The following is a 144,179-nucleotide window of genomic DNA, read 5'->3' as shown; positions in this document are numbered from 1 at the left end:
CCAGCACAGAGCCGCCCAGCACAGAGCATTCCTGCACAGAGCCTTCCTGCACAGAGCCGCCCAGCACAGAGCCGCCCTGCACAGAGCCGCCCTGCACAGAGCCGCCCTGCACAGACCCGCCCTGCACAGACCCGCCCTGCACAGAGCCTTCCTGCACAGTCCCACCCTGCACAGAGCCTTCCTGCACAGACCCGCCCAGCACAGTCCCGCCCAGCACAGAGCCGCCCTGCCCAGAGCCTTCCTGCCCAGAGCCGCCCAGCACAGAGCTTTCCTGCCCAGAGCCTTCCTGCCCAGAGTCTTCATGCACAGATCCGCCCAGCACAGAGCCTTCCTGCCCAGAGCCTTCCTGCCCAGAGCCGCCCAGCACAGAGCCGCCCTGCACAGAGCCGCCCAGCACAGAGCCGCCCAGCACAGAGCCTTCCTGCACAGAGCCGCCCAGCACAGAGCCGCCCAGCACAGAGCCGCCCTGCACAGAGCCGCCCTGCACAGAGCCGCCCTGCACAGAGCCGCCCAGCACAGAGCCGCCCAGCACAGAGCATTCCTGCACAGAGCCTTCCTGCACAGAGCCTTCCTGCACAGAGCCGCCCAGCACAGAGCCGCCCAGCACAGAGCCGCCCTGCACAGACCCGCCCTGCACAGAGCCTTCCTGCACAGAGCCGCCCTGCACAGACCCGCCCAGCACAGTCCCGCCCAGCACAGAGCCGCCCTGCACAGAGCCTTCCTGCACAGACCCGCCCTGCACAGACCCGCCCAGCACAGAGCCGCCCAGCACAGAGCATTCCTGCACAGAGCCTTCCTGCACAGAGCCTTCCTGCACAGAGCCGCCCAGCACAGAGCCGCCCAGCACAGAGCCGCCCAGCACAGAGCCGCCCTGCACAGACCCGCCCTGCACAGAGCCTTCCTGCACAGAGCCGCCCTGCACAGACCCGCCCAGCACAGTCCCACCCTGCACAGAGCCTTCCTGCACAGACCCGCCCTGCACAGACCCGCCCAGCACAGTCCCGCCCAGCACAGAGCCGCCCTGCACAGAGCCTTCCTGCACAGACCCGCCCTGCACAGAGCCTTCCTGCACAGTCCCACCCTGCACAGAGCCTTCCTGCACAGACCCCCCTGCACAGACCCCCCCTGCACAGACCCGCCCAGCACAGTCCCGCCCAGCACAGTCCCGCCCAGCACAGAGCCGCCCAGCACAGAGCCGCCCTGCACAGAGCCGCCCAGCACAGAGCCTTCCTGCACAGAGCCGCCCTGCACAGAGCCGCCCAGCACAGAGCCGCCCTGCACAGACCCCCCCTGCACAGAGCCCCCCTGCACAGAGCCTTCCTGCACAGAGCCGCCCAGCACAAAGCCTTCCAGCACAGAGCCTTCCAGCACAGATCCGCCCTGCACAGTCCCGCCCAGCACAGAGCCTCCCTGCACAGAGCCGCCCTGCACAGAGCCGCCCTGCACAGAGCCGCCCAGCACAGACCCGCCCTGCACAGAGCCGCCCAGCACAGACCCGCCCTGCACAGAGCCTTCCTGCACAGAGCCGCCCAGCACAGAGCCTCCCTGCACAGACCCGCCCTGCACAGAGCCGCCCAGCACAGACCCGCCCTGCACAGAGCCTTCCTGCACAGAGCCTTCCTGCACAGAGCCGCCCTGCACAGAGCCGTCCTGCCCAGAGCCGCCCTGCCCAGAGCCGCCCTGCCCAGAGCCGCCCTGCCCAGAGCTTTCCTGCACAGAGCCTTCCTGCCCAGAGCCTTCCTACCCAGAGCCTTCCTGCCCAGAGCCGCCCAGCACAGAGCCTCCCTGCCCAGAGCCTCCCTGCCCAGAGCCTTCCTGCACAGAGCCGCCCAGCGCAGAGCCTCCCTGCCCAGAGCCTTCCTGCCCAGAGCCGCCCAGCACAGAGCTTTCCTGCACAGAGCCGCCCAGCACAGAGCCTTCCTGCCCAGAGCCTTCCTGCACAGAGCCGCCCAGCACAGAGCCTCCCTGCCCAGAGCCTTCCTGCCCAGAGCTTTCCTGCACAGAGCCGCCCAGCACAGAGCCGCCCAGCACAGAGCCGCCCAGCACAGAGCCGCCCAGCACAGAGCCTTCCTGCACAGAGCCGCCCAGCACAGAGCCGCCCTGCACAGAGCCGCCCAGCATAGAGCCGCCCAGCACAGAGCCTTCCTGCACAGAGCCGCCCAGCACAGAGCCGCCCAGCACAGAGCCGCCCTGCACAGAGCCGCCCTGCACAGAGCCGCCCAGCACAGAGCCGCCCAGCACAGAGCCTTCCTGCACAGACCCGCCCAGCACAGTCCCGCCCAGCACAGTCCCGCCCAGCACAGAGCCGCCCTGCACAGAGCCTTCCCGCACAGAGCCTTCCCGCACAGAGCCTTCCCGCACAGAGCCTTCCCGCACAGAGCCTTCCCGCACAGAGCCTTCCCGCACAGAGCCGCCCTGCACAGAGCCGCCCTGCACAGAGCCGCCCTGCACAGAACCTTCCTGCACAGAGCCTTCCTGCACAGACCCGCCCTGCACAGAGCATTCCTGCACAGAACCGCCCAGCACAGAGCCTTCCTGCACAGAGCCTTCCCGCACAGAGCCGCCCAGCACAGAGCCTTCCTGCCCAGAGCCTTCCCGCACAGAGCCGCCCAGCACAGAGCCTTCCCGCACAGAGCCTTCCCGCACAGAGCCGACCAGCACAGAGCCTTCCTGCCCAGAGCCTTCCCGCACAGAGCCGCCCAGCACAGAGCCTTCCCGCACAGAGCCGCCCAGCACAGAGCCTTCCTGCACAGAGCCTTCCTGCACAGAGCCTTCCTGCACAGAGCCTTCCTGCACAGAGCCGCCCAGCACAGAGCCGCCCTGCACAGAGCCGCCCAGCACAGAGCCTTCCTGCCCAAAGCCTTCCTGCCCAGAGCCGCCCTGCCCAGAGCCGCCCTGCCCAGAGCCGCCCTGCCCAGAGCCTTCCTGCCCAGAGCCGCCCAGCACAGACCCTTCCTGCACAGACCCTTCCTGCACAGTCCCGCCCTGCACATTCCCTTCCTGCACAGAGCCTTCCTGCACAGTCCCGCCCTGCACAGTCCCACCCTGCACAATCCCACCTCTGCACAGAGCCTTCCTGCACAGAGCCTTCCTGCACAGAGCCGCCCTGCACAGAGCCGCCCTGCACAGAGCCGCCCAGCACAGAGCCGCCCAGCACAGAGCCGCCCTGCACAGAGCCGCCCAGCACAGAGCTTTCCTGCACAGAGCCGCCCAGCACAGAGCCTTCCTGCACAGACCCGCCCAGCACAGAGCCGCCCAGCACAGAGCCGCCCACCACAGAGCCTTCCTGCACAGAGCCGCCCAGCACAGAGCCGCCCAGCACAGAGCCTTCCTGCACAGAGCCTTCCTGCACAGAGCCGCCCAGCACAGAGCCGCCCAGCACAGAGCCGCCCAGCACAGAGCCGCCCTGCACAGACCCACCCTGCACAGAGCCTTCCTGCACAGTCCCACCCTGCACAGAGCCTTACTGCACAGACCCGCCCTGCACAGACCCGCCCAGCACAGTCCCGCCCTGCACAGAGCCGCCCTGCACAGAGCCGCCCTGCACAGAGCCTTCCCGCACAGAGCCGCCCTGCACAGAGCCTTCCCGCACAGAGCCTTCCCGCACAGAGCCTTCCCGCACAGAGCCTTCCCGCACAGAGCCGCCCTGCACAGAGCCGCCCTGCACAGAGCCTTCCTGCACAGAGCCGCTCTGCACAGAGCCGCACAGCACAGAGCCTTCCTGCCCAGAGCCGCCCAGCACAGAGCCTTCCAGCACAGACCCTTCCAGCACAGACCCTTCCTGCACAGAGCCTTCCTGCACAGACCCGCCCTGCACAGAGCATTCCTGCACAGAACCGCCCAGCACAGAGCCACCCAGCACAGAGCCGCCCTGCACAGAGCCTTCCAGCACAGAACCTTCCTGCACAGAGCCTTCCTGCACAGAGCCTTCCTGCACAGACCCGCCCTGCACAGAGCATTCCTGCACAGAACCGCCCAGCACAGAGCCTTCCTGCACAGAGCCTTCCCGCACAGAGCCTTCCCGCACAGAGCCTTCCCGCACAGAGCCGCCCAGCACAGAGCCTTCCTGCCCAGAGCCTTCCTGCCCAGAGCCTTCCCGCACAGAGCCTTCCCGCACAGAGCCTTCCAGCACAGAGCCTTCCCGCACAGAGCCTTCCTGCACAGAGCCGCCCAGCACAGAGCCTTCCTGCCCAGAGCCTTCCTGCACAGAGCCTTCCTGCACAGAGCATTACTGCACAGAACCGCCCAGCACGGAGCCTTCCTGCACAGAGCCGCCCAGCACAGAGCCGCCCAGCACAGAGCCGCCCAGCACAGAGCCTTCCTGCCCAAAGCCTTCCTGCCCAGAGCCGCCCTGCCCAGAGCCTTCCTGCCCAGAGCCTTCCTGCCCAGAGCCTTCCTGCCCAGAGCCGCCCAGCACAGAGCCGCCCTGCACAGACCCTTCCTGCACAGAGCCTTCCTGCACAGTCCCGCCCTGCACAGACCCGCCCTGCACAGACCCTTCCTGCACAGAGCCTTCCTGCACAGTCCCACCCTGCACAATCCCACCCTGCACAATCCCACCTCTGCACAGAGCCTTCCTGCACAGAGCCTTCCTGCACAGAGCCTTCCTGCACAGAGCCGCCCTGCACAGAGCCGCCCTGCACAGAGCCTTCCTGCACAGAGCCGCCCTGCACAGAGCCTTCCTGCCCAGAGCCGCCCAGCACAGAGCTTTCCTGCACAGAGCCGCCCAGCACAGAGCCTTCCTGCCCAAAGCCTTCCTGCCCAGAGCCGCCCTGCCCAGAGCCTTCCTGCCCAGAGCCTTCCTGCCCAGAGCCGCCCTGCACAGACCCTTCCTGCACAGAGCCTTCCTGCACAGAGCCTTCCTGCACAGACCCGCCCAGCACAGAGCCGCCCAGCACAGAGCCGCCCTTCACAGAGCCTTCCTGCACAGAGCCGCCCAGCACAGAGCCTTCCTGCACAGAGCCGCCCAGCACAGAGCCTTCCTGCACAGTCCCGCCCAGCACAGAGCCTTCCTGCACAGAGCCTTCCTGCACAGTCCCGCCCAGCACAGAGCCTTCCTGCCCAGAGCCGCCCTGCCCAGAGCCGCCCTGCACAGAGCCGCCCAGCACAGAGCCTGCCTGCCCAGAGCCTTCCTGCCCAGAGCTTTCCTGCCCAGAGCCTTCCTGCCCAGAGCCTTCCTGCCCAGAGCCGCCCAGCACAGAGCCTCCCTGCCCAGAGCCTTCCTGCACAGAGCCGCCCAGCACAGAGCCTCCCTGCCCAGAGCCTCCCTGCCCAGAGCCTCCCTGCCCAGAGCCTCCCTGCCCAGAGCCTTCCTGCCCAGAGCCGCCCAGCACAGAGCCGCCCTGCACAGACCCTTCCTGCACAGAGCCTTCCTGCACAGTCCCGCCCTGCACAGACCCGCCCTGCACAGACCCTTCCTGCACAGAGCCTTCCTGCACAGAGCCTTCCTGCACAGAGCCGCCCAGCACAGAGCCGCCCAGCACAGAGCCTTCCTGCACAGACCCGCCCAGCACAGTCCCGCCCAGCACAGAGCCTTCCTGCACAGAGCCGCCCTGCACAGAGCCTTCCCGCACAGAGCCTTCCCGCACAGAGCCTTCCCGCACAGAGCCTTCCCGCACAGAGCCTTCCCGCACAGAGCCGCCCTGCACAGAGCCGCCCTGCACAGAGCCGCCCTGCACAGAACCTTCCTGCACAGAGCCTTCCTGCACAGACCCGCCCTGCACAGAGCATTCCTGCACAGAACCGCCCAGCACAGAGCCTTCCTGCACAGAGCCTTCCCGCACAGAGCCGCCCAGCACAGAGCCTTCCTGCCCAGAGCCTTCCCGCACAGAGCCGCCCAGCACAGAGCCTTCCCGCACAGAGCCTTCCCGCACAGAGCCGACCAGCACAGAGCCTTCCTGCCCAGAGCCTTCCCGCACAGAGCCGCCCAGCACAGAGCCTTCCTGCACAGAGCCTTCCTGCACAGAGCCTTCCTGCACAGAGCCGCCCAGCACAGAGCCACCCTGCATAGAGCCGCCCAGCACAGAGCCTTCCTGCCCAAAGCCTTCCTGCCCAGAGCCGCCCTGCCCAGAGCCGCCCTGCCCAGAGCCGCCCTGCCCAGAGCCTTCCTGCCCAGAGCCTTCCTGCCCAGAGCCGCCCAGCACAGACCCTTCCTGCACAGACCCTTCCTGCACAGTCCCGCCCTGCACAGACCCTTCCTGCACAGAGCCTTCCTGCACAGTCCCGCCCTGCACAGTCCCACCCTGCACAATCCCACCTCTGCACAGAGCCTTCCTGCACAGAGCCTTCCTGCACAGAGCCGCCCTGCACAGAGCCGCCCTGCACAGAGCCGCCCAGCACAGAGCCGCCCAGCACAGAGCCGCCCTGCACAGAGCCGCCCAGCACAGAGCTTTCCTGCACAGAGCCGCCCAGCACAGAGCCTTCCTGCACAGAGCCGCCCAGCACAGAGCCGCCCAGCACAGAGCCGCCCACCACAGAGCCTTCCTGCACAGAGCCGCCCAGCACAGAGCCGCCCAGCACAGAGCCTTCCTGCACAGAGCCTTCCTGCACAGAGCCGCCCAGCACAGAGCCGCCCAGCACAGAGCCGCCCAGCACAGAGCCGCCCTGCACAGACCCACCCTGCACAGAGCCTTCCTGCACAGTCCCACCCTGCACAGAGCCTTCCTGCACAGACCCGCCCTGCACAGACCCGCCCAGCACAGTCCCGCCCTGCACAGAGCCGCCCTGCACAGAGCCGCCCTGCACAGAGCCTTCCCGCACAGAGCCGCCCTGCACAGAGCCTTCCCGCACAGAGCCTTCCCGCACAGAGCCTTCCCGCACAGAGCCCCCCTGCACAGAGCCGCCCTGCACAGAGCCTTTCTGCACAGAGCCGCTCTGCACAGAGCCGCCCAGCACAGAGCCTTCCTGCCCAGAGCCGCCCAGCACAGAGCCTTCCAGCACAGAGCCTTCCTGCACAGAGCCGCCCTGCACAGAGCCTTTCTGCACAGAGCCGCTCTGCACAGAGCCGCCCAGCACAGAGCTTTCCTGCACAGAGCCGCCCAGCACAGAGCCTTCCTGCACAGAGCCGCCCAGCACAGAGCCGCCCAGCACAGAGCCGCCCACCACAGAGCCTTCCTGCACAGAGCCGCCCAGCACAGAGCCGCCCAGCACAGAGCCTTCCTGCACAGAGCCTTCCTGCACAGAGCCGCCCAGCACAGAGCCGCCCAGCACAGAGCCGCCCAGCACAGAGCCGCCCTGCACAGACCCACCCTGCACAGAGCCTTCCTGCACAGTCCCACCCTGCACAGAGCCTTCCTGCACAGACCCGCCCTGCACAGACCCGCCCAGCACAGTCCCGCCCTGCACAGAGCCGCCCTGCACAGAGCCGCCCTGCACAGAGCCTTCCCGCACAGAGCCGCCCTGCACAGAGCCTTCCCGCACAGAGCCTTCCCGCACAGAGCCTTCCCGCACAGAGCCTTCCCGCACAGAGCCCCCCTGCACAGAGCCGCCCTGCACAGAGCCTTTCTGCACAGAGCCGCTCTGCACAGAGCCGCCCAGCACAGAGCCTTCCTGCCCAGAGCCGCCCAGCACAGAGCCTTCCAGCACAGAGCCTTCCTGCACAGAGCCGCCCAGCACAGAGCCGCCCAGCACAGAGCCTTCCTGCACAGAGCCGCCCAGCACAGAGCCTTCCTGCACAGAGCCGCCCAGCACAGAGCCTTCCTGCACAGAGCCGCCCAGCACAGAGCCGCCCTGCACAGAGCCGCCCTGCACAGAGCCGCCCAGCACAGAGCCTTCCTGCACAGTCCCACCCTGCACAGAGCCTTCCTGCACAGAGCCGCCCTGCACAGACCCGCCCAGCACAGTCCCGCCCAGCACAGAGCCTTCCTGCACAGAGCTGCCCTGCACAGAGCCTTCCTGCACAGAGCCGCCCAGCACAGAGCCTTCCTGCACAGAGCCTTCCTGCACAGAGCCTTCCTGCACAGAACCGCCCAGCACAGAGCCTTCCTGCACAGAGCCGCCAAGCCCAGAGCCTTCCCGCACAGAGCCTTCCCGCACAGAGCCGCCCAGCACAGAGCCGCCCAGCACAGAGCCTTCCTGCCCAAAGCCTTCCTGCCCAGAGCCGCCCTGCCCAGAGCCGCCCTGCCCAGAGCCTTCCTGCCCAGAGCCTTCCTGCCCAGAGCCGCCCTGCACAGACCCGCCCTGCACAGACCCGCCCTGCACAGACCCTTCCTGCACAGAGCCTTCCTGCACAGTCCCGCCCTGCACAGTCCCACCCTGCACAATCCCACCTCTGCACAGAGCCTTCCTGCACAGAGCCGCCCTGCACAGAGCCTTCCTGCACAGAGCCGCCCTGCACAGAGCCTTCCTGCCCAGAGCCTTCCTGCACAGAGCCCCCCTGCACAGAGCCGCCCTGCCCAGAGCCGCCCTGCCCAGAGCCGCCCTGCACAGAGCCTTCCCGCCTAGAGCCTTCCTGCACAGAGCCGCCCTGCACAGAGCCATCCTGCTCAGAGCCGCCCAGCACAGAGCCTTCCTGCACAGAGCCGCCCAGCACAGAGCCTTCCTGCACAGAGCCGCCCTGCACAGAGCCTTCCTGCACAGAGCCGCCCAGCACAGAGTCGCCCTGCACAGTCGCCCTGCACAGAGCCGCCCTGCACAGAGCCTTCCTGCACAGAGCCGCCGTGCACAGTGCCACCCTGCACAGAGCCGCCCAGCACAGAGCCTTCCTGCACAGAGCCGCCCTGCACAGAGCCGCCCAGCACAGAGCCGCCCAGCACAGAGCCGCCCAGCACAGAGACGCCCAGCACAGAACCGCCCTGCCCAGAACCGCCCTGCACAGAGCCTTCCCGCCTAGAGCCTTCCTGCACAGAGCCGCCGTGCACAGTGCCACCCTGCACAGAGCCTTCCTGCACAGAGCCGCCCAGCACAGAGCCTTCCTGCACAGAGCCGCCCTGCACAGTGCCACCCTGCACAGAGCCACCCTGCACAGAGCCTTCCTGCACAGACCCATCTGTCACAGGTGTGTCAGAGGTGACAGACAGTCGCCCTGCACTGAGTTGCACGAGATCTCCATGTTTGGCATTACAGACAGCTGCTTAGATAGGAGGCTGTCTTTAGGACCGAGCTACTACCTCCCTTTCGTAATTAGCTCTCTGGCCTGGGTGTATATATACCTGGTGTGTCTGAGAGGTCGTCGCCGGTTATATTAATTTCTACTTGTGAAGCTTAGCAGGAGCAGTACTTCGTCCTCTCTGGAGTTTGAAGCCGTGTGCACATTTGGAGTTCATCGAAAGCTAAGCCATTTTCCCCTGTTTTGTCCACCCTTGTTGTCTATAGAGTTTAGTGGAGGTTGACTAGTGCTCATCTCCTTCCATCCCTAGCCGTAGCCATACACCAGAGAGAGTAGGGCGAGGCACACGATCGGCGATAGCTAAGGAGGCTATATAGGGACGTTAGTTGAGACAGGATGACGCTAGACCAGACTAGGAGGTCTCTACTTCCCCCTTTCCCTAGTGTCTCGGCTCCCTTTCCCTTTCCCCTCTGTGTTGCACTTACACCTGGCGTGACATTATAACTGGCTGAGCACGTTTAGGAAGAAAAAAAAAAACTGACATTTTGGTTTTTTTTTCTTTGTGTGTTTTTGGGCGTGCACTTTTTTTTTTCCTTTCTCCCTTTCGTATGGTATCAGTTGTAGAGCTCGCAGAGCAGTTCTGCTGTCTGTCTCTGGAGGTGAATGACCTCCGCTGTGAGGTTCAGCAGCAGTATCAGCGGTTACAGGTCGCCAATGTGGGGGTCTTTGCAGGTAGGCCTGTCCAGCCTAAACCCAATGTTGCCCTCCCATATAGATTTTCAGGAGGTAGGGACAGGTTTTTTGTATTTAAGGAGTCATGTAAATTGTACTTTAAACTTCGTCCTTACTCCTCCGGTAATGAAGAGCAGCGGGTTGATATTGTGATCTCTCTACTGCAGGGAGATCCTCAGTCGTGGGCGTTTTCGTTACCGCAGGACTCGGTTTGTCTCCAGTCTGTGGAGGGGTTTTTCGGGGCTCTGGTCCTCATCTATGATGACCCTGACCGAGTCTCCTTGGCTGAGTCTAGGCTATGTCGCTTTCAGCAGGGGATTTGGTCAGTGGAGACGTACAGCTCTGAAATCCGTAGATGGCAACGGATTCCAAATGGATGGACTCAGCCATTAAAAGCCACTTTTGTGAGGGTCTTACTGAAAGGTTGAAAGATTCCTTGGCAGTATATGAAACCCCTCAGTCCTTGGAGGCTGCCATGTCTTTGGCCATATGTCTGGATAGGCGCCTTCGGAATAGACGGGTGAGACCACCTTCTCCGGGGCCTTCTTGTCAGGGTTGTGTACCTCTGCCGGGGGAGCGGTCTGGGGGTGAACCAGTACTGGGGGAGGTGGAGGAACCCATGCAGTTAGGGAGTATCTCTGCATCATACATCTCCCCTTAGATTTGCAAGAAAAAAGGAGTATGTTTTTTTTTGTGGGAAAAAGGGACACTTTGTTGGGACCTGTCCTTCAATTCCTAAACCTAAAGGAGACTCGATTAACTCTCGGTAGTCTGGAGTTGGATAAACAAGGGGTGCATTTGTGGCCAAACTGCAGTTCCCGCTTTGTCCTGACAGCAGAAGTGGTGCTAGAGAGCAAAACTGAGAACATTTCTGTGTTTGTTGACAGTGGAGCCGGGGTCAGCATGGTGGATGCTGAGTTTGTGAAGACTTATGGTCTTGCTTGCTGTGCTTTAGCTGAGCCTATTCCCTTCTTTGCCATTGACTCGGCGCCACTTGCACAGAAAGCTCTAACTCAGATTGTACAGAATGTAAAATTGAGGGTGGGGTCAGTTCATTGTGAAATCATTCCTTGCTATGTCCTGGACAATCTTCCTACTCCGATTATTTTGGGTATTCCTTGGCTTGTTAACCATAACCCGTTGGTGGATTGGCAAGCCGGGGAGATAATTGAATGGGGAGATTACTGCCATGAGAACTGTTTAGATATTTCCCTTGCTACTGTCTCTACGGAAATATTACCTGCTTTTCTGTCTGGTTTTGAGGATGTTTTTTCTGAGAGGGGGGGGTCAGGACTTTCCTCCTCATCGTGCTTATGACTGTCCTATTAACCTGACCCCCGGAGCTAAACTACCGAAATCCAGACTGTATAATCTTTCTGGCCCTGAGAGACAAGCCATGAAGGATTTCATTGTGGAAAGTCTGGAGAAGGGACATATCAGACCCTCATCTTCACCCGTGGCGGCAGGGTGTAACGGGTCTGGGAGGCGGAACCTCTGAGCAACTTATACAAGGGGGCGGTCCTTGTAAGGAAGCGGGTGGCGACCAGGGAAGACAGGCAGGTAGTCACAGCAGGTGACCGGGACAGTCTCTGAATGAACGGACAGGAGGTCACGGCAAGTGACCGGGGCAGTCTCTGGGTGAACGGGCAGGAGGTCACGGCAAGTGACCGGGGCAGTCTCTGGGTGAACGGGCAGGAGGTCACGGCAAGTGACCGGGGCAGTCTCTGGGTGAACGGGCAGGAGGTCACGGCAAGTGACCGGGACAGTCTCTGGGTAAACGGGCAGGAGGTCACGGCAAGTGACCGGGACAGTCTCTGGGTAAAGGGTAGGTACGACCTGTGACGGCGGAGCCTCCAGGTAGGCTAGCAGGCAGATGGCAGATGTGTGCTCCCAGGTGAGCAGGCGAGAGTCTCTGAATAAGCAGGTGGTCACAGCATGTGACGGCGGAGCCTCCAGGAAGACCAACAGACAGGTAGCAGATGAGCGCTCCCAGGTGAGCGGGCAAGAGTCTCTGGACTGGCAGGTGGTCACAGCACGTGACGGCGGAGCCTCCAGGTAGGCTAACAGGCAGGTAGCAGATGAGCGCTCCCAGGTGAGCGGGCAAGAGTCTCTGGACTGGCAGGTGGTCACAGCACGTGACGGCGGAGCCTCCAGGTAGGCTAACAGGCAGGTAGCAGATGAGCGCTCCCAGGTGAGCGGGCAAGAGTCTCTGGACTGGCAGGTGGTCACAGCACGTGACGGCGGAGCCTCCAGATAGGCTAGCAGACAGGTAGCAGGTGAGCGCTCCCAGGTGAGCGGGCAAGCTGGTCCATAGACAGACTGACAGATGTCGGAAGGCAGACCGTCGGACCTCAGGCTAGCAAGCAGGTAAGCGGATAACAGGCAGGAATCAGACAGGAAGCTGGCAGGTAACTGGAAACGGGACCTGAGGGCTGAAGCAGAGTAGTGAACAGTGCAACAACATTGCTCGGGCACCTCCATTTTGGAGGAGGTGCCTTATATATGGTGAAGTCCTCCGGCCATTGGCCGGGGACTCCTTAGGATGGCGCGCGCGGCCCCTTTAAGAGGGGGGGAGCGCGCGCCCTAAGCACCTTGGCCGGGAAGGAGCGCGTGCTGCCAGCAGAGCGGGAGGAAGATGCCGGGCTCGGAGCGGAGAGGTGAGGGGAACAGCGTCCCTGCCTAGCAGAGGGCAGGGACGCCGACGCTACAGTACCCCCCCCTTTAGGCCCCCCTTTTTTTAGGCCAGACAGAAATTTAGCAAGGATGAGAGGGGCATGGATGTTCTCTCGGGGCTCCCATGTTCTCTCCTCAAGACCAAACCCCTTCCAATCCACTAGAAAAAAGGTCTTTCCTCTTACCCTTTTGGTGGCCAGAATGTTCTCTACCTCAAACTCGTTTTCAGCGGAAACCGGAGCAGGAGGCGTACCTGTAGACTTGGAAAAAGAATTAAGTACCACGGGTTTGAGGAGAGATACATGGAAGGAGTTAGGGATCCGTAAGTTGGCCGGGAGTTTCAATTTATAGGCCACCGAGTTGATCTGACTGATGACCTCCAGAGGACCGATGAACCGAGGCCCTAACTTATAGGAAGGAATCTTGAGCCGGACATACTTGGACGAGAGCCAGACCTTATCCCCTGGACGGAATTGAGGAGGATCCAGACGTTTTTTGTCAGCGTGTCTTTTCATACGCTCGGACGACTGAAGGAGTGCGGACCGGGTACTCTCCCACATGGAGGAAAATTTGTTAACAAGAGATTCCGCAGCCGGATTATCCACCGAGGTGGAGACGGGAAATGGGATCCGAGGATGCTGACCGAAGACTACAAAAAACGGGGATTTGGAGGAAGATTCACTCTCGTGATTGTTGTAAGAGAATTCGGCCCATGGCAGGAGATCCACCCAGTCAGAATGGTGGGCATTAACCAAGTGCCGGAGGTAACTGGTCAGGATCTGATTGATCCGCTCCACTTGACCATTAGACTGAGGGTGGTAAGCGGAGGAGAAGTCCAGGGTGACGTCTAGCAGTTTACAAGTGGCTCTCCAGAAGCGTGAGGTGAACTGTACCCCACGATCCGACACGATGTGGAGGGGCAGGCCATGAAGGCGGAAGATGTGGTGGATAAAGTCTTTAGCCAACTCGGGTGCAGACGTGAGGCCTGGCAGGGGAACGAAATGAGCCATCTTGGAAAAGCGGTCAGCGACCACCCAAATGACCGTACAACCGGCAGAGACGGGGAGATCGGTTATGAAGTCCATAGCTATATGCTGCCAGGGGGCAGCAGGTACTGGCAGAGGAAGGAGGCGACCGGCTGGCAGGTGTCTCGGAACCTTGTTGCGGGCGCAGGACACACAGGCAGAAACAAAGTCTATTACGTCCTTGTGCAGGGTAGGCCACCAGTAGTGCCGGGTAATAAGCTGGAGGGTCTTTTTCTGACCGGCGTGGCCAGCTAGTTTAGACGAGTGACCCCAGTGTAGGATCTTCTCCCGATCAGGTACCGATACGAACGTCTTACCGGGAGGGAGACGATTTAGACTCACGGGAGCCACCTGCATTACTCTGGCGGGATCGATGATATGTTTAGGTTCTTCCTCGAGATCAGACACCAGAAAGGATCGGGACAAGGCGTCCGCTTTGATGTTTTTGTCAGCCGGGCGAAAATGAAGAACAAAATCAAAGCGAGCAAAAAACAAGGACCACCGGGCTTGGTGCGGGTTAAGTCTCTGGGCATGCTGGAGGTAAGCCAAGTTCTTGTGGTCAGTGTAAATTATTACCGGGTGAAGAGCCCCCTCGAGCAGGTAACGCCACTCCTCCAATGCCAGCTTGATGGCCAATAACTCTCGGTCTCCTATGGAATAGTTGCGCTCGGAAGAGGAGAAGAGTTTGGAGAAGAAGCCACAAGTTACCATTCTCCCGGAAGATGATTTTTGGGTAAGTACCGCTCCAGCTCCAGAGGAGGAGGCGTCAACTTCCAGGAAGAACTGCTTGTTGCCGTCCGGGCGATGCAGCACCGGGGCGGAAGAGAAGGCCTGTTTTAAGGAAAGAAAGGCCTCCTCTGCTTCGGGCGGCCACTCTCTGGGATTAGTGCCCTTACGGGTGAGCGCGGAAATTGGGGCAGTCCGGGAAGAGAAGTGCGGTATGAAGAGACGGTAGTAGTTGGCGAAGCCCAGGAACCGCTGAATAGCCTTCAACCCCTCCGGTCGAGGCCACTTCTCGATGGCAGACAGTTTCTCAGGATCCATTCGTAGGCCGGTCTGAGAAATTATGTAGCCCAAAAACGGAAGCGAGGTCTGCTCAAAGAGGCACTTCTCATATTTAGCGAAGAGGTGGTTCTGCCTGAGCCTGAGCAGGACCTGACGAACATCCCTCCGGTGAGTCTGGAGATCCGGAGAGAAGACCAAGATGTCGTCCAGGTACACCACTACGCAGGAGTAGAGAAGGTCCCGGAAGATGTCATTGACCAACTCTTGAAAGACGGCGGGAGCGTTACAAAGACCAAAGGGCATTACCAGATATTCATAGTGGCCGTCCCGGGTGTTGAATGCAGTCTTCCATTCATCCCCCTGACGGATACGGACCAGGTTGTACGCCCCACGGAGGTCCAGTTTGGTGAAGATTCTAGCCCCCCTCAGACGATCAAATAATTCCGGAATGAGCGGAAGGGGGTACTTATTCTTCACCGTGATCTGGTTAAGGCCTCTATAGTCTATACAGGGACGGAGAGAGCCGTCCTTCTTTTTAACGAAAAAGAAGCCTGCTCCCGCCGGGGAGGTAGATTTCCGGATAAATCCCCGGGCCAGATTCTCCTCAATATATTCGGACATAGACCGGGTCTCAGCAGCGGACAACGGGTAAATACGCCCACGGGGAGGAGTAGTACCGGGTAACAGGTCGATAGGACAGTCGTATGGTCTATGAGGGGGTAATGTCTCTGCCTCCTTTTTATTAAAGACATCAGCATATGACCAATAGGGAATCGGAAGTCCAGGTAGATTAGTTGGGGTAGGAGAAGGACGGACGGGATGAACGGGAACCAAACAAGTCTTATGGCAGTCCTGTCCCCAGCGAAGGACTTCTCCGGTCTGCCAGTCAAGCACGGGTGCATGTTTCTGGAGCCAAGGTAGGCCTAGCAAGAGGGCGTGAGAGAGTCCAGGCAGAACATGAAAGGAGATGCTCTCAGAATGCAGCATTCCCACCTGCAGAGTAATGGATTCGGTGATGAGTTGGATGGGACGTGGTAAGAGGCCCCCATCCACGGCAGCGACAGATAAGGGTACAGCCAGAGGTTTGGTGGGAATGCGGTATTTTTCTACCAGGGACAGTGAAATAAGATTCCCGGCTGCTCCAGAGTCAAGTTGGGCTAGTTCGAAATAACGGTTCTCCCCGCAGATGATTGAGACTGACAGCAGCAGAGATGGAGAGGGTTTATTCTTGTCTAGGACGACCTCTCTGAGCGATCCTAGACACAGGCGTTTCCCGACCTCTCCGGGCAGGTACGGATTCGGTGCTCCTTACTGCCACAGTAGAAGCAGCTCCCCTCGGCACGGCGTAAGTCTTGACGGGTTTTGACCATCTTGGTCTGGTCGACCTGCATAGGCTCAGGAGAGTGTGCCTGGGGAGTAACAGAGGGAGTGACGGGTTTCTGGAAGGTAGGAGCTAGACGTGGAAACCTCCTCTCACGGGTGACCTCTTTGGCGCGCTCCTGGAACCGTAGGTCAATCCGGGTGGCAAGAGTTATTAAGTCGTCGAGAGTGGTAGGAATGTCCCGACCGGCGAGTTCGTCTTTAATACGGCCGGACAGACCCTCCCAGAAGACAGATACCAGAGCGTCGTTATCCCAGGCCAGCTCCGAGGCAAGGGTACGAAACCGTATGGCATATTGGCCCACGGTGAGACTTCCCTGACGGAGGCGTAGCAGAGATGAAGCGGATGAGGTCTTCCGTCCGGGTTCATCGAAGACTTTCCGGAAAGCCGTGAGAAAGGCTGACAAGTCGGCCACCAGGGGGTCTCCTCTCTCCCATAGAGGATTTAGCCAAGCCAGAGCCTCCCCCTTAAGGTGGGACATGATAAAGGCCACTTTGGACCGGTCGGAGATAAACTGGTGGGACAAGAGTTCAAAGTGCAGGGTGCACTGGTTTATGAAGCCCCGAGCTTGGGCGGAGTCACCTCCGAAGCGAGGAGGTGTGGAAAGCCGGGGTCCAGGACAGGATACCATGGTGTTGGTGGGCAGCGGCGCTGCCGGGTTGCAAGTCATGACACTAGCGGTGGTTGCTGGTGGAGCAGTCAGTGTGTCCAGGCGGGAGTTGACATTCCGCAGGTGACTCAGGATGGACTCCTGTTGGGACCTCTGACGGGACAGTTCATGACATAGGTCCGAGAGCGAGGGAGCTTGGGTGCCACCGGGTTCCATGGCCCGAGCAAACTGTAACGGGTCTGGGAGGCGGAACCTCTGAGCAACTTATACAAGGGGGCGGTCCTTGTAAGGAAGCGGGTGGCGACCAGGGAAGACAGGCAGGTAGTCACAGCAGGTGACCGGGACAGTCTCTGGGTAAACGGGCAGGAGGTCACGGTAAGTGACCGGGACAGTCTCTGGGTAAACGGGCAGGAGGTCACAGCAAGTGACCGGGGCAGTCTCTGGGTGAACGGGCAGGAGGTCACGGCAAGTGACCGGGACAGTCTCTGGGTAAAGGGTAGGTACGACCTGTGACGGCTGAGCCTCCAGGTAGGCTAGCAGGCAGATGGCAGATGTGTGCTCCCAGGTGAGCAGGCGAGAGTCTCTGGATAAGCAGGTGGTCACAGCATGTGACGGCGGAGCCTCCAGGTAGGCTAACAGGCAGGTAGCAGATGAGCGCTCCCAGGTGAGCGGGCAAGAGTCTCTGGACTGGCAGGTGGTCACAGCACGTGACGGCGGAGCCTCCAGGTAGGCTAACAGGCAGGTAGCAGATGAGCGCTCCCAGGTGAGCTGGCAAGAGTCTCTGGACTGGCAGGTGGTCACAGCACGTGACGGCGGAGCCTCCAGGTAGGCTAACAGGCAGGTAGCAGATGAGCGCTCCCAGGTGAGCAGGCAAGAGTCTCTGGACTGGCAGGTGGTCACAGCACGTGACGGCGGAGCCTCCAGGTAGGCTAGCAGACAGGTAGCAGGTGAGCGCTCCCAGGTGAGCGGGCAAGAGTCTCTGGACTGGCAGGTGGTCACAGCACGTGACGGCGGAGCCTCCAGGTAGGCTAACAGGCAGGTAGCAGATGAGCGCTCCCAGGTGAGCAGGCAAGAGTCTCTGGACTGGCGGGTGGTCACAGCACGTGACGGCGGAGCCTCCAGGTAGGCTAGCAGACAGGTAGCAGGTGAGCGCTCCCAGGTGAGCGGGCAAGCTGGTCCATAGACAGACTGACAGATGTCGGAAGGCAGACCGTCGGACCTCAGGCTAGCAAGCAGGTAAGCGGATAACAGGCAGGAATCAGACAGGAAACTGGCAGGTAACTGGCAACGGGACCTGAGGGCTGAAGCAGAGTAGTGAACAGTGCAACAACATTGCTCGGGCACCTCCATTTTGGAGGAGGTGCCTTATATATGGTGAAGTCCTCCAGCCATTGGCCGGGGACTCCTTAGGACGGCGCGCGCGGCCCCTTTAAGAGGGGGGGGAGCGCGCGCCCTAAGCACCTTGGCCGGGAAGGAGCGCGTGCTGCCAGCAGAGCGGGAGGAAGACGCCGGGCTCGGAGCGGAGAGGTGAGGGGAACAGCGTCCCTGCCTAGCAGGAGGCAGGGACGCCGACGCTACACAGGGCTCTTCTTTGTGAAGACAAAAGATGGCGGTCTACGTCCCTGTTTAGATTTCCAGGAATTAAATCAAATTACCATCCGTGATCCATACCCTCTTCCTCTGATTCCTGATTTGTTCAGCCAGGTTGTAGGAGCTAAGGTATTCTCCAAGTTGGATTTAAGGGGAGCCTACAATCTGGTTAGAATCAGAAAAGGGGATGAATGGAAAATAGCGTTCAGTACCCCGAAAGGACATTTCGAGAGTCTGGTTATGCCTTTCAGTTTGACCAATGCACCTGCGGTATTCCAGTATTTCATAAATTATATTTTCCATCATTTAGTGGGGAGGTTTGTGGTGGTCTATCTGGACGATATTTTGGTTTATTCACCTGATTTTGAGACCCATCGGGGGCATGTTAAGCAGGTGCTCCAGATATTAAGGGATAACAAACTATATGCCAAACTGGAAAAATGTGTTTTCGCTGTCCATGAGGTGCAGTTTTTGGGGTACTTGTTGTCATCTTCAGGTTTTCGGATGGATCCGGAGAAGATCCGTGCAGTCCTTGACTGGGAATGTCCCGAGAACCTGAAGGCTCTACAATGTTTTCTGGGCTTTACTAATTTTTACAGTAAATTCATCCAAAATTACTCTGTTATTGTGAAACCCCTTACTGACATGACTAAGAAGAGGTCTGATTTTTCCAAATGGTTGGATGCCTCCCTCCAGGCTTTTTCTTCCTTAAAGAATCATGTTACCACTCCACCTATACTCAGTCACCCCGATGTTTCCCAGCCCTTTATTGTGGAGGTTGATGCTTCGGATGTCGGGGTTGGGGCTGTGTTGTCTCAGGGTTCGTCCCCTGGTAAATGGCGTCCATGCGCCTTCTTTTCTAAAAAATTGTCTTCGGCTGAGAGAAATTATGACCTGGGTAATAGGGAACTTTTGGTGATCAAATTGGCGTTGGAGGAATGGCGAGATTGGTTGGAGGGGGCTGTCCATCCTATTACTGTTATTACTGACCATAAGAACCTGTCATATATCCAGTCAGCTAAACATCTCAACCGTAGGCAAGCCAGATGGTCCCTGTTTTTTACTAGGTTCAATTTTGTTGTCACTTTTCGTCCAGGGGTCAAAAATGTCAAGGCTGATGCTTTGTCCCGGAGCTTCCCTGGTGGTGGTGACCATGAGAACCCTGCCCCGATATTACAGAAGGGGGTAGTTATTTCGGCACTGTACCCTGACCTGGAGGGCGAGGTGTTGGAGGCTCAGGGGGACGCCCCTGCCTCCTGCCCTTCAGGAAGGTTATTTGACCATCTAATCTGCACCGTAAAGTAATTAAGGAACATCATAACTCTGTGCTTGCTGGGCATCTAGGTGGTAAGGCAACCGCGGACCTCCTCTCTCGTCGTTTTTGGTGTCCAGGGTTACATCGGGATGTAATTGAACACGTAGCTGCTTGTAGTATTTGTGCGCGTTCTAAGGTTTCGCATACCCGTCTGGTTCTTTTCTTCCGCTACCTATCCCTAGCTGGCCATGGACACACTTGTCCATGGATTTTATTACTGACCTACCGGTTTCTGCAGGAAAAACGGTGGTTTTGGTGGTTGTAGATAGGTTCAGTAAAATGGTTCACTTCGCCGCATTACCTGCACTTCCCAATGCCAAGACTCTTGCTCAGGTGTTCATAAATGAGATTGTGAAGCCTCACGGGGGTCCCTCCGATGTGGTGTCTGATTGCTGGACCCAGTTTGTTTCCAAGTTCTGGAAAGCTTTCTGTTCTCGACTGGGGGTGCAGCTGTCCTTTTCCTCTGCCTTCCACGCACGGTCAGACGGAGCGTGTCAATCAGAATTTGGAGACATACCTCAGGTGTTTCGTCTCCGAAAATCAGGAGGATTGGGCATCCTACTTACCGCTGGTAGAATTTGCCATTAATAATCATCGTCAAGAATCCACTGGCAGGTCACCGTTCTTCGGTTCATACAGTTATCACCCACAGTTTGGTACCTTTAGTGGAGGAGAAGCTTCAGGAGTTCCTGAGGATGAACGGTTTGCTTCGTCCCTCTCCTCGGTATGGCAGGGGGTTCTGTGTAATTTAAAGACCATGGGAGACAGGTATAAACGTATGGCTGACAGAAAACGCTCGCCAGATCTGGACCTGAATATGAATGGCTTGGTCCGGACCTGTGTCATTGTCTACCAGGAAAATAAGATTGAAAGTTCCTTCTTGGAAGCTGGGACCTAGGTTTATTGTTCCCTATAAAATAACCTCCGTCATTAACCCAGCAGCGTTTCGTTTTGAACTTCCTCAGGCCCTTAAGGTCCACAATGTGTCCCACCCTGATAAGTGCTGGTATCGGGGAGTAGGGCGACGGCATAGGGAAGCAGGGTAGCGGTATCGGGGAGCAGGACAGCAGCATCGTGGAGTAGTGCGGCGGTATCGGGGAGCAGCTCAGTGCCATCGGGGAGCAGGGCGGCGGTATCAAGGAGTAGGGCGGTGGTATCAAGGAGTAGGGCGGTGGTATCACGGAGCAGCACAGTGGTATCGGGGAGCAGGGCAGCGGTATCGGGGAGCCGGGTGGCAGCAACGGGGAGCATGATACTGGTATCGGGGAACAGGGTGGCGGCATCGGGGAGCATGATACTGGTATCGGGGAACAGGGCAGCGGCATCGAGGAGCAGGGCGGTGGTATTGGGGAGCAGGGTGGCGGTATCAGGGAGCAGCACAGTGGCATCGGGGAGCAGGGCGGCGGTATAGGGGAGCAGGGCGGCGGTATCGGGGAGCAGGGCGGTGGCATTGGGGAGCAGGATGGTGGTATAGGGGAGCAGGGCAGGGGGATTGGGACGCAGCGCGGCGGTATTGTGGAGCAGCACAGTGGCATCAGGGAGCAGGGCGGCGGTATCGAAGAGCATGGCGGTGGTATCGGGAAGCAGGGAGGTGGTATCGGGGAGCATGGCGGTGGTATCGGGAAGCAGGGAGGTGGTATCGGGGAACAGGGCGGCGGCATTGGGGAGCAGGGTGGCGGTATCGAGCAGCAGGGCGGTAGTATGGTGGAGCAGCATAGTGGCATCCGGGAGCAGGGCAGCGGTATCGGGGAGCAGGGCGGCGGTATCACGGAGCAGGGCAGTGGCTTCGGGGAGCAGGGCGGTGGTATTGAGGAGCAGCACATTGGCATCAGGGAGCAGGGCGGTAGGATTGGGGAGCAGCACAGTGGTATCGGGGGGCAGGGCGGCGGCATCAGGAGCAGGGCGGCGGTATCAAAGCAGGGCGGTGGTATCGGGGAGCAGGGTGGTGGTATCGAGGAGTAGGGCGGTGGTATCGGGGAGCAGGGCGGTGGCATCGGGGAGCAAGGCGGCGGCATTGAGGAGCAGGGTGCCGGTATCGGGGAGCAGGGCAGCGGCATTGGGGAGCAGGGCGGCAGTATATAGGAGCAGGGCGGTGATATCTGGGAGCAGCACAGTGGCATCGGGGAGCAGTGGTATCGAGGAGTAGGGCGGTGGTATCGGGGAGCAGCTCAGTGGCATTGGGGAGCAAGGCGGCGGTATCAAGGAGTAGGGCGGTGGTATCGGGGAGCAGGGCGGTGGTATCGCGGAGCAGCACAGCGGTATTGAGGAGCTGGGCAGCGGTATCGGGGAGCAGGGTGGTGGCAATGGGGAGCAGGGCGGCAGTATCGAGGAGCAGGGCGGCTGTATCGAGGAGCAGGGTGCTGGCATCGGGGAGCAGAGTACCGGCATCAGGGAACAGGGCAGCAGCATCGGATAGCAGGGCAGCGGCATCGAGGAGCAGGGCGGCAGCATGGGGGAGCAGGGCGGAGGTATCGGGGGACACTGCAGCGGCATTGGGGAGCAGGGCGGTGGTATCGAGGAGCAGGGCGGTGATATCGGGGAGCAGCACAGTGGCATTGGGGAGAAGGGCGGCGGTATCGGGGAGCAGGGCAGTGGCATCGGGGAGCAGAGCGGTGGTATCGAGCAGGTCGGTGGTATCGGAGAGCAGGGCAGGGGCATCGGGGAGCAGGGCAGCGGTATCGGGGAGCAGGGCGGAGGTATCGAAGAGCATGGCGGTGGTATCGAGAAGCAGGGCGGTGATATCGGGGAACAGGGCGGCGGCATTGGGGAGCAGAGCGGCGGTATCGAGCAGCAGGGTGGTGGTATTGGGGAGCAGCATAGTGGCATCCGGGAGCAGGGCGGTGGTAACGAGGAGCAGCGCAGTGGTATCGGGGAGCAGGGCAGCAGCATCGGGAGAAGGGTGGCGGTGTCGAGGAGCAGGGTAGTGGCGTCGGCAAGCAGGGCGGTGGTATTGGGGAGCAGGGTGGAGGTATCGATGACCAGGGCGGTGGTATCGAGGAACAGGGCAGCGGTATTGGGGAGCAGCTCAGTGGTATTGGGGAGCAAGGCAGCGGTATCGGGGAGCAGGGTGGCGGCAATGGTGAGCAGGGCGGCGGTATCGAGGAGCAGGGTGCTGGTATCGGGGAGCATGGTGGCGTCATCGGGGAGCAGAGTACCGGTATCAGGGAACAGGGCAGCAGCATCGGATAGCAGGGCAGCGGCATCGAGGAGCAGGGCGGCAGCATGGGGGAGCAGGGCAGAGGTATCGGGGAACACAGCAGCGGCATCGAGGAGCAGGGCGGCAGCATGGGGGAGCAGGGCAGTGGTATCGGGGAGCAGCACAGTGGCATTGGGGAGCAGGGCGGCGGTATCGGGGAGCAGAGCGGTGGTATCGAGCAGGTCTGTGGTATCGGGGAGCAGGGCAGGGGGATCGGGAAGCAGGGCGGCGATATTGTGGAGCAGCACGGTGGCATCGGGGAGCAGGGCGGCGGTATCGGGGAGCAGGGCGGCGGTATCGAAGAGCATGGCGGTGGTATCGGGAAGCAGGGCGGTGATATCGGGGAACAGGGCGGCGGCATTGGGGAGCAGAGCGGCGGTATCGAGCAGCAGGGTGGTGGTATTGGGGAGCAGCATAGTGGCATCCGGGAGCAGGGCGGCGGTAACGGGGAGCAGGGCAGCGGCATCGGGAGCAGGGCGGCGGTGTCGAGGAGCAGGGCAGTGGCGTCGGCGAGCAGGGCGGTGGTATTGGGGAGCAGGGTGGAGGTATCGATGAGCAAGGCGGTGGTAACGGGGAACAGGGCGGTGGTATTGGGGAACAGGGTGGCGGTATCAAGGAGCAGGGCGGCGGTATCGGGGAGCAGGGCAGCGGCATTGGTGAGCAGGGAATCAGTATGGAGGAGCAGGGCGGTGGTATCGGGGAGCAGCACAGTGGCATCGGGGAGCCGGGAAGCGGTATCAAGGAGTAGGGCGGTGGTATCGGGGAGCAGGGCGGTGGTATCGCGGAGCAGCACAGTGGTATCGGGGAGCAGGGCAGCAGTATCGGTGAGCAGGGTGGCGGCAACAGGGAGAAGGGCGGCGGTATCGGGGAGCAGGGTGGCGGTATCAGGGAGCAGGGTGACCGCATCGGGGAGCAGGGTACCGGTATCGGGGAACAGGGCAGCAGCATCGGATAGCAGGTCAGTGGTATCGGGGGGCAGGGCAGCGGTATCGAGAAGCAGGGCAGTGGTATCGGGGAGCAGCACAGTGGCATTGGGGAGCAGGGCGGCAGCATTAGGGAGCAGGGCGGTGGTATCGGGGAGCAGGGCAGGGGGATCGGGCAGCAGGGCGGCGGTATTGTGGAGCAGCACAGTGGCATCAGGGAGCAGGGCGGCGGCATCAAGAGCAGGGCAGTGGTATCGGGGACAGGGCGGCAGCATTGAGCAGGGCGGCGGTATCGAGCAGCAGGGCGGTGGTATTGGGGAGCAGCATAGTGGCATCCGGGAGCAGGGCGGCCGTATCAGGGAGCAGGGCGGCGGCATCGGGAGCAGTGCGGCGGTATCGAGCAACAGGTCGGTGGTATTGGGGAGCAGCACAGTGGCATCTGGGAGCAGGGCGGCGGTATCGAGCAGCAGGGCGGTGGGATTGGGGAGCAGCACAGTGGTATCGGGGAGCAGCGCAACGGCATCAGGAAGCAGGGCGGCAGTATCAAGGAGCAGGGCGGTGGTATCTGGGAGCAGCACAGTGGCATCGGGGAGCAGGGCGGCGTCATCCGGGAGGAGGGCGGTGGTATCGGGGAGCAGGGCAACGGCATCGGGAAGCAGGGCGGTGGTATCGGAGAACAGGGCGGCGGCATTGGGGAGCAGGGTGGCGGTATTGGGGAGCAGCACAGTGGCATCGGGAGCAGGGCAGTGGTATCGGGGAGCAGGGCAGCGGTATCGGGGAGCAGGGCGGTGGTTTCGAGGAGCAGGGCAGTGGTATCGGGGAGCAGGGCGGCGGTTTCGAGGAGCAGGGCGGCGGTTTCGAGGAGCAGGGCAGTGGCATCGGGCAGCAGGGCGGCGGTATCTGGGAGCAGCACAGTGGCATCGGGGAGCAGGGCGGCGTCATCCGGGAGGAGGGCGGTGGTATCGGGGAGCAGGGCAACGGCATCGGGAAGCAGGGCGGTGGTATCGGAGAACAGGGCGGCGGCATTGGGGAGCAGGGTGGCGGTATTGGGGAGCAGCACAGTGGCATCGGGAGCAGGGCAGTGGTATCGGGGAGCAGGGCAGCGGTATCGGGGAGCAGGGCGGTGGTTTCGAGGAGCAGGGCAGTGGTATCGGGGAGCAGGGCGGCGGTTTCGAGGAGCAGGGCGGCGGTTTCGAGGAGCAGGGCAGTGGCATCGGGCAGCAGGGCGGCGGTATCGAGAAGCACGTCGGTGGTATCGGGAAGCAGGGCAGAGGTATTGGGAGCACGGCGGTGGTATCGGGGAACAGGGCGGCAGCATGGGGGAGCAGGGCAGCCGTACCGGGGAGCGGCACAGTGGCATTGGGGAGCAGGGCGGCAATATCGGGGAGCAGGGCGGCAGCATCGGGGAGCAGGGCGGTGGCATCGGGGAGCAGGGCAGTGGTATCGGGGAGCAGGGCTGTTGTATCGGGGAACAGGGCAGTGGTATCGGGGAGCAGCGCAGTGGTATCGGCGAGCAGTGCAGTGGTGTCTGGGAGCAGGGTGGCGGTATCGGGGAGCAGCGCAGTGGTATCCGGGAGCAGCGCAGTGGTATCGGGGAGCAGCGCAGTGGTGTCGGGGAGCAGGGTGGCGGTATCAGGGAGCAGGGCAGTGGTATCAGGGAGCAGCGTGGTGGTGTCGGGTAGCAGGGTGGCGGTATCGGGGAGCAGGGTGGCGGTGTCGGGTAGCAGGGTGGCGGTGTCGGGTAGCAGGGTGGCGGTGTCGGGGAGCAGGGCAGTGGTGTCGGGGAGCAGCGCAGTGGTATCGGGGAGCAGGGCGGCGGTATCGGGGAGCAGGGCAGCGGTATCGGGGAGCAGGGCAGTGGTGTCGGGGAGCAGCTTTATCGGGGAGCAGGGCAGCGGTATCGGGGAGCAGCGCAGCGGTATCGGGGAGCAGCGCAGCGGTGTCGGGGAGTAGGGCAGTGTTGTTGGGGAGCAGAGCAGTGGTATCGGGGAGCAGGGCAGTGGTATCGGGGAGCAGAGCAGTGGTATTGGGGAGCAGCGCAGTGGTATCGGGGAGCAGGGCAGTGTTGTTGGAGAGCAGGGCATTGGTATCAGGGAGCAGGGCAGTGGTATCGGGTAGCAGGGCAGTGGTGTCGGGGAGCAGCGCAGTGGTGTCGGGGAGTAGGGCAGTGTTGTCGGGGAGTAGGGCAGTGTTGTCGGGGAGCAGGCCAGTGTTGTTGGGGAGCAGGGCAGTGGTATCGGGGAGCAGGGCAGTGCTGTCGGGGAGCAGGGCAGTGGTGTCGGGGAGCAGCGCAGTGGTGTCGGGGAGTAGGGCAGTGTTGTTGGGGAGCAGGGCAGTGGTGTCGGGGAGCAGGGCAGTGGTGTCGGGGAGTAGGGCAGTGTTGTTGGGGAGCAGGGCACTGTTGTTGGGGAGCAGGGCAGTGGTGTCGGGGAGCAGGGCAGTGGTGTCGGGGAGTAGGGCAGTGTTGTTGGGGAGCAGGGCACTGTTGTTGGGGAGCAGGGCAGTGGTGTCGGGGAGCAGGGCAGTGGTATCGGGGAGCAGGGCAGTGGTGTTGGGCAGCAGCGCAGTGGTGTTGGGGAGCAGGGCAGTGGTATCGGGGAGCAGGGCAGTGGTATCGGGGAGTAGGACAGTGGTGTCGGGGAGTAGGGCAGTGTTGTTGGGGAGCAGGGCAGTGGTATCGGGGAGCAGCGCAGTGGTGTCGGGGAGTAGGGCAGTGTTGTTGAGGAGCAGGGATGGTGGTATCGGGGAGCAGGGCAGTGGTATCGGGGAGCAGGGCAGTGTTGTCGGGGAGCAGGGCAGTGGTGTCGGGGAGCAGGGCAGTGGTGTCGGGGAGCAGAGCAGTGGTATCGGGGAGCAGGGCAGTGGTATCGGGGAGCAGAGCAGTGGTATTGGGGAGCAGCGCAGTGGTATCGGGGAGCAGGGCAGTGTTGTTGGGGAGCAGGGCATTGGTATCAGGGAGCAGGGCAGTGGTATCGGGGAGCAGGGCAGTGTTGTCGGAGAGCAGGGCAGTGGTATCGGGTAGCAGGGCAGTGGTGTCGGGGAGCAGCGCAGTGGTGTCGGGGAGTAGGGCAGTGTTGTCGGGGAGTAGGGCAGTGTTGTCGGGGAGCAGGCCAGTGTTGTTGGGGAGCAGGGCAGTGTTGTTGGGGAGCAGGGCAGTGGTATCGGGGAGCAGGGCAGTGCTGTTGGGGAGCAGGGCAGTGGTGTCGGGGAGTAGGGCAGTGTTGTTGGGGAGCAGGGCACTGTTGTTGGGGAGCAGGGCAGTGGTGTCGGGGAGCAGGGCAGTGGTATCGGGGAGCAGGGCAGTGGTGTTGGGGAGCAGCGCAGTGGTGTTGGGGAGCAGGGCAGTGGTATCGGGGAGCAGGGCAGTGGTATCGGGGAGTAGGGCAGTGGTATCGGGGAGTAGGGCAGTGGTGTCGGGGAGTAGGGCAGTGTTGGTGGGGAGCAGGGCAGTGGTATCGGGGAGCAGGGCAGTGGTATCGGGTAGCAGGGCAGTGGTATCGGGGAGTAGGGCAGTGGTGTCGGGGAGTAGGGCAGTGTTGTCGGAGAGCAGGGCAGTGGTATCGGGGAGCAGCGCAGTGGTGTCGGGGAGTAGGGCAGTGTTGTTGGGGAGCAGGGCAGTGGTGTCGGGGAGCAGGGCAGTGGTGTCGGGGAGTAGGGCAGTGTTGTTGGGGAGCAGGGCACTGTTGTTGGGGAGCAGGGCAGTGGTGTCGGGGAGCAGGGCAGTGGTGTCGGGGAGTAGGGCAGTGTTGTTGGGGAGCAGGGCACTGTTGTTGGGGAGCAGGGCAGTGGTGTCGGGGAGCAGGGCAGTGGTATCGGGGAGCAGGGCAGTGGTGTTGGGCAGCAGCGCAGTGGTGTTGGGGAGCAGGGCAGTGGTATCGGGGAGCAGGGCAGTGGTATCGGGGAGTAGGACAGTGGTGTCGGGGAGTAGGGCAGTGTTGTTGGGGAGCAGGGCAGTGGTATCGGGGAGCAGCGCAGTGGTGTCGGGGAGTAGGGCAGTGTTGTTGAGGAGCAGGGATGGTGGTATCGGGGAGCAGGGCAGTGGTATCGGGGAGCAGGGCAGTGTTGTCGGGGAGCAGGGCAGTGGTGTCGGGGAGCAGGGCAGTGGTGTCGGGGAGCAGAGCAGTGGTATCGGGGAGCAGGGCAGTGGTATCGGGGAGCAGAGCAGTGGTATTGGGGAGCAGCGCAGTGGTATCGGGGAGCAGGGCAGTGTTGTTGGGGAGCAGGGCATTGGTATCAGGGAGCAGGGCAGTGGTATCGGGGAGCAGGGCAGTGTTGTCGGAGAGCAGGGCAGTGGTATCGGGTAGCAGGGCAGTGGTGTCGGGGAGCAGCGCAGTGGTGTCGGGGAGTAGGGCAGTGTTGTCGGGGAGTAGGGCAGTGTTGTCGGGGAGCAGGCCAGTGTTGTTGGGGAGCAGGGCAGTGTTGTTGGGGAGCAGGGCAGTGGTATCGGGGAGCAGGGCAGTGCTGTTGGGGAGCAGGGCAGTGGTGTCGGGGAGTAGGGCAGTGTTGTTGGGGAGCAGGGCACTGTTGTTGGGGAGCAGGGCAGTGGTGTCGGGGAGCAGGGCAGTGGTATCGGGGAGCAGGGCAGTGGTGTTGGGGAGCAGCGCAGTGGTGTTGGGGAGCAGGGCAGTGGTATCGGGGAGCAGGGCAGTGGTATCGGGGAGTAGGGCAGTGGTATCGGGGAGTAGGGCAGTGGTGTCGGGGAGTAGGGCAGTGTTGGTGGGGAGCAGGGCAGTGGTATCGGGGAGCAGGGCAGTGGTATCGGGGAGCAGGGCAGTGGTATCGGGGAGTAGGGCAGTGGTGTCGGGGAGTAGGGCAGTGTTGTCGGAGAGCAGGGCAGTGGTATCGGGGAGCAGGGCAGTGGTATCGGGGAGTAGGGCAGTGGTGTTGGGGAGCAGCGCAGTGGTGTTGGGGAGCAGGGCAGTGGTATCGGGGAGCAGGGCAGTGGTATCGGGGAGTAGGGCAGTGGTGTCGGGGAGTAGGGCAGTGGTGTCGGGGAGTAGGGCAGTGTTGTCGGAGAGCAGGGCAGTGGTATCGGGGAGTAGGGCAGTGGTGTCGGGGAGTAGGGCAGTGTTGTTGGGGAGCAGGGCAGTGGTATCGGGGAGCAGGGCAGTGGTATCGGGGAGCAGCGCAGTGGTGTCGGGGAGTAGGGCAGTGTTGTTGAGGAGCAGGGATGGTGGTATCGGGGAGCAGGGCAGTGGTGTCGGGGAGCAGGGCAGTGGTGTCGGGGAGCAGGGCAGTGGTGTCGGGGAGCGGGGCAGTGGTGTCGGGGAGCAGCGCAGTGCTGTCGGGGAGCAGCGCAGTGGTGTCGGGGAGCAGGGCAGTGGTGTCGGGGAGTAGGGCAGTGGTGTCGGGGAGCGGGGCAGTGGTGTCGGGGAGCGGGGCAGTGGTGTCGGGGAGCAGGGCAGTGTTGTTGGGGAGCAGGGCACTGTTGTTGGGGAGCAGGGCAGTGATATCGGGGAGCAGGGTGGCGGTGTCGGGGAGCAGGACAGTGGTATCGGGGAGCAGAGCAGTGTTGTCGGGGAGCAGGGCAGTGTTGTCGGGGAGCAGGGCAGTGGTGTCGGGGAGTAGGGCAGTGTTGTCGGGGAGCAGGGCAGTGTTGTCGGGGAGCAGGGCAGTGGTGTCGGGGAGTAGGGCAGTGTTGTCGGGGAGCGGGACAGTGGTGTCGGGGAGCAGGGCAGTGTTGTCGGGGAGCGGGGCAGTGTTGTCGGGGAGCAGGGCAGTGTTGTCGGGGAGCGGGGCAGTGGTGTCGGGGAGCAGGGCAGTGGTATCGGGGAGCGGGGCAGTGGTGTCGGGGAGCAGGGCAGTGGTGTCGGGGAGCAGGGCAGTGTTGTTGGGGAGCAGGGCACTGTTGTTGGGGAGCAGGGCAGTGGTATCGGAGAGCAGGGTGGCGGTGTCTGGGAGCAGGGCAGTGGTGTCGGGGAGCAGGGCAGTGGTGTCGGGGAGCAGGGCAGTGGTATCGGGGAGCAGGGTGGCGGTGTCGGGGAGCAGGACAGTGGTATCGGGGAGCAGGGCAGTGTTGTCGGGGAGCAGGGCAGTGGTGTCGGGGAGTAGGGCAGTGTTGTCGGGTAGCAGGGCAGTGGTGTCGGGGAGTAGGGCAGTGTTGTCGGGGAGCAGGGCAGTGTTGTCGGGGAGCAGGGCAGTGGTGTCGGGGAGCAGGGCAGTGTTGTCGGGGAGCAGGGCAGTGTTGTCGGGGAGCAGGGCAGTGTTGTCGGGGAGCGGGGCAGTGGTGTCGGGGAGCAGGGCAGTGGTATCGGGGAGCAGCACAGTGCTGTCGGGGAGCAGTGCTGTGCGTCTGATGAAGATCCATAGGACTGTAACGTTGTGCATAGTCTATGACCTTCGCTTTCTCTGAGGGCCATGCTCCACGTCTCTCTTATTCGGGCTCGGACCCTCTTGCTCCTTATTCTCTTTATGGCTGAGTGTCCTGGGGATGTGACACATTGGAGCTTGGATGTTCTTGTGAAGTCCCAGCAGAGTCTGGAGCGCCCTCCACAGGCAGAATATGTCATGGAGATGTCTGAGTTCATACATGGGGTACGCACCGTCATCAGCGAATACGACGGCTCCCCGAGCTGATGACCTCACTGTCTGACCTTGTGATGTCAGCACAGCATATACTCGCGGTCTGTGACCTGGGGCCGCGTGTCATGGTGCAGGAGCTGAGGCGATGAAGAAAGATGGAGTAAAACTTCTATTTTATTCACTGTAATCAGCAGTGCTGGGAGAAGTCCAGTGGGCGGTCCCACCAGTGACTGGCAGTCTGTATGTAGGAGTCCAGTGGGCGGTCCCACCAGTGACTGGCAGTCTGTATGTAGGAGTCCAGTGGGTGGTCCTACCAGTGACTGGCAGTCTATATTCGGGAGTCCAGTGAGTAATCCCACCAATGACTGGCAGTCTGTATGTTGGAGTCCAGTGGGTGGTCCTACCAGTGACTGGCAGTTTTCCCTGTCTGAGCAAGCAGAGGCAGCTGTCAATCACTGGTGGTACTAGCGCCCACTGGACTCCCGAATATAGACTGCCAGTCACTGGTAGGACCGCCCACTGGACTCCTTCATACAGACACCAGGATGCTGTCCGCAGATCCATAAGGAATTCTCCCATAATCCGAGACGTCCGGATCCCTGAGTGACGCTCTCAGTCTCTTCTCCGGCGTGCACGGTCCCGGTCCTGCTGCCGTTTTGTGGTGGTTTCTTTGGCATCGATAATTCTGTAGGGGAACAGCTGAAGATGAGGTCGCTCCAACCTGGGAACTCACAAAAGAGGCAAATAACTATAACCTTGCGGCGGCTGCCAGCTCCCCGGACCCGGGTGTCACCTGGTGGCTCCTTCCTGGTAGTACAGGGTGAGATCTCTGGACGGGCGACTATGGGTGGTGTATGGAGGATAAAGCGGGGGAGCCGGAGGTGCAGGCAGGCTGCCATCCCAGTAGTGGCCACTAGATGTCAGTATGATGCAGCCTATAATGGCGGCAGCACGATCACTGCCAGTCCGACCCGGTATACACAGGTGCATCTCACAAAATTAGAATATCATCAAAAAGTTCATTTATTTCAGTTCTTCAATACAAAAAGTGAAACTCATATATTATATAGAGTCATTATGTAGCGCCCCGAGGGTTCGGTTGCTACAGAGGTATTGCATCTCACCCAGAGGTGTGGTATCTCACTTCCAGGTAAGGATGGAGTATGGACCAGGACCCTAACACCTACATGCACTACACCACATTTCCGGGGGGCAGGGCGACAATGCTCCCAAGAGTGAGCACAACTGCACCTGTCCCTGGCTGGAGGGAACACCTAGAAAGGGGGAACCTGGTAGTGTGTGGGTGGGGAGAGTAGATCCTGGGTGCACTGATTAGAGAGATATATAAGGTGGGCACCATCTTAGACAGAGGAGAGTTCAGTCAGAGAGAGCAGAGAGAGAAGGAGGCTGGGAGCAGAGGCTCTGCATGGGCTCTGCTCCGCAGGCAGGCCAAGTCTTAAGGCCTGGGCCTGGAGGAGAAGAAAGGAGAGGAGAGGAACGGAGGAGGCTCCAGGAGTGGAGTGGCGGGACCCCAGGGGTGCGGACCGGCCAGCCGCCACCGCACGCCCACCGCTACCAGAGTAGGGGGGTCAGGCCAAGAAAGGGGAACCGGATCCCTCATCTAGTGGAGGAGAGCAACTACCCTCAGCTAGTAACCGGAGGCCGTGGCATTGCACGTGTTATGGCCCCTCACTACACCCGTTAGGAAGGCACCACATAGGACCCAGGGAAACGGAACATACGTTTGCCCGCCAAGGCCCGAAGCAGCTGGACAGAAACGTGGTCAATTGTGGGGTACGACAGGCCAGAGGAAGGACACACGAAGGGGGTCCTGAAAAGCATTCCAAAGGTACCTGGGAGTTGGCCGAGCCCCTCACCTGGTGAGCACAGCACGACGTGGGCGGCCATTACCTGCAGAAGTGGCTTGGAGTGTAAAACTGTGAGTAAAGACCCTGGACTGCATCATTGGACTCAGAGTCATTACTGCTGCGCCGGCACCATCACCCCCACCATCTGCACTCACTGCCCTGAGGCTATACTCCTCCCGTGGGGAGTTATACTACCCCTGCTGCGCACACAACATCAGCCTCAGCGGTCTGCCCGCAGCGGCGGTTCTCAGTGACCGCAATCCACGGGTGGCGTAGTCGGACATTTAAACATTAAAAACCAAATAAACAGATCCACCACTGGTTTGACCACCCTGAGCCACGGGACCGGGTCGCCGCCACGGAGACTACAACCCCCAGCGTTACACAGAGACCCGGCGTATTCCCCTACACACACGGCCCAGGGGGCGCATCATCTTCACACAGAGTGATCTATTTCATGTGTTTATTTCTGCTAATGTTGATGATTATGGCTTACAGCCAATGAAAACACAAAAGTCATTATCTCAGTAAATTAGAATACTTAACAAAAAACACCTGCAAAGGCTTCCTAAGCGTTTACAAAGGTCCCTTGGTCTGTTTCAGTAGGCTCCACAATCATGGGGAAGATCGCTGACTTGACAGATGTCCAGAAGGCAGTCATTGACACACTCCACAAGGAGGGTAAGCCACAAAACGTCATTGCTAAAGAAGCAGCTGTTCACAGAGTGCTGTATCCAAGCATATTAATGGAAAGTTGAGTGGATGGAAAAAGTGTGGTAGAAAAAGGTGCACAAGCAACCGGGATAACCGCAGCCTGGAAAGGATTGTTAAGAAAAGGCCATTCAAAAATTTAGGGGAGATTCACAAGGAGCGGACTGCTGCTGGAGTCATTGCTTCAAGAGCCACCACACACAGACGTGATTTCTAGTGTGAAGTCTCCACAATCAGTGATGGTTTGGGGGGCCATGTCATCTGCTGGTGGAGGTCCACTGTGTTTTATCAAGACCAAAGTCAGCGCTGCCGTCTACCAGGACATTGTACAGCCCTTCATGCTTCCCTCTGCCGACAAGCTTTATGGAGATGGAAATGTCATTCTCCAGCAGGACTTGGCCCCTGTTCACACGGCCAAAAGTACCAATACCTGGTTTACACACAACAGTATCACTGTGCTTGATTGTCAGCAAACTCGCCTGACCTTAACCTCATAGAGAATCTATTATAGAGAATCTATGGGGTATTGTCAAGAGGAAGATGAGAGACCCCAGACCCAACAATGCAGACGAGCTGAAGGCTGCTATCAAAGCCACCCGGGCTTCCATAACCCCTCAGCAGGGCCACAGGCTGATCGTCTCCATGCCACAGGCTGATCCCTCCATGCCACACAAGGCGGTGCAGGTATTTAACCACCACTCAGCTTTGGACGTGTGTGCACACAAGGGATCCACCGTTATCTCTGCTCCTCATGTCTCCACAGCAAAGATAGTGCGACTCAGAAATCTCACCCTCGGCGCCCCCTCATGTCCCCTGACGCCACTCAAGTCCCACATCACTCCTCGTGTCCCCCATCACCCCTCGTGTCCTCCGTCGCCCCTCATGTCCCCCGTCACCCCTCATGTCCCCCGACGCCACTCAAGTCCCACATCACTCCTTATGTCCCCCATCACCCCTCATGTCCCCCGTCAACCCTCATGTCCCCCGTCGCCCCACATGTCCTGTCACCCCTCATGTCCCCTGTCATCCCTCATGTCCCTCGACACAACTCAAGTCCCACATCACTCTTCATGTCCCCCATCATCCCTCATGTCCCCCGTCGCCCCTCATGTCCCCCGTCACTCCTCATGTCTCTTGACACCACTCTTCATGTCCCCCATCGCCCCTCATGTCCCCTGGCGTCTCCCATCACACCTCATGTCCCCCATCGCCCCTCATGTCCCCCATTTCCCTTCATGTCCTCTGACACCCCTCATGTCCCCCGTCGCCCCTCATGTCCCCCGTCACCCCTCATGTCCCCCATCGCCCCTCATGTCCCCCGTCGCCCCTCATGTCCCCCGTCGCTCCTCATGTCCCTTATCGCCCCTCATGTCCCCTGTTACCCCTCATGTCCCCCATTGCTCCTCATGTCCCCCGTTGCTCATGTCCTCCATCGCCCCTCATGTCCCCCGTTACCCCTCATGACCCCCGTCACCCCTCATGTCTCCCATCGCCCCTCATGTCCCCCGTCACCCCTCTTGTCCCCCGTTGCCCCTTTTGTCCCCCGTTGCCCCTCTTGTCCCCCGTTGCCCCTCTTGTCCCCCGTCACCCCTCTTGTCCCCCGTCACCCCTCAAGACCCCCGTCGCTCCTCATGTCCTCCATTGCCCCTCATGTCCCCTGTTACCCCTCATGTCCCCATTGCTCCTCATGTACTCCATCGCCCCTCTTGTCCCTCGTCGCCCCTCTTGTCCCTCGTCGCCCCTCTTGTCCCTCGTCGCTCCTCTTGTCCCCCTTCGCTCCTCACGCCCCCCGTCGCTCCTTATGTCCCCCGTTACCCTCATGTCCCCTGTCACCTCTCATGTCCCCCATCGCCCCTCATGTCCCCCGTTACCACTCATGTCCAACGTCACCCCTCATGTTCCCCGTCGCCCTTCATGTTCCCCGTCGCTCCTCATGTCACCCCTCATGTCCCCCATCAGTCCTCATGTCCCCCATTGCTCCTCATGTCCCCTGTCGCTCCTCATGTCCCCTGTCGCTCCTCATGTCCCCTGTCACTCCTCATGTTCCCCGTCACCCCTCATGTTCCCCATCGCCCCTCACGTTCCCCGTCACACCTTATGTCCCCCGTCACCCCTCATGTCCCCGTCACCCCTCATGGCCAGGTACGATATGAGTCCCAGGAGCCGTCTGCTGAGATGTCTCGTGTTGTGTCTGTAGCGGGCGGCACAGAACAGCACACGCGCTGCACTCAGCTGTAAAGTGTAATAATAAGGCACCACTTTCTCCAGCACCGGCGATGTGGATCGTGCTGAGAGACGGGACGGTTACTTTAGCTTCACACAAAGCGCAAATGATCAGACTAAGAAGAGGAATAAACAGCAAGAGAACTAGGAGAAGGAGCAGCAAGGATGAGTGACGGCGATCACAGGAACCACGTATACAACACTAAGGCTGGAAGAATGGCTCAAGTGGGGTACCACAGGGCTCTGTCCTGGGACCTGTATTGTTCAACATCTTTATCAATGATTTAGATGAAGGAATTGAGGGTAAACTGATTAAATTTGCTGATGACACAAAGCTAGGAGGGATAGCTAATACTAGAGAAGAGAGAGAGAGGATTCAAAAAGACCTAAATAAACTGGAGCAGTGGGCAGCAACCAACAGAATGGTTTCTAACGGAGAAATGCAAAGTCCTACATCTGGGCAAGAAAAATTAAAAAGCATCTACAGAATGGGAGGAATAGGACTAAGCAACAGCAGGTGTGAAAAAGACCTGAGTATATTAATAGATCACAGACTGCACATGAGTCAACAGTGTGATGCAGCAGCAAAAAAAGGCAAATACAATTCTGGGATGTATTAACAGAAGCATAGAGTCTAGATCACGTGAAGTCATTATCGGTCTTTACTCCTCTTTGGTCAGACCTCACCTGGATACTGTGTCTAGTTCTGGGTGCCACATTTTAAAAAAGACATCGACAAACTGGAGCAAGTTCAGAGAAGAGCGACCAGAATGGTGACCGGTCTGCAGACCATGTCCTATGAGGAACGGTTACAGGATTTGGGAATGTTTAGCGTCCAAAAAAGAAGACTGAGAGGAGACTTAATAGCTGTCTACAAATATCTGAAGGGCTGTCACATTGTAGAAGGATCATCTTTATTCTCATTTGCACATGGAAACACAAGAAGCAATGGGATGAAACTGAAAGGGAGAAGATACAGATTAGATATTAGAAGACACTTTTTGACAGTGAGGTGATCAATGAGTGGAACAGGCGGCCACGAGAGGTGGTGAGTTCTTCAATGGAAGTCTTCAGAGGCTGGACAGACATCTCTCTGAGATGGTTTAGTGAATCCTGCATTGAGCAGATGGTGGACACAATGACCCTGGAGGTCCCTTCCAACTCTACCATTCTATGATTCTATGGAGGAAGAGAAGACAACAGAACACAAGATGAGAGATTGTGGCGTAACGAGATACTGGGGAAAGTCAAGGCTAGAAATTTGAAACATGACTGGATGTTCTGAAAGATGGAACATTCTGGAGAAACACAAACGAGACATTCTAAGAAACATAAGACTGGATATCCTGAAGAAACCGAAGGAGAGACAATATGGAGAAACAAAAGACTGGATATCCTGGGTGAACACAAGACGAGACAATATAGAGGAACATAAGACTGGATAACCTGGAGGAACTGACAATGGGATGTTCTTGAGGAACACAAGACTGGATATCCTGGAGGAACCAAAGATGGGATGTTCTTGAGGAACACAAGACTGGATATCCTGGATGAGCTGACTATTATTATTTATTATTATTATAGCGCCATTTATTCCATGGCTCTTTACATGTGAATGGGATGTTCTTGAGGAACACAAGACTGGATATCCTGAAGGAACCAAAGACTGGATGTTCTTGAGGAAGGCAAGACTGGATATCCTGGAGGAAATGACAATGGGATGTTCTTGAGGAACACAAGACTGGATATCCTGGAGGAACAGACAATGGGATGTTCTTGAGGAACACAAGACTGGATATCCTGGAGGAACTGACAATGGGATGTTCTTGAGGAACACAAGACTGGATATCATGGAGGAACCAAAGACTGGATGTGCCTGAGGAACTGAAGACTGGCCAATATGGATGAACAAACACAAGTTTGGATATGCTGGAAGAATAAAGACAGGACGTTATGGAAGAACAGAAAATGGATTCTTCTTGAATACTCAAGCGGGGACATTTTAGAGGAGCAGAAGGCAGGATATTCTGGAGGAACACAGGATAGATCTTTCTGGAGTATCAGAAGAAGAGGAGCACTTAGAGGGAAGCTTTAGCGCAGTGTTCTCCAGCCCGGGGCCTCTGCTTGTAGCTTGCGGCGTTGTCATGTAGCAGAGGCTCCAGAGATGTGATGGCTCCTGACAGTCCGGTACGAGCCGGATCACTGGGCACAGACTGGCAGATGTGCAGAGAGCAGTGACTGTGCGATCACCCCCGCAGTCACCGCCGGCTCGGTCTCCTGAGTGCCGGCAGGGTGCAGCGCAGCGCTCGGGCACTGGGGGCGCTGCTGCCCATCACTGCTGTGTAGTGGAGGGCTGCGCTCAGTCAGTGCTGCTGTGAGGATCGAGGGCTGCACATGGCACCGGGAGCGGAGGAGCCGGGCACCGGGAGCGGCACCGCCTGAGCTCTGGAGAGATGGAGCCCGCACGGCTGCTGCTGCTGCCCGGGAACCTGAGCGTCCTGCAGGAGCTGCTGTGCCGGAGAAGCCTCCTCCACCGCCTGCACAGCGGCCACAACCTGAGCAGCAGCAACGCCGCCTGGAACCTGACAGCAGCTGGACTCAACCTCACCTGTGACCTGGGGGGCGGCAGGAGAGCGGCGAGCCCGGGAGGTGAGGGGTCTGCACCCGGGGAGAGGGGTCTGCACCCCGGGGAGAGGGGTCTGCACCCCGGGAGAGGGGCTCTGCACCCCGGGGAGAGGGGTCTACACCCTGGGGAGAAGGGGTCTACACCCTGGGGAGAAGGGGTCTGCACCCGGGGAGAAGGGGTCTGCACCAAGAGAGAAGGGGTCTGCACCCGGGGAGAGGGGTCTGCACCAAGAGAGAAGGGGTCTGCACCCCGGGGAGAGGGGGTCTGTGCACCCGGGGAGAGGGGGTCTGCACCCCGGGGAGAGGGGTCTACACCCGGGGAGAGGGGTCTACACCCCGGGGAGAAGGGGTCTACACCCGGGGAGAAGGGGTCTACACCCCGGGGAGAAGGGGTCTACACTCCGGGGAGAAGGGGTCTACACCCGAGGAGAGGGGGTCTGCACCCGGGGAGAGGGGTCTGCACCCCGGGAGAGGGGGTCTGCACCCCGGGGAGAGGGGTCTACACCAAGAGAGAAGGGGTCTGCACCCGGGGAGAGGGGTCTGCACCCCGGGAGAGGGGGTCTGCACCCCGGGAGAGGGGCTCTGCACCCCGGGGAGAGGGGTCTACACCAAGAGAGAAGGGGTCTGCACCAAGAGAGAAGGGGTCTGCACCCGGGGAGAGGGGGTCTGTGCACCCGGGGAGAAGGGGTCTGTGCACCCGGGGAGAAGGGGGTCTGTGCACCCCGGGGAGAGGGGTCTACACCCGGGGAGAGGGGGTCTGCACCCCGGGGAGAGGGGGTCTGCACTCGGGGAGAGGGGGTCTGCACCCCGGGAGAGGGGCTCTGCACCCCGGGGAGAGGGGGTCTGCACCAAGAGAGAAGGGGTCTGCACCAAGAGAGAAGGGGTCTGCACCAAGAGAGAAGGGGTCTGCACCAAGAGAGAAGGGGTCTGCACCCGGGGAGAGGGGGTCTGTGCACCCCGGGGAGAGGGGGTCTGCACCCCGGGGAGAGGGGTCTACACCCGGGGAGAGGGGTCTACACCCCGGGGAGAAGGGGTCTACACTCCGGGGAGAAGGGGTCTGCACCCGGGGAGAGGGGGTCTGTGCACCCGGGGAGAGGGGGTCTGTGCACCCCGGGGAGAGGGGGTCTACACCCGGGGAGAGGAGGTCTGCACCCGAGGAGAGGGGTCTACACCCGGGGAGAGGGGGTCTGTGCACCCGAGGAGAGGGGGCACGGAGGATGAGAAGGTACAGCTGCCCCGGAGCCGTGCCAGCTGTCAGTGATTACTGCCCCACACTGGTATCACCCTAATACCCTCACACGGACACCTCTATAGCCAAGCGACATCTCTCCTCTCCCATCGTATCACTTTCTATCTTCATCACCTCTCCTGGCATTCTGTCTCCTCTGGTGGCTGACTGTCTCCTCTGGTGGCTGACTGTCTCCTCTGGTAGCTGTCTGTCTCCTCTGGTAGCTGTCTGTCTCCTCTGGTAGCTGTCTGTCTCCTCTGGTAGCTGTCTGTCTCCTCTGGTAGCTGTCTGTCTCCTCTGGTAGCTGTCTGTCTCCTCTCCTGGCTGACTGTCTCCTCTCCTGGCTGACTGTCTCCTCTGGTAGCTGTCTGTCTCCTCTGGTAGCTGTCTGTCTCCTCTGGTAGCTGTCTGTCTCCTCTGGTAGCTGTCTGTCTCCTCTGGTGGCTGTCTGTCTCCTCTGGTGGCTGTCTGTCTCCTCTGGTGGCTGTCTGTCTCCTCTGGTGGCTGTCTGTCTCCTCTGGTGGCTGTCTGTCTCCTCTGGTGGCTGTCTGTCTCCTCTGGTGGCTGTCTGTCTCCTCTGGTGGCTGTCTGTCTCCTCTGGTGGCTGTCTGTCTCCTCTGGTGGCTGTCTGTCTCCTCTGGTGGCTGTCTGTCTCCTCTGGTGGCTGTCTGTCTCCTCTGGTGGCTGTCTGTCTCCTCTGGTGGCTGTCTGTCTCCTCTGGTGGCTGTCTGTCTCCTCTGGTGGCTGACTGTCTCCTCTGGTGGCTGACTGTCTCCTCTGGTGGCTGACTGTCTCCTCTGGTGGCTGACTGTCTCCTCTGGTAGCTGACTGTCTTCTTGCTTAACCATCTTCTCTCCTTTCCCATTGCTACATTCAATTCTCCTGTCATATCTGTCTTATCTTTTCTACGGTCTCATTTTATATCTGACTGTCTTATTCTTCTACCTGTCACCTCCCGTTTCCTCTGCTGACTGTTTCCTCTCGTATCCCATTAACGTCTCCTGTCCCACAATTACATTATTCCCTGTTTCCAGCCCCATTGACTCATCTTCTATCCCTCCGTCGCCTTCCATATCTGTCACTTCTCCTGTCATGTCCCATTGTCTCCTGTCCTCTCCGCTTGTCTCTTCTCATACCTTCCTGACACCTCTCCCATCTGACTGACATCTATTCCTCTGTCTCCTTTCATATCCCGCTGTCTTTCCTATTATCCGCTGTCATCTTCCTTAGCTGACAGTCATCTCTCCTGTTCTTCCACCGTCTCTCGGCCGTCTGCTCTCACTTCTTATTGACACCGTCTCTGCTCCACTGACAGCACTTACCCCACTGTCCTCTGTCACATTTACACTACTACACTGTCACCGTCCATATCCAACTGTGAAATCTTCTATCCCACTGTCACCTCTACAATCCCTGACATTTCCCCAATACCTGACACCTCTCTGTCCCACAGACACATTGACCAACCATTGTCACCTCTTCCATCCCGCTGTCAGTTCTTTCTTTCTGTCACCTCTTCCATCCCGCTGTCAGTTCTTTCTTTCTGTCACCTCTTCCATCCCGCTGTCAGTTCTTTCTTTCTGTCCCCTCTTCCATCCCGCTGTCAGTTCTTTCTTTCTGTCACCTCTTCCATCCCGCTGTCAGTTCTTTCTTTCTGTCACCTCTTCCATCCCGCTGTCAGTTCTTTCTTTCTGTCACCTCTTCCATCCTGCTGTCAGTTCGCCTTTCTTTCTGTCACCTCTTAAATCCCGCTGTCAGTTCTCCTTTCTTTCTGTCACCTCTTAAATCCCGCTGTCAGTTCTCCTTTCTTTCTGTCACCTCTTCCATCCCGCTGTCAGTTCTCCTTTCTTTCTGTCACCTCTTCCATCCCGCTGTCAGTTCTCCTTTCTTTCTGTCACCTCTTCCATCCCGCTGTCAGTTCTTTCTTTCTGTCCCCTCTTCCGTCCCGCTGTCAGTTCTTTCTTTCTGTCCCCTCCTCCGTCCCGCTGTCAGTTCTTTCTTTCTGGCACCTCTTCCATCCTGCTGTCAGTTAGCCTTTCTTTCTGGCACCTCTTAAATCCCGCTGTCAGTTCGCCTTTCTTTCTGTCACCTCTTCCATCCCGCTGTCAGTTCTCCTTTCTTTCTGTCACCTCTTCCATCCCGCTGTCAGTTCTCCTTTCTTTCTGTCACCTCTTCCATCCCGCTGTCAGTTCTCCTTTCTTTCTGTCACCTCTTCCATCCCGCTGTCAGTTCTCCTTTCTTTCTGTCACCTCTTCCATCCCGCTGTCAGTTCTCCTTTCTTTCTGTCACCTCTTCCATCCCGCTGTCAGTTCTTTCTTTCTGTCCCCTCTTCCGTCCCGCTGTCAGTTCTTTCTTTCTGTCCCCTCTTCCGTCCCGCTGTCAGTTCTTTCTTTCTGTTACCTCTTCCATCCCGCTGTCAGTTCTTTCTTTCTACCACCTCTTCCATCCCGCTGTCAGTTCTTTCTTTCTGGCACCTCTTCCATCCCGCTGTCAGTTCGCCTTTCTTTCTGTCACCTCTTAAATCCCGCTGTTTGTACTCCTTTCTTTCTGTCGCCTCTTCCATCCCGCTGTCAGTTCTCCTTTCTTTCTGTCATCTCTTCCATCCCGCTGTCAGTTCTCCTTTCTTTCTGTCACCTCTTCCATCCCGCTGTCAGTTCTCCTTTCTTTCTGTCACCTCTTCCATTCTGCTGTCCGTTCTCCTTTCTTTCTGTCATCTCTTCCATCCCGCTGTCAGTTCTTTCTTTCTGTCACCTCTTCCGTCCCGCTGTCAGTTCTCCTTTCTTTCTGTCACCTCTTCCATCCCGCTGTCAGTTCTTTCTTTCTGTCACCTCTTCCATCCTGCTGTCAGTTCGCCTTTCTTTCTGTCACCTCTTAAATCCCGCTGTCAGTTCTCCTTTCTTTCTGTCACCTCTTAAATCCCGCTGTCAGTTCTCCTTTCTTTCTGTCACCTCTTCCATCCCGCTGTCAGTTCTCCTTTCTTTCTGTCACCTCTTCCATCCCGCTGTCAGTTCTTTCTTTCTGTCCCCTCTTCCGTCCCGCTGTCAGTTCTTTCTTTCTGTCCCCTCCTCCGTCCCGCTGTCAGTTCTTTCTTTCTGGCACCTCTTCCATCCTGCTGTCAGTTAGCCTTTCTTTCTGGCACCTCTTAAATCCCGCTGTTAGTTCGCCTTTCTTTCTGTCACCTCTTAAATCCCGCTGTCAGTTCTCCTTTCTTTCTGTCACCTCTTCCATCCCGCTGTCAGTTCTCCTTTCTTTCTGTCACCTCTTCCATCCCGCTGTCAGTTCTCCTTTCTTTCTGTCACCTCTTCCATCCCGCTGTCAGTTCTCCTTTCTTTCTGTCACCTCTTCCATCCCGCTGTCAGTTCTTTCTTTCTGTCCCCTCTTCCGTCCCGCTGTCAGTTCTTTCTTTCTGTCCCCTCTTCCGTCCCGCTGTCAGTTCTTTCTTTCTGTTACCTCTTCCATCCCGCTGTCAGTTCTTTCTTTCTACCACCTCTTCCATCCCGCTGTCAGTTCTTTCTTTCTGGCACCTCTTCCATCCCGCTGTCAGTTCGCCTTTCTTTCTGTCACCTCTTAAATCCCGCTGTTTGTACTCCTTTCTTTCTGTCGCCTCTTCCATCCCGCTGTCAGATCTCCTTTCTTTCTGTCATCTCTTCCATCCCGCTGTCAGTTCTCCTTTCTTTCTGTCACCTCTTCCATCCCGCTGTCAGTTCTCCTTTCTTTCTGTCACCTCTTCCATTCTGCTGTCCGTTCTCCTTTCTTTCTGTCATCTCTTCCATCCCGCTGTCAGTTCTTTCTTTCTGTCACCTCTTCCGTCCCGCTGTCAGTTCTCCTTTCTTTCTGTCACCTCTTCCATCCCGCTGTCAGTTCTTTCTTTCTGTCACCTCTTCCGTCCCGCTGTCAGTTCTTTCTTTCTGTCACCTCTTCCATCCCGCTGTCAGTTCTCCTTTCTTTCTGTCACCTCTTCCATCCTGCTGTCAGTTCTCCTTTCTTTCTGTCACCTCTTCCATCCCGCTGTCAGTTCTTTCTTTCTGTTCCCTCTTCCATCCCGCTGTCAGTTCTTTCTTTCTGTTACCTCTTCCATCCCGCTGTCAGTTCTCCTTTCTTTCTACCACCTCTTCCATCCCACTGTCAGTTCTTTCTTTCTGTCACCTCTTCCATCCCGCTGTCAGTTCTTTCTTTCTGTCACCTCTTCCATCCCGCTGTCAGTTCTCCTTTCTTTCTGTCACCTCTTCCATCCCGCTGTCAGTTCTCCTTTCTTTTTGTCACCTCTTCCATCCCGCTGTCAGTTCTCCTTTCTTTCTGTCACCTCTTCCATCCCGCTGTCAGTTCTTTCTTTCTGTCACCTATTCCATCCCGCTGTCAGTTCTCCTTTCTTTCTATCACCTCTTCCATCCCTCTGTCAGTTCACCTTTCTTTCTGTCACCTCTTCCATCCCGCTGTCAGTTCTCCTTTCTTTCTGTCACCTCTTCCATCCTGCTGTCATTTCTTTCTTTCTGTCACCTCTTCCATTCCGCTGTCAGTTCTCCTTTCTTTCTGTCACCTCTTCCGTCCCGCTGTCAGTTCTTTCTTTGTCACCTCTTCCATCCCGCTGTCAGTTCTTTCTTTCTGTCACCTCTTCCATCCCGCTGTCAGTTCTTTCTTTCTGTCACCTCTTCCATCCCGCTGTCAGTTCTTTCTTTCTGTCACCTCTTCCATCCCGCTGTCAGTTCTTTCTTTCTGTCGCCTCTTCCGTCCCGCTGTCAGTTCTTTCTTTCTGTCACCTCTTCCATCCCGCTGTCAGTCCTTTCTTTCTGTCGCCTCTTCCAACCCGCTGTCAGTTCTTTCCCTCTGTTGCCTGTATTTTTTTATTTCTCATCTCTTACTCCAGTGTCTCTTCTGCTGTCATACTATTCCCTCTTATTTGCCCCTAAGATCCGTGTCCCCGGCCAACTCCAGCTGTCTTCTGTCCTATTCCACCTCTCATTTCCCGACCATTCATCCCTTCCCACTATCTTCTTTACCTCTTTCCCTCTTGTCTCCCCTTACCGCTCTCATTTTTCCCTCTGCCGTGTCTCATCTGTCGTCTCTCCATCTCCCCTCCTATCCCCCAGTATTTTGCCTTTGGCCACTGACAGCTCTTCTTTCTTCACTGTTATCTGTTTCTTCCCCTATACTCAGTGCCGCTGTAAGCGATTACACTTAGCACTGCTGTAACTTGTTTTTCTTGGTGCCATTGTAACTTGTTAGATTTACTGATGCTGTAACCTGATATAATGTGTGCTACTGGATCATTTTTATTCAGTGCTGCTGTAACCTGCTGTACTCAGTACACTGAACTTTTTTTTATACTTGGTGCCACTGTAACCCTCTGTCTGTGTTGTTGTAACATGATATATTCTTTGTTGCTGTAGCTTATTATACTCTTCACCATTATAACCTGATGTACTTAATGCCGCTGTAGACTGTTATTCTTGTTGCTGTTCTGATATGCCTCGTGCTGCTGTGACCTGTTATTCTTGGGCTCTTCTGATACACCTAGTTCTGTTTGTAAGTTGTTTTTCATGGTGCTGTTCTTATATACTTCGTGCTGCTGTGACCTGTTTTTCTTGGTGCTGGTGTAACCTATTATTCTTGGTGCAGTTTTGATATACTTAGTGCTGATATAACCTGTTATTCTTGGTGCTGATCTGATATACTTAGTGTCATTGTAACTGGTTATTTTTTGTGCTGTTGTAACCTGATATACAAAGTGCTATAGTGTGATTTGACATTTTTGGTGCTGCTGTAACCTGATATTCCAGATAGGACCAGCCAAGAGAGAACATATCTGGAGGTAAATGTCAGTGCCTGCGGTGCAGCGCTCCGGTGTGCTCCGTTATAGTACAGGGATGGGGGTTAATCACAACATTATTCTGCGAGTTCCGGATCCAGATCTGCCAGCGAGGAATTCCTTTCCTGATCCGGAGATGTTGTGGCAGCGTGAGCCAGGTCTGTGATACCGCGGGGGGCCGGCAGGTGCGTGTGCCAGGTCTGTGATACCGCGGGGGGCCGGCAGGTGCGTGTGCCAGGTCTGTGATACTGCGGGGGGCCGGCAGGTGCGTGTGCCAGGTCTGTGATACCGCGGGGGGCCGGCAGGTGCGTGTGCCAGGTCTGTGATACTGCGGGGGGCCGGCAGGGGCGTGTGCCAGGTCTGTGATACCGCGGGGGGCCGGCAGGTGCGTGTGCCAGGTCTGTGATACCGCGGGGGGCCGGCAGGTGCGTGTGCCAGGTCTGTGATACTGCGGGGGGGCCGGCAGGTGCGTGTGCCAGGTCTGTGATACTGCGGGGGGCCGGCAGGTGCGTGTGCCAGGTCTCTGATACTGCGGGGGGCCGGCAGGTGCGTGTGCCAGGTCTCTGATACTGCGGGGGGCCGGCAGGTGCGTGTGCCAGGTCTCTGATACTGCGGGGGGCCGGCAGGTGCGTGTGCCAGGTCTGTGATACCGCGGGGGGGGGGCCGGCAGGTGCGTGTGCCAGGTCTGTGATACCGCGGGGGGGGGCCGGCAGGTGCGTGTGCCAGGTCTGTGATACCGCGGGGGGGGGCCGGCAGGTGCGTGTGTCCGGTCTGTGATACTGCGGGGGGCCGGCAGGTGCGTGTGCCATGCTGGGTCTGCTACGTGTAAGCGTTATTACCGGGGGTCCGTTTGCCTTTTCTCCGCTCTGTTCAGTATGAATGTTGGCAGTAAAGTTTTTGCGTTTTTGATGCTTTTTTTCTGTTCGTTCTTGAAGTAAAAAAAAAAAACGCTGCAAGAATTGATGCTGCAAATCTAAAGAAAGAAACGCTTTGATGGCTGAAATCTGCAAGGAAAATCAAAGCAAAGAAATCTCACTCCCTTTTCTGGTGCTGTAATGAGCAGGTAAAAACCTGTGGAAAAAAAACAAGGCAAAAAGGCCGCGTGTGAACAAGCACCTAGAGGAGACGTTTCCCCTAACATGTGGCGTCTCCCGTGCTCCTATCGGTAATGAGTGGTTGCGGAGGTGTGCGGCTCGGCTTTATTCCCGGAATGGTTGGTCTCAGCAGCCGGACCCCGGGGATGAGGGGGTCCTCCTCTGTCCTGCAAAGTCACTTACCCGTCAGGAACGTGAATCTGTGCAGTTGGGGAGCAGAAGCGATTGTGGAGCAATGTCACCTGCAGATGAAGGTGACAACAGGTGAATTGGGGAGGAACAGCGGGAAGACCCCCCCCAAGAAGGGAACGGGTTAACAGGTGGTGGCCTCGACAGTCATGCTCTCCTCCTTCATGTGACCAGTGTTTTGCTGGTCTCCTTATCTCTATTGGAAGCCATATCTGAAGCCCGTTCTGGTGGCCCAGGTCCTCCAGGATGGCAGGAAGGTCCCAAGGACATGAAGAAGATTCCAGTGCATGGACCATTACTGGTCATGGAGAGCAGAGCCCCAAAAATAACCAATCTGTCAGCACCAGACTCTATGAGGGTAACGTGTGGACCCGCCGCCCTGTACTGGAACCTGCGCTTCTCCCCGTTGGCGTTCTCCCGACGACCCCAGGATCGGCAGACCCATCACTGCGCCTGTTCACACTGAGTGCATACTACAGACGTGCCATGGTGAAGGTTATGCTGCCGGTATCATCCAGCATGACCGGTCAGGCAGAGGGTCAGTGCTGGTCTGGCGAGGCACAAACCTCCATGTGTTCTCCAGCGGTCACGGACTGTTGTTACTATCAGGATGGAAGAAACAGAGCCATTGCCTGATCTTACATGGTGCAGCGGCCCTGGGGTCCTCCTGGGGCCCGGCCCCATGTGGCATATCCTGGATGATGACCTAACATGGTGCAGCGGCCCTTGGGTCCTCATGGAGTCCGGCCCAATGTGGCATATCCTAGATGATGACCTAACATGGTGCAGCGGCCCTGGGGTCCTCATGGAGTCCGGCCCCATGCAGCAGATCCTAGATGATGATCTTACATGGTGCAAAGGCCGTGGGGTCCGGCCCCATGCGGCAGATCTTGGATGATGACCTTTACATGGTGCAGCGCCCTGGGGTTCGTCCCCATGTAGCAGATCCTGGATGATGACCTTACATGGTGCAGTGTCCCTGGGGTCCGTCCCCATATGGCAGATCCTGGATGATGACCTTACATGGTGCAGTGTCCCTGGGGTTCGTCCCCATATGGCAGATCCTGGATGATGACCTTACATGGTTCAGTGGCCCTGGGGTTCTCCTGGGCTTCAGCCCCATGCTGCAGATCCTGGATGATGACCTTACATGGTGCAGCGTCCTGGGGTTCGTCCCCATGTAGCAGATCCTGGATGATGACCTTACATGGTGCAGCGTCCTGGGGTTCGTCCCCATGTAGCAGATCCTGGATGATGACCTTACATGGTGCAGTGGCCCTGGGGTTCTCCTGAGATTCAGCCCCATGCGGCAGATCTTGGATGATGACCTTACATGGTGTAGCGCCTTGGGGTTCGTCCCCATGTAGCAGATCCTGGATGATGACCTTACATGGTGCAGTGTCCCTGGGGTCCGTCCCCATATGGCAGATCCTGGATGATGACCTTACATGGTGCAGTGTCCTTGGGGTTCTCCTAGAACCTGGCCTCATGCGGCAGATCCTGGAAGATGACCTTACATGGTGCAGCGTCCCTGGGGTTCGTCCCCATATGGCAGATCCTGGATGATGACCTTACATGGTTCAGTGGCCCTGAGGTTCTCCTGGGCTTCAGCCCCATGCTGCAGATCCTGGATGATGACCTTACATGGTGCAGCGTCCTGGGGTTCGTCCCCATGTAGCAGATCCTGGATGATGACCTTACATGGTGCAGCGTCCTGGGGTTCGTCCCCATGTAGCAGATCCTGGATGATGACCTTACATGGTGCAGTGGCCCTGGGGTTCTCCTGAGATTCAGCCCCATGCGGCAGATCTTGGATGATGACCTTACATGGTGTAGCGCCTTGGGGTTCGTCCCCATGTAGCAGATCCTGGATGATGACCTTACATGGTGCAGTGTCCCTGGGGTCCGTCCCCATATGGCAGATCCTGGATGATGACCTTACATGGTGCAGTGTCCTTGGGGTTCTCCTAGAACCTGGCCTCATGCGGCAGATCCTGGAAGATGACCTTACATGGTGCAGCGTCCCTGGGGTTCGTCCCCATATGGCAGATCCTGGATGATGACCTTACCTGGTGCAGTGGCCCTGGGGTTCGTCCCCATATGGCAGATCCTGGATGATGACCTTACATGGTGCAGTGGCCCTGGGGTTCTCCTAGAACCTGGCCTCATGCGGCAGATCCTGGATGATGACGTTACATGGTGCAGTGGCCCTGGGGTCTGGCCCAATGCGGTAGATCCTGGATGATGACCTTACATGGTGCAGCGGCCCAGGGGTCTGGCCCCATGTGGCAGATCCTGGATGATGACCTTACATGGTGCAGCGGCCCAGGGGTCTGGCCCCATGTGGCAGATCCTGGATGATGACCTTACATGGTGCAGCGGCCCTGGGGTTTGGCCCCATCCGGCAGATCCTGGATGATGAAAGCACTGCTGCTATTAACCGGCCCCCATGTTCCCCAGACCTTTGACCTCTGGAACATTACGTATTGGTGCTTCCGATACCACAAGTGACACAAACTGTCCGGGAGCCACGGATGACCTGGCCTGGATTTGGAGAAGATCTGGTGTGTCATCTGGTGCATGCTCAGCCGTTTTCAGGGGTGTGTATGGGCACGTGGGGCTGGAGATCACAGTGATTTTGGGTGACTTGGCTGCCACGATTCGTGAGACTTGACGTGTGGTCTCAGTCTCCCCTCGTGATTAGTAACTGGCAGCCTTTTGCCTCCAGGAGAGACTATTAACGAGCTCCTGTCTACTCGCTCCTTCAGCAAATCTAGGCTCAGATGCAGCCGGGAGGCCACGTGGTGATTTTTGGGGGCGATTACTAATTTATTAGCACTTTAATCCCGTGCGCGGATCTTCTCCTTCCTTCTCACTCTAAGTCTGATCAAAGTGAGATTTCCTGTGGAGAACGCCGGGAGCGAGCATCTCTCCGACACCGAGGCCAGGTCCAGGGTTCACGGTGGGGACATCTCCAGCCCATCTCATCAGAGCTATGATAGATGGAGCAATCGGAGGCAGCGCAACGATGGCCTGCAGACAGATGGCCACCCCAGCATGAGGCCACTAGGGCTGGCGGAGGAGCAGCGCGGCACAGGAGGGCATTATGATACGCTGCCATCCCGGTGCCACATTTATCCTTTACTTCATTGCTTCCTGGTCATTTATTGTTCTTTATGATTCTATTTTGACAGTGAGGAGATCAATGAGTGGAACAGGCGGCCACAAGAGGTGAAGAGGTCTCCTTCAACGGACGTCTTCAGAGGCTGGACAGACATCTGTCTGAGATGGTTTAGTGACTACTGCATTGAGGCGGGGGTTGGACACGAGGACCCTGGAGATCCCCTCCAACTATAGCATTCTAGGACTCTATGTACAGGGGTATATAGTATATACAGGGGGATGGACACGAGGACCCAGGAGGTCCCCTCCAACTATAGCATTCTAGGACTCTATGTACAGGGGTATATAGTATATACAGGGGGTTGGACACGAGGACCCTGGAGATCCCCTCCAACTATAGCATTCTAGGACTCTATGTACAGGGGTATATAGTATATACAGGGGGATGGACACAAGGACCCTAGAGGTCCCATCCAACTATAGCATTCTAGGACTCTATGTACAGGGGTATATAGTATATACAGGGGGATGGACACGAGGACCCTGGAGGTCCCCTCCAACTATAGCATTCTAGGACTCTATGTACAGGGGTATATACAGGGGGTGGGACACGAGGACCCTGGAAGTCCCCTCCAACTCTAACATTGTAGGATTCTATGTGTGAGATCCTGGTGGATAAAACCTTCTGATCGGCTCTCATTGGCTGTAACACAAAGAAGAGAAACCCAAGGATGATGAGTTCTGGGGCGAGACGGTGACTGAGGCACAACAGGCGGGTGGCACCAGGACGGCCATTCATCACCGCCATCTAGAGGCTCCTTGGATCCTTCGGCCTCCGGATCTGCAGCGATTCCTCACAGCACCAAGTCCCCCCGTGACGAGGCCAGTGGACGACGTGGAGCTGTTGACCTGCTGGGAACATCCCTTGATCTGGAGGATGAAGAGAAGCAACATCACCGCCACGTGTCTAGAAACAATCCACGACGACACCACTATAGGGCTGGGGGGCGTACTACTGCCACAGGGGAAACCGCTGCCAGGAACGAGGGAACTTGGGCAGCCATCATGCTTACACAAGCGTCACTGTCCAACTAGGGTGCCCCGAGAAAACCTTTACCCACCATTACTGCATCACCACCAGCCTGACAGGAAGGAGCCCTCCATCCGCAGGAGCCAGGGTGCACATAGAAAACCTTCCCCACTATTACTGCACCTCCACCAGCCTGACAGGAAGGAGCCATCCATCCGCAGGAGTCAGGGTGCAAATAGAAAACCTTCCCCACTATTACTGCACTACCACCAGCCTGACAGGAAGGAGCCATCCATCCGCAGGAGCCAGGGTGCACATAGAAAACCTTCCCCACTATTACTGCACCTCCACCAGCCTGACAGGAAGGGGTCATCCATCTGCAGGAGCCAGGGTGCACATAGAAAACCTTCCCCACTATTACTGCACCTCCACCAGCCTGACAGGAAGGAGCCATCCATCCGCAGGAGTCAGGGTGCACATAGAAAACCTTCCCCACTATTACTGCACCGCCACCAGCCTGACAGGAAGGAGCCATCCATCCGCAGGAGTCAGGGTGCACATAGAAAACCTTCCCCACTATTACTGCACCTCCACCAGCCTGACAGGAAGGAGCCATCCATCCGCAGGAGCCACGGTGCACATAGAAAACCTTCCCCACTATTACTGCACCGCCACCAGCCTGACAGGAAGGGGTCATCCATCTGCAGGAGCCAGGGTGCACATAGAAAACCTTCCCCACTATTACTGCACCTCCACCAGCCTGACAGGAAGGAGCCATCCATCCGCAGGAGTCAGGGTGCACATAGAAAACCTTCCCCACTATTACTGCACCTCCACCAGCCTGACAGGAAGGAGCCATCCATCCGCAGGAGTCAGGGTGCACATAGAAAACCTTCCCCACTATTACTGCACCGCCACCAGCCTGACAGGAAGGGGTCATCTATCTGCAGGAGTCAGGGTGCACATAGAAAACCTTCCCCACTATTACTGCACCTCCACCAGCCTGACAGGAAGGAGCCATCTATCCGCAGGAGTCAGGGTGCACATAGAAAACCTTCCCCACTATTACTGTACCTCCACCAGCCTGACAGGAAGGGGTCATCCATCCGCAGGAGCCAGGGTGCACATAGAAAACCTTCCCCACTATTACTGCACCTCCACCAGCCTGACAGGAAGGAGCCATCCATCCGCAGGAGTCAGGGTGCACATAGAAAACCTTCCCCACTATTACTGCACCGCCACTAGCCTGACAGGAAGGAGCCATCCATCCGCAGGAGTCAGGGTGCACATAGAAAACCTTCCCCACTATTACTGCACCGCCACCAGCCTGACAGGAAGGAGCCATCCATCCGCAGGAGTCAGGGTGCACATAGAAAACCTTCCCCACTATTACTGCACCTCCACCAGCCTGATAGGAAGGAGCCATCCATCCGCAGGAGTCAGGGTGCAAATAGAAAACCTTCCCCACTATTACTGCACCTCCACCAGCCTGACAGGAAGGGGTCATCCATCCGCAGGAGTCAGGGTGCACATAGAAAACCTTCCCCACTATTACTGCACCTCCACCAGCCTGATAGGAAGGAGCCATCCATCCGCAGGAGTCAGGGTGCACATAGAAAACCTTCCCCACTATTACTGCACCGCCACCAGCCTGATAGGAAGGAGCCATCCATCCGCAGGAGTCAGGGTGCACCAAGAAATCCTTCCCAACCATTACTGCACCACCAGCAGTCTGACAGGAGCAACCATCCATCCGCAGGAGCCAGGTTGCACCAAGAACTCCTTTCCCACCATGGGTGCACCGCCACCAGCCTGTCAGTAGGTGTCGTCCATTCATTCGGCTCGGTGCAGTCTGGAGTCCGCAGACCCGCATCCCCGCCGCCTCGCTCTTTGCTCTGGGCCGTTACATTTCTGTTCCTCTCAGTCTCTTGAGTCTCCGACGTTTCAATTTTATGTCACAATTGAATATTCCATATAGAAATAAGAAGCCTTGTAATAAATCCGAGAAATCTGCGTCTTTCTCCGCCGGACGGAGCTTTCACACTCATAAAGCTGTAATATCTGGAGACGATGGTTGGTGCTTATAAGAGTCTATGAACGGCTTTGGTGGAAGCAGCTAGAGACATTCTGCTCTAAGCCACTATCTGATTGGTCCGACCCCCGCAGCCAATCAGCTGTCAGCAGCACTGCCAAATCACAGCAGGTTCACCACCTGTGAAGTGGCCGGGTGCTGCACAACCATCCACCAGGAGAGGGCGGCCTCTCTGTCCCATAAAACACTTTATTTCACAATCCTTAAAACGTGTTTGGAGCCGTGGAAGCGCCATTGTGCGCGAACCGTCCGTCTTGTGCACCTGCAGCCTCCTGCGTCCATGCTTTAAGGATTGTGAAATAAAAAGTGTTTTATGGGACAGATAGTGCCGCCTTCTCCTCTCCTTGAAACTTCATGAAAGTCTTATATGCGGCGAAGCACCCGGAGGTCCCGAAAAATCCCAAGGTTTGTGCTGGTATCCCCTCATTTTGTGGGAGTTACGAATGCTGCCGGTTCTTTTCTCTTTTTGCATCTTCATTTTCATCCTATTCATTTGAATGGTGGATTTGCAGTACCCGGCCGTGGCCACTATGGAAATGGCGGAGCCACTGATCACATATTGATGGCCTGTCCTAAGTAGTGGCCAAACCCTTTAAAGTGTAACAGTGCCTTCAGGAGAACGTGCAGCAAAATGTCTGTCTCCTCTAGCTCCTCCCTCTCTGTTTCTGCCTCTAGCTCCCCCCTCAGTCTCCTCTAGCTCCTCCCCCTGAGTCTCTAGCTCCTCCCTCTGTTTCTGCCTCTAGCTCCTCCCCCTCAGTCTCCTCTAGCTCCTCCCTCTCTGTTTCTGCCTCTAGCTCCTCCCTCTCTGTTTCTGCCTCTAGCTCCTCCCCCTCAGTCTCCTCTAGCTCCTCCCTCTCTGTTTCTGCCTCTAGCTCCCCCCTCAGTCTCCTCTAGCTCCTCCCCCTGAGTCTCTAGCTCCTCCCTCTCTGTTTCTGCCTCTAGCTCCTCCCTCTCTGTTTCTGCCTCTAGCTCCTCTATCTCCTCCCCTCTGTCTCCTCTAGCTCCTCCCTCTCTGTTTCTGCCTCTAGCTCCCCCCTCAGTCTCCTCTAGCTCCTCCCCCTGAGTCTCTAGCTCCTCCCTCTGTTTCTGCCTCTAGCTCCTCCCCCTCAGTCTCCTCTAGCTCCTCCCTCTCTGTTTCTGCCTCTAGCTCCTCCCCCTCAGTCTCCTCTAGCTCCTCCCTCTCTGTTTCTGCCTCTAGCTCCTCCCCCTCAGTCTCCTCTAGCTCCTCCCTCTGTTTCTGCCTCTAGCTCCTCCCCCTCAGTCTCCTCTAGCTCCTCCCTCTCTGTTTCTGCCTCTAGCTCCTCCCCCTCAGTCTCCTCTAGCTCCTCCCTCTCTGTTTCTGCCTCTAGCTCCTCCCCCTCAGTCTCCTCTAGCTCCTCCCTCTCTGTTTCTGCCTCTAGCTCCTCCCCCTCAGTCTCCTCTAGCTCCTCCCTCTCTGTTTCTGCCTCTAGCTCCTCCCTCTCTGTTTCTGCCTCTAGCTCCTCCCCCTCAGTCTCCTCTAGCTCCTCCCTCTCTGTTTCTGCCTCTAGCTCCTCCCCCTCAGTCTCCTCTAGCTCCTCCCTCTCTGTTTCTGCCTCTAGCTCCTCCCCCTCAGTCTCCTCTAGCTCCTCCCTCTCTGTTTCTGCCTCTAGCTCCCCCCTCAGTCTCCTCTAGCTCCTCCCCCTGAGTCTCTAGCTCCTCCCTCTCTGTTTCTGCCTCTAGCTCCTCCCTCTCTGTTTCTGCCTCTAGCTCCTCTATCTCCTCCCCTCTGTCTCCTCTAGCTCCTCCCTCTCTGTTTCTGCCTCTAGCTCCCCCCTCAGTCTCCTCTAGCTCCTCCCCCTGAGTCTCTAGCTCCTCCCTCTGTTTCTGCCTCTAGCTCCTCCCCCTCAGTCTCCTCTAGCTCCTCCCTCTCTGTTTCTGCCTCTAGCTCCTCCCCCTCAGTCTCCTCTAGCTCCTCCCTCTCTGTTTCTGCCTCTAGCTCCTCCCCCTCAGTCTCCTCTAGCTCCTCCCTCTGTTTCTGCCTCTAGCTCCTCCCCCTCAGTCTCCTCTAGCTCCTCCCTCTCTGTTTCTGCCTCTAGCTCCTCCCCCTCAGTCTCCTCTAGCTCCTCCCTCTCTGTTTCTGCCTCTAGCTCCTCCCCCTCAGTCTCCTCTAGCTCCTCCCTCTCTGTTTCTGCCTCTAGCTCCTCCCCCTCAGTCTCCTCTAGCTCCTCCCTCTCTGTTTCTGCCTCTAGCTCCCCCCTCAGTCTCCTCTAGCTCCTCCCCCTGAGTCTCTAGCTCCTCCCTCTGTTTCTGCCTCTAGCTCCTCCCTCTAGCTCCTCCCCCTCAGTCTCCTCTAGCTCCTCCCTCTGTTTCTGCCTCTAGCTCCTCCCCCTCAGTCTCCTCTAGCTTCTCCCCCTGTCTTCTATAGCTCCTCCCTCTCTGTTTCTGCCTCTAGCTCCTCCCTCTCTGTTTCTGCCTCTACCTCCTCCCCCTCAGTCTCCTCTAGTTCCCCCTCAGTCTCCTCTAGCTCCCCCAGTCTCCTCTAGCTTCTCCCCCTCTGTCTCCTATAGCTCCTCCCTCTCTGTTTCTGCCTCTAGCTCCTCCCCCTCAGTCTCCTCTAGCTTCTCCCCCTGTCTTCTATAGCTCCTCCCTCTCTGTTTCTGCCTCTAGCTCCTCCCTCTCTGTTTCTGCCTCTACCTCCTCCCCCTCAGTCTCCTCTAGTTCCCCCTCAGTCTCCTCTAGCTCCCCCAGTCTCCTCTAGCTTCTCCCCCTCTGTCTCCTATAGCTCCTCCCTCTCTGTTTCTGCCTCTAGCTCCTCCCCCTCAGTCTCCTCTAGCTCCTCCCCCTCTGTTTCTGCCTCTAGCTCCTCCCCCTCAGTCTCCTCTAGCACCTCCCTCTCTGTGTCTTCTCTAGCTCCTCCCCCTCACTGTACTCCAGCTCTTCCCCCTCCATAGACTCTTATAAGCACCAGCTGCCTTCTCCACGCTGGGTGAAGTGACGGTGGGTCATCACGGATTGCGGCTCTTACCGGTGACTGGAGATGAGTGATGGGTCCAGGAGTTGCGGATCCCTCTGATATTTATGTTGTTACTTCTTTTCACATTACTATTGATTTCTTATATAATGTACATTGCGGGTGCCTTTACTTCTGGGCTGGAGCTGGTGCCTGTAGTTACAGCCCCGTGGGTAGCAGCGAGGGGCCGGACTCCTTAACTGGACACCCGCATTATACTCCGTTGCAGGGTTTTTGTGTGTCAGGGTGGGGTCTCACATGCGTTTCCCCCCGCTCTGCTACTTACTGCGTCCGCCGCTCTGCTTATCCTCCTGTCTGGCCGCCGCACTGAGTCCCTGCAGCACTTCCAACTCTGCTCCATATCCCTGATGGCTATAGGGAGGCACGGCCATATCCTGCAGGAATTTAGCCCTGCTGTGTCCTGCAGGGTTTGGATTCTCCAGCCAACCACCATCCTGCAGGTGCTGTATCCGGCAGCGTCGCCCTCCTCACCTTGCCTGAGCTTAGGTTCCTGTCAGTCTCAGCAGTCAGTTCTCTGTTATTTTGACTCTTCTGTTACCCGTCCCGGTTCGTTTACCCGTCCCGGCTCGTTTACCCGTCCCGGCTCGTTTACCCGTCCTGACTAACCTCTCCGCTCCTGACCTCGGCTTCGTATCCGGAACCCAAGCTGTCTGCCCTGACCTGGGACCGTCTTGACTACCCTTCTGTCTCACCCCTCCTGTACCTAGTATACCTGCTCTGACCCTCCGGTCAGCTGCTGCAGTATCGGGGACTGCCCTGGAGTGGCACCAGGTGTCTACCGGCAGCCCAGCCTATCCTCACCATCAGAGGTTCTAGTGAAGACCAGGTAGACACTTAGTCACAACCCTCCAGGGTGAGCCCGGCCTGGAACAGTGGGTCCACACCTACCATGGTTACTGTGCACTGCCTGTTCATCAGAACGATTCCTCACATCCTCCTCTGATCCTTTTATTAGAATGATTCCTCACATTCTCTGATCCTCTTAGTAGAACGATTCCTCACATACTCCTCTAACCCTTTTAATAGAACGATTCATTACATTGTCCTCTTGTCCTTTTATTAGAACGATTCCTCACATCCTCCTCTGACCCTTTTGATTGATTTCTTACATCGTCCTCTGATCATTTTATTGGAACGTTTCCTCACATTGTCCTTTTATTAGAACGACTCCTCACATCTTCTTTTGATCCTTTTATTAGAACGATTCCTCACATCTTCTTTTGATCCTGATCCTTTCCTAGACAAGTTTTTTCAGTCCACAGGATTGGGTTTCTCTTGCTGTTTTCTCTTGGTGCTCGTTATGCGCAGTGAGGTCCCAGCGTCTGGTCCTTCTCCGGCAGCCCGGCCTCGTTCCCAGCTGGTCCAATCTCTCAATTTTTCCATTTTAAATGTTGATTTTTACCCAAACTGCTGGAATTCGGGTGAGTGATTTGTTCTCCGCTCTGTACTGAAGGGTGAGACATGATAATTAGGACGTATAATTCCTGCGGCTCCTTAGTCCCCTTTACTGTGAGGAGAGGTCGGATCCCGTCTCAAAGCTGTTGAGGAGCAACATGTGGAATCTGCGACGACGGCGGCTCCTCTGAGCACCGGCATTAGGAAACCCTCCCATAACGAGCTCACGAGGGACGTCATCATCATCATCATCAGAGGCATCGTCTGGAGAGTGACGGCAGAACCGCCGCTCTTCACAGAAAACATCCGAGATGTGGAAAATCAGAATCTGCCAAATCCTTAGTGGAATTCTTGTGTTGTCTCCTGAAGAAGAGGACACAGAGCGGAGACGTCTCCTCTCACCCGCAGTCACAGAAGCAGCGACCCGGGGTGCAAAGGAATAGTCATCAAAAGTAAGGAGGACGTGAAGTAATACAAGTATCCCGAGTCCAGTCATATTCCATAGTGATGAGCGATGAGTATGTTCTGCTAACCCTTTTGGCGAGCATGCTCGAGTGCTTGCCGAGTATCTTCAGCGTGCTCGGGTGTTATGTTTTAGTCACTTTGTGCGCTTGATTTGCGACTGTGTGACTGCTTTAATACATGTGAGGAATGTCTAACAAACAGGCATTCCTCACATGTATTAAAGCTGTCAAACAGTCGCAAATCATGCGCACGACGTGACTCAAACATATCACCGAGTACGCTGAAGATACTCGGAAAACACCCGAGCATGCTCGCTCATCACTAATATTTCACCATTCTGTACTGTGCAACAAAACTGACAGGACGGAAAACCCTGTAACGCATCCACAGTATCTACAGACATGTCACTTATCCGCTCCATCATGTGTTCAGCTCTGCCATAGTGATCATAGTCACTTATCCGCTCCATCAGGTTGTCAGCTCTGCCTCTATGGTGATGCTGAATCCCTCTTGCAGGTAGTGTATGAGGTTTTGTGCAGAGCTATGTGCGGCCCCCGCCTCTCTGGCCCCTACATGTTGTGTAATTGAGGGTAGTTTCTGGATTTCCCATCCGCCTCTGGTTATTGATGGACTGATGTTCTCAGTGGAGTTGCTCACGTTTCCCCGTGGATGCTGCAGCTGCAGGTGGTGACACTGACTCCCTGGTTGCCTCCGGTTATTGATGGACTGATCTTCTCCGTGGAGTCGCTCATGTTTCCCTGTGGACTCCAGCGGGTGCAGCTGCAGGTGGTGACACTGACTTCCCAGCAGCCTCCTTTTATTGATGAACTGATCTTCTCAGTGGAGTCGCTCACGTTTCCCCGTCGATGCTGCAGCTGCAGGTGGTGACACTGACTCCCTGCTTGCCTCCGGTTATTGATGGACTGATCTCAGTGGAGTATCTCACATTTCCCTGTGGACACTGCAGCTGCAGGTGGGGACACTGACTCCCTGGTCGTCTCCGGTTATTGATGGACTGATCTTCTCAGTGGAGTTGCTCACGTTTCCCCGTGGATGCTGCAGGTGGGGACACTGACTCCCTGGTTGCCTCCGGTTATTGATGGACTGATCTTCTCAGTGGAGTTGCTCACGTTTCCCCGTGGATGCTGCAGGTGGTGACACTGACTCCCTGGTTGCCTCCGGTTATTGATGGACTGATCTTCTCCCTTGGAGTCGCTCACGTTTCCCCGTGGATGCTGTGGCTGCAGGTGGTGACACTGACTCCCTGGTTGCCTCCGGTTATTGATGGACTGATCTTCTCCCTTGGAGTCGCTCATGTTTCCCCGTGGATGCTGTGGCTGCAGGTAGTGACACGGACTCCCTGGTTGCCTCCGGTTATTGATGGACTGATCTTCTCAGTGGAGTCGCTCACGTTTCCCCGTGGATGCTGTGGCTGCAGGTGGTGACACTGACTCCCCGGCCACCTCCGGTTATTGATGGACTGATCTTCTCCCTTGGAGTCGCTCATGTTTCCCCGTGGATGCTGTGGCTGCAGGTGGTGACACTGACTCCCTGGTTGCCTCCGGTTATTGATGGACTGATCTCCCTTGGAGTCACTCACGTTTCCCCATGGATGCTGTGGCTGCAGGTGGTGACACTGACTCCCCGGCCGCCTCCGGTTATTGATGGACTGATCTTCTCCCTTGGAGTCGCTCATGTTTCCCCGTGGATGCTGCAGCTGCAGGTGGTGACACTGACTCCCTGGTTGCCTCCGGTTATTGATGGACTGATCTTCTCAGTGGAGTCGCTCACGTTTCCCCGTGGATGCTGCAGCTGGTGACACTGACTCCCCGGCTGCCTCCGGTTATTGATGGACTGATCTTCTCCCTTGGAGTCGCTCATGTTTCCCTGTGGATGCTGCAGCTGCAGGTGGTGACACTGACTCCCCGGCCTCCTCCGGTTATTGATGGACTGATCTTCTCCCTTGGAGTCGCTCATGTTTCCCCGTGGATGCTGCAGCTGCAGGTGGTGACACTGACTCCCCGGCCTCCTCCGGTTATTGATGGACTGATCTTCTCCCTTGGAGTCGCTCATGTTTCCCCGTGGATGCTGCAGCTGCAGGTGGTGACACTGACTCCCCGGCCTCCTCCGGTTATTGATGGACTGATCTTCTCCCTTGGAGTCGCTCACGTTTCCCCGTGGATGCTGCAGCTGCAGGTGGTGACACTGACTAACCGGCCTCCTCCGGTTATTGATGGACTGATCTTCTCCCTTGGAGTCGCTCACGTTTCCCCGTGGATGCTGCAGCTGCAGGTGGTGACACTGACTCCCCGGCCTCCTCCGGTTATTGATGGACTGATCTTCTCCCTTGGAGTCGCTCATGTTTCCCCGTGGATGCTGCAGCTGCAGGTGGTGACACTGACTCCCTGGTTGCCTCCGGTTATTGATGGACTGATCTTCTCAGTGGAGTCGCTCACGTTTCCCCGTGGATGCTGCAGCTGCAGCTGGTGACACTGACTCCCCGGCTGCCTCCGGTTATTGATGGACTGATCTTCTCCCTTGGAGTCGCTCATGTTTCCCCGTGGATGCTGCAGCTGCAGGTGGTGACACTGACTCCCTGGTTGCCTCCGGTTATTGATGGACTGATCTCAGTGGAGTATCTCACATTTCCCTGTGGACACTGCAGCTGCAGGTGGTGACACTGACTCCCTGGTCGTCTCCGGTTATTGATGGACTGATCTTCTCAGTGGAGTTGCTCACGTTTCCCCGTGGATGCTGCAGGTGGTGACACTGACTCCCTGGTTGCCTCCGGTTATTGATGGACTGATCTTCTCAGTGGAGTTGCTCACGTTTCCCCGTGGATGCTGCAGGTGGTGACACTGACTCCCTGGTTGCCTCCGGTTATTGATGGACTGATCTTCTCCCTTGGAGTCGCTCACGTTTCCCCGTGGATGCTGTGGCTGCAGATGGTGACACTGACTCCCTGGTTGCCTCCGGTTATTGATGGACTGATCTTCTCAGTGGAGTCGCTCACGTTTCCCCGTGGATGCTGTGGCTGCAGGTGGTGACACTGACTCCCCGGCCACCTCCGGTTATTGATGGACTGATCTTCTCCCTTGGAGTCGCTCATGTTTCCCCGTGGATGCTGTGGCTGCAGGTGGTGACACTGACTCCCTGGTTGCCTCCGGTTATTGATGGACTGATCTTCTCCCTTGGAGTCGCTCACGTTTCCCCGTGGATGCTGTGGCTGCAGATGGTGACACTGACTCCCTGGTTGCCTCCGGTTATTGATGGACTGATCTTCTCAGTGGAGTCGCTCACGTTTCCCCGTGGATGCTGTGGCTGCAGGTGGTGACACTGACTCCCCGGCCACCTCCGGTTATTGATGGACTGATCTTCTCCCTTGGAGTCGCTCATGTTTCCCCGTGGATGCTGTGGCTGCAGGTTGTGACACTGACTCCCTGGTTGCCTCCGGTTATTGATGGACTGATCTTCTCCCTTGGAGTCGCTCACGTTTCCCCGTGGATGCTGTGGCTGCAGGTGGTGACACTGACTCCCCGGCCGCCTCCGGTTATTGATGGACTGATCTTCTCCCTTGGAGTCGCTCATGTTTCCCCGTGGATGCTGCAGCTGCAGGTGGTGACACTGACTCCCTGGTTGCCTCCGGTTATTGATGGACTGATCTTCTCAGTGGAGTCGCTCACGTTTCCCCGTGGATGCTGCAGCTGGTGACACTGACTCCCCGGCTGCCTCCGGTTATTGATGGACTGATCTTCTCCCTTGGAGTCGCTCATGTTTCCCCGTGGATGCTGCAGCTGCAGGTGGTGACACTGACTCCCCGGCCTCCTCCGGTTATTGATGGACTGATCTTCTCCCTTGGAGTCGCTCATGTTTCCCCGTGGATGCTGCAGCTGCAGGTGGTGACACTGACTCCCTGGTTGCCTCCGGTTATTGATGGACTGATCTTCTCAGTGGAGTCGCTCACGTTTCCCCGTGGATGCTGCAACTGCAGCTGGTGACACTGACTCCCCGGCCGCCTCTGGTTATTGATGGACTGATCTTCTCCCTTGGAGTCGCTCATGTTTCCCCGTGGATGCTGCAGCTGCAGGTGGTGATACTGACTCCCTGGTTGCCTCCGGTTATTGATGGACTGATCTTCTCCCTTGGAGTCGCTCATGTTTCCCCGTGGATGCTGCAGCTGCAGGTGGTGACACTGACTCCCTGGTTGCCTCCGGTTATTGATGGACTGATCTTCTCCCTTGGAGTCGCTCACGTTTCCCCGTGGATGCTGCGGCTGCAGCTGGTGACACTGACTCCCCGGCCGCCTCCGGTTATTGATGGACTGATCTTCTCCCTTGGAGTCGCTCATGTTTCCCCGTGGATGCTGCAGCTGCAGGTGGTGACACTGACTCCCTGGTTGCCTCCGGTTATTGACGGACTGATTTTCTCAGTGGAGTCGCTCACGTTTCTTCGTGGACTCCAGCGGCTGCAGCTGGTGACACTGACTCCCTGGTTGCCTCCGGTTATTGACGGACTGATCTTCTCAGTGGAGTCGCTCACGTTTCCCCGTGGATGCTGCGGCTGCAGCTGGTGACACTGACTCCCTGGTTGCCTCCGGTTATTGACGGACTGATCTTCTCAGTGGAGTCGCTCACGTTTCCCCGTGGATGCTGCGGCTGCAGCTGGTGACACTGACTCCCTGGTTGCCTCCGGTTATTGATGGACTGATCTTCTCCCTTGGAGTCGCTTATGTTTCCCCGTGGATGCTGCAGGTGGTGACACTGACTCCGTGGTTGCCTCCGGTTATTGACGGACTGATCTTCTCAGTGGAGTCGCTCACGTTTCCCCGTGGACTCCAGCGGCTGCGGCTGCAGGTGGTGACACTGACTCCCTGGTTGCCTCCGGTTATTGACGGACTGATCTTCTCAGTGGAGTCGCTCACGTTTCCCCGTGGATGCTGCGGCTGCAGGTGGTGACACTGACTCCCTGGTTGCCTACGGTTATTGACGGACTGATCTTCTCAGTGGAGTCGCTCACGTTTCCCCGTGGATGCTGCAGCTGCAGGTGGTGACACTGACTCCCCGGCCGCCTCCGGTTATTGACGGGCTGATCTTCTCAGTGGAGTCGCTCACGTTTCCCCGTGGATGCTGCGGCTGCAGGTGGTGACACTGACTCCCTGGTTGCCTCCGGTTATTGACGGGCTGATCTTCTCAGTGGAGTCGCTCACGTTTCCCCGTGGATGCTGCGGCTGCAGGTGGTGACACTGACTCCCTGGTTGCCTCCGGTTATTGATGGACTGATCTTCTCCCTTGGAGTCGCTTATGTTTCCCCGTGGATGCTGCAGGTGGTGACACTGACTCCGTGGTTGCCTCCGGTTATTGACGGACTGATCTTCTCAGTGGAGTCGCTCACGTTTCCCCGTGGATGCTGCAGCTGCAGGTGGTGACACTGACTCCCTGGTTGCCTCTGGTTATTGATGGACTGATCTTCTCCCTTGGAGTTGCTCATGTTTCCCCGTGGATGCTGCAGCTGCAGGTGGTGACACTGACTCCCTGGTTGCCTCCGGTTATTGATGGACTGATCTTCTCCCTTGGAGTCGCTCATGTTTCCCCGTGGATGCTGCAGCTGCAGGTGGTGACACTGACTCCCTGGTTGCCTCCGGTTATTGATGGACTGATCTTCTCCCTTGGAGTCGCTCACGTTTCCCCGTGGATGCTGCGGCTGCAGCTGGTGACACTGACTCCCCGGCCGCCTCCGGTTATTGATGGACTGATCTTTTCCCTTGGAGTCGCTCATGTTTCCCCGTGGATGCTGCAGCTGCAAGTGGTGACACTGACTCCCTGGTTGCCTCCGGTTATTGACGGACTGATTTTCTCAGTGGAGTCGCTCACGTTTCTTCGTGGACTCCAGCGGCTGCAGCTGGTGACACTGACTCCCTGGTTGCCTCCGGTTATTGATGGACTGATCTTCTCCCTTGGAGTCGCTCATGTTTCCCCGTGGATGCTGTGGCTGCAGGTGGTGACACTGACTCCGTGGTTGCCTCCGGTTATTGATGGACTGATCTTCTCCCTTGGAGTCGCTTATGTTTCCCCGTGGATGCTGCAGCTGCAGGTGGTGACACTGACTCCGTGGTTGCCTCCGGTTAATGATGGACTGATCTTCTCAGTGGAGTCGCTCACGTTTCCCCGTGGACTCCAGCGGCTGCAGCTGGTGACACTGACTCCCTGGTTGCCTCCGGTTATTGACGGACTGATCTTCTCAGTGGAGTCGCTCACGTTTCCCTGTGGATGCTGCGGCTGCAGGTGGTGACACTGACTCCCTGGTTGCCTCCGGTTATTGACGGACTGATCTTCTCAGTGGAGTCGCTCACGTTTCCCCGTGGATGCTGCAGCTGCAGGTGGTGACACTGACTCCCCGGCCGCCTCCGGTTATTGATGGACTGATCTTCTCAGTGGAGTCGCTCACGTTTCCCCGTGGATGCTGCGGCTGCAGGTGGTGACACTGACTCCCTGGTTGCCTCCGGTTATTGACGGACTGATCTTCTCAGTGGAGTCGCTCACGTTTCCCCGTGGATGCTGCGGCTGCAGCTGGTGACACTGACTCCCTGGTTGCCTCCGGTTATTGATGGACTGATCTTCTCCCTTGGAGTCGCTTATGTTTCCCCGTGGATGCTGCAGGTGGTGACACTGACTCCGTGGTTGCCTCCGGTTATTGACGGACTGATCTTCTCAGTGGAGTCGCTCACGTTTCCCCGTGGACTCCAGCGGCTGCGGCTGCAGGTGGTGACACTGACTCCCTGGTTGCCTCCGGTTATTGACGGACTGATCTTCTCAGTGGAGTCGCTCACGTTTCCCCGTGGATGCTGCGGCTGCAGGTGGTGACACTGACTCCCTGGTTGCCTCCGGTTATTGACGGACTGATCTTCTCAGTGGAGTCGCTCACGTTTCCCCGTGGATGCTGCAGCTGCAGGTGGTGACACTGACTCCCCGGCCGCCTCCGGTTATTGACGGACTGATCTTCTCAGTGGAGTCGCTCACGTTTCCCCGTGGATGCTGCGGCTGCAGGTGGTGACACTGACTCCCTGGTTGCCTCCGGTTATTGACGGACTGATCTTCTCAGTGGAGTCGCTCACGCTTCCCCGTGGATGCTGCGGCTGCAGGTGGTGACACTGACTCCCTGGCCGCCTCCGGTTATTGATGGACTGATCTTCTCCCTTGGAGTCGCTCACGTTTCCCTGTGGACTCCAGCGGCTGCGGCTGCAGGTGGTGACACTGACTCCCTGGTTGCCTCCGGTTATTGACGGACTGATCTTCTCAGTGGAGTCGCTCACGTTTCCCCGTGGATGCTGCAGGTGGTGACACTGACTCCCTGGCCGCCTCCGGTTATTGACGGACTGATCTTCTCAGTGGAGTCGCTCACGTTTCCCCGTGGATGCTGCAGCTGCAGGTGGTGACACTGACTCCCTGGTTGCCTCCGGTTATTGACGGACTGATCTTCTCAGTGGAGTCGCTCACGTTTCCCCGTGGATGCTGCAGCTGCAGGTGGTGACACTGACTCCCTGGTTGCCTCCGGTTATTGATGGACTGATCTTCTCAGTGGAGTCGCTCACGTTTCCCCGTGGATGCTGCAGCTGCAGGTGGTGACACTGACTCCCTGGTTGCCTCCGGTTATTGATGGACTGATCTTCTCAGTGGAGTCGCTCACGTTTCCCCGTGGACTCCAGCGGCTGCAGCTGGTGACACTGACTCCCTGGTTGCCTCCGGTTATTGACGGACTGATCTTCTCAGTGGAGTCGCTCACGTTTCCCTGTGGATGCTGTGGCTGCAGGTGGTGACACTGACTCCCTGGTTGCCTCCGGTTATTGACGGACTGATCTCAGTGGAGTCGCTCACGTTTTCCCGTGGATGCTGCAGCTGCAGGTGGTGACACTGACTCCCTGGTTGCCTCCAGTTATTGACGGACTGATCTTCTTAGTGGAGTCGCTCACGTTTCCCCGTGGATGCTGCGGCTGCAGCTGGTGACACTGACTCCCTGGTTGCCTCCGGTTATTGATGGACTGATCTTCTCCCTTGGAGTCGCTTATGTTTCCCCGTGGATGCTGCAGGTGGTGACACTGACTACGTGGTTGCCTCCGGTTATTGACGGACTGATCTTCTCAGTGGAGTCGCTCACGTTTCCCCGTGGACTCCAGCGGCTGCGGGTGCAGGTGGTGACACTGACTCCCTGGTTGCCTCCGGTTATTGACGGACTGATCTTCTCAGTGGAGTCGCTCACGTTTCCCCATGGATGCTGCGGCTGCAGGTGGTGACACTGACTCCCTGGTTGCCTCCGGTTATTGACGGACTGATCTTCTCAGTGGAGTCGCTCACGTTTCCCCGTGGATGCTGCAGCTGCAGGTGGTGACACTGACTCCCCGGCCGCCTCCGGTTATTGACGGACTGATCTTCTCAGTGGAGTCGCTCACCTTTCCCCGTGGATGCTGCGGCTGCAGGTGGTGACACTGACTCCCCGGCCGCCTCCGGTTATTGACGGACTGATCTTCTCAGTGGAGTCGCTCACGTTTCCCCGTGGATGCTGCGGCTGCAGGTGGTGACACTGACTCCCTGGTTGCCTCCGGTTATTGACGGACTGATCTTCTCAGTGGAGTCCCTCACGTTTCCCCGTGGATGCTGCGGCTGCAGGTGGTGACACTGACTCCCTGGCCGCCTCCGGTTATTGATGGACTGATCTTCTCCCTTGGAGTCGCTCACGTTTCCCTGTGGACTCCAGCGGCTGCGGCTGCAGGTGGTGACACTGACTCCCTGGTTGCCTCCGGTTATTGACGGACTGATCTTCTCAGTGGAGTCGCTCACGTTTCCCCGTGGATGCTGCAGGTGGTGACACTGACTCCCTGGCCGCCTCCGGTTATTGACGGACTGATCTTCTCAGTGGAGTCGCTCACGTTTCCCCGTGGATGCTGCAGGTGGTGACACTGACTCCCTGGCCGCCTCCGGTTATTGACGGACTGATCTTCTCAGTGGAGTCGCTCACGTTTCCCCGTGGATGCTGCAGCTGCAGGTGGTGACACTGACTCCCTGGTTGCCTCCGGTTATTGACAGACTGATCTTCTCAGTGGAGTCGCTCACGTTTCCCCGTGGATGCTGCGGCTGCAGGTGGTGACACTGACTCCCTGGTTGCCTCCGGTTATTGACGGACTGATCTTCTCAGTGGAGTCGCTCATGTTTCCCCGTGGATGCTGCAGCTGCAGGTGGTGACACTGACTCCCTGGTTGCCTCCGGTTATTGATGGACTGATCTTCTCAGTGGAGTCGCTCACGTTTCCCCGTGGATGCTGTGGCTGCAGGTGGTGACACTGACTCCCCGGCCTCCTCCGGTTATTGATGGACTGATCTTCTCAGTGGAGTCGCTCACGTTTCCCCGTGGATGCTGCAGCTGCAGGTGGTGACACTGACTCCCTGGTTGCCTCCGGTTATTGATGGACTGATCTTCTCAGTGGAGTCGCTCACGTTTCCCTGTGGACTCCAGCGGCTGCGGCTGCAGGTGGTGACACTGACTCCCTGGTTGCCTCCGGTTATTGACGGACTGATCTTCTCAGTGGAGTCGCTCACGTTTCCCCGTGGATGCTGCAGGTGGTGACACTGACTCCCTGGCCGCCTCCGGTTATTGACGGACTGATCTTCTCAGTGGAGTCGCTCACGTTTCCCCGTGGATGCTGCAGCTGCAGGTGGTGACACTGACTCCCCGGCCTCCTCCGGTTATTGATGGACTGATCTTCTCCCTTGGAGTCGCTCATGTTTCCCCGTGGATGCTGCAGCTGCAGGTGGTGACACTGACTCCCTGGTTGCCTCCGGTTATTGACGGACTGATCTTCTCAGTGGAGTCGCTCACGTTTCCCCGTGGATGCTGCGGCTGCAGGTGGTGACACTGACTCCCTGGTTGCCTCCGGTTATTGACGGACTGATCTTCTCAGTGGAGTCGCTCACGTTTCCCCGTGGATGCTGCGGCTGCAGGTGGTGACACTGACTCCCTGGTTGCCTCCGGTTATTGACGGACTGATCTTCTCAGTGGAGTCGCTCATGTTTCCCCGTGGATGCTGCAGCTGCAGGTGGTGACACTGACTCCCTGGTTGCCTCCGGTTATTGATGGACTGATCTTCTCAGAGGAGTCGCTCACGTTTCCCCGTGGATGCTGCGGCTGCAGGTGGTGACACTGACTCCCTGGTTGCCTCCGGTTATTGATGGACTGATCTTCTCAGTGGAGTCGCTCACGTTTCCCCGTGGATGCTGCGGCTGCAGGTGGTGACACTGACTCCCTGGTTGCCTCCGGTTATTGACGGACTGATCTTCTCAGTGGAGTCGCTCACGTTTCCCCGTGGATGCTGCAGGTGGTGACACTGACTCCCTGGTTGCCTCCGGTTATTGATGGACTGATCTTCTCAGTGGAGTCGCTCACGTTTCCCCGTGGACTCCATCGGCTGCAGCTGGTGACACTGGCGGCTGCTTGGTGATTCTGTTGCTGTCGTAACACCAGAGCGTATTACCGAGCAGTCAGGCAGAACCAGAGCTCTGCGTGATGGGATTTCTTAGTGGACGACCCCGTAATTGATAATTTGTGTTTCCATTAAGAGAATGATGAGACGACAAGACGGAGGATTTACTCCACGCGGAGGATTTAATAAGATGAGTGATGTGTCTGGAGGGGACGATTATAATCCCACCACACCAGCCCGTTATACGCCGGCCTCCCTTGTGGGGAGAGGAATGGAGACAGTTCCGTGGCCTAATGATCGCTAATAGTCTGGGGCTTCAAAGGGAACTCCAGGCCGATGTTATGTCTGAGAAGTCTCCAGTATTCGGGAACCTTCTTGGTCATCAGTGCACGCTGAGAGTCGTAGTTCTGCAGCGGCAGCATAGTGACAGGAGAGGTGTAATCTCCCCCCGGGTCCTCGTCACGTGGTCACAGGTCACACATTGTCGTATCCGTGATCTCTACGAGGGCCCGGACGTGACTCTCACCGGCGTCATTCCTGAGCTCTGCCGAACACGCGGCTAGTGTTTGCCCAGAACAAGATAAGATAAAATGTCAGCAGGAGCCGAGAGGAGAAGAACTTGCGTCTGCACCCAGCGCCGAGCCGCGCCGATCACGTGACCAACAGGAGCGGCACAATTCTGATTTGCTGGAGTGGGATTATTAGGGTCTGTGTGTGATAAGAGTCCCCCACATAAGGGGCGGATAATCAGACTGGGGGCGAACGATAAGTCTAGGGGGCATAGGGACACGGTGCGGCCAGACCATGGGGCGTACGGTCCGGTCAAAAAATAAACACGGACCTTCTGGCATAACGGCAAAACACTGTTGTCACCCAGTCTGCCCCTGTCACTGTTGTCACCCAGTCTGCCCCTGTCACTGTTGTCACCCAGTCTGCTCCTGTCACTGTTGTCACCCAGTCTGCCCCTGTCACTGTTGTCACCCAGTCTGCCCCTGTCACTGTTGTCACCCAGTCTGCCCCTGTCACTGTTGTCACCCAGTCTGCCCCTGTCACTGTTGTCACCCAGTCTGCTCCTGTCACTGTTGTCACCCAGTCTGCCCCTGTCACTGTTGTCACCCAGTTTGCTCCTGTCACTGTTGTCACCCAGTCTGCTCCTGTCACTGTTGTCACCCAGTCTGCTCCTGTCACTGTTGTCACCCAGTCTGCCCCTGTCACTGTTGTCACCCAGTTTGCTCCTGTCACTGTTGTCACCCAGTCTGCTCCTGTCACTGTTGTCACCCAGTCTGCTCCTGTCACTGTTGTCACCCAGTCTGCTCCTGTCACTGTTGTCACCCAGTCTGCCCCTGTCACTGTTGTCACCCAGTTTGCTCCTGTCACTGTTGTCACCCAGTCTGCTCCTGTCAATGCTTTAACTCAGTCTGCTCCTGTCACCCAGTCTGTTCCTGTCACTGCTGACACCAAGTCTTCTCCTGTCACTACTGTTGCTCAGTCTACTGCTGCTGGCAGTCAGTCTCCTCCTGTGACTGTTGCTGTCATCCAGAGTGCTCGTGTTGCTGTCACCCAGTCTGCTCCTGTCACTGCTGCTGTCACTCAGTCTTCTCTTGTCACTGTTGCTGTCATCCAGAGTGCTCATGTTGCTGTCATTGTCTGCCCCTGTCACTGCTGCTGTCACCCAGTCTTCTCGTGTCAGTGCTGTCGCTCAGTCTGCTCTTACTACCGCTGCTGTCACTCAGTCTTCTCTTGTCACTGTTGCTGTCACCCAGTCTGCTCCTGTCACTGCTGCTGTCATCCAGTCAGCTTCTGTCATCAGTCTGCTCCTGTCACTGTTGCTGTCATCCAGAGTGCTCATGTTGCTGTCAATGTCTGCTCGTGTCACCGCTGCTATCGCCCAGTCTACCTCCGGTCACCGCTGCTATCGCCCAGTCTGCCTCCGGTCACCGCTGCTATCGCCCAGTCTGCCTCCGGTCACCGCTGCTATCGCCCAGTCTGCCTCCGGTCACCGCTGCTATCGCCCAGTCTGCCTCCGGTCACCGCTGCTATCGCCCAGTCTGCCTCCGGTCACCGCTGCTATCGCCCAGTCTGCCTCCGGTCACCGCTGCTATCGCCCAGTCTGCCTCCGGTCACCGCTGCTATCGCCCAGTCTGCCTCCGGTCACCGCTGCTATCGCCCAGTCTGCCTCCGGTCACCGCTGCTATCGCCCAGTCTGCCTCCGGTCACCGCTGCTATCGCCCAGTCTGCCTCCGGTCACCGCTGCTATCGCCCAGTCTGCCTCCGGTCACCGCTGCTATCGCCCAGTCTGCCTCCGGTCACCGCTGCTATCGCCCAGTCTGCCTCCGGTCACCGCTGCTATCGCCCAGTCTGCCTCCGGTCACCGCTGCTATCGCCCAGTCTGCCTCCGGTCACCGCTGCTATCGCCCAGTCTGCCTCCGGTCACCGCTGCTATCGCCCAGTCTGCCTCCGGTCACCGCTGCTATCGCCCAGTCTGCCTCCGGTCACCGCTGCTATCGCCCAGTCTGCCTCCGGTCACCGCTGCTATCGCCCAGTCTGCCTCCGGTCACCGCTGCTATCGCCCAGTCTGCCTCCGGTCACCGCTGCTATCGCCCAGTCTGCCTCCGGTCACCGCTGCTATCGCCCAGTCTGCCTCCGGTCACCGCTGCTATCGCCCAGTCTGCCTCCGGTCACCGCTGCTATCGCCCAGTCTGCTCCGGTTACTGCTAAGGTGTGGAGCGGGGGGTGAGCACAATCCCTGCACTCGGGGGTGCGGAGAGAGGGGTGAGCGCAGTCCCTGCACTCGGGGGTGCGGAGCGGGGGGTGAGCGCAGTCCCTGCACTCGGGGGTGCGGAGCGGGGGGTGAGCGCAGTCCCTGCACTCGGGGGTGCGGAGCGGGGGGTGAGCACAATCCCTGCACTCGGGGGTGCGGAGCGGGGGGTGAGCACAGTCCCTGCACTCGGTTGTGCGGAGTGCGGAGCGGGGGGTGAGCACAATCCCTGCACTCTGGGGTGTGGAGCGAGGGGTGAGCACAATCCCTGCACTCGGGCGTGCGGAGCGGGGGGTGAGCACAATCCCTGCACTCTGGGGTGAGGAGTGGGGGGTGAGCATAATCCCTGCACTCGGGGGTGCAGAGCGGCCAGGGCTGTGAGGGCCTCATCCTGCAGCTCCGGCTGTGACTACTGACATCTCTGTGTCCGCGGTTTTGGCCTCAGATCTGGGATTACACAGGATTATTGGCCGCGCGGAGTCATGTGACAGATTATTACACAGTGTGGAATGGAGCCAAAACCCCTGAGCAGGAGGGCGACACCCTGGGCCTGGAGCTAGGGGATAAGACACAATGTAACAGCAGAATAATGACTGCAGCTCTGGAGGTGACTGGAGGATAAGACATGATGTAACAGCAGAATAGTGACTGCAGCTCTGGAGGATAAGACATGATGTAACAGCAGAATAATGACTGCAGCTCTGGAGGTAACTGGAGGATAAGACATGATGTAACAGCAGAATAGTGACTGCAGCTCTGGAGGTGACTGGAGGATAAGACATGATGTAACAGCAGAATAGTGACTGCAGCTCTAGAGGTGACTGGAGGATAAGACTCGATGTAACAGCAGAATAGTGACTGCAGCTCTGGAGGTAACTGGAGGATAAGACATGATGTAACAGCAGAATAGTGACTGCAGCTCTGGAGGTGACTGGAGGATAAGACATGATGTAACAGCAGAATAGTGACTGCAGCTCTAGAGGTGACTGGAGGATAAGACTCGATGTAACAGCAGAATAGTGACTGCAGCTCTGGAGGTAACTGGAGGATAAGACATGATGTAACAGCAGAATAGTGACTGCAGCTCTGGAGGTGACTGGAGGATAAGACATGATGTAACAGCAGAATAGTGACTGCAGCTCTAGAGGTGACTGGAGGATAAGACTCGATGTAACAGCAGAATAGTGACTGCAGCTCTGGAGGTGACTGGGGGATAAGACACGATGTAACAGCAGAATAGTGACTGCAGCTCTGGAAGTGACTGGAGGATAAGACACAATGTAACAGCAGAATAGTGATTGCAGCTCTGGCGATGACTGGAGGATAAGACATGATGTAACAGCAGAATAGTGACTGCAGCTCTGGAGGATAAGACCTGATGTAACAGCAGAATAGTGACTGCAGCTCTGGAAGTGACTGGAGGATAAGACACGATGTAACAGCAGAATAGTGATTGCAGCTCTGGAGGTGACTGGAGGATAAGACATGATGTAACAGCAGAATAGTGACTGCAGCTCTGGAGGTGACTGGAGAATAAGACACGATGTAACAGCAGAATAGTGACTGCAGCTCTCGAGGTGACTGGAGGATAAGACATGATGTAACAGCAGAATAGTGACCGCAGCTCTGGAGGTGACTGGAGGATAAGACATGATGTAACAGCAGAATAGTGACTGCAGCTCTGGAGGTGACTGGAGAATAAGACACGATGTAACAGCAGAATAGTGACTGCAGCTCTAGAGGTGACTGGAGGATAAGACATGATGTAACAGCAGGATAGTGACTGCAGCTCTGGAGGTGACTGGAGGATTAGACATGATGTAACAGCAGAATAGTGACTGCAGCTCTGGAGGTGACTGGAGGATAAGACACGATGTAACAGCAGAATAGTGACCGCAGCTCTGCAGGTGACTGGAGGATTAGACACGATGTAACAGCAGGATAGTGACTGCAGCTCTGGAGGTGACTGGAGGATAAGACACAATGTAACAGCAGAATAGTGGCTGCAGCTCTGGAGGTGACTGGAGAATAAGACATGATGTAACAGCAGAATAGTGACTGCAGCTTTGGAGGTGACTGCTGTATAAGACACGATGAAACAGCAGAATAGTGACTGCAGCTCTGGAAGTGACTGGAGGATAAGACACAATGTAACAGCAGAATAGTGACTGCAGCTCTCGAGGTGACTGCAGTATACGACACGATGTAACAGCAGAATAGTGACTGCAGCTCTGGAGGTGACTGGAGAATAAGACACGATGTAACAGCAGAATAGTGACTGCAGCTCTAGAGGTGACTGGAGGATAAGACATGATGTAACAGAAGAATAGTGACCGCAGCTCTGGAGGTGACTGGAGGATAAGACATGATGTAACAGCAGAATAGTGACTGCCGCTCTGGAGGTGAGTGGAGAATAAGACACGATGTAACAGCAGAATAGTGACTGCAGCTCTAGAGGTGACTGGAGGATAAGACACGATGTAACAGCAGAATAGTGACTGCAGCTCTAGAGGATAAGACATGATGTAACAGCAGAATAGTGACTGCAGCTCTGGAGGTAACTGGAGGATAAGACGTGATGTAGCAGCAGAATTGCGACTGCAGCTCTAGAGGTGACTGGAGGATAAGACATGATGTAACAGCGGAATAGGGAGTGCAGCTCCGGAGGTGACTGGAGGATAAGACGTGATGTAACAGCAGAATAATGACCGCAGCTCTGGAGGTGACTGGAGGATAAGACACGATGTAACAGCAGAATAGTGACTGCAGCTCTGGAGGATAAGACATGATGTAACAGCAGAATAGTGACTGCAGCTCTGGAGGTGACTGGAGGATAAGACGTGATGTAACAGCAGAATTGCGACTGCAGCTCTAGAGGTGACTGGAGGATAAGAGATGATGTAGCAGCGGAATAGTGAGTGCAGCTCCGGAGGTGACTGGAGGATAAGACGTGATGTAACAGCAGAATAGTGACTGCAGCTCTGAAGGTGACTGGAGGATAAGACACGATGTAACAGCAGAATAGTGACTGCAGCTCTGGAGGTGACTGGAGGATAAGACATGATGTAACAGCAGAATAGTGACTGCAGCTCTGAAGGTGAATGGAGGATAAGACATGATGTAACAGCAGAATAGTGACCGCAGCTCTGAAGGTGACTGGAGGATAAGACATGATGTAACAGCAGAATAGTGACTGCAGCTCTGGAGGTGACTGGAGAATAAGACATGTAACAGCAGAATAGTGACTGCAGCTCTGGAGGTGACTGGAGGATAAGACACAATGTAATAGCAGAATAGTGACTGCAGCTCTGAAGGTGACTGGAGGATAAAGCATTATGTAACAGCAGAATAGTGACTGCAGCTCTGAAGGTGAATGGAGGATAAGACATGATGTAACAGCAGAATAGTGACCGCAGCTCTGGAGGTGACTGGAGGATCAGACATGATGTAACAGCAGAATAGTGACTGCAGCTCTGGAGGTGACTGGAGGATAAGACTTGATGTAACAGCAGAATAGTGACTGCAGCTCTGAAGGTGACTGGAGGATAAGACACAATGTAACAGCACAATAGTGACCACAGCAGACCTGATGTAACAGCAGAATAGTGACTGCAGCTCTGGAGGTGACTGGAGAATAAGACACGATGTAACAGCAGAATAGTGACTGCAGCTCTGGAGGTGACTGGAGGATAAGACATGATGTAAGAGCAGAATAGTGACCGCAGCTCTGGAGGTGACTGGAGGATAAGACATGATGTAACAGCAGAATAGCGACTGCAGCTCTAGAGGTGACTGGAGGATAAGACATGATGTAAGAGCAGAATAGTGACCGCAGCTCTGGAGGTGACTGGAGGATAAGACATGATGTAACAGCAGAATAGTGACTGCAGCTCTGGAGGATAAGACCTGATGTAACAGCAGAATAGTGACTGCAGCTCTGGAAGTGACTGGAGGATAAGACACGATGTAACAGCAGAATAGTGATTGCAGCTCTGGAGGTGACTGGAGGATAAGACATGATGTAACAGCAGAATAGTGACTGCAGCTCTGGAGGTGACTGGAGAATAAGACACGATGTAACAGCAGAATAGTGACTGCAGCTCTCGAGGTGACTGGAGGATAAGACATGATGTAACAGCAGAATAGTGACCGCAGCTCTGGAGGTGACTGGAGGATAAGACATGATGTAACAGCAGAATAGTGACTGCAGCTCTGGAGGTGACTGGAGAATAAGACACGATGTAACAGCAGAATAGTGACTGCAGCTCTAGAGGTGACTGGAGGATAAGACATGATGTAACAGCAGGATAGTGACTGCAGCTCTGGAGGTGACTGGAGGATTAGACATGATGTAACAGCAGAATAGTGACTGCAGCTCTGGAGGTGACTGGAGGATAAGACACGATGTAACAGCAGAATAGTGACCGCAGCTCTGCAGGTGACTGGAGGATTAGACACGATGTAACAGCAGGATAGTGACTGCCGCTCTGGAGGTGACTGGAGGATAAGACACAATGTAACAGCAGAATAGTGGCTGCAGCTCTGGAGGTGACTGGAGAATAAGACATGATGTAACAGCAGAATAGTGACTGCAGCTTTGGAGGTGACTGCTGTATAAGACACGATGAAACAGCAGAATAGTGACTGCAGCTCTGGAAGTGACTGGAGGATAAGACACAATGTAACAGCAGAATAGTGACTGCAGCTCTGGAGGTGACTGCAGTATACGACACGATGTAACAGCAGAATAGTGACTGCAGCTCTGGAGGTGACTGGAGAATAAGACACGATGTAACAGCAGAATAGTGACTGCAGCTCTAGAGGTGACTGGAGGATAAGACATGATGTAACAGCAGAATAGTGACCGCAGCTCTGGAGGTGACTGGAGGATAAGACATGATGTAACAGCAGAATAGTGACTGCCGCTCTGGAGGTGAGTGGAGAATAAGACACGATGTAACAGCAGAATAGTGACTGCAGCTCTAGAGGTGACTGGAGGATAAGACACGATGTAACAGCAGAATAGTGACTGCAGCTCTAGAGGATAAGACATGATGTAACAGCAGAATAGTGACTGCAGCTCTGGAGGTAACTGGAGGATAAGACGTGATGTAGCAGCAGAATTGCGACTGCAGCTCTAGAGGTGACTGGAGGATAAGACATGATGTAACAGCGGAATAGGGAGTGCAGCTCCGGAGGTGACTGGAGGATAAGACGTGATGTAACAGCAGAATAATGACCGCAGCTCTGGAGGTGACTGGAGGATAAGACACGATGTAACAGCAGAATAGTGACTGCAGCTCTGGAGGATAAGACATGATGTAACAGCAGAATAGTGACTGCAGCTCTGGAGGTGACTGGAGGATAAGACGTGATGTAACAGCAGAATTGCGACTGCAGCTCTAGAGGTGACTGGAGGATAAGAGATGATGTAGCAGCGGAATAGTGAGTGCAGCTCCGGAGGTGACTGGAGGATAAGACGTGATGTAACAGCAGAATAGTGACTGCAGCTCTGAAGGTGACTGGAGGATAAGACACGATGTAACAGCAGAATAGTGACTGCAGCTCTGGAGGTGACTGGAGGATAAGACATGATGTAACAGCAGAATAGTGACTGCAGCTCTGAAGGTGAATGGAGGATAAGACATGATGTAACAGCAGAATAGTGACCGCAGCTCTGAAGGTGACTGGAGGATAAGACATGATGTAACAGCAGAATAGTTACTGCAGCTCTGGAGGTGACTGGAGAATAAGACATGTAACAGCAGAATAGTGACTGCAGCTCTGGAGGTGACTGGAGGATCAGACATGATGTAACAGCAAAATAGTGACTGCAGCTCTGGAGGTGACTGGAGGATAAGACTTGATGTAACAGCAGAATAGTGACTGCAGCTCTGAAGGTGACTGGAGGATAAGACACAATGTAACAGCACAATAGTGACCACAGCAGACCTGATGTAACAGCAGAATAGTGACTGCAGCTCTGGAGGTGACTGGAGAATAAGACACGATGTAACAGCAGAATAGTGACTGCAGCTCTGGAGGTGACTGGAGGATAAGACATGATGTAAGAGCAGAATAGTGACCGCAGCTCTGGAGGTGACTGGAGGATAAGACATGATGTAACAGCAGAATAGCGACTGCAGCTCTAGAGGTGACTGGAGGATAAGACATGATGTAAGAGCAGAATAGTGACCGCAGCTCTGGAGGTGACTGGAGGATAAGACATGATGTAACAGCAGAATAGTGACTGCAGCTCTGGAAGAAAAGACCTGATGTAACAGCAGAATAGTGACTGCAGCTCTGGAAGTGACTGGAGGATAAGACACGATGTAACAGCAGAATAGTGATTGCAGCTCTGGAGGTGACTGGAGGATAAGACATGATGTAACAGCAGAATAGTGACTGCAGCTCTGGAGGTGACTGGAGAATAAGACACGATGTAACAGCAGAATAGTGACTGCAGCTCTCGAGGTGACTGGAGGATAAGACATGATGTAACAGCAGAATAGTGACCGCAGCTCTGGAGGTGACTGGAGGATAAGACATGTTGTAACAGCAGAATAGTGACTGCAGCTCTGGAGGTGACTGGAGAATAAGACCTGATGTAACAGCAGAATAGTGACTGCAGCTCTAGAGGTGACTGGAGGATAAGACATGATGTAACAGCAGAATAGTGATTGCAGCTCTGGAGGTGACTGGAGGATAAGACATGATGTAACAGCAGAATAGTGACTGCAGCTCTGGAAGTGACTGGAGGATAAGACACGATGTAACAGCAGAATAGTGATTGCAGCTCTGGAGGTGACTGGAGGATAAGACATGATGTAACAGCAGAATAGTGACTGCAGCTCTGGAGGTGACTGGAGAATAAGACACGATGTAACAGCAGAATAGTGACTGCAGCTCTCGAGGTGACTGGAGGATAAGACATGATGTAACAGCAGAATAGTGACCGCAGCTCTGGAGGTGACTGGAGGATAAGACATGATGTAACAGCAGAATAGTGACTGCAGCTCTGGAGGTGACTGGAGAATAAGACAAGATGTAACAGCAGAATAGTGACTGCAGCTCTAGAGGTGACTGGAGGATAAGACATGATGTAACAGCAGGATAGTGACTGCAGCTCTGGAGGTGACTGGAGGATTAGACATGATGTAACAGCAGAATAGTGACTGCAGCTCTGGAGGTGACTGGAGGATAAGACACGATGTAACAGCAGAATAGTGACCGCAGCTCTGCAGGTGACTGGAGGATTAGACACGATGTAACAGCAGGATAGTGACTGCCGCTCTGGAGGTGACTGGAGGATAAGACACAATGTAACAGCAGAATAGTGGCTGCAGCTCTGGAGGTGACTGGAGAATAAGACATGATGTAACAGCAGAATAGTGACTGCAGCTTTGGAGGTGACTGCTGTATAAGACACGATGAAACAGCAGAATAGTGACTGCAGCTCTGGAAGTGACTGGAGGATAAGACACAATGTAACAGCAGAATAGTGACTGCAGCTCTGGAGGTGACTGCAGTATACGACACGATGTAACAGCAGAATAGTGACTGCAGCTCTGGAGGTGACTGGAGAATAAGACACGATGTAACAGCAGAATAGTGACTGCAGCTCTAGAGGTGACTGGAGGATAAGACATGATGTAACAGCAGAATAGTGACCGCAGCTCTGGAGGTGACTGGAGGATAATACATGATGTAACAGCAGAATAGTGACTGCCGCTCTGGAGGTGAGTGGAGAATAAGACATGATGTAACAGCAGAATAGTGACTGCAGCTCTAGAGGTGACTGGAGGATAAGACACGATGTAACAGCAGAATAGTGACTGCAGCTCTAGAGGATAAGACATGATGTAACAGCAGAATAGTGACTGCAGCTCTGGAGGTAACTGGAGGATAAGACGTGATGTAGCAGCAGAATTGCGACTGCAGCTCTAGAGGTGACTGGAGGATAAGACATGATGTAACAGCGGAATAGTGACTGCAGCTCTAGAGGATAAGACATGATGTAACAGCAGAATAGTGACTGCAGCTCTGGAGGTAACTGGAGGATAAGACGTGATGTAGCAGCAGAATTGCGACCGCAGCTCCGGAGGTGACTGGAGGATAAGACGTGATGTAACAGCAGAATAATGACCGCAGCTCTGGAGGTGACTGGAGGATAAGACACGATGTAACAGCAGAATAGTGACTGCAGCTCTGGAGGATAAGACATGATGTAACAGCAGAATAGTGACTGCAGCTCTGGAGGTGACTGGAGGATAAGACGTGATGTAACAGCAGAATTACGACTGCAGCTCTAGAGGTGACTGGAGGATAAGAGATGATGTAGCAGCGGAATAGTGAGTGCAGCTCCGGAGGTGACTGGAGGATAAGACGTGATGTAACAGCAGAATAGTGACTGCAGCTCTAGAGGTGACTGGAGGATAAGACACGATGTAACAGCAGAATAGTGACTGCAGCTCTAGAGGATAAGACATGATGTAACAGCAGAATAGTGACTGCAGCTCTGGAGGTAACTGGAGGATAAGACGTGATGTAGCAGCAGAATTGCGACCGCAGCTCCGGAGGTGACTGGAGGATAAGACGTGATGTAACAGCAGAATAATGACCGCAGCTCTGGAGGTGACTGGAGGATAAGACACGATGTAACAGCAGAATGGTGACTGCAGCTCTGGAGGATAAGACATGATGTAACAGCAGAATAGTGACTGCAGCTCTGGAGGTGACTGGAGGATAAGACGTGATGTAACAGCAGAATTGCGACTGCAGCTCTAGAGGTGACTGGAGGATAAGAGATGATGTAGCAGCGGAATAGTGAGTGCAGCTCCGGAGGTGACTGGAGGATAAGACGTGATGTAACAGCAGAATAGTGACTGCAGCTCTGAAGGTGACTGGAGGATAAGACACGATGTAACAGCAGAATAGTGACTGCAGCTCTGGAGGTGACTGGAGGATAAGACATGATGTAACAGCAGAATAGTGACTGCAGCTCTGAAGGTGAATGGAGGATAAGACATGATGTAACAGCAGAATAGTGACCGCAGCTCTGAAGGTGACTGGAGGATAAGACATAATGTAACAGCAGAATAGTGACTGCAGCTCTGGAGGTGACTGGAGAATAAGACATGTAACAGCAGAATAGTGACTGCAGCTCTGGAGGTGACTGGAGGATAAGACACAATGTAATAGCAGAATAGTGACTGCAGCTCTGAAGGTGACTGGAGGATAAAGCATTATGTAACAGCAGAATAGTGACTGCAGCTCTGAAGGTGAATGGAGGATAAGACATGATGTAACAGCAGAATAGTGACCGCAGCTCTGAAGGTGACTGGAGGATAAGACATGATGTAACAGCAGAATAGTGACTGCAGCTCTGGAGGTGACTGGAGGATCAGACATGATGTAACAGCAGAATAGTGACTGCAGCTCTGGAGGTGACTGGAGGATAAGACTTGATGTAACAGCAGAATAGTGACTGCAGCTCTGAAGGTGACTGGAGGATAAGACATGATGTAACAGCAGAATAGTGACTGCAGCTCTGGAGGTGACTGGAGAATAAGACACGATGTAACAGCAGAATAGTGACTGCAGCTCTGGAGGTGACTGGAGGATAAGACATGATGTAAGAGCAGAATAGTGACCGCAGCTCTGGAGGTGACTGGAGGATAAGACATGATGTAACAGCAGAATAGCGACTGCAGCTCTAGAGGTGACTGGAGAATAAGACATGATGTAACAGCGGAATAGTGAGTGCAGCTCCGGAGGTGACTGGAGGATAAGATGTGATGTAACAGCAGAATAGTGACTGCTGCTCTGGAGGTGACTGGAGGATTAGACCTGATGTAACAGCAGAATAGTGACTGCAGCTCTAAAGGTGACTGGAGGATAAGACATGATGTAACAGCAGAATAGTGACCGCAGCTCTGGAGGATAAGACATGATGTAACAGCAGAATAGTGACTGCAGCTCTGAAGGTGACTGGAAGATAAAGCATTATGTAACAGCAGAATAGTGACCGCAGCTCTGGAGGTGTCTGGAGGATAAGACATGATGTAACAGCAGAATACTGACTGCAGCTCTGAAGGTGACTGGAGGATAAAGCATTATGTAACAGCAGAATAGTGACCGCAGCTCTGGAGGTGTCTGGAGGATAAGACCTGATGTAGCAGCAGAATAGTGACTGCAGCTCTGAAGGTGACTGGAGGATAAGACATGATGTAATAGCAGAATAGTGACTGCAGCTCTGGAGGTGACTGGAGAATAAGACACGATGTAACAGCTGAATAGTGACTGCAGCTTTGGAGGTGACTGGAGGATAAGACATGATGTAACAGCAGAATAGTGACTGCAGCTCTGAAGGTGACTGGAGGATAAAGCATTATGTAACAGCAGAATAGTGACCGCAGCTCTGGAGGTGACTGAAGGATAAGACCTGATGTAGCAGCAGAATAGTGACTGCAGCTCTGAAGGTGACTGGAGGATAAGACATGATGTAATAGCAGAATAGTGACTGCAGCTCTGGAGGTGACTGGAGAATAAGACACGATGTAACAGCTGATTAGTGACTGCAGCTCTGGAGGTGACTGGAGCATAAGACATGATGTAAGAGCAGAATAGTGACTGCAGCTCTGAAGGTGACTGGAGGATAAAGCATTATGTAACAGCAGAATAGTGACCGCAGCTCTGGAGGTGACTGGAGGATAAGACCTAATGTAGCAGCAGAATAGTGACTGCAGCTCTGGAGGATAAGACACGATGTAACAGCAGAATAGTGACTGCTGCTCTGGAGGTGACTGGAGGATAAGACATGATGTAAGAGCAGAATAGTGACTGCAGCTCTAAAGGTGACTGGAGGATAAGACATGATGTAACAGCAGAATAGTGACCGCAGCTCTGGAGGTGACTGGAGGATAAAACATGATGTAACAGCAGAATAGTGACTGCAGCTCTGAATGTGACTGGAGGATAAAGCATGATGTAACAGCAGAATAGTGACTGCAGCTCTGGAGGTGACTGAAGGATAAGACCTGATGTAACAGCAGAATACTGACTGCAGCTCTGGAGGTGACTGGAGGATAAGACACAATGTAATAGCAGAATAGTGACTGCAGCTCTGAAGGTGACTGGAGGATAAAGCATTATGTAACAGCAGAATAGTGACCGCAGCTCTGGAGGTGACTGGAGGATAAGACCTGATGTAGCAGCAGAATAGTGACTGCAGCTCTGAAGGTGACTGGAGGATAAGACATGATGTAAGAGCAGATTAGTGACTGCAGCTCTGGAGGTGACTGGAGGATAAGACATGATGTAATAGCAGAATAGTGACTGCAGCTCTGGAGGTGACTGGAGAATAAGACACGATGTAACAGCTGAATAGTGACTGCAGCTGTGGAGGTGACTGGAGGATAAGACATGATGTAAGAGCAGAATAGTGACTGCAGCTCTGGAGGATAAGATGTGATGTAACAGCAGAATTGCGACTGCAGCTCTAGAGGTGACTGGAGGATAAGACATGATGTAACAGCGGAATAGTGAGTGCCGCTCCGGAGGTGACTGGAGGATAAGACACAATGTAATAGCAGAATAGTGACTGCAGCTCTGGAGGTGACTGGAGGATAAGACATGATGTAACAGCAGAATAGTGGCCGCAGCTCTGGAGGTGACTTAAGGATAAGACATGATGTAACAGCAGAATATTGACTGCAGCTCTGACTGTGACTGGAGGATAAAGCATGATGTAACAGCAGAATAGTGACTGCAGCTCTGGAGGTGACTGTAGGATAAGACACGATGTAACAGCAGAATAGTGACTGCAGCTCTGGAGGTGACTGGAGGATAAGACATGATGTAAGAGCTGAATAGTGACTGCAGCTCTGGAGGTGACTGGAGGATAAGACTTGATGTAACAGCAGAATAGTGACTGCAGCTCTGGAGGATAAGACATGATGTAACAGCAGAATAGTGACTGCAGCTCTGAAGGTGACTGGAGGATAAAGCATTATGTAACAGCAGAATAGTGACCGCAGCTCTGGAGGTGTCTGGAGGATCAGACATGATGTAACAGCAGAATACTGACTGCAGCTCTGAAGGTGACTGGAGGATAAAGCATTATGTAACAGCACAATAGTGACCGCAGCTCTGGAGGTGTCTGTAGGATAAGACCTGATGTAGCAGCAGAATAGTGACTGCAGCTCTGAAGGTGACTGGAGGATAAGACATGATGTAATAGCAGAATAGTGACTGCAGCTCTGGAGGTGACTGGAGAATAAGACATGATGTAACAGCTGAATAGTGACTGCAGCTCTGGAGGTGACTGGAGGATAAGACATGATGTAACAGCAGAATAGTGACTGCAGCTCTGAAGGTGACTGGAGGATAAAGCATTATGTAACAGCAGAATAGTGACCGCAGCCCTGGAGGTGACTGGAGGATAAGACCTGATGTAGCAGCAGAATACTGACTGCAGCTCTGAAGGTGACTGGAGGATAAGACATGATGTAATAGCAGAATAGTGACTGCAGCTCTGGAGGTGACTGGAGAATAAGACACGATGTAACAGCTGAATAGTGACTGCAGCTCTGGAGGTGACTGGAGGATAAGACATGATGTAAGAGCAGAATAGTGACTGCAGCTCTGGAGGTGACTGGAGGATAAAACGTGATGTAACAGCAGAATAGCGACTGCAGCTCTAGAGGTGACTGGATGATAAGACATGATGTAACAGCGGAATAGTGAGTGCAGCTCCGGAGGTGACTGGAGGATAAGACGTGATGTAACAGCAGAATATGGACTGCAGCTCTGGAGGTGACTGGAGGATAAGACACGATGTAACAGCAGAATAGTGACTGCTGCTCTGGAGGTGACTGGAGGATAAGACATGATGTAAGAGCAGAATAGTGACTGCAGCTCTGGAGGTGACTGGAGCATAAGACATGATGTAAGAGCAGAATAGTGACTGCAGCTCTGAAGGTGACTGGAGGATAAGACACAATGTAATAGCAGAATAGTGACTGCAGCTCTGAAGGTGACTGGAGGATAAAGCATTAAGTAACAGCAGAATAGTGACCGCAGCTCTGGAGGTGACTGGAGGATAAGACCTGATGTAGCAGCAGAATAGTGACTGCAGCTCTGAAGGTGACTGGAGGATAAGTCATGATCTAAGAGCAGATTAGTGACTGCAGCTCTGGAGGTGACTGGAGGATAAGACATGATGTAATAGCAGAATAGTGACTGCAGCTCTGGAGGTGACTGGAGAATAACACACGATGTAACAGCTGAATAGTGACTGCAGCTGTGGAGGTGACTGGAGGATAAGACATGATGTAAGAGCAGAATAGTGACTGCAGCTCTGGAGGATAAGATGTGATGTAACAGCAGAATTGCGACTGCAGCTCTAGAGGTGACTGGAGGATAAGACATGATGTAACAGCGGAATAGTGAGTGCAGCTCCGGAGGTGACTGGAGGATAAGACGTGATGTAACAGCAGAATATTCACTGCAGCTCTGGAGGTGACTGGAGGATAAGACACGATGTAACAGCAGAATAGTGACTGCTGCTCTGGAGGTGACTGGAGGATAAGACATGATGTAAGAGCAGAATAGTGACTGCAGCTCTGGAGGTGACTGGAGGATAAGACATGATGTAACAGCAGAATAGTGACCGCAGCTCTGGAGGTGACTGAAGGATAAGACATGATGTAACAGCAGAATATTGACTGCAGCTCTGACTGTGACTGGAGGATAAAGCATGATGTAACAGCAGAATAGTGACTGCAGCTCTGGAGGTGACTGGAGGATAAGACACGATGTAACAGCAGAATAGTGACTGCAGCTCTGGAGGTGACTGGAGGATAAGACATGATGTAAGAGCTGAATAGTGACTGCAGCTCTGGAGGTGACTGGAGGATAAGACTTGATGTAACAGCAGAATAGTGACTGCAGCTCTGGAGGATAAGACATGATGTAACAGCAGAATAGTGACTGCAGCTCTGAAGGTGACTGGAGGATAAGACATGATGTAACAGCAGAATACTGACTGCAGCTCTGAAGGTGACTGGAGGATAAAGCATTATGTAACAGCACAATAGTGACCGCAGCTCTGGAGGTGTCTGGAGGATAAGACCTGATGTAGCAGCAGAATAGTGACTGCAGCTCTGAAGGTGACTGGAGGATAAGACATGATGTAATAGCAGAATAGTGACTGCAGCTCTGGAGGTGACTGGAGGATAAAGCATTATGTAACAGCAGAATAGTGCCTGCAGCTCTGGAGGTGACTGGAGGATAAAACGTGATGTAACAGCAGAATAGCGACTGCAGCTCTAGAGGTGACTGGATGATAAGACATGATGTAACAGCGGAATAGTGAGTGCAGCTCCGGAGGTGACTGGAGGATAAGACGTGATGTAACAGCAGAATAGTGACTGCTGCTCTGGAGGTGACTGGAGGATAAGACATGATGTAACAGCAGAATAGTGACTGCAGCTCTGGAGGTGACTGGAGCATAAGACATGATGTAAGAGCAGAATAGTGACTGCAGCTGTGAAGGTGACTGGAGGATAAAGCATTATGTAACAGCGGAATAGTGACCGCAGCTCTGGAGGTGTCTGGAGGATAAGACATGATGTAACAGCAGAATATTGACTGCAGCTCTGACTGTGACTGGAGGATAAAGCATGATGTAACAGCAGAATAGTGACTGCAGCTCTGGAGGTGACTGTAGAATAAGACACGATGTAACAGCAGAATAGTGACTGCAGCTCTGGAGGATAAGACATGATGTAACAGCAGAATAGTGACTGCAGCTCTGAAGGTGACTGGAGGATAAGACATGATGTAACAGCAGAATACTGACTGCAGCTCTGAAGGTGACTGGAGGATAAAGCATTATGTAACAGCACAATAGTGACCGCAGCTCTGGAGGTGTCTGGAGGATAAGACCTGATGTAGCAGCAGAATAGTGACTGCAGCTCTGAAGGTGACTGGAGGATAAGACACGATGTAACAGCAGAATAGTGACTGCAGCTCTGGAGGTGACTGGAGGATAAGACATGATGTAACAGCAGAATAGTGACTGCAGCTCTGAAGGTGAATGGAGGATAAGACATGATGTAACAGCAGAATAGTGACCGCAGCTCTGAAGGTGACTGGAGGATAAGACATGATGTAACAGCAGAATAGTGACTGCAGCTCTGGAGGTGACTGGAGAATAAGACATGTAACAGCAGAATAGTGACTGCAGCTCTGGAGGTGACTGGAGGATAAGACACAATGTAATAGCAGAATAGTGACTGCAGCTCTGAAGGTGACTGGAGGATAAAGCATTATGTAACAGCAGAATAGTGACTGCAGCTCTGAAGGTGAATGGAGGATAAGACATGATGTAACAGCAGAATAGTGACCGCAGCTCTGAAGGTGACTGGAGGATAAGACATGATGTAACAGCAGAATAGTGACTGCAGCTCTGGAGGTGACTGGAGGATCAGACATGATGTAACAGCAGAATAGTGACTGCAGCTCTGGAGGTGACTGGAGGATAAGACTTGATGTAACAGCAGAATAGTGACTGCAGCTCTGAAGGTGACTGGAGGATAAGACACAATGTAACAGCACAATAGTGACCACAGCTCTGGAGGTGACTGGAGGATAAGACCTGATGTAACAGCAGAATACTGACTGCTGCTCTGGAGGTGAATAGAGGATAAGACACCATGTAACAGCAGAATAGTGACTGCAGCTCTGGAGGTGACTGGAGGATAAGACCTGATGTAACAGCAGAATAGTGACTGCAGCTCTGGAGGTGACTGGAGAATAAGACACGATGTAACAGCAGAATAGTGACTGCAGCTCTGGAGGTGACTGGAGGATAAGACATGATGTAAGAGCAAAATAGTGACCGCAGCTCTGGAGGTGACTGGAGGATAAGACATGATGTAACAGCAGAATAGCGACTGCAGCTCTAGAGGTGACTGGAGAATAAGACATGATGTAACAGCGGAATAGTGAGTGCAGCTCCGGAGGTGACTGGAGGATAAGATGTGATGTAACAGCAGAATAGTGACTGCTGCTCTGGAGGTGACTGGAGGATTAGACCTGATGTAACAGCAGAATAGTGACTGCAGCTCTAAAGGTGACTGGAGGATAAGACATGATGTAACAGCAGAATAGTGACCGCAGCTCTGGAGGATAAGACATGATGTAACAGCAGAATAGTGACTGCAGCTCTGAAGGTGACTGGAGGATAAAGCATTATGTAACAGCAGAATAGTGACCGCAGCTCTGGAGGTGTCTGGAGGATAAGACATGATGTAACAGCAGAATACTGACTGCAGCTCTGAAGGTGACTGGAGGATAAAGCATTATGTAACAGCAGAATAGTGACCGCAGCTCTGGAGGTGTCTGGAGGATAAGACCTGATGTAGCAGCAGAATAGTGACTGCAGCTCTGAAGGTGACTGGAGGATAAGACATGATGTAATAGCAGAATAGTGACTGCAGCTCTGGAGGTGACTGGAGAATAAGACACGATGTAACAGCTGAATAGTGACTGCAGCTTTGGAGGTGACTGGAGGATAAGACATGATGTAACAGCAGAATAGTGACTGCAGCTCTGAAGGTGACTGGAGGATAAAGCATTATGTAACAGCAGAATAGTGACCGCAGCTCTGGAGGTGACTGAAGGATAAGACCTGATGTAGCAGCAGAATAGTGACTGCAGCTCTGAAGGTGACTGGAGGATAAGACATGATGTAATAGCAGAATAGTGACTGCAGCTCTGGAGGTGACTGGAGAATAAGACACGATGTAACAGCTGATTAGTGACTGCAGCTCTGGAGGTGACTGGAGCATAAGACATGATGTAAGAGCAGAATAGTGACTGCAGCTCTGAAGGTGACTGGAGGATAAAGCATTATGTAACAGCAGAATAGTGACCGCAGCTCTGGAGGTGACTGGAGGATAAGACCTAATGTAGCAGCAGAATAGTGACCGCAGCTCTGGAGGTAACTGGAGGATAAGACATGATGTAACAGCAGAATAGTGACTGCTGCTCTGGAGGTGACTGGAGGATAAGACATGATGTAAGAGCAGAATAGTGACTGCAGCTCTAAAGGTGACTGGATGATAAGACATGATGTAACAGCAGAATAGTGACCGCAGCTCTGGAGGTGACTGGAGGATAAAACATGATGTAACAGCAGAATAGTGACTGCAGCTCTGAATGTGACTGGAGGATAAAGCATTATATAACAGCAGAATAGTGACCGCAGCTCTGGAGGTGACTGGAGGATAAGACCTGATGTAGCAGCAGAATAGTGACTGCAGCTCTGAAGGTGACTGGAGGATAAGACATGATGTAAGAGCAGATTAGTGACTGCAGCTCTGGAGGTGACTGGAGGATAAGACATGATGTAATAGCAGAATAGTGACTGCAGCTCTGGAGGTGACTGGAGAATAAGACACGATGTAACAGCTGAATAGTGACTGCAGCTGTGGAGGTGACTGGAGGATAAGACATGATGTAAGAGCAGAATAGTGACTGCAGCTCTGGAGGATAAGATGTGATGTAACAGCAGAATTGCGACTGCAGCTCTAGAGGTGACTGGAGGATAAGACATGATGTAACAGCGGAATAGTGAGTGCCGCTCCGGAGGTGACTGGAGGATAAGACGTGATGTAACAGCAGAATATTGACTGCAGCTCTGGAGGTGACTGGAGGATAAGACCTGATGTAACAGCAGAATAGTGACTGCTGCTCTGGAGGTGACTGGAGGATAAGACATGATGTAACAGCAGAATAGTGACTGCTGCTCTGGAGGTGACTGGAGGATAAGACATGATGTAAGAGCAGAATAGTGACTGCAGCTCTGGAGGTCACTGGAGGATAAGACATGATGTAACAGCAGAATAGTGGCCGCAGCTCTGGAGGTGACTTAAGGATAAGACACGATGTAACAGCAGAATAGTGACTGCAGCTCTGGAGGTGACTGGAGGATAAGACACAATGTAACAGCAGAATAGTGACTGCAGCTCTGGAGGTGACTGGAGGATAAGACACAATGTAACAGCAGAATAGTGACTGCAGCTCTGACTGTGACTGGAGGATAAAGCATGATGTAACAGCAGAATAGTGACTGCAGCTCTGGAGGTGACTGTAGGATAAGACACGATGTAACAGCAGAATAGTGACTGCAGCTCTGGAGGTGACTGGAGGATAAGACATGATGTAAGAGCTGAATAGTGACTGCAGCTCTGGAGGTGACTGGAGGATAAGACTTGATGTAACAGCAGAATAGTGACTGCAGCTCTGGAGGATAAGACATGATGTAACAGCAGAATAGTGACTGCAGCTCTGAAGGTGACTGGAGGATAAAGCATTATGTAACAGCAGAATAGTGACCGCAGCTCTGGAGGTGTCTGGAGGATCAGACATGATGTAACAGCAGAATACTGACTGCAGCTCTGAAGGTGACTGGAGGATAAGACCTGATGTAGCAGCAGAATAGTGACTGCAGCTCTGAAGGTGACTGGAGGATAAGACATGATGTAATAGCAGAATAGTGACTGCAGCTCTGGAGGTGACTGGAGAATAAGACACGATGTAACAGCTGAATAGTGACTGCAGCTCTGGAGGTGACTGGAGGATAAGACATGATGTAACAGCAGAATAGTGACTGCAGCTCTGAAGGTGACTGGAGGATAAAGCATTATGTAACAGCAGAATAGTGACCGCAGCCCTGGAGGATAAGACCTGATGTAGCAGCAGAATAGTGACTGCAGCTCTGGAGGTGACTGGAGAATAAGACACGATGTAACAGCTGAATAGTGACTGCAGCTCTGGAGGTGACTGGAGGATAAGACATGATGTAAGAGCAGAATAGTGACTGCAGCTCTGGAGGTGACTGGAGGATAAAACGTGATGTAACAGCAGAATAGCGACTGCAGCTCTAGAGGTGACTGGATGATAAGACATGATGTAACAGCGGAATAGTGAGTGCAGCTCCGGAGGTGACTGGAGGATAAGACGTGATGTAACAGCAGAATATTGACTGCAGCTCTGGAGGTGACTGGAGGATAAGACACGATGTAACAGCAGAATAGTGACTGCTGCTCTGGAGGTGACTGGAGGATAAGACATGATGTAAGAGCAGAATAGTGACTGCAGCTCTGGAGGTGACTGGAGCATAAGACATGATGTAAGAGCAGAATAGTGACTGCAGCTCTGAAGGTGACTGGAGGATAAGACACAATGTAATAGCAGAATAGTGACTGCAGCTCTGAAGGTGACTGGAGGATAAAGCATTAAGTAACAGCAGAATAGTGACCGCAGCTCTGGAGGTGACTGGAGGATAAGACCTGATGTAGCAGCAGAATAGTGACTGCAGCTCTGAAGGTGACTGGAGGATAAGTCATGATCTAAGAGCAGATTAGTGACTGCAGCTCTGGAGGTGACTGGAGGATAAGACATGATGTAATAGCAGAATAGTGACTGCAGCTCTGGAGGTGACTGGAGAATAAGACACAATGTAACAGCAGAATAGTGACTGCAGCACTGGAGGTGACTGGAGGATAAGACATGATGTAAGAGCAGAATAGTGACTGCAGCTCTGGAGGATAAGATGTGATGTAACAGCAGAATTGCGACTGCAGCTCTAGAGGTGACTGGAGGATAAGACATGATGTAACAGCGGAATAGTGAGTGCAGCTCCGGAGGTGACTGGAGGATAAGACGTGATGTAACAGCAGAATATTCACTGCAGCTCTGGAGGTGACTGGAGGATAAGACACGATGTAACAGCAGAATAGTGACTGCTGCTCTGGAGGTGACTGGAGGATAAGACATGATGTAAGAGCAGAATAGTGACTGCAGCTCTGGAGGTGACTGGAGGATAAGACATGATGTAACAGCAGAATAGTGACCGCAGCTCTGGAGGTGACTGAAGGATAAGACATGATGTAACAGCAGAATATTGACTGCAGCTCTGACTGTGACTGGAGGATAAAGCATGATGTAACAGCAGAATAGTGACTGCAGCTCTGGAGGTGACTGGACGATAAGACACGATGTAACAGCAGAATAGTGACTGCAGCTCTGGAGGTGACTGGAGGATAAGACATGATGTAAGAGCTGAATAGTGACTGCAGCTCTGGAGGTGACTGGAGGATAAGACTTGATGTAACAGCAGAATAGTGACTGCAGCTCTGGAGGATAAGACATGATGTAACAGCAGAATAGTGACTGCAGCTCTGAAGGTGACTGGAGGATAAGACATGATGTAACAGCAGAATAGTGACTGCAGCTCTGAAGGTGACTGGAGGATAAAGCATTATGTAACAGCACAATAGTGACCGCAGCTCTGGAGGTGTCTGGAGGATAAGACCTGATGTAGCAGCAGAATAGTGACTGCAGCTCTGAAGGTGACTGGAGGATAAGACATGATGTAATAGCAGAATAGTGACTGCAGCTCTGGAGGTGACTGGAGAATAAGACACGATGTAACAGCTGAATAGTGACTGCAGCTCTGGAGGTGACTGGAGGATAAGACATGATGTAAGAGCAGAATAGTGACTGCAGCTCTGGAGGTGACTGGAGGATAAAACGTGATGTAACAGCAGAATAGCGACTGCAGCTCTAGAGGTGACTGGATGATAAGACATGATGTAACAGCGGACTAGTGAGTGCAGCTCCGGAGGTGACTGGAGGATAAGACGTGATGTAACAGCAGAATATTGACTGCAGCTCTGGAGGTGACTGGAGGATAAGACACGATGTAACAGCAGAATAGTGACTGCTGCTCTGGAGGTGACTGGAGGATAAGACATGATGTAAGAGCAGAATAGTGACTGCAGCTCTGGAGGTGACTGGAGCATAAGACATGATGTAACAGCAGAATAGTGACCGCAGCTCTGGAGGTGACTGAAGGATAAGACATGATGTAACAGCAGAATATTGACTGCAGCTCTGACTGTGACTGGAGGATAAAGCATGATGTAACAGCAGAATAGTGACTGCAGCTCTGGAGGTGACTGGAGGATAAGACACGATGTAACAGCAGAATAGTGACTGCAGCTCTGGAGGTGACTGGAGGATAAGACATGATGTAAGAGCTGAATAGTGACTGCAGCTCTGGAGGTGACTGGAGGATAAGACTTGATGTAACAGCAGAATAGTGACTGCAGCTCTGGAGGATAAGACATGATGTAACAGCAGAATAGTGACTGCAGCTCTGAAGGTGACTGGAGGATAAGACATGATGTAACAGCAGAATACTGACTGCAGCTCTGAAGGTGACTGGAGGATAAAGCATTATGTAACAGCACAATAGTGACCGCAGCTCTGGAGGTGTCTGGAGGATAAGACCTGATGTAGCAGCAGAATAGTGACTGCAGCTCTGAAGGTGACTGGAGGATAAAACGTGATGTAACAGCAGAATAGTGACTGCAGCTCTGGAGGTGACTGGAGGATAAAACGTGATGTAACAGCAGAATAGCGACTGCAGCTCTAGAAGTGACTGGATGATAAGACATGATGTAACAGCGGAATAGTGAGTGCAGCTCCGGAGGTGACTGGAGGATAAGACGTGATGTAACAGCAGAATAGTGACTGCTGCTCTGGAGGTGACTGGAGGATAAGACATGATGTAACAGCAGAATAGTGACTGCAGCTCTGGAGGTGACTGGAGCATAAGACATGATGTAAGAGCAGAATAGTGACTGCAGCTCTGAAGGTGACTGGAGGATAAAGCATTATGTAACAGCGGAATAGTGACCGCAGCTCTGGAGGTGACTGAAGGATAAGACATGATGTAACAGCAGAATATTGACTGCAGCTCTGACTGTGACTGAAGGATAAAGCATGATGTAACAGCAGAATAGTGACTGCAGCTCTGGAGGTGACTGGAGGATAAGACACGATGTAACAGCAGAATAGTGACTGCAGCTCTGGAGGTGACTGGAGGATAAGACATGATGTAAGAGCTGAATAGTGACTGCAGCTCTGGAGGTGACTGGAGGATAAGACTTGATGTAACAGCAGAATAGTGACTGCAGCTCTGGAGGATAAGACATGATGTAACAGCAGAATAGTGACTGCAGCTCTGAAGGTGACTGGAGGATAAAGCATTATGTAACAGCAGAATAGTGACCGCAGCTCTGGAGGTGTCTGGAAGATCAGACATGATGTAACAGCAGAATACTGACTGCAGCTCTGAAGGTGACTGGAGGATAAAGCATTATGTAACAGCACAATAGTGACCGCAGCTCTGGAGGTGTCTGGAGGATAAGACCTGATGTAGCAGCAGAATAGTGACTGCAGCTCTGAAGGTGACTGGAGGATAAGACATGATGTAATAGCAGAATAGTGACTGCAGCTCTGGAGGTGACTGGAGAATAAGACACGATGTAACAGCTGAATAGTGACTGCAGCTCTGGAGGTGACTGGAGGATAAGACATGATGTAACAGCAGAATAGTGACTGCAGCTCTGAAGGTGACGGGAGGATAAAGCATTATGTAACAGCAGAATAGTGACCGCAGCCCTGGAGGTGACTGGAGGATAAGACCTGATGTAGCAGCAGAATAGTGACTGCAGCTCTGAAGGTGACTGGAGGATAAGACATGATGTAATAGCAGAATAGTGACTGCAGCTCTGGAGGTGACTGGAGAATAAGACACGATGTAACAGCTGAATAGTGACTGCAGCTCTGGAGGTGACTGGAGGATAAGACATGATGTAAGAGCAGAATAGTGACTGCAGCTCTGGAGGTGACTGGAGGATAAAACGTGATGTAACAGCAGAATAGCGACTGCAGCTCTAGAGGTGACTGGATGATAAGACATGATGTAACAGCGGAATAGTGAGTGCAGCTCCGGAGGTCACTGGAGGATAAGACGTGATGTAACAGCAGAATAGTGACTGCTGCTCTGGAGGTGACTGGAGGATAAGACATGATGTAAGAGCAGAATAGTGACTGCAGCTCTGGAGGTGACTGGAGCATAAGACATGATGTAAGAGCAGAATAGTGACTGCAGCTCTGAAGGTGACTGGAGGATAAAGCATTATGTAACAGCAGAATAGTGACCGCAGCTCTGGAGGTGACTGGAGGATAAGACCTAATGTAGCAGCAGAATAGTGACTGCTGCTCTGGAGGATAAGACATGATGTAAGAGCAGAATAGTGACTGCAGCTCTGGAGGTGACTGGAGCATAAGACATGATGTAAGAGCAGAATAGTGACTGCAGCTCTAAAGGTGACTGGAGGATAACACATGATGTAACAGCAGAATAGTGACCGCAGCTCTGGAGGTGACTGGAGGATAAGACATGATGTAACAGCAGAATAGTGACTGCAGCTCTGGAGGTGACTGGAGGATAAGACCTGATGTAACAGCAGAATACTGACTGCAGCTCTGGAGGTGACTGGAGGATAAGACACAATGTAACAGCAGAATAGTGACTGCTGCTCTGGAGGTGACTGGAGGATAAGACATGATGTAAGAGCAGAATAGTGACTGCAGCTCTGGAGGTGACTGGAGGATAAGACATGATGTAACAGCAGAATAGTGACCGCAGCTCTGGAGGTGACTGAAGGATGAGACATGATGTAACAGCAGAATATTGACTGCAGCTCTGACTGTGACTGGAGGATAAAGCATGATGTAACAGCAGAATAGTGACTGCAGCTCTGAAGGTGACTGGAGGATAAGACATGATGTAATAGCAGAATAGTGACTGCAGCTCTGGAGGTGACTGGAGAATAAGACACGATGTAACAGCTGAATAGTGACTGCAGCTCTGGAGGTGACTGGAGGATAAGACATGATGTAAGAGCAGAATAGTGACTGCAGCTCTGAAGGTGACTGGAGGATAAAGCATTATGTAACAGCAGAATAGTGACCGCAGCTCTGGAGGTGACTGGAGGATAAGACCTAATCTAGCAGCAGAATAGTGACTGCAGCTCTGGAGGATAAGACACGATGTAACAGCAGAATAGTGACTGCTGCTCTGGAGGTGACTGGAGGATAAGACATGATGTAAGAGCAGAATAGTGACTGCAGCTCTAAAGGTGACTGGAGGATAAGACATGATGTAACAGCAGAATAGTGACCGCAGCTCTGGAGGTGACTGGAGGATAAGACATGATGTAACAGTAGAATAGTGACTGCAGCTCTGGAGGTGACTGGAGGATAAGACCTGATGTAACAGCAGAATACTGACTGCAGCTCTGGAGGTGACTGGAGGATAAGACACAATGTAATAGCAGAATAGTGACTGCAGCTCTGCAGGATAAGATGTGATGTAACAGCAGAATAGCGACTGCAGCTCTAGAGTTGACTGGAGGATAAGACATGATGTAACAGCGGAATAGTGAGTGCAGCTCCGGAGGTGACTGGAGGATAAGACGTGATGTAACAGCAGAATAGTGACTGCAGCTCTGGAGGTGACTGGAGGATAAGACACGATGTAACAGCAGAATAGCGACTGCTGCTCTGGAGGTGACTGGAGGATAAGACATGATGTAAGAGCAGAATAGTGACTGCAGCTCTGGAGGTGACTGGAGGATAAGACATGATGTAACAGCAGAATAGTGACCGCAGCTCTGGAGGTGACTGAAGGATAAGACATGATGTAACAGCAGAATATTGACTGCAGCTCTGACTGTGACTGGAGGATAAAGCATGATGTAACAGCAGAATAGTGACTGCAGCTCTGGAGGTGACTGGAGGATAAGACGTGATGTAACAGCAGAATAGCGACTGCATCTCTGGAGGATAAGACACGATGTAACAGCAGAATAGTGACTGCAGCTCTGGAGGTGACTGGAGGATAAGACATGATGTAAGAGCTGAATAGTGACTGCAGCTCTGGAGATGACTGGAGGATAAGACACGATGTAACAGCAGAATAGTGACTGCAGCTCTGGAGGTGACTGGAGGATAAGACTTGATGTAACAGCAGAATAGTGACTGCAGCTCTGGAGGTGACAGGAGGATAAGACACAATGTAACAGCACAATATTGACTGCAGCTCTGGAGGTGACTGCAGTATAACACACGATGTAACAGCAGAATAGTGACTGCAGCTCTGGAGGATAAGACACAATGTAATAGCAGAATAGTGACTGCAGCTCTGAAGGTGACTGGAGGATAAGACATGATGTAACAGCAGAATAGTGACTGCAGCTCTGAAGGTGACTGGAGGATAAAGCATTATGTAACAGCAGAATAGTGACCGCAGCTCTGGAGGTGACTGGAGGATAAGATGTGATGTAGCAGCAGAATAGTGACTGCAGCTCTGGAGGTGACTGGAGGATAAGACATAATGTAAGAGCAGAATAGTGACTGCAGCTCTGGAGGTCACTGGAGGATAAGACATGATGTAACAGCAGAATAGTGACCGCAGCTCTGGAGGTGACTGGAGGATAAGACATGATGTAAGAGCAGAATAGTGACTGCAGCTCCGGAGGTGACTGGAGAATAAGACATGATTTAACAGCAGAATAGTGACTGCAGCTCTGGAGGTGACTGGAGGATAAGACACGATGTAACAGCAGAATAGTGACTGCTGCTCTGGAGGTGACTGGAGGATAAGACACGATGTAACAGCAGAATAGTGATTACAGCTCTGGAGGTGACTGGAGGATAAGACATGATGTAACAGCAGAATAGTGACCGCAGCACTGAAGGTGACTGGAGGATAAGACATGATGTAACAGCAGAATAGTGACTGCAGCTCTGAAGGTGACTGGAGGATAAGACACAATGTAATAGCAGAATAGTGACTGCAGCTCTGAAGGTGACTGGAGGATAAGACATGATGTAAGAGCAGATTAGTGACTGCAGCTCTGGAGGTGACTGGAGGATAAGACATAATGTAATAGCAGAATAGTGACTGCAGCTCTGGAGGTGACTGGAGGATAAGACATGATGTAAGAGCAGAATAGTGACTGCAGCTCTGGAGGATAAGATGTGATGTAACAGCAGAATTGCGACTGCAGCTCTAGAGGTGACTGGAGGATAAGACATGATGTAACAGCGGAATAGTGAGTGCAGCTCCGGAGGTGACTGGAGGATAAGACGTGATGTAACAGCAGAATATTGACTGCAGCTCTGGAGGTGACTGGAGGATAAGACACGATGTAACAGCAGAATAGTGACTGCTGCTCTGGAGGTGACTGGAGGATAAGACATGATGTAAGAGCAGAATAGTGACTGCAGCTCTGGAGGTGACTGGAGGATAAGACATGATGTAACAGCAGAATAGTGACCGCAGCTCTGGAGGTGACTGAAGGATAAGACATGATGTAACAGCAGAATATTGACTGCAGCTCTGACTGTGACTGGAGGATAAAGCATGATGTAACAGCAGAATAGTGACTGCAGCTCTGGAGGTGACTGGAGGATAAGACACGATGTAACAACAAAATAGTGACTGCAGCTCTGGAGGTGACTGGAGGATAAGACATGATGTAAGAGCTGAATAGTGACTGCAGCTCTGGAGGTGACTGGAGGATAAGACTTGATGTAACAGCAGAATAGTGACTGCAGCTTTGGAGGATAAGACATGATGTAACAGCAGAATAGTGACTGCAGCTCTGAAGGTGACTGGAGGATAAAGCATTATGTAACAGCAGAATAGTGACCGCAGCTCTGGAGGTGTCTGGAGGATCAGACATGATGTAACAGCAGAATACTGACTGCAGCTCTGAAGGTGACTGGAGGATAAAGCATTATGTAACAGCACAATAGTGACCGCAGCTCTGGAGGTGTCTGGAGGATAAGACCTGATGTAGCAGCAGAATAGTGACTGCAGCTCTGAAGGTGACTGGAGGATAAGACATGATGTAATAGCAGAATAGTGACTGCAGCTCTGGAGGTGACTGGAGAATAAGACACGATGTAACAGCTGAATAGTGACTGCAGCTCTGGAGGTGACTGGAGGATAAGACATGATGTAACAGCAGAATAGTGACTGCAGCTCTGAAGGTGACTGGAGGATAAAGCATTATGTAACAGCAGAATAGTGACCGCAGCCCTGGAGGTGACTGGAGGATAAGACCTGATGTAGCAGCAGAATAGTGACTGCAGCTCTGGAGGTGACTGGAGGATAAGACATGATGTAATAGCAGAATAGTGACTGCAGCTCTGGAGGTGACTGGAGAATAAGACACGATGTAACAGCTGAATAGTGACTGCAGCTCTGGAGGTGACTGGAGGATAAGACATGATGTAAGAGCAGAATAGTGACTGGAGGATAAAACTTGATGTAACAGCAGAATAGTGACTGCTGCTCTGGAGGTGACTGGAGGATAAGACATGATGTAAGAGCAGAATAGTGACTGCAGCTCTGGAGGTGACTGGAGGATAAGACATGATGTAACAGCAGAATAGTGACCGCAGCTCTGGAGGTGACTGAAGGATAAGACATGATGTAACAGCAGAATATTGACTGCAGCTCTGACTGTGACTGGAGGATAAAGCATGATGTAATAGCAGAATAGTGACTGCAGCTCTGGAGGTGACTGGAGAATAAGACACGATGTAACAGCTGAATAGTGACTGCAGCTCTGGAGGTGACTGGAGGATAAGACATGATGTAAGAGCAGAATAGTGACTGCAGCTCTGGAGGTGACTGGAGGATAAAACGTGATGTAACAGCAGAATAGCGACTGCAGCTCTAGAGGTGACTGGATGATAAGACATGATGTAACAGCGGAATAGTGAGTGCAGCTCCGGAGGTGACTGGAGGATAAGACGTGATGTAACAGCAGAATAGTGACTGCTGCTCTGGAGGTGACTGGAGGATAAGACATGATGTAAGAGCAGAATAGTGACTGCAGCTCTGGAGGTGACTGGAGCATAAGACATGATGTAAGAGCAGAATAGTGACTGCAGCTCTGAAGGTGACTGGAGGATAAAGCATTATGTAACAGCAGAATAGTGACCGCAGCTCTGGAGGTGACTGGAGGATAAGACCTAATGTAGCAGCAGAATAGTGACTGCAGCTCTGGAGGTGACTGGAGCATAAGACATGATGTAAGAGCAGAATAGTGACTGCAGCTCTGAAGGTGACTGGAGGATAAAGCATTATGTAACAGCAGAATAGTGACCGCAGCTCTGGAGGTGACTGGAGGATAAGACCTAATGTAGCAGCAGAATAGTGACTGCAGCTCTGGAGGATAAGACACGATGTAACAGCAGAATAGTGACTGCAGCTCTGGAGGATAAGACACGATGTAACAGCAGAATAGTGACTGCTGCTCTGGAGGTGACTGGAGGATAAGACATGATGTAAGAGCAGAATAGTGACTGCAGCTCTAAAGGTGACTGGAGGATAAGACATGATGTAACAGCAGAATAGTGACCGCAGCTCTGGAGGTGACTGGAGGATAAGACATGATGTAACAGCAGAATAGTGACTGCAGCTCTGGAGGTGACTGGAGGATAAGACCTGATGTAACAGCAGAATACTGACTGCAGCTCTGGAGGTGACTGGAGGATAAGACACAATATAATAGCAGAATAGTGACTGCAGCTCTGCAGGATAAGATGTGATGTAACATCAGAATAGCGACTGCAGCTCTGGAGGTGACTGGAGGATAAGACATGATGTAACAGCGGAATAGTGAGTGCAGCTCCGGAGGTGACTGGAGGATAAGACACGATGTAACAGCAGAATAGTGACTGCAGCTCTGGAGGTGACTGGAGGATAAGACACGATGTAACAGCAGAATAGTGACTGCTGCTCTGGAGGTGACTGGAGGATAAGACACGATGTAACAGCAGAATAGTGAGTGCAGCTCTGGAGGTGACTGGAGCATAAGACACGATGTAACAGCAGAATAGTGACTGCTGCTCTGGAGGTGACTGGAGGATAAGACACGATGTAAGAGCAGAATAGTGACTGCAGCTCTGGAGGTGACTGGAGGATAAGACATGATGTAACAGCAGAATAGTGACCGCAGCTCTGGAGGTGACTGAAGGTTAAGACATGATGTAACAGCAGAATATTGACTGCAGCTCTGACTGTGACTGGAGGATAAAGCATGATGTAACAGCAGAATAGTGACTGCAGCTCTGGAGGTGACTGGAGGATAAGACGTGATGTAACAGCAGAATAGCGACTGCAGCTCTGGAGGATAAGACACGATGTAACAGCAGAATAGTGACTGCAGCTCTGGAGGTGACTGGAGGATAAGACATGATGTAAGAGCTGAATAGTGACTGCAGCTCTGGAGGTGACAGGAGGATAAGACACAATGTAACAGCACAATATTAACTGCAGCTCTGGAGGTGACTGCAGTATAACACACGATGTAACAGCAGAATAGTGACTGCAGCTCTGAAGGTGACTGGAGGATAAGACATGATGTAACAGCAGAATAGTGACTGCAGCTCTGAAGGTGACTGGAGGATAAAGCATTATGTAACAGCAGAATAGTGACCGCAGCTCTGGAGGTGACTGGAGGATAAGATGTGATGTAGCAGCAGAATAGTGACTGCAGCTCTGGAGGTGACTGGAGGATAAGACATAATGTAAGAGCAGACTAGTGACTGCAGCTCTGAAGGTGACTGGAGGATAAAGCATTATGTAACAGCAGAATAGTGACCGCAGCTCTGGAGGTGACTGGAGGATAAGATGTGATGTAGCAGCAGAATAGTGACCGCAGCTCTGGAGGTGACTGGAGGATAAGATGTGATGTAGCAGCAGAATAGTGACTGCAGCTCTGGAGGTGACTGGAGGATAAGACATGATGTAACAGCAGAATAGTGACTGCAGCTCTGGAGGTCACTGGAGGATAAGACATGATGTAACAGCAGAATAGTGACCGCAGCTCTGGAGGTGACTGGAGGATAAGACATGATGTAAGAGCAGAATAGTGACTGCAGCTCCGGAGGTGACTGGAGAATAAGACATGATTTAACAGCAGAATAGTGACTGCAGCTCTGGAGGTGACTGGAGGATAAGACACGATGTAACAGCAGAATAGTGACTGCTGCTCTGGAGGTGACTGGAGGATAAGACACGATGTAACATCAGAATAGTGATTACAGCTCTGGAGGTGACTGGAGGATAAGACATGATGTAACAGCAGAATAGTGACCGCAGCACTGAAGGTGACTGGAGGATAAGACATGATGTAACAGCAGAATAGTGACTGCAGCTCTGGAGGTGACTGGAGGATAAGACATGATGTAACAGCAGAATAGTGACTGCAGCTCTGAAGGTGACTGGAGGATAAGAAACGATGTAACAGCAGAATAGTGACTGCAGCTCTGGAGGTGACTGGAGGATAAGACACGATGTAACAGCAGAATAGTGACTGCAGCTCTGGAGGTGACTGGAGGATAAGACATGATGTAACAGCAGAATAGTGACTGCAGCTCTGAAGGTGACTGGAGGATAAGACACGATGTAACAGCAGAATAGTGACTGCAGCTCTGAAGGTGACTGGAGGATAAGACACGATGTAACAGCAGAATAGTGACCGCAGCTCTGGAGGTGACTGGAGGATAAGAAACGATGTAACAGCAGAATAGTGACTGCAGCTCTGGAGGTGACTGGAGGATAAGACATGATGTAACAGCAGAATAGTGACTGCAGCTCTGAAGGTGACTGGAGAATAAGACACGATGTAACAGCAGAATAGTGACTGCAGCTCTGGAGGTGACTGGAGGATAAGACATGATGTAACAGCAGAATAGTGACTGCAGCTCTGGAGGTGACTGGAGGATAAGACACGATGTGACTGCAGCTATGGAGGTGACAGGAGGATAAGACACAATGTAACAGCACAATAGTGACTGCAGCTCTGGAGGTGACTGGAGGATATGACACGATGTAACAGCTGAATAGTGACTGCAGCTCTGGAGGATAAGACATGATGTAATAGCAGAATAGTGACTGCAGCTCTGGAGGTGACTGGAGGATAAGACATGATGTAAGAGCAGAATAGTGACTGCAGCTCTGGAGGATAAGATGTGATGTAACAGCAGAATAGCGACTGCAGCTCTAGAGGTGACTGGAGGATAAGGCATGATGTAACAGCGGAATAATGAGTGCAGCTCCGGAGGTGACTGGAGGATAAGACGTGATGTAACAGCAGAATAGTGACTGCAGCTCTGGAGGTGACTGGAGGATAAGACACGATGTAACAGGAGAATAGTGACTGCTGCTCTGGAGGTGACTGGAGGATAAGACATGATGTAAGAGCAGAATAGTGACTGCAGCTCTGGAGGTGACTGGAGGATAAGACATGATGTAACAGCAGAATAGTGTCTGCAGCTCTGGAGGTGACTGGAGGATAAGACATGATGTAACAGCAGAATATTGACTGCAGCTCTGACTGTGACTGGAGGATAAAGCATGATGTAACAGCAGAATAGTGACTGCAGCTCTGGAGATGACTGGAGGATAAGACACGATGTAACAGCAGAATAGCGACTGCAGCTCTGGAGGTGACTGGAGGATAAGACATGATGTAAGAGCAGAATAGTGACTGCAGCTCTGGAGGTGACTGGAGGATAAGACATGATGTAAGAGCTGAATAGTGACTGCAGCTCTGGAGGTGACTGGAGGATAAGACGTGATGTAAAAGCAGAATAGCGACTGCAGCTCTGGAGGATAAGACACGATGTAACAGCAGAATAGTGACTGCAGCTCTGGAGGTGACTGGAGGATAAGACATGATGTAACAGCAGAATAGTGACTGCAGCTCTGAAGGTGACTGGAGGATAAGACATGATGTAACAGCAGAATAGTGACTGCAGCTCTGAAGGTGACTGGAGGATAAAGCATTATGTAACAGCAGAATAGTGACCGCAGCTCTGGAGGATAAGACGTGATGTAGCAGCAGAATAGTGACTGCAGCTCTGGAGGTGACTGCAGTATAACACACGATGTAACAGCAGAATAGTGACTGCAGCTCTGGAGGTGACTGCAGTATAACACACGATGTAACAGCAGAATAGTGACTGCAGCTCTGGAGGTGACTGCAGTATAACACACGATGTAACAGCAGAATAGTGACTGCAGCTCTAGAGGTGACTGGAGGATAAGACATGATGTAACAGCAGAATAGTGACTGCAGCTCTGAAGGTGACTGGAGGATAAAGCATTATGTAACAGCAGAATAGTGACCGCAGCTCTGGAGGTGACTGGAGGATAAGACGTGATGTAGCAGCAGAATAGTGACTGCAGCTCTGGAGGTGACTGGAGGATAAGACATAATGTAAGAGCAGAATAGTGACTGCAGCTCTGGAGGTCACTGGAGGATAAGAAATGATGTAACAGCAGAATAGTGACCGCAGCTCTGGAGGTGACTGGAGGATAAGACATGATGTAAGAGCAGAATAGTGACTGCAGCTCCGGAGGTGACTGGAGGATAAGACGTGATGTAACAGCAGAATAGCGACTGCAGCTCTAGAGGTGACTGGAGGATAAGACATAATGTAACAGCGGAATAGTGAGTGCAGCTCCGGAGGTGACTGGAGAATAAGACATGATGTAACAGCAGAATAGTGACTGCAGCTCTGGAGGTGACTGGAGGATAAGACACGATGTAACAGCAGAATAGTGACTGCAGCTCTGGAGGTGACTGGAGGATAAGACATGATGTAACAACAGAATAGTGACCGCAGCTCTGGAGGTGACTGGAGGATAAGACATGATGTAACAGCAGAATAGTGACTGCAGCTCTGGAGGTGACTGGAGGATAAGACATGGTGTAACATCAGAATAGTGACTGCAGCTCTGAAGGTGACTGGAGGATAAGACACGATGTAACAGCAGAATAGTGACTGCAGCTCTGGAGGTGACTGGAGGATAAGATATGATGTAACAGCAGAATAGTGACTGCAGCTCTGGAGGTGACTGGAGGATAAGACACGATGTAACAGCAGAATAGTGAGTGCAGCTCTGGAGGTGACTGGAGGATATGACACGATGTAACAGCAGAATAGTGACTGCAGCTCTGGAGGTGACTGGAGGATAAGACATGATGTAACAGCAAAATAGTAAATGCAGCTCTGGAGGATAAGACATGATGTAACAGCAGAATAGTGACTGCAGCTCTGGAGGTGACTGGAGGATAAGACATGATGTAACAGCAGAATAGTGACTGCAGCTCTGGAGGTGACTGGAGGATAAGACATGATGTAACAGCAGAATAGTGACCTCAGCTCTGGAGGTGACTGGAGGATCAGACCTGATGTAACAGCAGAGTAGCGACTGCAGCTCTGGAGGTGACAGGAGGATAAGACACAATGTAACAGAACAATAGTGACTGCAGCTCTGGAGGTGACTGCAGTATAACTCATGATGTAACAGCAGAATAGTGACTGCAGCTCTGAAGGTGACTGGAGGATAAAGCATTATGTAACAGCAGAATAGTGACCGCAGCTCTGGAGGTTACTGGAGGATAAGACGTGATGTAGCAGCAGAATAGTGACTGCAGCTCTGGAGGTGACTGGAGGATAAGACATAATGTAAGAGCAGAATATTGACTGCAGCTCTGGAGGTCACTGGAGGATAAGACATAATGTAACAGCAGAATAGTGACCGCAGCTCTGGAGGTGACTGGAGGATAAAGCATTATGTAACAGCAGAATAGTGACTGCAGCTCTGGAGGTGACTGGAGGATAAGACATGATGTAACAGCAGAATAGTGACCGCAGCTCTGGAGGTGACTGGAGGATAAGACATGATGTAAGAGCAGCATAGTGACTGCAGCTCCGGAGGTGACTGGAGGATGACGTGATGTAACAGCAGAATAGCGACTGCAGCTCTAGAGGTGACTGGAGGATAAGACATAATGTAACAGCGGAATAGTGAGTGCAGCTCTGGAGGTGACTGGAGAATAAGACATGATTTAACAGCAGAATAGTGACTGCAGCTCTGGAGGTGACTGGAGGATAAGACATGATGTAACCGCAGAATAGTGACCGCAGCTCTGGAGGTGACTGGAGGATAAGACATGATGTAAGAGCAGAATAGTGACTGCAGCTCCGGAGGTGACTGGAGGATAAGACGTGATGTAACAGCAGAATAGCGACTGCAGCTCTAGAGGTGACTGGAGGATAAGACATAATGTAACAGCAGAATAGTGACTGCTGCTCTGGAGGTGACTGGAGGATAAGACACGATGTAACAGCAGAATAGTGACTGCAGCTCTGGAGGTGACTGGAGGATAAGACATGATGTAACAGCAGAATAGTGACCGCAGCTCTGGAGGTGACTGGAGGATTTGACATGATGTAACAGCAGGATAGTGACTGCAGCTCTGGAGGTGACTGGATGATAAGACATGATGTAACAGCAGAATAGTGACTGCAGCTCTAAAGGTGACTGGAGGATAAGACGTGATGTAACAGCAGAATAGTGACTGCAGCTCTGAAGGTGACTGGAGGATAAGACACGATGTAACTGCAGAATAGTGACTGCAGCTCTGAAGGTGACTGGAGGATAAGACACGATGTAACAGCAGAATAGTGACTGCAGCTCTGGAGGTGACTGGAGGATAAGACATAATGTAACATGTAACAGCAGAATAGTGACTGCAGCTCTGGAGGTGACTGGAGGATAAGACACGATGTAACAGCAGAATAGTGACTGCTGCTCTGGAGGTGACTGGAGGATAAGACACGATGTAACAGCAGAATAGTGACTGCAGCTCTGGAGGTGACTGGAGGATAAGACATGATGTAACAGCAGAATAGTGACCGCAGCTCTGAAGGTGACTGGAGGATAAGACATGATGTAACAGCAGAATAGTGACTGCAGCTCTGAAGGTGACTGGAGGATAAGACACGATGTAACAGCTGAATAGTGACTGCAGCTCTGGAGGATAAGACATGATGTAACAGCAGAATAGCGACTGCTGCTCTGGGGGTGACTGGAGGATAAGACCTGATGTAACAGCAGAATAGCGACTGCAGCTCTGGAGGTGACTGGAGGATAAGACATGATGTAACAGCAGAATAGTGACTGCTGCTCTGGAGGTGACTGGAGGATAAGACACGATGTAACAGCAGAATAGTGAGCACAGCTCTGGAGGTGACTGGTGGATAAGAGAATATAACAGCAGTACAGTGAGCACAGCTCTGGAGGATAAGACATGATGTAACAGCAGTACAGTGAGCACAGCTCTGGAGGTGACTGGAGGATAAGAGAATATAACAGCAGTACAGTGAGCACAGCTCTGGAGGTGACTGGAGGATAAGAGAATATAACAGCAGTGCAGTGAGCACAGCTCTGGAGGTGACTGGAGGATAAGAGAATATACCAGCAGTAGAGTGAGCGCAGCTCTGGAGGTGACTGCAGCACATGGATTCAAAAAGACCTAAATAAACTGGAGCAGTGGGCAGCAACCAACAGAATGGTTTTTAACAGGGAAAAATGCAAAGTACTACATCTGGGCAATAAAAATGAAAAAAGCATATACAGAATGGGAGGAATAGAGCTAAGCAACAGTACATGTGAAAAAGACTTAGGTATACTAATAGATCATAGACTAAACATGAGTCAACAGTGTGATGCAGCAGCAAAAAAGGCAAATACAATTCTGGGATGTATTAACAGAAGCATACAGTCTAGATCACGTGAAGTCATTATCGGTCTTTACTCCTCTTTGGTCAGACCTCATCTGGATACTGTGTACAGTTCTGGACGCCACATTTTAAAAAAGACATAGACAAACTGGAGCAAGTTCAGAGAAGAGCGACCAGAATGGTGACTGGTCTGCAAACCATGTCCTATGAGGAACGGTTGCAGGATTTGGGAATGTTTAGCTTGCAAAAAAGAAGACTGAGAGGAGACTTAATAGCTGTCTACAAATATGTCAAGGGCTGTCACATTGTAGAAGGATCATCTTTATTCTCATTTGCACAAGGAAAGACTAGAAGCAACGGGATGAAACTAAATGGGAGGAGACACAGATTAGATATTAGAAAAAACTTTTTGACAGTTAGGGTGATTAATGAGTGGAACAGGCTGCCACGAGAGGTGGTGAGTTCCCCTTCAATGGACGTCTTCAGAGGCTGGACAGACATCTGTCTGAGATTGTTTAGTGAATCCAGCTTTGAGCAGGGGGTTGGACCAGATGACCCAGGAGGTCCCTTCCAACTCTACCATTCTATGATTCTATGATTCTATGGCGCAGCTCTCAGTCTCCTTGTCTCTTTCAGACCTGAGCTGGGTGCGGATTCTGCTTTACTGCCTGATCTTCCTGCTCAGCGTCTTCGGGAATACCCTCATCATCATCGTGCTGCTGATGAACAAGCGGCTGCGCACCGTCACCAACTGCTTCCTGCTGTCCCTGGCCGTCAGCGACATCATGGTGTCCCTGCTGTGCATGCCCTTCACCCTCATCCCCAACCTCCTGGGGAACTTCATCTTCGGAGAAGTCATCTGCAAGACGGCCGCCTACTTCATGGGTAACGATCAGGGGCCAGGTGGGCTCAGGTCTCACACCGTGGGCTCGGCCTCGCTTCTCACACGGTGGGCCCTGAGATAATAAGGTAGGGCCCAGAAATAGTAAGGTAGGGCCCAGAGATAATAAGGTAAAGATCTGAGATAATAAGGTAGAGCACAGAGATAACACGGTAGTGCTCTAAGATAATAACGTAGGGCCCTGAGATAGTAAAGTAGTGCTCTGAGAAAATAAGGTAGGGCCCAGAGATAATAAGGTAGTGCTCTGAGATAATAAGGTAGTGCTTTGAGATAATAAGATAGTGCTTTGAGATAATAAGGTAGTGCTTTGAGATAATAAGGTAGGGCCCAGAGATAATAAGGTAGTGCTCTGAGATAATAAGGTAGTGCTCTGAGATAATAAGGTAGTGCTTTGAGATAATAAGGTAGTGCTCTGTGATAATAAGGTAGTGCTCTGAGATAATAAGGTAGTGCTCTGAGATAAGGTAGGGCCCAGAGATAATAAGGTAGTGCTCTGAGAAAATAAGGTAGGGCCCAGAGATAATAAGGTAGTGCTCTGTGATAAGGTAGGGCCCAGAGATAATAAGGTAGTGCTCTGAGATAATAAGGTAGTGCTCTGAGATAAAAGGTAGTGCTCTGAGAAAATAAGGTAGGGCCCAGAGATAATAAGGTAGTGCTCTGTGATAAGGTAGTGCTCTGAGATAATAAGGTAGTGCTCTGAGATAAAAGGTAGTGCTCTGAGAAAATAAGGTAGGGCCCAGAGATAATAAGGTAGTGCTCTGTGATAAGGTAGGGCCCAGAGATAATAAGGTAGTGCTCTGAGAAAATAAGGTAGGGCCCAGAGATAATAAGGTAGTGCTCTGAGAAAATAAGGTAGGGCCCAGAGATAATAAGGTAGTGCTCTGTGATAAGGTAGGGCCCAGAGATAATAAGGTAGTGCTCTGAGATAATAAGGTAGTGCTCTGAGATAAAAGGTAGTGCTCTGAGAAAATAAGGTAGGGCCCAGAGATAATAAGGTAGTGCTCTGAGATAATAAGGTAGTGCTCTGAGATAAAAGGTAGTGCTCTGAGAAAATAAGGTAGGGCCCAGAGATAATAAGGTAGTGCTCTGTAATAAGGTAGGGCCCAGAGATAATAAGGTAGTGCTCTGAGAAAATAAGGTAGGGCCCAGAGATAATAAGGTAGTGCTCTGAGAAAATAAGGTAGGGCCCAGAGATAATAAGGTAGTGCTCTGTGATAAGGTAGGGCCCAGAGATAATAAGGTAGTGCTCTGAAATAATAAGGTAGTGCTCTGAGATAAAAGGTAGTGCTCTGAGAAAATAAGGTAGGGCCCAGAGATAATAAGGTAGTGCTCTGTGATAAGGTAGTGCTCTGAGATAATAAGGTAGTGCTCTGAGAAAATAAGGTAGGGCCCAGAGATAATAAGGTAGTGCTCTGTGATAAGGTAGGGCCCAGAGATAATAAGGTAGGGCCCAGAGATAATAAGGTAGTGCTCTGAGAAAATAAGGTAGGGCCCAGAGATAATAAGGTAGTGCTCTGAGAAAATAAGGTAGGGCCCAGAGATAATAAGGTAGTGCTCTGTGATAAGGTAGGGCCCAGAGATAATAAGGTAGTGCTCTGAGATAATAAGGTAGTGCTCTGAGATAATAAGGTAGTGCTCTGAGATAAAAGGTAGTGCTCTGAGAAAATAAGGTAGTGCTCTGTAATAAGGTAGGGCCCAGAGATAATAAGGTAGTGCTCTGAGAAAATAAGGTAGGGCCCAGAGATAATAAGGTAGTGCTCTGAGAAAATAAGGTAGGGCCCAGAGATAATAAGGTAGTGCTCTGTGATAAGGTAGGGCCCAGAGATAATAAGGTAGTGCTCTGAGATAATAAGGTAGTGCTCTGTGATAATAAGGTAGGGCCCAGAGATAATAAGGTAGTGCTCTGTGATAATAAGGTAGTGCTATGAGAAAATAAGATACGGTCCAGAGATAATAAGGTAGTGCTCTGAAATGATAAGTGAGGGCCCAGAGATAATAAGCTAGTGCTCTGAGATAATGAGGTAAAGCCCAGAGATAATAAAGTATAGCGCAGCCATATTCCGATAGAGCCCGGGGATAATGAGCTGGAGCTCCGAGACCATAAACAACAATAAAGGAGATCTCAGAAATAATAACGCTGAGCACAATAAGGCCTCGGCCCCACTATCAGTATAAGGTCACAGCCCCACTATCAGTATTCGGTCAGTGTTCGCTCAGTATTTGTTCTCAGGAGTGGGAACCAAAACCGGGTGAGGAACAATCAGAGAAAAGGTAGAATAGAAACAAGTCACCAATTCAGCATTTATCACCCACTGCTGAGAACAAACACTGACCGGATACTGACCGGATACTGATAGTGGGGCCGTGGCCTTATACTGATAGTGGGGCCGTGGCCTTATACTGATAGTGGGGCCGTGGCCTTATACTGATAGTGGGGCCGTGGCCTTATACTGATAGTGGGGCCGTGGCCTTATACTGATAGTGGGGCCGTGGCCTTATACTGATAGTGGGGCCGTGGCCTTATACTGATAGTGGGGCCGTGGCCTTATACTGATAGTGGGGCCGTGGCCTTATACTGATAGTGGGGCCGTGGCCTTATACTGATAGTGGGGCCGTGGCCTTATACTGATAGTGGGGCCGTGGCCTTATACTGATAGTGGGGCCGTGGCCATAAGGAAGAGCTCTGAGATAATAAAGTAGCGCACAGAACTAATGTAGTAGAGCCCGGACACAATGAGGTAAAGCTCTGCGATAAGATGGCAGAGCTCTGGGATAAGATGGCGGAGCTCTGGGATAAGATGGCCGAGCTCTGGGATAAGATGGCGGAGCTCTGGGATAAGATGGCGGAGCTCTTGGATAAGATGGCTGAGCTCTGTGATAAGATGGCCGAGCTCTGGGATAAGATGGCCGAGCTCTGTGATAAGATGGCGGAGCTCTGGGATAAGATGGCGGAGCTCTGGGATAAGATGGCGGAGCTCTGGGATAAGATGGCCTAGCTCTGGGATAAGATGGCCGAGCTCTGGGATAAGATGGCCGAGCTCTGGGATAAGATGGCCGAGCTCTGGGATAAGATGGCCGAGCTCTGGGATAAGTGGACAGAGGATGCAGATACGTCTCCAGGATTTAGGTTTTCTGCTGGTGGTTATGTCTGGCCCCCCTTACTTGTATGGAGCCCCCTCTTTATCATGTGCCCTCTCAGTAAGTTTGTGAAGTTCTCGTCTTCTCCTCACTGATCACGTCTCACCTCTTACAGGTATCTCCGTCAGTGTTTCCACCTTCAACCTTGTGGCCATCGCCATTGAACGCTACAGCGCCATCTGCAATCCCTTGAAGTCGCGTGTCTGGCAGACCCGATCCCACGCCTACAAGGTGATCGCTGCCACGTGGATCATGTCCATCTTCATAATGATCCCGTACCTGGTGTACAACACGCTGGTGAGCTTCCCCATGGCCGGGAACCAGGAGGGCTACCAGTGCCGCCTCAGGTGGCCCAATAGCCAGGTGCAGCAGGCATGGTGAGCAAAGCCAATAGACATTATATACCTGTCAGCCTCATATGTGGTCGTCTGTCTCCTCACTTTTCTGGGTGTCCTCATTTCTGTCCCCTCTGGGTCCCCCTCCCCTTTATTAAGCTCTTTGTGTGATATAAGGCTCTTATAGAGCAGGAGGACACGAGCCGGATTACTGCAGGTTCTCCGTGGTTTGACCTGCTGTTGATAGGATCTCATACATATGATGGCGGTGACGTGAGAGCCGCCGCCTGTTGTAAGACGGGCCAGAGAGGACAATTGTCTTCACGGGGAATGTTAGGCCGGAGAAGGTCGTAAGCTCCACAAGGACACAGTATCTCATGTTTACCTCCAGATTACAAGCTCTTGGTAAACAAGAGCGACAGCCATGTTACAGACCGCTACAACACGGAGAACCAGAGCATCACAGGTCCCTGACCAGGAGCCTGACCTCCACAGCACTGCGACCATCTACAAGGAATGAGAACCAGAGCATCACAGGTCCCTGACCAGGAGCCTGACCTCCACAGCACTGCGACCATCTACAAGGAATGAGAACCAGAGCATCACAGGTCCCTGACCAGGAGCCTGACCTCCACAGCACTGCGACCATCTACAAGGAGTGAGAACCAGAGCATCACAGGTCCCTGACCAGGAGCCTGACCTCCACAGCGCTGCGACCATCTACAAGGAATGAGAACCAGAGCATCACAGGTCCCTGACCAGGAGCCTGACCTCCACAGCACTGCGACCATCTACAAGGAATGAGAACCAGAGCATCACAGGTCCCTGACCAGGAGCCTGACCTCCACAGCACTGCGACCATCTACAAGGAATGAGAACCAGAGCATCACAGGTCCCTGACCAGGAGCCTGACCTCCACAGCACTGCGACCATCTACAAGGAATGAGAACCAGAGCATCACAGGTCCCTGACCAGGAGCCTGACCTCCACAGCACTGCGACCATCTACAAGGAATGAGAACCAGAGCATCACAGGTCCCTGACCAGGAGCCTGACCTCCACAGCGCTGCGACCATCTACAAGGAATGAGAACCAGAGCATCACAGGTCCCTGACCAGGAGCCTGACCTCCACAGCACTGCGACCATCTACAAGGAATGAGAACCAGAGCATCACAGGTCCCTGACCAGGAGCCTGACCTCCACAGCACTGCGACCATCTACAAGGAATGAGAACCAGAGCATCACAGGTCCCTGACCAGGAGCCTGACCTCCACAGCACTGCGACCATCTACAAGGAATGAGAACCAGAGCATCACAGGTCCCTGACCAGGAGCCTGACCTCCACAGCACTGCGACCATCTACAAGGAATGAGAACCAGAGCATCACAGGTCCCTGACCAGGAGCCTGACCTCCACAGCACTGCGACCATCTACAAGGAGTGAGAACCAGAGCATCACAGGTCCCTGACCAGGAGCCTGACCTCCACAGCGCTGCGACCATCTACAAGGAGTGAGAACCAGAGCATCACAGGTCCCTGACCAGGAGCCTGACCTCCACAGCACTGCGACCATCTACAAGGAGTGAGAACCAGAGCATCACAGGTCCCTGACCAGGAGCCTGACCTCCACAGCGCTGCAACCATCTACAAGGAGTGAGCACCAGAGCATCACAGGTCCCTGACCAGGAGCCTGACCTCCACAGCACTGCGACCATCTACAAGGAATGAGAACCAGAGCATCACAGGTCCCTGACCAGGAGCCTGACCTCCACAGCGCTGCAACCATCTACAAGGAGTGAGAACCAGAGCATCACAGGTCCCTGACCAGGAGCCTGACCTCCACAGCACTGCGACCATCTACAAGGAATGAGAACCAGAGCATCACAGGTCCCTGACCAGGAGCCTGACCTCCACAGCACTGCGACCATCTACAAGGAATGAGAACCAGAGCATCACAGGTCCCTGACCAGGAGCCTGACCTCCACAGCACTGCGACCATCTACAAGGAGTGAGAACCAGAGCATCACAGGTCCCTGACCAGGAGCCTGACCTCCACAGCGCTGCGACCATCTACAAGGAGTGAGAACCAGAGCATCACAGGTCCCTGACCAGGAGCCTGACCTCCACAGCACTGCGACCATCTACAAGGAGTGAGAACCAGAGCATCACAGGTCCCTGACCAGGAGCCTGACCTCCACAGCGCTGCAACCATCTACAAGGAGTGAGAACCAGAGCATCACAGGTCCCTGACCAGGAGCCTGACCTCCACAGCACTGCGACCATCTACAAGGAATGAGAACCAGAGCATCACAGGTCCCTGACCAGGAGCCTGACCTCCACAGCGCTGCGACCATCTACAAGGAATGAGAACCAGAGCATCACAGGTCCCTGACCAGGAGCCTGACCTCCACAGCACTGCGACCATCTACAAGGAGTGAGAACCAGAGCATCACAGGTCCCTGACCAGGAGCCTGACCTCCAAAGATCTGCGACTATCTCCAAGAAGTGAGAACCAGGGGGTCAGTGATCCATGGCCAGGAGACTGACCTCTAAAGAACTGAAACCATCTCGGAGAAGTCAGATCCATTGCATCAGAGGCCCATGACCAGGAACCGGACCTCCACGGCACTGCTTCCATCTCCGAGAAATGAGATCTAGATCATCTGAGGTCCCTAAAAAGGAGCTTGTCCTCCACAGAACTGCGGATATCTCCGAGAAGTGAAAACCAGAGTGTCAGCGGTCCCTGACCAGGAGCCGGACCTCCACAGAACTGCGACCATCTCTGAGAAGTGAGAACCTGAATATCAGCGGTCACTGATCAGGAGCCTGATCTCCACCGGCACTATGAACATCTGTGAGAAGTGAGAACCAGAATATCAGAAGGGCCTCGCTTGTCATGTGTCTCTTCCATTATTATATCATGGCTCATCATTATTATCTCAGAGGATAAGGTAGAGCACAGAGATATTAGGAAAGAGGTTGGAGATAGTAGGGTAGAGTCTGGGTATATAATAAGAGAGAACCCATAGAAAATAAAGTAGAGGTTGGAGATAATAGTGAAGAGCTCTGAGATATAAAGGTAAAGATCAAAGGTAAGGTGCAGCTCAGAAATAATAAAGAAGAGCTTGGAGATAATAAGGGACATCCTGGAGATTACCGATTAACGGTCGCCAGCTCCAACCCCTGGTTCAGTTCCTTGTTGCAGCCGTTCTTGACTTCTGTGGCCTGCATTGTCCGCGTGGCATCACATGGGGATCATACAGAAACGCGCTGGTAGGACATGCTGCACATTGAGCATTAGGTGATCACAGCTGGAAATGTTAATGGCTGGAATCCATTTTGTGTGGGTTTTGTGTAACTTGTGGCCCTTCTTGGGGGCCCTGGCTCTGAACTGATGCTCAGTTGGTGTCCTGTGTCTCTTCTCTTGGCCAGGTACGTCATCCTCCTCACCGTGCTCTTCTTCATCCCCGGGGTGGTGATGATTGTGGCGTATGGACTCATCTCGCACGAGCTCTACCGAGGCATTCAGTTTGAGATGGACCTAAACAAAGAGGCCAAAGGTACGTAATCCCGATGACCCCGCGAATCCCTCAAGATCTCCACATTTCTGTATTACCTGATTCTATCATGGAATGGAGGGAGGGTTCTGGTTTTGAGTTCTCTTTTATAGTCCCAGGAGTAGCGAGAATTAATCAAGGGGGTAATTATTCGGTGGATATAACACGAGGCACGTCATGGATCAGATTCACTAGCCTGCGCCAGATCCACCAGTCTTAATGCCTCACATCTACCAGTGCGGACGCCCCAGGTCCGCCAGTGCGGACGCCCCAGGTCCACCAATGAGAGGAGCGCCATGTGCAGGGTCTGTCTGCTGGAGCCAGTGGAGGGGCTCTGATACCACTCGCTGGGTATTTGAACCAGACGGCCGTTATGGGAGATTGTATAGGAGGGGAGCTGTTCATGGTGTTGGGTTTGCCTGATGTATGAGAGATGAGGGACAGCCGTAGTCAGATAGTAAAGAGATGAATGATTGGGGATGGAATAAAACTGTGGACTCTTCCCGTTGCGCTCATGTTCTTGACCCTTTTTATACCCAGGTCCTCACGTAAAGATTAAAACCTTTGTGTCATTTCTCTGCTTTGCAGCCAATAAGAACAGCGTCAGTGTCTCCATATCGGCATCTGCCAACAGCTGCGACGAGAGTGACGGCTGCTACATCCAGGTCAACAAACGGCGTAACACCATGGAGATGTCCACCCTGACTCCAGGTGACTCCAGCAATATGGACCGCGCCCGCATCAACAACTCCGAAGCCAAACTCATGGCCAAGAAGCGCGTCATCCGCATGCTGATCGTCATCGTGGCCATGTTCTTCATCTGTTGGATGCCCATCTACGTTGCCAACACCTGGAAGGCCTTTGATGAGAAGTCGGCCTATATCCTGCTTACCGGAGTTCCCATATCCTTCATCCACTTGATGTCTTACACGTCCGCTTGTGTCAACCCCATCATCTACTGCTTCATGAACAAGCGCTTTAGGAAAGCTTTTCTGGCCACATTTGCAAGTTGCATCAAGCCTTGTCGACGTTTTCGTGAGCCGGAGGAGGACATAGGCGCCACGGGGGCCTCTCTGTCCAAGTTCAGCTACACCACGGTCAGCAGCTTGGGACCGCCCTGAGCGTCTGACACAGACAGATTGTGAATCCCCTCTCAGGACTCCGGTGTAGACCACCCATCCACCATCCTGGCGCTGCTCTCTGTCTCCCGGCCACTGATGGACCTCACCACTGGTTCCTCCTTTTTCCCTTGTGCTGTCTTGTGATTTCACGGGAACCAGTATCATAGACACATAACATGAGTGCGGCTCCAAGGACCTAAAGGGACAAGCCGTCCTGTCGTACATGTCTTGTAATATAGTGTGATATATATATAAAGTGCAGCCGGAGCCGCTTGTGAGATCAGACATGGGGCCGCGGACACTCAAATGGCGTCTTGCGGGGGGTGGGGCTGCACCAACCATTTATCTGTCCCATCAGAACTAGGAATTGTGGGAATATCAGAGGCTGGTGAAAATATGGCCCGAGAGTCCTGAGGGTAAACCTAAGGTCCTGTGGACAGTACTGGGGTCCTGGATTGGGGTTTTGTAGTCAGTGCTGGTTTCCAGGGTTCTGTGGCCCGCTCTGGGGTCTGTGGTTCCGCTGGCAGTGCTGGGGTCCAGTGATTGGCGCCAGGGACGGGGTTCAATGGTCAGCGCCGGGGTCCGGATTCGGTGGTCAGTGCCGGGTTCAATGGTCAGCGCCGGGGTCCATTCCTGCATTTTCTTTGGTCTTCTCCACTGAACTGAATCCCGTTTGCATTACCCTCTGGGCGCAGGGATGATGGGAGTGATACGTTTTTGCACAGCCCTGCAGGATATTGTAAGGGTTTCACACCTGCCGCCCTGGGTGCGGATTACTCCTGTACATAAGTGGAGGCTCCCCTGTCAGGGCGGCTGGCCGTCAGTGTAGCGTTGCTGTGCGGCTGCCAGTCTGCTCGCCTGCCAGTCTGTGTGGACTCTGCGGTGGCTCAGTGCCCGCTGCGCCCTCACTGCTGGATTTCTGCTCTTTGTTTCCCTCCAGCATCAGTGATGAATATTTCACCAGCGACGATGAATTATATATCAATGAGGAGCGGCGATATCCCCCTGATATCCGGATATATCACATGCATGGACGGGCGACGCAAGAAATACATTAATTCCTCTCCTAATGGGGCAGCACAGGGTGAGACGTGAGTGCAGGCTGCGGTGCGGCAGACAGGCAAGCAGGCACGGATGTGCAGAGGCAGCAGAGCTGAAAGTGGCGTCTGGTTCTCTCCTACATTGTCAGTAACGTGGACAGTTATCCCACTGGGTGGTCACCATGAGCTGTGACTAATGAGGAACTCTGCTGCGTCTGCCTCTCGGCTCTGCTGCGTCTGCCTCTCTTCTCTGCTGCGTCTGCCTCTCTTCTCTGCTGCGTCTGCCTCTCGGCTCTGCTGCGTCTGCCTCTCGGCTCTGCTGCGTCTGCCTCTCTTCTCTGCTGCGTCTGCCTCTCTTCTCTGCTGCGTCTGCCTCTCTTCTCTGCTGCGTCTGCCTCTCTTCTCTGCTGCGTCTGCCTCTCTTCTCTGCTGCGTCTGCCTCTCGGCTCTGCTGCGTCTGCCTCTCTTCTCTGCTGCGTCTGCCTCTCTTCTCTGCTGCGTCTGCCTCTCTTCTCTGCTGCGTCTGCCTCTCTTCTCTGCTGCGTCTGCCTCTCTTCTCTGCTGCGTCTGCCTCTCGGCTCTGCTGCGTCTGCCTCTCTTCTCTGCTGCGTCTGCCTCTCTTCTCTGCTGCGTCTGCCTCTCTTCTCTGCTGCGTCTGCCTCTCGGCTCTGCTGCGTCTGCCTCTCTTCTCTGCTGCGTCTGCCTCTCTTCTCTGCTGCGTCTGCCTCTCTTCTCTGCTGCGTCTGCCTCTCGGCTCTGCTGCGTCTGCCTCTCTTCTCTGCTGCGTCTGCCTCTCTTCTCTGCTGCGTCTGCCTCTCGGCTCTGCTGCGTCTGCCTCTCTTCTCTGCTGCGTCTGCCTCTCTTCTCTGCTGCGTCTGCCTCTCGGCTCTGCTGCGTCTGCCTCTCTTCTCTGCTGCGTCTGCCTCTCTTCTCTGCTGCGTCTGCCTCTCTTCTCTGCTGCGTCTGCCTCTCGGCTCTGCTGCGTCTGCCTCTCTTCTCTGCTGCGTCTGCCTCTCGGCTCTGCTGCGTCTGCCTCTCGGCTCTGCTGCGTCTGCCTCTCGGCTCTGCAATAACTAGACTAAGCTCTCCACATTTACAATATCTTACCTTCCCCGCCATGTCCGTATTAACGCCTCCTGCGGGATATAGGCGTCGGGCCCCAATGTGTCCTCTTAAGTTGTCGGATGAACAGTCATGTGACCACTAAGTCCCACCCATGAGTAGAAGGACCCCCCATATAATCACATTCAATAGGTTTCATGTCTCATCTTTACTCCTTCGAGGGTCGTCTATGTCACATTATATGTTGATGGAACATCCCTTGAAATGAGTTTTCCCACTTTAACGTCCCCTTTTAATAAGCCGCTGCCAATAATAATGGTGGTCCGTCTGCTGTCCAATAGTAATATACCTAGTGGGGCCCTATAGGATAGTAGGAGGCCGGCCCGTTTCCACCCCTGATGTCCTCTGCGGGGGGTTTGTAGCCTTGACCCCCTCCAGGGTGTGAGCCATCACGTTACGTTCGGTGTCACTGTTGGTATAATAGTAGAAGTATCTGCGGCGGCTGCGTGACTGCAGCATTGTCGCTGCTGAGTGGCGGTGGATGCTGCGCCGCTCCGCCATGTCCTTGCTGTGGATTAAGTGCGGCGGCCGGTGGTGAGACCGAGGTTGCTGATATTCCCAGGGCCACTCTGACACCCACGGCGGCTCCGGGGCCGGCGCGCTGCGACCTTGGAGCGAGAGGTCCTGTTACACACCCTTTATAGCAGCGCCGGGACTCCGGCTGATAACTGCACCGCAGCACCAGGGACACCGCCCCGAACAGTCACTGGTTAATGTAAGGTGATCCTGGCGGCTGCACTAGAGACCTTGAGAGCCGCGGCCGCCGTGTAGGAAGTCCGAACCTTCAAAGATGCTGGATCTCAGGTAGCAAATAGAAAAGGCGGCTCCTGCGTGAGAACAATGAAGAACGGCTGTCCGTCACAGCTACCGACATTCACACAAGAAACATGGCGCACGGTGTGAGCCTGACCCTGGCCGCCCTCCACGGTCTGGGCCTGACCCCGGTTCCTCCACGGTCTGGGCCTGACCCCGGCCGCCTTCCCTCCACGGTGTGGGCCTGGGCCTGGGCCCGGCCGCCCTCCCTCCACGGTGTGAGCCTGACCCCGGCCGCCCTCCACGGTGTGGGCCTGACCCCGGCCGCCCTCCACGGTGTGGGCCTGACCCCGGCCGCCCTTCACGGTGTGGGCCTGACCCCGGCCGCCCTCCACGGCGTGGGCCTGGGCCCGGCCTCCCTCTCTCCACGGTGTGGGCCTGACCCCGGCCGCCCTCCACGGCGTGGGCCTGGGCCCGGCCTCCCTCCCTCCACGGTGTGGGCCTGACCCCGGCCGTTGTCCACAGTACACCCCTGTGTAAAGCCACATCGTATGATGCCACTACTGCTACATAACCCCCATTAAATGTAGATTTTGGGGTCTCTATGTAAAGAAATACAAGCGTGATCGAGGCTCGCAGCCAGCGTGCACCTCCGTTCCTCCCTCCTGAGTGGGGTCCGTCACAGCCATACTTGTCAACTCTCCTGGAATATCCAGGACTTGTCCGAGAAAAATGGAGTCCTCCCAGCCTCCTGGGGAGGAACAGTGCCAATAAGAGAGGCTGAAGCTTTCCAGGTGAGGCTGACCTCTACTATGTATATATACTGCTCAAAAAACTATCGGGACCCCTGAAATCCCCCATCCTAGATCTGAATGATGAAATCTCCTCATTGAATACTTTGTTCTGTAGAAAGCTGAATGTGCTGACAACAAAATCACCCAAAAATCATCAATGGAAATCACATTTATTACCCAATGGAGGCCTGGATTTGGAGTCACCCCCAAAATTAAAGTGGAAAAACACACTACAGGCCGATCCAACTGTGATGTAATGTCCTTAAAACAAGTCACAATGAGGCTGAGTATTGTGTGTGGCCTCCACGTGCCTGTATGACCTCCCTACAACGCCTGGGCATGCTCCTGATGAGGCTGAGTATTGTGTGTGGCCTCCACGTGCCTGTATGACCTCCCTACAACGCCTGGGCGTGCTCCTGATGAGGCTGAGTATTGTGTGTGGCCTCCACGTGCCTGTATGACCTCCCTACAACGCCTGGGCATGCTCCTGATGAGGCTCAGTATTGTGTGTGGCCTCCACGTGCCTGTATGACCTCCCTACAACGCCTGGGCATGCTCCTGATGAGGCTGAGTATTGTGTGTGGCCTCCACGTGCCTGTATGACCTCCCTACAACGCCTGGGCATGCTCCTGATGAGGCTGAGTATTGTGTGTGGCCTCCACGTGCCTGTATGACCTCCCTACAACGCCTGGGCATGCTCCTGATGAGGCTGAGTATTGTGTGTGGCCTCCACGTGCCTGTATGACCTCCCTACAACACCTGGGCATGCTCCTGATGAGTCTCCGTATTGTGTGTGGCCTCCACGTGCCTGTATGACCTCCCTACAACGCCTGGGCATGCTCCTGATGAGGCTGAGTATTGTGTGTGGCCTCCACGTGCCTGTATGACCTCCCTACAACTCCTGGGCATGCTCCTGATGAGGCTCAGTATTTTGTGTGGCCTCCACGTGCCTGTATGACCTCCCTACAACGCCTGGGAATGCTCCTGATGAGGCTGAGTATTGTGTGTGGCCTCCACGTGCCTGTATGACCTCCCTACAACGACTGGGCATGCTCCTGATGAGGTTCGGGTGGTCTCCTGTGGTATCTCCTCCCAGACCTGGACTAAAGCATCGCCAACTCCTGGACAGTCTGTGGAGCAACGTGACGTTGGTGGATGGAGCGAGACATGATGTCCCAGATGTGCTCAATAGGATTCAGGTCTGGGGAACGGGCGGGCTAGTCCATAGCTTCAATGCCTTCATCTTGCATGAACTGCTGACACACTCCAGCCACATGAGGTCTGGCATTGTCCTGCATTAGGAGGAACCCAGGGCCAACCGCACCAGCATATGGTCTCACAAGGGGTCTGAGGGTCTCATCTCGGTACCTAATGGCAGTCAGGCTACCTCTGGAGAGCACATGGAGGGCTGTGCGGCCCTCCAAAGAAATGCCACCCCACACCATTACTGACCCACTGCCAAACCGGTCATGCTGAAGGATGTTGCAGGCAGCAGATCGCTCTCCACGGCGTCTCCAGACTCTGTCACGTCTGTCACATGTGCTCAGTGTGAACCTGCTTTCATCTGTGAAGAGCACAGGGCGCCAGTGGCGACTTTGCCAATCCTGGTGTTCTGTGGCCAATGCCAAGCGTCTTGCACGGTGTTGGGCTGTGAGCACCACCCCCATCTGTGGACGTCGGGCCCTCATACCACCTTCATGGAGTCGGTTTCTAACCGTTTGTGCAGACACATGCACATTTGTGGCCTGCTGGAGGTCATTTTGCAGGGCTCTGGCAGTGCTCCTCCTGTTCCTCCTTGCACAAAGGTGGAGGTAGTGGTCCTGCTGCTGGGTTGTTGCCCCCCTACGGCCCCCTCCACGTCTCCTGGTGTACTAGCCTGTCTCCTGGTAGCGCCTCCAGCCTCTGGACACTACGCTGACAGACACAGCAAACCTTCTTGCCACAGCTCGCATTGATGTGCCATCCTGGATGAGCTGCACTACCTGAGCAACTTCTGTGGGTTGTACTGTAGACACCGCCTCATGCTACTGTACCTCTAGGGATAAGAGCAATGGCAAAATGAAAAAGTGACCAAAACAACAGCCAAAAAGGATCAGAACAGAGAAATGGTCTGTGGTCACCACCTGCAGAACCGCTCCTTTATAGGGGGGATCTTGCTATTTGCTGATCATTTCTACCAGTTGTCTGTTCCATTTGCACAACAGCAGGAGACATTGATTCACAATCAGTCGCTTCATAACTGGACAGGTAGATATCACAGAAGTGTTATTGACGTGGAGTTACTTTGTGTTATTTGAGTGTTCCCTTTATTTTTTTGAGCAGTGTATATATAAAGGTCATCGCCCCATTGTGCAGAGCCCGACCCAGGGGTGGGTGGGTCTTGGTTGCCCATACCTGGATGGTAAATCTCCCAACAGTTTCCACAATGTGACGATCTGCACTCAGTGTTTGGGTTGCGGCAGCCTCCACCCCGCTCTGGACCTCCACCCCTCTCTGGACCTCCTCACCCGGATTACCCTCATTAGTTTTTGCATTTCCTCTTTGTGTTGGGCGAGGTCATGTAGAGTCACTGGTATCAAGAGCGGTGGTGACAGGAAGTGTTGACATGGTCCCTATCCCCCCCCCACATGAGGGTCTTCGCTGCACTGACGCTGGTTGTATATGTCGCAGTCAGTAAAAACCGAATCTCTCCGTTGAATCTTGTCTATGGAAGTGTCCTTGTGTCTGCATCACCCACCAAACCCGTAGCCAGAGAGGAGGGGTCACACACGACTCCACGTATCAGGAACAACCCCAAGTCAGGCGGCTCCGGCCCTGACGTATTCACCAAGAGATGGAGCTGAAGATGACAATGTGTGTCTAGATGTGATCATTACTGTGCCGGAATAAAAGAATTATCTACAAAGACCATGTATAGAGCGTCACATCCATCCCCTGGAGTTACAGAGGCCGTGTGTATATAGCGTCACATCCATCCCCTGGAGTTACAGAGGCCGTGTGTATATAGCGTCACATCCATCCCTGGAGTTACAGAGGCCGCGTGTATATAGCGTCACATCCATCCCTGGAGTTACAGAGGCCGTGTGTATATAGCGACACATCCATCCCTGGAGTTACAGAGGCCGTGTGTATATAGCGTCACATCCATCCCCTGGAGTTACAGAGGCCGTGTGTATATAACGTCACATCCATCCCCTGGAGTTACAGAGGCCGTGTGTATATAGCGTCACATCCATCCCTGGAGTTACAGAGGCCGTGTGTATATAGCGTCACATCCATCCCTGGAGTTACAGAGGCCGTGTGTATATAGCGTCACATCCATCCCTGGAGTTACAGAGGCCGTGTGTATATAGCTTCACATCCATCCCCTGGAGTTACAGAGGCCGTGTGTATATAGCGTCACATCCATCCCTGGAGTTACAGAGGCCGTGTGTATATAGCGTCATATCCATCCCTGGAGTTACAGAGGCCGTGTGTATATAGCGTCACATCCATCCCTGGAGTTACAGAGGCCGTGTGTATATAGCGTCACATCCATCCCTGGAGTTACAGAGGCCGTGTGTATATAGCGTCACATCCATCCCTGGAGTTACAGAGGCCGTGTGTATATAGCGTCACATCCATCCCTGGAGTTACAGAGGCCGTGTGTATATAGCGTCACATCCATCCCCTGGAGTTACAGAGGCCGTGTGTATATAGCGTCACATCCATCCCTGGAGTTACAGAGGCCGTGTGTATATAGCGTCACATCCATCCCTGGAGTTACAGAGGCCGCGTGTATATAGCGTCACATCCATCCCTGGAGTTACAGAGGCCGTGTGTATATAGCGTCACATCCATCCCTGGAGTTACAGAGGCCGCGTGTATATAGCGTCACATCCATCCATGGAGTTACAGAGGCCGTGTGTATATAGTGTCACATCCATCCCCGGGAGTTACAGAGGCCGTGTGTATATAGCGTCACATTCATCCCCTGGAGTTACAGAGGCCGTGTGTATATAGCGTCACATTCATCCCCTGGAGTTACAGAGGCCGTGTGTATATAGCCTCACATCCATCCCTGGAGTTACAGAGGCCGTGTGTATATAGCGTCACATTCATCCCCTGGGAGTTACAGAGGCCGTGTGTATATAGCGTCACATTCATCCCCTGGAGTTACAGAGGCCGTGTGTATATAGCCTCACATCCATCCCTGGAGTTACAGAGGCCGTGTGTATATAGCGTCACATTCATCCCCTGGGAGTTACAGAGGCCGTGTGTATATAGCCTCACATCCATCCCTGGAGTTACAGAGGCCGTGTGTATATAGTGTCACATCCATCCCCTGGAGTTACAGAGGCCGTGTGTATATAGCGTCACATTCATCCCCTGGAGTTACAGAGGCCGTGTGTATAGAGCGTCACATCCATCCCCTGGAGTTACAGAGGCCGTGTGTATATAGCGTCACATCCATCCCTGGAGTTACAGAGGCCATGTGTATATAGCGTCACATCCATCCCTGGAGTTACAGAGGCCGCGTGTATATAGCGTCACATTCATCCCCTGGAGTTACAGAGGCCGTGTGTATATAGCGTCACATCCATCCCTGGAGTTACAGAGGCCGCGTGTATATAGCGTCACATCCATCCCCGGGAGTTACAGAGGCCGTGTGTATATAGCGTCACATTCATCCCCTGGAGTTACAGAGGCCTTGTGTATATAGCCTCACATCCATCCCTGGAGTTACAGAGGCCGTGTGTATATAGCGTCACATTCATCCCCTGGAGTTACAGAGGCCGTGTGTATATAGCGTCACATTCATCCCCTGGAATTACAGAGGCCGCGTGTGTATATAGCCTCACATCCATCCCTGGAGTTACAGAGGCCGTGTGTATATAGTGTCACATCCATCTCTGGAGTTACAGAGGCCGTGTGTATATAGCGTCACATCCATCCCCTGGAGTTACAGAGGCCGTGTGTATATAGCGTCACATCCATCCCTGGAGTTACAGAGGCCGTGTGTATATAGCGTCACATCCATCCCTGGAGTTACAGAGGCCGTGTGTATATAGCGTCACATCCATCCCTGGAGTTACAGAGGCCGTGTGTATATAGCGTCACATCCATCCCTGGAGATACAGAGGCAGTGTGTATATAGCGTCACATCCATCCCTGGAGTTACAGAGGCCGTGTGTATATAGCGTCACATCCATCCCTGGAGTTACAGAGGCCGTGTGTATATAGCGTCACATCCATCTCTGGAGTTACAGAGGCCGTGTGTATATAGCGTCACATCCATCCCTGGAGTTACAGAGGCCGTGTGTATATAGCGTCACATCCATCCCCAGGAGTTACAGAGGCCATGTGTATATAGCGTCACATCCATCCCCAGGAGTTACAGAGGCCGTGTGTATATAGCGTCACATCCATCCCGGGAGTTACAGAGGCCGTGTGTATATAGCGTCACATCCAACCCCGGGATTTACAGAGGCCGTGTGTATATAGCGTCACATCCATCCCTGGAGTTACAGAGGCCGCATGTATATTGCGTCACATCCATCCCTGGAGTTACAGAGGCCGCGTGTATATTGCGTCACATCCATCCCCGGGAGTTACAGAGGCCGTGTGTATATAGCGTCACATCCATCCTTGGAGTTACAGAGGCCGTGTGTATATTGCATCACATCCATCCCCGGGAGTTACAGAGGCCGTGTGTATATAGTGTCACATCCATCCCTGGAGTTACAGAGGCCGTGTGTATATAGCGTCACATCCATCCCCGGGAGTTACAGAGGCCGTGTGTATATAGCGTCACATCCATCCCTGGAGTTACAGAGGCTGTGTGTATGTAGCGTCACATCCAACCCTGGAGTTACAGAGGCCGTGTGTATATAGCGTCACATCCATCCTGTAGTGTTACAGAGGCCGTGTGTATATAGCGTCACATCGATCCCTGGAGTTACAGAGGCCGTGTGTATATAGCGTCACATCCATCCCTGGAGTTACAGAGGCCGCGTGTATATTGCGTCACATCCATCCCTGGAGTTACAGAGGCCGTGTGTATATAACGTCACATCCATCACCGGGAGTTACAGAGGCCGTGTGTATATAGCGTCACATCCATCCCTGGAGTTACAGAGGCCGTGTGTATATAGTGTCACATCCATCCCTGGAGTTACAGAGGCCGCGTGTATATTGCGTCACATCCATCCCCGGGAGTTACAGAGGCCGTGTGTATATAGCGTCACATCCATCCTTGGAGTTACAGAGGCCGTGTGTATATTGCATCACATCCATCCCCGGGAGTTACAGAGGCCGTGTGTATATAGTGTCACATCCATCCCTGGAGTTACAGAGGCCGTGTGTATATAGCGTCACATCCATCCCCGGCAGTTACAGAGGCCGTGTGTATATAGCGTCACATCCATCCCTGGAGTTACAGAGGCTGTGTGTATGTAGCGTCACATCCAACCCTGGAGTTACAGAGGCCGTGTGTATATAGCGTCACATCCATCTGTAGTGTTACAGAGGCCGTGTGTATATAGCGTCACATCGATCCCTGGAGTTACAGAGGCCGTGTGTATATAGCGTCACATCCATCCCTGGAGTTACAGAGGCCGCGTGTATATTGCGTCACATCCATCCCTGGAGTTACAGAGGCCGTGTGTATATAACGTCACATCCATCCCCGGGAGTTACAGAGGCCGTGTGTATATAGCGTCACATCAATCCCTGGAGTTACAGAGGCCGTGTGTATATAGCGTCACATCAATCCCTGGAGTTACAGAGGCCGTGTGTATATAGCGTCACATCCATCCCTGGAGTTACAGAGGCTGTGTGTATATAGCGTCACATCCATCCCTGGAGTTACAGAGGCTGTGTGTATATAGCGTCACATCGATCCCTGGAGTTACAGAGGCCGTGTGTATATAGCGTCACTTCCATCCCGGGAGTTACAGAGGCCGTGTGTATATAGCGTCACATCCATCCCTGGAGTTACAGAGGCCGCGTTTATATGCGTCACATCCATCCCTGGGAGTTACAGAGGCCGTGTGTATATAGTGTCATATCCATCCCTGGGAATTACAGACGCCGTGTGTATATAGCGTCACATCCATCCCTGGGAGTTACAGAGGCCGTGTGTATATAGCGTCACATCCATCCCTGGAATTACAGAGGCCGCGTGTATATAGCGTCACATCCATCCCTGGAGTTACAGAGGCCGCGTGTATATAGCGTCACATCCATCCCTGGAGTTTCAGAGGCCGCGTGTATATAGCGTCACATCCATCCCTGGAGTTACAGAGGCCGCGTGTATATAGCGTCACATCCATCCCTGGAGTTACAGAGGCCGTGTGTATATAGCGTCACATCCATCCCTGGAGTTACAGAGGCCGTGTGTATATAGCATCACATCCATCCCTGGAGATACAGAGGCAGTGTGTATATAGCGTCACATCCATCCCTGGAGTTACAGAGGCCGTGTGTATATAGTGTCACATCCATCTCTGGAGTTACAGAGGCCGTGTGTATATAGCGTCACATCCATCCCTGGAGTTACAGAGGCCGTGTGTATATAGCGTCACATCCATCCCTGGAGTTACAGAGGCCGTGTGTATATAGCGTCACATCCATCCCTGGGAGTTACAGAGGCCGTGTGTATATAGCGTCACATCCATCCCTGGAGTTACAGAGGCCGTGTGTATATAGCGTCACATCCATCCCCAGGAGTTACAGAGGCCATGTGTATATAGCGTCACATCCATCCCCAGGAGTTACAGAGGCCGTGTGTATATAGCGTCACATCCATCCCGGGAGTTACAGAGGCCGTGTGTATATAGCGTCACATCCAACCCCGGGATTTACAGAGGCCGTGTGTATATAGCGTCACATCCATCCCTGGAGTTACAGAGGCCGCGTGTATATTGCGTCACATCCATCCGTGGAGTTACAGAGGCCGCGTGTATATTGCGTCACATCCATCCCCGGGAGTTACAGAGGCCGTGTGTATATAGCGTCACATCCATCCTTGGAGTTACAGAGGCCGTGTGTATATTGCATCACATCCATCCCCGGGAGTTACAGAGGCCGTGTGTATATAGCGTCACATCCATCCTTGGAGTTACAGAGGCCGTGTGTATATTGCATCACATCCATCCCCGGGAGTTACAGAGGCCGTGTGTATATAGTGTCACATCCATCCCTGGAGTTACAGAGGCCGTGTGTATATAGCGTCACATCCATCCCCGGGAGTTACAGAGGCCGTGTGTATATGTAGCACCCTGAGGATTCGGCTGCTACAGGGGTATTGCACCTCAACCCAGAGGTGTGATATTCCACTCCCGGGTAAGGAAGGAGTGTGGAACTGAGCTCAGATAGACTGCATGCACTACATACATCCCATTCCAGAGGAGCAGGCCGACGGTACTCCCACTTAGAAATGTGCAGGTACAACCGAGCCTGTTCCTGGCTGGAGTGGGAGGGGGGTGGTACATCCCATGTAGTGTAGGGGCAGATAGGGGGAGCAGTCTGGGTAGTGATAGGAGCTCATTGGGTGCTGGTCACCTGAGCTCACACATAGAGGGATATATAAGGAGGGCACCAACTTAGATCAGGGTCAGACGCTGAGAACAAGTCAGTTGGAGAGGAGAGAGAAGGAAACAGCAGCCCTGGAGAGAGAGAGAGTGGAGCAGAGAAAGACCCAGAGGGGGAAGACTGAAGGGACCCAAGAACCCAAATTAGAGCACCGGGTGAGGAGTCAGCAAGAGGGTACCGGAACCCAAGCTGGTGGGGGCAAAGACATTCCCCAGCCAGAGACCGGAGACCGTGGGCAGTGTCTGTCGCGGTCACCCACCACATTCACCCCGAAGGCACACCACATGAAGGGTCAGGGAACCCAGGGCCAAGGGTGTCCCAAAAGAAGGCCCGAGGGAGCTGGACCTAGGTGAATCACTGGTGGGGACGGCTGAAGAAAGGACAGAGGGAGAGCTCAGGGCCACGCTCTGGACTTGTTTGGGGGTTGGCCGGATCCAGGACCTGGTGGACGCAGCACGGCTCGGGTGGTCACTAGCAGCTGGAGTGACCAGTACAACATCAGCAGTAAGTAAACACCCTTAACTGCACAACCCGAGTCTGTCTTCATTGCCGGCTGCATCGCACCACCACAACCCCCATCCTCTGCGCCTGTCCCCTCTGAGGCTATACCCCTCCCGTTGGGGGTTATCTCACCAAGCTGCGCACCCACCATCAGCCTCAGCGGACCCTGCAGCAGCGGCGGCCACAGTGACCGCATCACAACGGGTGGCGTAGTCGACACAAAAGAACTTTAGTAACATCTGTAAAGCTGCCACATATCACTTAGCTTGACGCCCTGGGCACGGGACCGGGTCACAGCCGCTCGGAGATTACAACCCCCCATCTGATCCGGTGCCGGGTATTCCCCTCAAAAAGGAATATGTCCCAGGGGGTGCGTCAACTTTGGCGTAGTCGGCAGGATTACGTGCCCACAACAACCGGGTACTGCGTGCCTGAAGAAAAGTGCAAGTTTACCTCAGAAAGAAGTCTCCTGCCGGTTCCGGAGGGTCCACGCCATCGGACTCCATCACCAGTCGTTTCCCGCCGATTGTCCGCCATTTCCAACTTGTTCCCGCCATCTGCAGAGTTTCCCGCCACTGGGAAGCGATTCCCGCCAAAACCGCAGATTTCCCGCCTTGGAAGAGCAGCGGACGCCATTATGGGCGTGCCAAAGGAGGGCAAGAGGCCACCTCCCATCGTGGGCCGGGACAGAAAATGGCGCCAAAAGTGGAAACCGCCCCCACCAACAGAGACTGTGATGCTGGAGGTGTCTGTCAGCGTGAAAGAACTACCCCTGGAGCTGACAGTCACCGAGTTGCCCCGGGACCGCCCTCGAAGTGGGAGGAGACGAAAGAGAAGAGAAAAGATGGGTGTCGCTTGGAGCAGTCTGGAGCGAGCGCACCCGGAGGCAAGAGGTCTAACAAGGAGTAGCGGAGGAGCTCACCCGGAGATGGAGAGAAAGCAGAACAGCACCGGCCCGCTGGCCAGGAGTCTGCTAGAGACCGAGGAAGGAGGGCAGAGCAGCACCGGCCCGCTGGCCAGGAGCCTGCCGGAAGCCGAGCAGAGCAGCACCGACCCGATGGTCAGGAGCCTGCTAGAGTCCACAACCCCGCTAGGTCTAGCGGAGATCCTAGCGCAGCTCCCCCGAGACCGGGAGTGTGCACAAACTGCCCTGGAGGGCCTCGCAAGGAGGATGGCCCGGGTACAGCGTGAGATACTGGCGGAGTGGGGCCGGGAGATGACCCAGCAAGCAAAGACCAGTCAGCGGAGCACGCTACCCTGGAAGAGGAAGCAGACCGCCTCTGAGGATGGCGCAGGAGGACCCAAGGCCGGAGACGGCGCCGAGGAGGGAGCCGAACGCATGGAGGCAGGTAAAGGGGACGCCTATACCCCAAGCCGTGACACCGCTTACCTGCCCCAGCTCCCCGTCGCAGAGCCCGAAAGTCCCCCTGCTGTGCCCGTAGCCGCCAGGTCACCGCCATGGACTAGGCCCCGACCGGAAGCCGCTGCAGCGACCCCTGTGACGTCACGCGCCCCGACCCGGAGCGTGACAAAGCAGGAATTACCACCAGCCTGGTCGCAAGGCCTAGTACCCCCGGGCGCCGCATCACCAACAGCGCCCCCTACCTCCGCGGAGCCTCCGGCCTGGCCGCAAGGCCAGGTAGCCCAGGGCGCCGCCGTCCTAACGGTGCCCTTCACCTTCCAGGTGCCCCAGGCCTGGCCGCAAGGCCTGGGCAACCCGGGCGCCACCACCACCGCGCCCGCAATACCAAGGGTGCCACACCTGGGGGAGGACCTGTTCAGCCAGCTCACATGGCCGGACGGGCGGCCCTTCATCTGGCCCGAAGGATACCATGAGCTGGAACGGCAGCAGAGACTAAGACCCCTGGATGAACCCCTGATTCCGGCTCCGAAGCCCGTGGCACGGATCTCGCCCCCGCTAGCGGAAGCACAGTTTGAGTGGGACCCCACCGGAGAAGATCTAATGGGGTTCACTCAGGAAACTAGGGCAGCTGCAGCAGACCGCGCCGAGTGTTGCCGACAGCAGCTCGAGGAGTTCGCGAGGGAGCGGAGAGAGAGGCGGGTCCGGGAACAACAGGCCCAAATAAGGAGCGCCGAGCAAAAGAGCTGGACCAGGAGGGACCCCCGTGCAGCGCACAGTCCCCGTACCACCGGGACTGTCATCAAGTTTAACCAGCAGCACGGGTGGGGCTTCATTCGGGACAACAACACTCACGGCGACGTCTTTGTCACGCGCAGAGACGTGGAGTCCCATCTGCCGGAGGGGCACAGAGGTCGTGACCTCTACATCGGAGATGAGGTCACCTTTACCCGGCACAAGTGTGCAAAAGGACCTTACGCCCTCCACGTACACCGCCTGACGGAGGAGGAGTTGCGGTGCGAGGAGGAGGAGCAAGAGGACCCGGACGGGTCTGAAGTTCAAAGAGCAGGAGGAAGACGCCGTTGAGTGCGGCAGAGCAGGTGCTGTAAATAAGTTACCCCATGGGGGTATAAAGAAACTGAAACTGTTGCTGCTAAAATAGTCCCCGTTGGGACCAGTGAACTGTTACCCGTTAACCCCTTCATCCTACAGGCTGAGGACTGTGAGCAGCCATTCCCATCCCTCTACCTGGCCGAGGACTGAGAGCGGCCAACTTCCCCTGTATATAGTTGCGCGTCCTAAAGCGCCCCCTGCCGGTTTTATAAGGAAACCAGGTTTTTCTAAGAGACTGTCGCACTTTTCCCGGACACACGGTGCACAGTGTCCGGAGGAGGAACCAGAGACAAGAGAAGTCTACGAGAATGTTTATATAAAAAGTTTTATATATATATAATGTTTATATGTTTTATATGTTCATATAAAAATTTTGTATGTTTTGGTTTTTTATGTCTTACAGCCCGAGGACGTGCTGTGATTTACCAGGGGGGAATGTAGCACCCTGAGGATTCGGCTGCTACAGGGGTATTGCACCTCAACCCAGAGGTGTGATATTCCACTCCCGGGTAAGGAAGGAGTGTGGAACTGAGCTCAGATAGACTGCATGCACTACATACATCCCATTCCAGAGGAGCAGGCCGACGGTACTCCCACTTAGAAATGTGCAGGTACAACCGAGCCTGTTCCTGGCTGGAGTGGGAGGGGGGTGGTACATCCCATGTAGTGTAGGGGCAGATAGGGGGAGCAGTCTGGGTAGTGATAGGAGCTCATTGGGTGCTGGTCACCTGAGCTCACACATAGAGGGATATATAAGGAGGGCACCAACTTAGATCAGGGTCAGACGCTGAGAACAAGTCAGTTGGAGAGGAGAGAGAAGGAAACAGCAGCCCTGGAGAGAGAGAGAGTGGAGCAGAGAAAGACCCAGAGGGGGAAGACTGAAGGGACCCAAGAACCCAAATTAGAGCACCGGGTGAGGAGTCAGCAAGAGGGTACCGGAACCCAAGCTGGTGGGGGCAAAGACATTCCCCAGCCAGAGACCGGAGACCGTGGGCAGTGTCTGTCGCGGTCACCCACCACATTCACCCCGAAGGCACACCACATGAAGGGTCAGGGAACCCAGGGCCAAGGGTGTCCCAAAAGAAGGCCCGAGGGAGCTGGACCTAGGTGAATCACTGGTGGGGACGGCTGAAGAAAGGACAGAGGGAGAGCTCAGGGCCACGCTCTGGACTTGTTTGGGGGTTGGCCGGATCCAGGACCTGGTGGACGCAGCACGGCTCGGGTGGTCACTAGCAGCTGGAGTGACCAGTACAACATCAGCAGTAAGTAAACACCCTTAACTGCACAACCCGAGTCTGTCTTCATTGCCGGCTGCATCGCACCACCACAACCCCCATCCTCTGCGCCTGTCCCCTCTGAGGCTATACCCCTCCCGTTGGGGGTTATCTCACCAAGCTGCGCACCCACCATCAGCCTCAGCGGACCCTGCAGCAGCGGCGGCCACAGTGACCGCATCACAACGGGTGGCGTAGTCGACACAAAAGAACTTTAGTAACATCTGTAAAGCTGCCACATATCACTTAGCTTGACGCCCTGGGCACGGGACCGGGTCACAGCCGCTCGGAGACTACAACCCCCCATCTGATCCGGTGCCGGGTATTCCCCTCAAAAAGGAATATGTCCCAGGGGGTGCGTCATATATAGCGTCACATCCATCCCTGGAGTTACAGAGGCTGTGTGTATGTAGCGTCACATCCAACCCTGGAGTTACAGAGGCCGTGTGTATATAGCGTCACATCCATCCTGTAGTGTTACAGAGGCCGTGTGTATATAGCGTCACATCGATCCCTGGAGTTACATAGGCCGTGTGTATATAGCGTCACATCCATCCCCGGGAGTTACAGAGGCCGTGTGTATATAGCGTCACATCCATCCCTGGAGTTACAGAGGCTGTGTGTATGTAGCGTCACATCCAACCCTGGAGTTACAGAGGCCGTGTGTATATAGCGTCACATCCATCCTGTAGTGTTACAGAGGCCGTGTGTATATAGCGTCACATCCATCCCTGGAGTTACAGAGGCCGTGTGTATATAACGTCACATCCATCCCCGGGAGTTACAGAGGCCGTGTGTATATAGCGTCACATCAATCCCTGGAGTTACAGAGGCCGTGTGTATATAGCGTCACATCAATCCCTGGAGTTACAGAGGCCGTGTGTATATAGCGTCACATCCATCCCTGGAGTTACAGAGGCTGTGTGTATATAGCGTCACATCCATCCCTGGAGTTACAGAGGCTGTGTGTATATAGCGTCACATCGATCCCTGGAGTTACAGAGGCCGTGTGTATATAGCGTCACTTCCATCCCGGGAGTTACAGAGGCCGTGTGTATATAGCGTCACATCCATCCCTGGGAGTTACAGAGGCCGTGTGTATATAGTGTCATATCCATCCCTGGGAATTACAGACGCCGTGTGTATATAGCGTCACATCCATCCCTGGGAGTTACAGAGGCCGTGTGTATATAGCGTCACATCCATCCCTGGAGTTACAGAGGCCGTGTGTATATAGCATCACATCCATCCCTGGGAGTTACAGAGGCCGTGTGTATATAGTGTCACATCCATCCCTGGAGTAACAGAGGCCGTGTGTATATAGCATCACATCCATCTCTGGAGTTACAGAAGCCGCATATATATAGCGTCACATCCATCTCTGGAGTTACAGAGGCCGTGTGTATATTGCGTCACATCCATCCCTGGAATTACAGAGGCCGCGTGTATATAGCGTCACATCCATCCCTGGAGTTACAGAGGCCGCGTGTATATAGCGTCACATCCATCCCTGGAGTTTCAGAGGCCGCGTGTATATAGCGTCACATCCATCCCTGGAGTTACAGAGGCCGTGTGTATATAGCGTCACATCCATCCCTGGAGTTACAGAGGCCGTGTGTATATAGCGTCACATCCATCCCGGGAGTTACAGAGGCCGTGTGTATATAGCGTCACATCCATCCCCTGGAGTTACAGAGGCCGTGTGTATATAGTGTGACATCCATCCCTGGAGTTACAGAGGCCACGTGTATATAGCGTCACATCCATTCCCGGGAGTTACAGAGGCCGTGTGTATATAGCGTCACATCCATCCCTGGAGTTACAGAGGCAGTGTGTATATAGCGTCACATCCATCCCTGGAGTTACAGAGGCCGTGTGTATATAGCGTCACATCCATCGCTGGAGTTACAGAGGCCGTGTGTATATAGCGTCACATCCATCCCTGGAGTTACAGAGGCCGTGTGTATATAGCGTCACATCCATCCCTGGAGTTACAGAGGCAATGTGTATATAGCGTCACATCCATCCCTGGAGTTACAGAGGCCGTGTGTATATAGCGTCACATCCATCCCGGGAGTTACAGAGGCCGTGTGTATATAGTGTCACATCCATCCCTCGGAGTTACAGAGGCCGTGTGTATATAGCGTCACATCCATCCCTGGAGTTACAGAGGCCGTGTGTATATAGCGTCACATCCATCCCTGGAGTTACAGAGGCCATGTGTATATAGCATCACATCCATCCCTGGAGTTACAGAGGCCGTGTGTATATAGCGTCACATCCATCCCTGGGAGTTACAGAGGCCGTGTGTATGTGTATATAGTGTCACATCCATCCCTGGGAGTTACAGAGGCCGTGTGTATATAGCATCACATCCATCCCTGGGAGTTACAGAGGCCGTGTGTATATAGCGTCACATCCATCCCTGGAGTTACAGAGGCCATGTGTATATAGTGTCACATCCATCCCTGGGAGTTACAGAGGCCGTGTGTATATAGCGTCACATCCATCCCTGGGAGTTACAGAGGCCGTGTGTATATAGCGTCACATCCATCCCTGGAGTTACAGAGGCCATGTGTATATAGCATCACATCCATCCCTTGGAGTTACAGAGGCCGTGTGTATATAGTGTCACATCCATCCCTGGGAGTTACAGAGGCCGTGTGTATATAGCGTCACATCCATCCCTGGGAGTTACAGAGGCCGTGTGTATATAGCGTCACATCCATCCCTGGAGTTACAGAGGCCATGTGTATATAGCGTCACATCCATCCCTGAAGTTACAGAGGCCGTGTGTATATAGCATCACATCCATCCCTGGGAGTTACAGAGGCCGTGTGTATATAGCGTCACATCCATCCCTGGAGTTACAGAGGCCGTGTGTATATAGCGTCACATCCATCCCTGGAGTTACAGAGGCCGCGTGTATATAGCGTCACATCCATCCCTGGAGTTTCAGTGGCCGCGTGTATATAGCGTCACATCCATCCCTGGAGTTACAGAGGCCGTGTGTATATAGCGTCACATCCATCCTGGGAGATACAGAGGCCGCGTGTATAAAGCGTCACATCCATCCCTGGAGTTACAGAGGCCGTGTGTATATAGCGTCACATCCATCCCTGGAGTTACAGAGGCCGTGTGTATATAGCGTCACATCCATCCCTGGAGTTACAGAGGCCGTGTGTATATAGCGTCACATCCATCCCTGGAGTTACAGAGGCCGTGTGTATATAGCGTCACATCCATGCCTGGAGTTACAGAGGCCGTGTGTATATAGCGTCACATCCATCCCTGAAGTTACAGAGGCCGTGTGTATATAGCGTCACATCCATCCTTAGAGTTACAGAAGCCGTGTGTATATAGCGTCACATCCATCCCTGGAGTTACAGAGGCCGAGTGTATATAGCGTCACATCCATCCCTGGGAGTTACAGAGGCCGTGTGTATATAGCGTCACATCCATCCCTGGAGTTACAGAGGCCGTGTGTATATAGCGTCACATCCATCCCTGGAGTTACAGAGGCCGTGTGTATATAGTGTCACATCCATCCCTGGAGTTACAGAGGCCGTGTGTATATACCGTCACATCCATCCCTGGGAGTTACAGAGGCCGTGTGTATATAGTGTCACATCCATCCCTGGAGTTACAGAGGCCGTGTCTATATACCGTCACATCCATCCCTGGGAGTTACAGAGGCCGTGTGTATATAGCGTCACATCCATCCCTGGAGTTACAGAGGCCGTGTGTATATAGCGTCACATCCATCCCTGGAGTTACAGAGGCCGTGTGTATATAGCGTCACATCCATCCCCAGGAGTTACAGAGGCCGTGTGTATATAGTTTCACATCCATTCCCGGGAGTTACAGAGGCCGTGTGTATATAGCGTCACATCCATCCCTGGAGTTACAGAGGCCGTGTGTATATAGCGTCACATCCATCCCTGGAGTGACAGAGGCCGTGTGTATATAGCGTCACATCCATCCCTGGAGTTACAGAGGCAGTGTGTATATAGCGTCACATCCATCCCTGGAGTTACAGAGGCAGTGTTTATATAGCGTCACATCCATCCCTGGAGTTACAGAGGCCATGTGTATATAGCGTCACATCCATCCCTGGAGTTACAGAGGCCGTGTGTATATAGCGTCACATCCATCCCTGGAGTTACAGAGGCCGTGTGTATATAGCGTCACATCCATGCCTGGAGTTACAGAGGCCATGTGTATATAGCGTCACATCCATCCCTGGAGTTACAGAGGCCGTGTGTATATAGCGTCACATCCATCCCTGGAGTTACAGAGGCAGTGTTTATATAGCGTCACATCCATCCCTGGAGTTACAGAGGCCATGTGTATATAGCGTCACATCCATCCCTGGAGTTACAGAGGCCGTGTGTATATAGCGTCACATCCATCCCTGGAGTTACAGAGGCAGTGTTTATATAGCGTCACATCCATCCCTGGAGTTACAGAGGCCATGTGTATATAGCGTCACATCCATCCCTGGAGTTACAGAGGCCGTGTGTATATAGCGTCACATCCATCCCCTGGAGTTACAGAGGCCGTGTGTATATAGCGTCACATCCATCCCTGGAGTTACAGAGGCAGTGTTTATATAGCGTCACATCCATGCCTGGAGTTACAGAGGCCGTGTGTATATAGCGTCACATCCATCCCTGGAGTTACAGAGGCCGTGTGTATATAGCGTCACATCCATCCCTGGAGTTACAGAGGCCGTGTGTATATAGTGTCACATCTATCCCGGGAGTTACAGAGGCCGTGTGTATATAGTGTCACATCCATGCCTGGGAATTACAGACGCCGTGTGTATATAGCGTCACATCCATCCCTGGGAGTTACAGAGGCCGTGTGTATATAGCGTCACATCCATCCCTGGAGTTACAGAGGCCGCGTGTATATAGCGTCACATCCATCCCTGGAGTTACAGAGGCAGTGTGTATATAGCGTCACATCCATCCCTGGAGTTACAGAGGCCGTGTGTATATAGTGTCACATCCATGCCTGGAGTTACAGAGGCCGTTTGTATATAGCGTCACATGCATCCCTGGAGTTACAGAGGCCGTGTGTATATAGCGTCACATCCATCCCTGGAGTTACAGAGGCCGTGTGTATATAGCGTCACATCCATCCCTGGAGTTACAGAGGCCGTGTGTATATAGCGTCACATCCATCCCTGGAGTTACAGAGGCCGTGTGTATATAGCGTCACATTCATCCCCTGGAGTTACAGAGGCCGTGTGTATATAGCATCACATCCATGCCTGGAGTTACAGAGGCCATGTGTATATAGCATCACATCCATGCCTGGAGTTACAGAGACCATGTGTATATAGCATCACATCCATGCCTGGAGTTACAGAGGCCGTGTGTATATAGCATCACATCCATGCCTGGAGTTACAGAGACCATGTGTATACAGCATCACATCCATGCCTGGAGTTACAGAGGCCGTGTGTATATAGCGTCACATTCATCCCCTGGAGTTACAGAGGTCGTGTGTATATAGCATCACATCCATGCCTGGAGTTACAGAGGCCATGTGTATATAGCATCACATCCATGCCTGGAGTTACAGAGACCATGTGTATATAGCATCACATCCATGCCTGGAGTTACAGAGGCCGTGTGTATATAGCGTCACATCCATCCCTGGGAGTTACAGAGGCCGTGTGTATATAGCGTCACATCCATCCCCTGGAGTTACAGAGACCGTGTGTATATAGCGTCACATCCATCCCTGGAGTTACAGAGGCCGTGTGTATATAGCGTCACATCCATCCCTGGAGTTACAGAGGCCGCATGTATATAGCGTCACATCCATCCCTGGAGTTACAGAGGCAGTGTGTATATAGCGTCACATCCATCCCTGGAGTTACAGAGGCCGTGTGTATATAGCGTCACATCCATGCCTGGAGTTACAGAGGCCGTGTGTATATAGCGTCACATCCTTCCCTGGAGTTACAGAGGAAGTGTGTATATAGCGTCACATATATCCCTGTAGTTACAGAGGCCGTGTGTATATAGCGTCACATCCATCCCTGTAGTTACAGAGGCTGTGTGTATATAGCGTCACATCCATCCCCGGGAGTTACAGAGGCCGTGTGTATATAGCGTCACATCCATCCCCGGAGTTACAGAGGCCGTGTGTATATAGCGTCACACCCATCCCTGGAGTTACAGAGGCCGTGTGTATATAGCATCACATCCATCCCCGGAGTTACAGAGGCCGTGTGTATATAGCGTCACATCCATCCCTGGAGTTACAGAGGCCGTGTGTATATAGCGTCACATCCATCCCTGGAGTTACAGAGACCGTGTGTATATAGAGTTACATCCATCCCTGGAGTTACAGAGGCCGTGTGTATATAGCGCCACATCCATCCCTGGAGTTACAGAGGCCGTGTGTATATATCGTCACATCCATCCCTGGGAGTTACCGAGGCCGTGTGTATATGGCATCACATCCATCCCTGGAGTTACAGAGGCCGTGTGTATATAGTGTCACATCCATCCCTGGAGTTACAGAGGCCGTGTGTATATAGTGCCACATCCATCCCTGGAGTTACAGAGGCCGTGTGTATATAGCGTCACGTCCATCCCTGGAGTTACAGAGGCCGTGTGTATATAGCGTCACATCCATCCCTGGAGTTACAGAGGCCGTGTGTATATAGCGTCACATCCATCCTGGGAGTTACAGAGGCCGTGTGTATATAGCGTCACATCCATCCTGGGAGTTACAGAGGCCGTGTGTATATAGCTTCACATCCATCCCTGGAGTTACAGAGGCCGTGTGTATATAGCGTCACATCCATCCCTGGAGTTACAGAGGCCGTGTGTATATAGCGTCACATCCATCCCTGGAGTTACAGAGGCCGTGTGTATATAGCGTCACATCCATGCCTGGAGTTACAGAGGCCGTGTGTATATAGCGTCACATCCATCCCTGAAGTTACAGAGGCCGTGTGTATATAGCGTCACATCCATCCTTAGAGTTACAGAAGCCGTGTGTATATAGCGTCACATCCATCCCTGGAGTTACAGAGGCCGAGTGTATATAGCGTCACATCCATCCCTGGGAGTTACAGAGGCCGTGTGTATATAGCGTCACATCCATCCCTGGAGTTACAGAGGCCGTGTGTATATAGCGTCACATCCATCCCTGGAGTTACAGAGGCCGTGTGTATATAGTGTCACATCCATCCCTGGAGTTACAGAGGCCGTGTGTATATACCGTCACATCCATCCCTGGGAGTTACAGAGGCCGTGTGTATATAGTGTCACATCCATCCCTGGAGTTACAGAGGCCGTGTCTATATACCGTCACATCCATCCCTGGGAGTTACAGAGGCCGTGTGTATATAGCGTCACATCCATCCCTGGAGTTACAGAGGCCGTGTGTATATAGCGTCACATCCATCCCTGGAGTTACAGAGGCCGTGTGTATATAGCGTCACATCCATCCCCAGGAGTTACAGAGGCCGTGTGTATATAGTTTCACATCCATTCCCGGGAGTTACAGAGGCCGTGTGTATATAGCGTCACATCCATCCCTGGAGTTACAGAGGCCGTGTGTATATAGCGTCACATCCATCCCTGGAGTTACAGAGGCCGTGTGTATATAGCGTCACATCCATCCCTGGAGTTACAGAGGCAGTGTTTATATAGCGTCACATCCATGCCTGGAGTTACAGAGGCCATGTGCATATAGCGTCACATCCATCCCTGGAGTTACAGAGGCCGTGTGTATATAGCGTCACATCCATCCCTGGAGTTACAGAGGCAGTGTTTATATAGCGTCACATCCATCCCTGGAGTTACAGAGGCCATGTGTATATAGCGTCACATCCATCCCTGGAGTTACAGAGGCCGTGTGTATATAGCGTCACATCCATCCCTGGAGTTACAGAGGCCGTGTGTATATAGCGTCACATCCATCCCTGGAGTTACAGAGGCAGTGTTTATATAGCGTCACATCCATGCCTGGAGTTACAGAGGCCGTGTGTATATAGCGTCACATCCATCCCTGGAGTTACAGAGACCGTGTGTATATAGAGTTACATCCATCCCTGGAGTTACAGAGGCCGTGTGTATATAGCGCCACATCCATCCCTGGAGTTACAGAGGCCGTGTGTATATATCGTCACATCCATCCCTGGGAGTTACCGAGGCCGTGTGTATATGGCATCACATCCATCCCTGGAGTTACAGAGGCCGTGTGTATATAGTGTCACATCCATCCCTGGAGTTACAGAGGCCGTGTGTATATAGTGCCACATCCATCCCTGGAGTTACAGAGGCCGTGTGTATATAGCGTCACGTCCATCCCTGGAGTTACAGAGGCCGTGTGTATATAGCGTCACATCCATCCCTGGAGTTACAGAGGCCGTGTGTATATAGCGTCACATCCATCCTGGGAGTTACAGAGGCCGTGTGTATATAGCGTCACATCCATCCTGGGAGTTACAGAGGCCGTGTGTATATAGCTTCACATCCATCCCTGGAGTTACAGAGGCCGTGTGTATATAGCGTCACATCCATCCCTGGAGTTACAGAGGCCGTGTGTATATAGCGTCACATCCATCCCTGGAGTTACAGAGGCCGTGTGTATATAGCGTCACATCCATGCCTGGAGTTACAGAGGCCGTGTGTATATAGCGTCACATCCATCCCTGAAGTTACAGAGGCCGTGTGTATATAGCGTCACATCCATCCTTAGAGTTACAGAAGCCGTGTGTATATAGCGTCACATCCATCCCTGGAGTTACAGAGGCCGAGTGTATATAGCGTCACATCCATCCCTGGGAGTTACAGAGGCCGTGTGTATATAGCGTCACATCCATCCCTGGAGTTACAGAGGCCGTGTGTATATAGCGTCACATCCATCCCTGGAGTTACAGAGGCCGTGTGTATATAGTGTCACATCCATCCCTGGAGTTACAGAGGCCGTGTGTATATACCGTCACATCCATCCCTGGGAGTTACAGAGGCCGTGTGTATATAGTGTCACATCCATCCCTGGAGTTACAGAGGCCGTGTCTATATACCGTCACATCCATCCCTGGGAGTTACAGAGGCCGTGTGTATATAGCGTCACATCCATCCCTGGAGTTACAGAGGCCGTGTGTATATAGCGTCACATCCATCCCTGGAGTTACAGAGGCCGTGTGTATATAGCGTCACATCCATCCCCAGGAGTTACAGAGGCCGTGTGTATATAGTTTCACATCCATTCCCGGGAGTTACAGAGGCCGTGTGTATATAGCGTCACATCCATCCCTGGAGTTACAGAGGCCGTGTGTATATAGCGTCACATCCATCCCTGGAGTTACAGAGGCCGTGTGTATATAGCGTCACATCCATCCCTGGAGTTACAGAGGCAGTGTTTATATAGCGTCACATCCATGCCTGGAGTTACAGAGGCCATGTGCATATAGCGTCACATCCATCCCTGGAGTTACAGAGGCCGTGTGTATATAGCGTCACATCCATCCCTGGAGTTACAGAGGCAGTGTTTATATAGCGTCACATCCATCCCTGGAGTTACAGAGGCCATGTGTATATAGCGTCACATCCATCCCTGGAGTTACAGAGGCCGTGTGTATATAGCGTCACATCCATCCCTGGAGTTACAGAGGCCGTGTGTATATAGCGTCACATCCATCCCTGGAGTTACAGAGGCAGTGTTTATATAGCGTCACATCCATGCCTGGAGTTACAGAGGCCGTGTGTATATAGCGTCACATCCATCCCTGGAGTTACAGAGGCCGTGTGTATATAGCGTCACATCCATCCCTGGAGTTACAGAGGCCGTGTGTATATAGTGTCACATCTATCCCGGGAGTTACAGAGGCCGTGTGTATATAGTGTCACATCCATCCCTGGGAATTACAGACGCCGTGTGTATATAGCGTCACATCCATCCCTGGGAGTTACAGAGGCCGTGTGTATATAGCGTCACATCCATCCCTGGAGTTACAGAGGCCGCGTGTATATAGCGTCACATCCATCCCTGGAGTTACAGAGGCAGTGTGTATATAGCGTCACATCCATCCCTGGAGTTACAGAGGCCGTGTGTATATAGTGTCACATCCATGCCTGGAGTTACAGAGGCCGTGTGTATATAGCGTCACATGCATCCCTGGAGTTACAGAGGCCGTGTGTATATAGCGTCACATCCATCCCTGGAGTTACAGAGGCCGTGTGTATATAGCGTCACATCCATCCCTGGAGTTACAGAGGCCGTGTGTATATAGCGTCACATCCATCCCTGGAGTTACAGAGGCCGTGTGTATATAGCGTCACATTCATCCCCTGGAGTTACAGAGGCCGTGTGTATATAGCATCACATCCATGCCTGGAGTTACAGAGGCCATGTGTATATAGCATCACATCCATGCCTGGAGTTACAGAGGCCGTGTGTATATAGCATCACATCCATGCCTGGAGTTACAGAGGCCATGTGTATATAGCATCACATCCATGCCTGGAGTTACAGAGGCCATGTGTATATAGCATCACATCCATCCCTGGAGTTACAGAGGCCGTGTGTATATAGCGTCACATCCATCCCTGGAGTTACAGAGGCCGTGTGTATATAGCGTCACATCCATCTCCTGGAGTTACAGAGGCCGTGTGTATATAGCGTCACATCCATGCCTGGAGTTACAGAGACCATGTGTATATAGCATCACATCCATGCCTGGAGTTACAGAGGCCGTGTGTATATAGCATCACATCCATGCCTGGAGTTACAGAGACATTGTGTATACAGCATCACATCCATGCCTGGAGTTACAGAGGCCGTGTGTATATAGCGTCACATTCATCCCCTGGAGTTACAGAGGTCGTGTGTATATAGCATCACATCCATGCCTGGAGTTACAGAGGCCATGTGTATATAGCATCACATCCATGCCTGGAGTTACAGAGACCATGTGTATATAGCATCACATCCATGCCTGGAGTTACAGAGGCCGTGTGTATATAGCGTCACATCCATCCCTGGGAGTTACAGAGGCCGTGTGTATATAGCGTCACATCCATCCCCTGGAGTTACAGAGACCGTGTGTATATAGCGTCACATCCATCCCTGGAGTTACAGAGGCCGTGTGTATATAGCGTCACATCCATCCCTGGAGTTACAGAGGCCGCATGTATATAGCGTCACATCCATCCCTGGAGTTACAGAGGCAGTGTGTATATAGCGTCACATCCATCCCTGGAGTTACAGAGGCCGTGTGTATATAGCGTCACATCCATGCCTGGAGTTACAGAGGCCGTGTGTATATAGCGTCACATTCATCCCTGGAGTTACAGAGGCCGTGTGTATATAGCGTCACATCCATCCCTGGAGTTACAGAGGCCGTGTGTATATAGCGTCACATCCATCCCTGGAGTTACAGAGGCCGTGTGTATATAGCGTCACATCCATCCCTGGAGTTACAGAGGCCGTGTGTATATAGCATCACATCCATCCCTGGAGTTACAGAGGCCGTGTGTATGTAGCGTCACATCCATCCCCTGGAGTTACAGAGGCCGTGTGTATATAGCGTCACATCCTTCCCTGGAGTTACAGAGGAAGTGTGTATATAGCGTCACATCCATCCCTGTAGTTACAGAGGCCGTGTGTATATAGCGTCACATATATCCCTGTAGTTACAGAGGCCGTGTGTATATAGCGTCACATCCATCCCTGTAGTTACAGAGGCTGTGTGTATATAGCGTCACATCCATCCCCGGGAGTTACAGAGGCCGTGTGTATATAGCGTCACATCCATCCCCGGAGTTACAGAGGCCGTGTGTATATAGCGTCACACCCATCCCTGGAGTTACAGAGGCCGTGTGTATATAGCGTCACATCCATCCCCGGAGTTACAGAGGCCGTGTGTATATAGCGTCACATCCATCCCTGGAGTTACAGAGGCCGTGTGTATATAGCGTCACATCCATCCCTGGAGTTACAGAGACCGTGTGTATATAGAGTCACATCCATCCCTGGAGTTACAGAGGCCGTGTGTATATAGCGCCACATCCATCCCTGGAGTTACAGAGGCCGTGTGTATATATCGTCACATCCATCCCTGGGAGTTACCGAGGCCGTGTGTATATGGCATCACATCCATCCCTGGAGTTACAGAGGCCGTGTGTATATAGTGTCACATCCATCCCTGGAGTTACAGAGGCCGTGTGTATATAGTGCCACATCCATCCCTGGAGTTACAGAGGCCGTGTGTATATAGCGTCACGTCCATCCCTGGAGTTACAGAGGCCGTGTGTATATAGCGTCACATCCATCCCTGGAGTTACAGAGGCCGTGTGTATATAGCGTCACATCCATCCTGGGAGTTACAGAGGCCGTGTGTATATAGCGTCACATCCATCCTGGGAGTTACAGAGGCCGTGTGTATATAGCTTCACATCCATCCCTGGAGTTACAGAGGCCGTGTGTATATAGCGTCACATCCATCCCTGGAGTTACAGAGGCCGTGTGTATATAGCGTCACATCCATTCTGGGAGTTACAGAGGCCGTGTGTATATAGCTTCACATTCATCCCTGGAGTTACAGAGGCCGTGTGTATATAGCGTCAAATCCATCCCTGGAGTTACAGAGGCCGCGTGTATATAGCGTCACATCCATCCCTGGGAGTTACCGAGGCCGTGTGTATATGGCCTCACATCCATCCCTGGAGTTGCAGAAGCAGCGTGTATATAGCGTCACATCCATCTCCTGGAGTTACAGAGGCCGTGTGTATATAGCGTCACATCCATCCCCGGGAGTTAAAGAGGCCGCGTGTATATAGCGTCACATCCATCCCTGGAGTTACGGAGGCCTTGTGTATATAGCGTCACATCCATCCCTGGTGTTACAGAGGCCGCGTGTATATAGCGTCACATCCATCCCCTGGAGTTACAGAGGCCGTGTGTATATAGCATCACATCCATCCC

General features: G+C 53.9%; 1 protein-coding gene across 2 annotated transcripts; it reads left to right on the top strand.

The window, feature by feature from the left end:
• Positions 1–37,138: 37,138 nt before the first annotated feature.
• CCKBR (cholecystokinin B receptor) lies at positions 37,139–114,952 on the top strand. 2 transcript variants are annotated; one of them, XM_073669434.1, is made up of 5 exons: positions 37,140–37,469; positions 106,271–106,519; positions 109,789–110,050; positions 113,440–113,567; positions 114,153–114,952. In XM_073669434.1, exons 1-5 carry the CDS (start codon positions 37,274–37,276, stop codon positions 114,683–114,685), a joined length of 1,368 nt encoding a protein of 455 aa, XP_073525535.1. In that variant the 5' UTR covers positions 37,140–37,273; the 3' UTR covers positions 114,686–114,952. The 2 variants fall into 2 exon arrangements, with proteins under 2 accessions (XP_073525536.1, XP_073525535.1); XM_073669435.1 differs by lacking the exon at positions 106,271–106,519 and having other exon boundaries at positions 37,139–37,469.
• The last annotated feature ends 29,227 nt before the right edge of the window (positions 114,953–144,179 follow it).

Source organism: Phyllobates terribilis, unplaced genomic scaffold, assembly GCF_046119375.1.
Source record: "Phyllobates terribilis strain yellow unplaced genomic scaffold, ASM4611937v1 Scaffold_2__4_contigs__length_985480577, whole genome shotgun sequence".
In the NCBI taxonomy this organism is placed as follows: Eukaryota; Metazoa; Chordata; class Amphibia; order Anura; family Dendrobatidae; genus Phyllobates; species Phyllobates terribilis.
This window is presented reverse-complemented; position numbering and strand designations above follow the sequence as displayed.

Coding starts and splice junctions, on each gene's coding strand:
- CCKBR (XM_073669434.1), top strand. CDS start 37,274: ATGGAGCCCGCACGGCTGCTGCTGCTGCCCGGGAACCTGAGCGTCCTG. Junction 110,051..113,439: donor AGCCAGGTGCAGCAGGCATG/GTGAGCAAAGCC, acceptor TCTCTTGGCCAG/GTACGTCATCCTCCTCACCG. Junction 113,568..114,152: donor CCTAAACAAAGAGGCCAAAG/GTACGTAATCCC, acceptor TCTGCTTTGCAG/CCAATAAGAACAGCGTCAGT.